The sequence below is a fragment of the Theropithecus gelada genome, chromosome 12, assembly GCF_003255815.1.
Source record: "Theropithecus gelada isolate Dixy chromosome 12, Tgel_1.0, whole genome shotgun sequence".
In the NCBI taxonomy this organism is placed as follows: Eukaryota; Metazoa; Chordata; class Mammalia; order Primates; family Cercopithecidae; genus Theropithecus; species Theropithecus gelada.
In genome coordinates this window covers 100,457,446-100,572,458 of record NC_037680.1, presented here as the reverse complement: position 1 = coordinate 100,572,458, position 115,013 = coordinate 100,457,446, and the positions used below count along the sequence as shown (strand labels likewise).

Here is a 115,013-nt window from a genome sequence, read left to right as displayed (position 1 = left end):
TGTTGCTCAAATTGTTCTAAAATTTGCCAGTGGGAGCCCTTTCAGGCTGGCTCCCTTGTCCTCTTGACCTGTCACTTTCATTCTTTGTGTACTTCCTTGCTTTCTAGCACAAGGAGACATTTCAGATTCTTTTGGTACTCTCCTTGTGTCAGCTGTGGTATCTGCCATTTCTTCAAAAAACTGTGGTTCCTTTCATGGTAATTAGAAACCAGATCCAGGTGCTGAGTGTGTTCACTGCTTCTGTGGTGTGCCTACTTCTAGGCCTTCTCAATGGAGAGAGCTTAGGAACTATTAATAGGTGTATATATCTACACACACACAGATAGACTTACACACACGTGTACCTACATACCTGCACACACAGATGTATATTTCTGTACCTCTATTCTGCAGTTTTCATGATAGCTTCAATTTCAATCCAACACTACAGGGCTCATATATCATCCTCCCTTTCTAGATTGATAACTCCTTTCCACGACTGTGAGAAACCTGTCTCCCATTATTCATAATAAATCTGTTTGTTGAATCCTAGAACATACAGAAAATAGCTTCAGATCCCCTAATGCATACCTCCAAGAAGAAGAGGAGGAGGAAGAGGAAGGAAGAGGTGGAGGAAGAGGAGGGGGAAAGACAAGAAGTTGTTTCCTAATTCAAGTTCAATATTTAAGAGTTATTCATCTTGGCCGGGTGCAGTGGCTCACACTTGTAATCCCAGCACTTTGGGAGACTGAGGCAGGTAGATCACCTGAGGTCAGGAGTTTGAGACCAGCCTGGCCAACATGGTGAAAGAAAAGGTGGAGGTTCCAGTGAGCAGAGATCGTGCCACTGCACTCCAGCCGGGGTGACAGAGTGAGACTCTGTCTCAAAAAAAGAAAAAGAAAAAAAAGAAATGTACATTTTAACACAGGGTTATTTCAAATTTTTTTTTTTTTTTTTTTTTTTTTTTTTTGAGGCAGGGTCTCGCTCTGTAGCCCAAGCTGGAGTGTAGTGGCATGATCTTGGCTCACTGCAACCTCCACCTCCCAGGCTCAAGTGATCCTCCCTCCTCAGCCTCCCGAGTAGCTAGGATTATAGGCATGTGCCACCACACCCAACTAATTCTTTGTATTTTTTGTAGAGACGGGGTTTCGCCATGTTGCCCAGGCTGGTCTTAAACTTCTGAGCTCAAGCAATCCACCTGTCTCGGCCTCCCAAAGTGTGCCACTGTGCTTGGTCCTTCTTCTTTAATTATGATTTAAAAAAAAACTAAGTCCTAATTATGCAATGATGTAAAATGTGTGCCTGGCATCTGAGAATGTAAGGTATATATCATCCACATGACTCCTTACAAATTTTTTAGAAAAATTTTACATTGTTTTACAAAGACTGAGATTATACTTGTGTGAATTTGAACCATTTAAAACGTTGGTAACGTAATGGATGAAGAGGAAGAAGGAACTTTTATATATTTTTTTAGATTTCAAATCTTCAAAGGTAGTTTTTTAAAAAATCTGTCTTTTTTAAAAAAACTAAAATTGTTTTTAATCTAGTGTTCTATATGTTAAAATGTATTAACTAAGGATAGTGCACAATTAGGCACCTAATTGTGTTGAAAATGCAATTGCACATTTAGAAAAATTCTCCCTGGTTTGTGAAGTTGTTTCTGTGCTCTTATAATCATTTCAATTGCTCTTTAATCTCTCTGTTTAAACTGTGTGTCTGCATCTTAATGAATCCAGTGGAAGCTTCTAATTAAGTGCATAGTGCTGGATTTATTTACACCAATTGCCTAAGTCTCAAAACCAAGTCACAGCAGGATCCAGGAAAGCAGTTACATCTCAGAGTATAAAACACCATTACAGGATTTATTCCAGTGTTTACACTAGTGTCTAGAAGCCAAATACTGAAAAGAACGTAAAAGGAAGTGGGTGTGCTTTGAGTAAGTCTTGAAGCCTACTTAACTTTTTTCCACCCCCCCCCCCATCAGGGGCCTTATTAGAGTTAATTTAATGAACAACAAAAAAACATGATTCGGCTGGGCGTGGTGGCTCACACCTGTAATCCCAGCACTTTGGGAGGCTGAGGTGGGTGGATCATGAGGTCAGGAGATCAAGACCATCCTGGCTAATTTGATGAAACCCCATCTCTACAAAAAATTAAAAAATTAGCCAGGTGTGGTGGCACACACCTGTAGTCCCAGTTACTTGGGAGGCTGAAGCAGGAGAATCACTTAAACCCAGGAAGTGGAGGTTGCAGTGAGCCAAGATCGCGCCACTGCACTCCAGCCTGGGTGACAGAGCGAGACTCTGTCTCAAACAAAACAAAACAACAAAAAAACATGATTCAATATATTCTTCGAGGCATCTCTGATGAAGTGAAGGAAATTGGTTATTACCCAAAGCCAACTGGTGATTTTAACAGAGTCAAGTTAAAAGATAGGGCATTGAAGATACAAATGGATCCCTGCCTCCTGGACATTACATTGCAATATAAAGAAATGAAACAGGGAAATGTAGCTGAAACTCTGGTGTCAAGTGACAATTGATAATCTATTTAAATCTTGTTTATATAAATCTATAGTTTTATTAAGACAAAAACTGACAGTGTAGTATGAAGTTTACATTTAAACAAAGTTTACACAGAAATCTAACACATGCCTAAAAGGATTTTACAATGTAGCTCTAGATGCAAGTCTAGACAATATCAAGAACTGATGGATGTCATGACTCAAGACAGAGCATTTTGGGTGTCAGTTACTTCTTAGGATTTCTTTAAAAAATTGTGTGTGTGTGTGTGTGTGTGTGTGTGTGTGTTTTAAAGTGAACCACTGCCCAATATGAAAGTTTAATCTCCTGAGACCAAGGCTTTTGAAATCACTAAACTCTTGGATCAATTCAGTGAAACTTGTGCTGTCAGTGACTGAACCCTGCCAACAATGATTTCAGAGTTCAACGCTCAAAAAAGAGAATGACTCCAAGAGTTCTCCCCACTAAGAGCATGGGTCCTTGTCTTTCCCTACTGTCTTATCTCCTCTACCACCCTCTTCCTCTTTCCTAACACCTCAGTCAGTGGCTTGGATGAACAAGCTGATATTTATAACTTCATTACTGGAAAAGAAAGGGTCTTCTAATTTCAGGAATTAGCACCTCTGAGACAGAATAACCTGCTTGTATACTCTCCAATAAAAGACCTTCCCTCCTCATCAATTTCCATCTCCAAAATGGCAACTTTGGTAACTTATGAACTGACTTAGTCCTTTGCAGGAACAGCAATAAGTTTAGGCAGGGAACACCTTGACTTATAGGTTTCAGACACTCACAGCTTTTAAACAGTCTCTCACAGTCCTTATTTATGGTGCCAATGACATTTTTTTTTTTTTTTTAAGGTAAAATATTCTGGACATAGAAGCAAATCATTAGTTGTCTGTTCTTTTCCATTGCTTCACCATTTCCCTATCAGGCCCCAAATGTCAATCAAAATGATGCTACCCATCCCCCCTCCCCTCTCCCCATCCCTCCCTCCCCCAAATAATACACCAGTAATAGCCAAAGACTGCACACATGCTATGCTGTAAAAATGCAGAGTTACCACTATTGGGAAGAAGGCCGTGGGTTGTGGAGATGCTCTTTGAAGATCTACAGTATTTTTTTGCTCTCCCACACCCCCAATTCTGCAAGTTTTGTCCTTCATAGAAGGCCCTTTGCTTTTCTCAGCAAAGTGCAGAAAAGGTTGCCTTGAAACACTTATCCCCTTTCCCCTCCACTGGGATGGGTGTGTCAACTATACAGCTTGAAACGGCTTTAAAGCACTTGGGCTGCTGCAGGGCACAGAAACTATACTGGCTCTTCAAAGGACATCTTCTCAAGCTACCTCTATGGTGTCGAGACAAGTAGAACCCCTTCCCTTCCCACTTGAAACCCACAGTCAGAGGTGACAGGGGTGGTACTCAGGAGCGTTAATTCTTGTCATCTTTTTTGTCGTCATCCTCTGAGGGGTAGGAATGCCACGTCAGCCTTTCCTCATAGAAGGATGTGACAACCTGTGGGCACTTGACATTGGCTGCCTTGGCAGGGACCAGGAAGCCTCATCAGAGTTTTTCCATTTCATCAGGAACATGAGCTCTCCACTGGAGTCTGTAGCTCCAATAATCCCCTCCGGCTCCTCCAGCAAAGCCTCGTGGCTTTTCTGACTCTTCTTTCTTCTTCTTTGGTTTGCTCTCCTCTCCCTTATCTTCAGAATCAGAATCAGCTCTGCGTTTGCCTCCCTCTGATTTCTCTATCTCATGTGCTGTTTTCTGTGACTGCAGAAACTCAGCAAGGAGGTCGGGGCAATCCAGGTTCTCTTCTGGCTCCCATGTGTTGTCCTCATCTGAGAAGCCCTACCACTTTAGGAGGTATTCCACTTTGCCCTTGACCACTCGACGGTCAAGAACTTCTTCCAGCACGTATTCCTCTTCCTCCTCTTCTAGCACCTCCTCCACTTTCTTCTTGCTTTGTTTTTTCCCCATAGTGCCCGCCAGCTTTCTGGTGTAAAGGGTGACGCTGCTCAGAGCAGCGCCCAGGAGCCCGAGAGGAATCGGTGCTGCGCTACTGGTGCGTCGCGTCGGGTCGGCTGGGGGAGTGGCGCCCAGGAAGGCAGCAAGCCGGGTGGTGGAGCCCCTCACTGAAGCCCCGCAGGCCCGGGCAACGGCCCTCCCCTTGGCCGAACGAAAGAGCCTGGCACGCTGCGCTGCCCACCGCCGGCAGATAATCTATTTAAATCTTAATACAAATTCCAAAGTCTTTGAGGAATATACAGGATTTCATAAGAAGGAAAAGTCCATCTTCCTGGGAAACTTCAGTTAATTAGAGATGACTCCTTACTGAGGTTGAGTGGGGATTGCCAGTTGGTTAAAGACCAGTTAGATCGATGGGTGAAGAGGCTCTGGGGGTTGTGTCAGTCATTCCAAGATGTATTCAACAGGAACCAAGCAAAATGGTGGAACAAGTCAACTGCTGAGGTAGGGTCCACATGGTTAGTACAGGAGGATAAAACGTTTGGAGGGAAAAAGAGAAGCCTTTCCCTGCTTCATCCTATTGACCTTTTGGCTAAAGAGACGTGATTGAAAAGGAAGTGGCTGATGCCCTAGGTGGAGAGGACAGTGAAAGCAGCTGGCTATGGTCTCACTTGGGTTGCATTGTCTGTGTCCTGGGTCCTTCCGTTTCCTTTTCTCTTTCCTTTTCTTTCTCCTTACTTTCCCCTTTCCTTTCTCTTTCTTTCCTTTTCTCTTTCCCTTCCCTTTCCTTCCCTCTTTCTTTTCTTCCCTTCCTCTCCTCCTCCCCTCCCCTCCCCTTTCCTTTCCTTTCTGTTCACGTCCTCATTTTGGTAGAACACCTCCGATAAACTTCTCCTTTTTTTGAGATGGAGTCTCACTCTGTTGCCAGCCTGGAGTGCGATGGTGTAATCTCGGCTCACTGCATCCTCTGCCTCCCGGGTTCAAGAGATTCTCCTGCCTCAGTCTCCTGAGTAGCTGGGATTACAGGCACACATCACTATGCCTGGCTAATTCTCCTGCCTCAGTCTCCCGAGTAGCTGGGACTACAGGCGTCCGCCACCACGCCTGGCTATTGCTGTATTTTTAGTCGAGATGGGGTTTCACCATGTTGCCCAGAATGGCCTTGATCTCTTTTTTTTCTTTTTTTTTTTTTTCTTTTTTGAGACGGAGTCTCGCTCTGTCGCCCGGGCTGGAGTGCAGAGGCCGGATCTCGGCTCACTGCAAGCTCCGCCTTCCGAGTTCACGCCATTCTCCTGCCTCAGCCTCCCGAGTAGCTGGGATTACAGGCGCCTGCCACCTCGCCCGGCTACTTTTTTGTATTTTTTAGTAGAGACGGTGTTTCACCGTGTTAGCCAGTATGGTCTCGATCTCCTGACCTCGTGATCCGCCCGTCTCGGCCTCCCAAAGTGCTGGGATTACAGGCTTGAGCCAGGTCTTGATCTCTTAACCTCGCGATCTGCCTGCCTTGGCCTCCCAAAGTGCTGAGATTACAAGCGTGAGCCACAGCGCCTGGCCTCCATAAACTTCTTAAGGAAGAATGCCTGGGAGATGATTACGTTTTTAGTCTGTGATATAGTTAAGCATTTTGTCCTCACCCAAATCTCATCTTGAATTATAATCCCCGTAATTCCCACATATCGAGGAAGAGACCAAGTGGAGGGAGGTAATTGGATCATGGAGGTGGTTTCCCCCATGCTGTTTTTGTGATAGTGAGTGAGTTCTCACGAGATCTGATGGCTTTATAAGGGGCCCTTTCTCCTTTGCTTCACGTTTCTCCTTCCTGCCACCTTGTGGAGAGAACCAGCTACAGGCAGTTCTTTATAACAGTATGAAAATGGACTAATAGTGGCCGGGCACCGTGGCTCACGCCTGTAATCCCAGCACTTTGGGAGGCCGAGGAGGGTGGATCACCTGAGGTCAGGAGTTCGAGACCAGCCTGGCCAACATGGAGAAACCCTGTCTCTACTAAAAATACTAAATTAGTCAGGCATAGTGATGTGTGCCTGTAATCCCAGCTACTCAGGAGACTGAGGCAGGAGAATCTCTTGAACCTGGGAGGCAGAGGTTGCAGTGAGCCAAGATTGCACCATTGGCACTCCAGCCTGGGCAACAAGAGTGAAACTCCGTATATATGTATATGTATGCTATACATATACATATATACATATATATGTGTATATATACTATATACATATATACTCTATATATACATATATGTGTGTGTGTATATATAGTGTTTGTGTGTGTGTGTGTGTGTGTGTATATATATTTGCTGTCAGCCTATGATTTTAGGTTGTGTTCCTTTGAGGCCAAGCCTGTATGGATGCAAAGTTGGTCACCTTTCTTTATAACTAGGCGGCTCTCTCCTTTTCCAAATGGCCTGGCGTTACTGCTTTTATTGTGTGAGCACCTGAGTCCAGAGAGGGCAGAGAAGGTAAAGGTGAAGGAGGGGGAGAAGAATTTCCAGTATGCACTGTTATTCTTTTCCAATCAAAGTACTAAATTCTTTACCTGGATTATTTTATGTAATCCTTTAAATAACTCCTTGAGGTAGGAATTTATTTTTATTCCCATTTTATAGGTGAAAAAATGGTCCTCAAATTCTGCTTTTTCCCTTTCCCAAACACATCCTTTTATTGCCTGCCCAGGGATTCTGGGCTCCCAGAGGTGGCCAAAAGGAGGGGCTAAGGAACACGTTCATGCCAGCCTAGGGTAGAAAGAGCTTGGACTTTGGACTCAGACTTATCTTGGTTTGAATTCCAGTGCTGCTACTCACTGGCTATGTTAACACTTGCAAGTTATGCAAACATTGTGGACATTCACAGGTTTTATTTTCTGTAAAATCAAAACCAGTGTGCAATAATATAATGTATGCAAAGATTAAGACATGTAAAGTAGCTAGCCCGGTATCCTCGGTGGATAATAAATATTGGTTTCTTTCTGCTTCCTTCTTTCAACTGGAGATGGTGGAGATGAACTGGAGCTTGAAGCTGCCTTGTGGAAGGAGATGGAGGAGAAGGAGCCTTTGTGGGAAGTGACCGGGAAGGCAAAGCTCACCCTGCAGTGGCGAGTTGCCATGTCTATAGACTGGTTGTTGCATCCTGAGTTCCTGGTTCACGGCCTAAAAAGAATGTAGGGTGAGGCTGGGCACAGTGGCTCACACCAGTACTCCCAAACTTTGGGAGGCTGAGGTGGGAGGATTGCTTGAGTACAGGAGTTTGAGACCAGCATGAGCAACATAACGAGATGTCATCTCTACAAAAAATACAAAAATTAGCCTGGTGTGATGGTGCATGCCTATAGCTCCACCTTCTCAGGAAGCTGAGGCAGGAGGATCGCTTGAGCCTGGGAGACTAAGGCTGCAGTGAGCAAGATCATGCCACTGCACTCCAGCCTGGGTGACGAAGTGAGACCCTGTCCCAAAAAAGAAAAGAAAAAAAGACTGTAAGGTGTTTTTCCAAAAGGCTAGTACTGGGCAGTGCCAGCCAGTTCTCTGACCCAGCCCTTAGAATACTTGTTACCCCCTAGTTTCCTGGAAGAGGGAACTATAAAGACTGAATGAGCAGGGTGGGAGGTGTGGGTGAGGCCCCACTCTCCAGGGGTGGCCAGGATGCCTCAGCATGGGGGACACCCTCCAATGGAGCTGCGGGGCTGAAGATCAAGGTCCAGAAAGGAAGAGTATCTGGAACCCAGGAACATTCCTCAGGGGGATCTTTTTTGTTTTTTTTCTCTCTTTTTTTGAGATGGAGTCTCACTCTGTCGCCCAGGCTGGAGTGCAGTGGTGTGATCTTGCCTCGCTTCACCCTCCGCCTCCCAGGGTTGAGCGATTTTCCTGCCTCAGCCTCCCGAGTAGCTGGGACTACAGGTATTTTGTATTTTTAGTAGAGGTGGGGCAGAGTGAGACTCTGTCTCAAAAAAAGAAAAAGAAATGTTTGGAAAGACATCAACAAAATATACTTACAGAATTAATGAATGAAGTTTCTAAGAACTTCATTCCTAACCCTGGTGCATAAAGACCATTTTCCCACATAATGCCTTCAATTTTCTCTAGGTCAGAAGGTGGGGAAAAGCTCTTACTGGTAGCTATTACTCAAAATGAACACAGGAGGTCTCCACTGCCATGCCTTGGCCTAAAATGATCTTGGTTTTCCTTGGAAGTCATCTGCATCTGCCTCTCATAAGACTGTTAACTTAGTCCTTAAGGTTCAGAACAAAAATAGAAAATGTTTATGTGGGCCGGGCTCAGTGGCTCACACCTGTAATCCCAGCACTTTGGGAGGCTGAGGAGGGCGAATCACGTGAGGTCAGGAGTTTGAGACCAGCCTGACCAACATGGTAAAACCCCGTCTCTACTAAAAATAGAAAATCAGCGTGGTGGTGCTTGCCTGTAATCCCAGCTACTTGGGAGGCTGAGGCAGGAGAATTGCTTGAACCCGGGAGGCGGAGGTTGCAGTGAGCCAAGATTGCGCCATTGCACTCCACCCTGGGCAACAAGAGTGAAACTCCGTCTCGGTGGGGGAAGCGGGGGGCGGAAAAAGAAAACATTTATGTGCTGCTCTGGGAGATTCATTTTGACCAGATATCCAACTCTGAGCATTCAGGCTCTGATTTTGCCTGAAAGTGTAAGTTTTATGCCAGAGAACCATCTAGGCAAATGTTCAGTGATGACTAAATGGGAGAGATGGAAAATGTAAGACATTCCCAGTCACCTCCCAAGGAAAACGATTTCCTGTGTTACACAGGGAGGCTCAGGTAAGCAAGCACCCCACTGCTATGGCCTGGGGGAAGGGGGACACCATTTGAAAAAGGATTCAAAGAGAAAAAAATGAGACTGGGCGTGGCAGCTCATGCCTGTAATCCCGGCACTTAGAGAGGCCGAGGCAGGAATATCACTTGAGCCCAGGAATTTGAGACCAGCCTGGGCAACATGGTGAGGCTCTGTCTTCACAAAAAATAGAAAACTTAGCTGGGCGTTGTGGTGTACACCTGTGGTTTCAGCTACTTGGGGGGCTGAGTTGGGAGGACCCTTTCAGTGCAGGAAGTTGAGGCTGTGGTGAGATATATAATTGCACCATTCACTCCAGCCTGGGTGACAGAGAACCTGTCTCAAAAGAGAGAGACAGACAGAGAGAGGGAGGAACAGGGCTGTGTTCACAAGTTCTTTACCGATGAGGACTGATGAGGTTTGGGTGCTATTCTGCTCAATAAGCTAAAAGAAACAGGATGTTTTCTAATAAAATTCCATCTCTGTATCAGAGCCCAGCAGGCCTGCCTCACCTGGATCTCCTCTCACCTGCTGCTGCCTCGATTCAGTCTCAGGCACTGTCTCTCCCATGCCCTTCACCTGGTTGATCTCCTTTCAGGCTTCAGGGTAAATGTTTCTTCCTCAAAGAATCTCTCCCAGAATCCCCCCATCTCAGTAGATTTCCCCATTATTCTCTATCACTGGCCCCTGGTTTTATCCATCAAAGAACTTTCATTATTTTTATTTTATTTTAGTTTTTGAGACAGAGTCTTGCTGTTGTCGCCCAGCCTGGAATGTAATGGCGCAATCTCGGCTCACTGCAACCTCTACCTCCCGGGTTCAAGCAATTCTCCTGCCTCAGCCTCCTGAATAGTTGGGATTACAGGTGTGTGCCACCACGCCTGGTTAAGTTTTGTATAAACTCACCTAGGGCAGGGGTACCATCTGTTTCATTCACTGGTGCATCCTGGTGAAAGGAAAACTTCAGCTGAATTAAATTTAAAGGAGTTTAATTGAGCAATGAATGATTCGTGAATCGGGCAGACCCCAGAATCACAGCTGATTCACGGAGACTCCAGGGTCGCCTTATGGTCAGAACGACTTTATAGACAAAAAAAGGAAGCGATGAACAGACATGGGCAGTGAGGTACAGAAACAGCTGGATTGGTTACAGGTGGGCATTTGCCTTATTTGAACACGGTTTGAATACTCAGCAGTCTGTGAGTGGGTTGAAGTATGGCCACTGGGATTGACTCAGGTGTTGTTACCGGTGCCTGCTCCCAAATGAGGTTTTCCATCTTGCCCGCCTATTAAGCCAGGTTGCAGTTTATCTACAAGGATTTAAATATAGAAGTACGGAGTCCTTCTCAGGCCATATTTAGTTTGCTTTAACAATGTGTACCTGGCACATAGTAGGTACTTAATGTAGAATGGCTGAATCGAGCTTAATAAGGAAATAACTAATGGTGGGTGAATGAGGTGCTTGTGAATAAGGAAAGTGGCACTAGGAGCCTCTAATCATTTAACGATTATTAATAAATTAATAGAAAATTAATGCAAGTTCCCCAGTCATTTATGTCCAAAAGTGAGGTATATTATCTGCCTTAAATCTGGTATTCTTTACCTAGATCAGCCTTCAGGGCTTCACTTGTGATGAGAGAACTGGGTATGAAGCAAGTGGGCTGAAGCGAACAGGAAAAGAATTCACTCTGAAGCCTGTGGAACGCGTGTGTCACAGGCAGAGAGAGAGTCGGAACTCTAAAGCCTCTACTGGTCATGGGGTAGATGCGATCCAAGTAAGTTCTTTGCGTTTGCCTAGGACAGTGGTTCACAGATTTTGGTATCAACAAGAACACTTAACTTCTATTTATTTATTTATAATAGATGGGCTATGCACCCTGAAGGAGGAAAGAGGAGATTGAAAGTTCAGGAACACAACAAGATGAAAACAACATTTTTGTTTTGAGACAGGGTCTCACAGCTGGGTGTGGTGGCTCACACCTATCATCCCAGCACTTTGGGAGGCCGACACAGGTGGATCACAAGATCAGGAGATCGAGACCATCCTGGCTAACATGGTGAACTCCCATCTCTACTAAAATACGAAAAATTAGCCAGGCGTTGTGACAGGCACCCGTAGTCCCAGCTACTCAGGAGGCTGAGGCAGGGGAATTGCTTGAACCCAGGAGGTAGAGATTGCAGTGAGCTGAGACCATGCCACTACACTCCAGCCTGGTGACAGAGTGAGACTCCATCTCAAAAATAAAAAAGAGAGAGAGAGAGACAGGGTCTCACTCACTCTGTTGCCCAGGCTGGAACACACTGGCCTTATCTTGGCTCACTGCAGCCTCAACCTCCTGGGCTCAAGTGATCCTCTCACCTCAGCCTCCTGAGTAGCTGGGACTGCAGGCATGTGCCACCATGCCAAGCTAATTTTTTTAAAGTTTTATTTTTAGTAGAGATGGGGTTTCACCAGGTTGCGCAGGCTGGTCTTGAACTCTTGAGCTCAAGCTATCCACCCACCTCAGCTGTCCAAAGGGCTGGGATTACAGGCATGAGCCACCGCGCCTGGCTAGAACAGTTAACTTTTATCAAGCACTTGCTAGGTACCAGGCATCACGCTAAACACTTTTCAGGTAATTATTGTGGTTAATTCTCACAAGAAAACTGTGAGTTGGGTACTAATATTATTTCCACTTACCGATGAGGAAACTGAAGTATGGAGAGGTGCTGTAATTAGTCCAAGCTTGCTGTGGTTTTAGTGTGTTGCCTCGGTGACTCTGTGCACACCAAGCCTGGGGCCACTTCTCTGGAGGAAGGGTTTCCATGGCTTCCCTGAGGCCTCAGCAGGACTTGGCCCCTGGGTGTGTAAGTTCTCTCTTTGAATCCTTGGAACCTTGGCCCACGTCCGGGGTGGCAACTCCACACCTCAGGCTGGACGAAGAGATGCGAATGTGGTGTGCAGGACAGGCGGCCCTCTTCAGAATTTTGCCCACAGACATCCACGGTTTGGGTAGAATAAGTACAGCTAAATGAGTGGAGAATGAAGGACAGGCATAGAGGAAAGCTCTAAGTCCAGATACAAACTGGAGGCTGCAAGGATAAGGGCAGTGGAAAGACCACGGGCTTGAGAGCCAAGATAACCCAAATTAGAGTGCCAGTGCTTTGCTAGTGAGATGATCTTAACAAGTTACTTAATCATTCGGAGTCTGTGTTCTTGCTGATAAAAGAGAGATAATAACCTACAGAGAAGACCTGGAACTATCTCAGTGCTTTCTAAAATATGTTAGGAAAGAGGAAACAAGTGTCAAGGAAAAGAATGTGGTTTAAGAAAATAGATAAAAGGAGGATGAGTTTGCAGAGAAAACCTCCGTGCTGAATGAATTCCTGGAAATTGATTGCTTCACCCACGCCTAACATCTCTAGGTCAAAGGGGCAGAATGTTTGACTTAAAGATAAGGTGGACAGCCAGGACCTATTACCAATTTAACACTGTTTTTAGACCCACATCAGAAAAAGCCAACATGAAACTACATTCTTAAGGTGGCATAATATCATAAAGACAGAAATTAGAAAGTAAAGTACTTGATTGCCTTATTTTTTTACTATTATTTTTTAAACAGAGATGGGGTCTTGCTATATTGGCCAGGCTGGTCTTGAACTCCTGGTCTCAAGCAACCCTCCTGACTTGGCCTTCCAAAGTGTTGGAATTACAGGCATGAGCCACTGCAGTAGCCCTGATTGTTTTAAATAGAAGAAGGTAAAGTATTTTCTCACAAAAATTTCTGAATGTGGGAGGCAGCCTACTGACATTTTTTCACGTAACAATCTCCACTTTAGAGATCCACCAAATACCAGTATGCTTTTATATTCCTTACCCTGCAGAATCCTATGCATGTGACCAAGCAAACCCTGCTTCTGTGTGTGATGACTGTTTTGCTTGTTTGTTGAGTTTCATGTGAAATTCGAGTGGGGCTTGCACTGCTGGTGATATCCCAAGGCATCTCATTCAGCTCTCATCATTGCTTTTATTTATTTATTTGTTTATTTTTGAGACAGAGTCTTGCTCTCTCACCCAGGCTGGACTGCAGTGGTGCAGTCTTGGCTCATTGCAACCTCTACCTCCTGGATTCAAATGATACTCAAGCCTCAGCCTCTTGAGTACTGCGATTACAGGTGCCCACCACCACACCCAGCTAATTTATTTTTGTATTTTTAGTAGAGACAGGGTTTCACCATGTTGGCTAGGCTGGTCTCAAACTCCTGGCCTCAAGTGATCTGCCCACCTTGGCCTCCCAAAGTGTTGGAATTACAGGCATGAGCCACCGTCCTCAACCCACCATGGCTTTTAAACATGCTTGTAAGACTTCACCATCTTCACATGCTTTGGAAAAAGGTATTTTGAGCAGTGAGTGTGCAAGGCAGGTTTTCCATGCTGAATTTTATAATTTTAATTAACAATAGTTAACATTTTCCACTAGTGTTACCAGAAAGGGGTCCCTATCCGGACCCCAAGAGAGGATTCTTGAACCTTACGTAGGAAAGAATTCAGGGCAAGTCTGTAGAGTAAAAGTGAGAGCAAGTTAATTAGAGAAGTAGAGAAACAAAAGAATGGCTACTTCATAGACAGAGCAGCAGGATGGGCTGCTCAACTTAGTTATAATTATTTCTTGATTATGTGCTAAATAAGGGGTAGATTATTCAAGAGTTTTCTGGGAAAAGGACAGAGATTTCCCAGAACTGAGGGAACAGGCTATATAGGGTAACTTCTATATAGGGTCTTTTAGAGTATATCGACTATAGTCTTTTAGACTGTCTAGGATAACTTCTATATAGGGTAACTTTACAAATGCCATGGTACTTGTAAACTGTCATGGCACTGGTGGGAGTGTCTTTTAGCACATTAGCGTAGTTGTGATATAATGAGCAGTAAGGACGACAAGAAGTCACTTTCATCACCATCTTGGTTTGGGTTGGTTTTGGCCAGCTTCCTTACCGCATCCTGTTTAATCGGCAGGGTCTTTGTGACCTGTGTCGCATGCTGACCTCCTATCTTATCCTGAGATTAAGAATGTCTAACCTTCTGGGAGTGTGACCCAGGAGGTCTCAGCCTTATTTTCCAAGCCCCTATTCAAGATGGAGTCACTTGGGTTCAAACACCTCTGATGGATGGGTACGGTGGCTCACACCTGTAATCCCGGCATTTTGGGAGGCCGAGGCGGGTGGATCACCTGAGGTCAGGAGTTCAAGACCAGACTGGCCAACATGGCGAAACCCCGTCTCTACTAAAAGTACAAAAATTAGCAGAGCATGGTGGCACGTGCCTGTAATCCCAGCTACTCGGGAGGCTGAGGCAGGAGAATCACTTGAACTCAGGAGGTGGAGGTTGCAGTGAGCCAAGATTGTGCCACTGCACTCCAGCCTGGGCAACAGAGTGAGACTCTGTCTTAAAAAACAAACAAACAACAACAACAACAACAACAAAAAAAACACCTCTGATACTAGTAGTAATAATAGCTATACTTATTGAGTACTGACTAATCCTACCAGCATCTTTAGGAGGTATAGGAATTATTATATTCATTTTACAGATTAGGAAACTGAGGCACAATGAAGTGAAGTATCTTGCCCAAAGTCATTTGGCTGGTAGGAGAAGAAGCTGGACCAGTGCTCAAGGCTTCTAGCTGCAGATGCTTCTCTTCTGCTGTAAGACAATCCAGGGCTCAGCACAGGACTACAAATCCACAATACCCTGGGTAAGGCTTAGCTCTCAAACGTTTCGCTTTCCAATTCACTTGAGGGCTAGGTGACTGATTGTTCTCCATCCTCCCCAACCCTCCAAGCCCCAACCATGCTATGGATTTTGAATCACCATCCTTGAGGTTTGTTTGGTCCCTTGCCCAATATATACATTTATCTAGTGACTGCACTTATGCTGAACCTACACATGGTCACAGGATTACACAGGGAGTTCACAACAAAACCAAGGATTACTCATCAGAAGCACCAGGGCTAACGATTCTCTGGCTGATGTTGAAATTTAACACCAACTATGGAGTTCAGTGTGTTGGATAGGGGGTTGGCAATGTGTGATACTATCAAGCTTCAGACCAAACCAAAGACCTTTCATGTATGAAGCTCTGTCCTACACAGCTCTGAACATGGCCCCAAACACCACTTAGTTGTACTGAGCAATTACCTACACCTTCTCCTGGAGTTCTAGGCCAGTGGATATGTCAAATAGCCATATGCACCTTTTTTCTTTTTCTTTTCTTTCTTTTCTTTTCTTTTCTTTTCTTTTCTTTTTCTGAGATGGAATCTCACTCTGTCGCCGAGGCTAGAGCACAGTGGCACGATCTCGGCTCACTGCAACTTCCATCTCCTGAGTTCAAGCAATTCTCATGCCCCAGCCTCCTGAGTAGCTGGAACTACAGGTGCATGCCAACACTCCTGGCTATTTTGTATTTTTTTGTGAGACGGGGTTTCACCTTGTTGGGCTGGGAAGGCTGGTCTCAAACTCCTGACCTCAAGTGATCCACCTGCCTTGGCCTCCCAAAGTGCTGGGATTTCAGGTGTGAGCTGCTGGGGTTGGCCTAAGCACTTTTTATAGTGTGGCAATTATTTGAGCATTCAGATTTCCAAAGTCGGATGCATGTGGATGGTGAGTAAATGGTAGCAGAACTCAGATAAGAGTGGGATGCGGCAGTCAGGAATGACGCCCGTTCTTTTAAACCAAGACCCTGAGTGGGGAAGGCAAGTCAACCAACATTGACTGTAGGATCAACTCAAAAGCTGGTCTTTACATGGGAACACATTCTGGTTGCTCTAATGGCTTTAAGTCTTAGCATCCATTACTCCAACATATACTGTGTTTTTGACTGTGACTATAACTGCCAGCCCATATCTAAGGTGCATTTGGATGCCATACTTTTTCCTTTTTGATGTAGCCGTGATAACCATCAGCATGCTTTGCTCAAGTACTTCATATTCAGTAGAACTTAAAAGATAAGAAACTCAGGAGCTGCTCCTCTCTGAGCCAATGAGAAACTCAGGGGCTGCTCCTCCCACAGGCACTTATCTTTAGTTGAGTTAGCCTTTAATCAGATTGTCATTATGATTGGGCTCTGTTCTGAAAGAAAGACCTCATAAATCTTGTTTGATGATGCCAAGTAAGTCATGTCTATTTGCAGATTTCAAAGATTATTTCTAAGAATTCAGGCTAGGTGTGGTGGCTCATGCCGGTAATCCCAGCACTTTGGGAGTCCAAGATGGGCAAATTACTTGAGCTCAGGAATTGAGACCAGCCTGAGCAACATGGGTGAAGCACCATCTCTACAAAAAAAAAAAAAAATGATAGGCGTGGTAGTGGGTGCCTGCGGTACCAGCTACTCAGGAGGCTGAGGTCAGAGGTTTACCTGAGCCCAGGAGGTCGAGGCTGCAGTGAACCAAAATTGCATCACTGTACCCCAGCCTGGATGACAGAGTAAGACACTGTCTCAAAAAAGAAAAGAAAATAATTCAATAGCCATTAGGGCAGGCTTTGCATAATCACATAGACAAAAATGTCCTCTTTTGCTGGGCATGGGGATTCACACCTGTAATCTCAACAATTTGGGAGGCCGAGGTGGGTGAATCACCTGGTGTCAGGAGTTTGAGACCAGCCTGAGCAATGTGGTAAAACCCCATCTCTACTAAAAATACAAAAAAACTAGCAGGATGTGGTGAATCATGTGGTGTGTTCCCTGCTACTTAGGAGGCTGAGGCATGAGAATCACTTGAACCTGAGAGGTAGAGACTGCAGTCAGCTGAGACTGCACCATTGTACTCCAGCCTGGGCAACAGAGCCAGACTCCATTCCACCCCCCTAACCCCCAAAAAAGTCCTCTTTTCCTTTGAATATATACTTTTTTTTTTTTTTTTGTAAAGACAATCTAGCATTTTATATTAGTCTGTTCTCATGCTGCTAATAAACACATACACAAGACTGGGTATTTTATAAAGGAAAGAGGTTTAATTGACTCACAGCTCCACATGGCTGGGGAGGCCTCACATTCATAGCGGAAGACAAAGGAGGAGCAAAGTCACATCTTGCATGGCAGCAGGCAAGAGAGAATGAGAGTCAACTGAAAGGGGGGACCCCTTATAAAAGCAACAGATCTTGAGAGATTTACTCACTATCACGTGAACAGTATGGGGGAACCTCCCCCATGATTCAATTATTTCCCACTGGGTCCCTCCCACAACACATGGTTATTATGGGAGCCACAATTCAAGATGAGATTTGGGTGGGGACACAGCCAAACCATATCATTCCACCCCAGCCCCTGCCAAATCTCATGTCTTTACATTTCAAAACCAATCATGCCTTCCCAATAGTCCCCCAAAGTCTTAATTCATTTCAGCATTAACTCAAAAGTCCACAGTCCAAAGTCTCATCTGAGATAAGGGAAGTTCCTTCCACCTATGAGCCTGTAAAATCAAAAGCAAGTTAGTTACTCCTAGATATAATGGGTGTACAGGTATTGAGTAAATACACCCATTCCAAATGGGAGAAATTGGCCAAAATGAAGAGGCTAAAGGTCCTATGCAAATCCAAAATGCAGCAGGGCACTCAAATCTTAAAGCTCCAAAATGATCTCCTTTGACTCCATATCTCACATCCAGGTCACACTGATGCAAGAGGTGGGTTCCCATGGTCTTGGGCAGCTCCACCCCTGTGGCTTTGCAGGGTACAGCCTCCCTTACAGCTGCTTTCACGGGCTGGCATTGAGTGTCTGTTGCTTTTCCAGGCACACGGTGAAAGTTGTCAGTGGATCTTTCATTCTGGGGTCTGGAGGCTGGTGGCCCTCTTCTCACAGCTCCACTAGGCAGTGCCCCAGTGGAGACTTTTTGTTGGGGCTTCTACCCCATATTTTCCTCCTCACTGCTCTAACAGAGGTTCTCCATGAGGGCCCCACCCCTGCAGCAAACTTTTGCCTGGACATCCAGACATTTCCATGCATCCTCTGAAATCTAGGTGGACGTTCCCAAACCTCAATTCTTGATTTCTGTGCACCCACAGGTTCAACACCATGTGGAAGCTGCCAAGGCTTGGGGCTTGCACCCTCTGAAGCCGTGGCCTAAGCTGTATCTTGGCCCCTTTTAGCCATGGCTGAAGTGGCTGGGACACAGGGCACAAAGACCCTAGGCTGCACATAGCACGGGGGCCCTGGGCATGGCCAGGAAACCATTTTTTCCTTCTAGGCCTGAGGGCCTATGATGGGAGGGGCTGCCTCAAAGGTCTATGATATGCTCTGGAGGTATTTTCCCTATTATCTTGACAATTAACATTAAGCTCCTCATTACTTATGCAAATTTCTGCAGCTGGCTTGAATTTCTCCTTGGAAAATTGGATTTTCTTTTCTATCACATGGCATCATCAGGCTGCAATTTTTCCAAAATTTTATGCTGTTTCCCTTTTAAAACTGAATGCTTTTAATAGCACCTAAGTCACCTGTTGAATGCTTTGCTGCTTAGAAATTTTTTTTCCGCCAGTACCCTAAATCATCTTCCTTAAGTTCAAAGTTCCACAGACCTCTAGGGCAGGGGCAAAATGCCACCAGTCTCTTTGCTGAAACATAGCAAGAGTCACCTTTACTCCAGTTTCCAACAAGTTCCTCATCTCCATTTGAGACCACCTCAGCCTGGACTTCATTGTCCATATCACTCTCAGCATTTTTGTCAAAGTCATTCAACAGTTCTCTGGAGAGTTCTAAACTTTCCCACATTTTCCTGTCTTCTTCTGAGCCCTCCAAACTCTTCCAACCTCTGCCTGTTACCCAGTTCCAAAGTCGCTTCCACATTTTTGGGTATCTTTATAGCAGCGCCCCATTCTATCAGTACCAATTTACTGTATTAGTCTGTTCTCACATTGCTAATAAAGACATATCTGAGACTGCATAATTTATAAGGAAAGAGGTTTAATTGACTCACAATTCCACGTGGCTGGTGAGGCCTCACAATCATGGTGGAAGGCAAAGGAGGAGCAAAGTCAAGTCTTGCATGGCAGCAGGCAAGGGAGAATGAGAGCCAAGTGAAAGAGGAAACCCCTTATGAAAACATCAGATCTCATGGACTTACTCACTACAAGGAGAACAGTATGGGGAAACCACCCCCACCATTCAATTATCTCCCACTGGGTCCTTTCTATGACACATGGGAATTATGGGAGTTACAATTCAGGATGAGATTTGAGTGGGGACACAGGCAAACCATATGATATTTATAGTGTGATAACATTTGAATAGTATTAATTAGTAGATATAGGTGATATGGTTTGGCTGTGTCCCCACCCAAATCTCATCTTGAATTGTAATTCCCACAATTCCCACATGTTGTGGGAGGAACCCAATGGAGGTGATTGAATTATGGGGGCAGGTCTTTCCTGCAGTGTTCTCATGATAGTGAATGAGTCTCACAAGATCTGATGGCTTTAAAAGGGGCGTTTCCCTGGATAAGCCCTCTTCTCTTGTCTGCCTCCATGTGAAACATGGCTTTCACCTTCCACCATGATAGTGAGGCCTTCCCAGCTACATGGAACTGTAAGTCCATTAAACCTCTTTCTTTTGTAAATTGCCCAGTCTCAGGTATGTCTTTATCGGCAATGTGAAAATGGACTAATATGATAGGTCATCTGGATTAAGATGCCATTAAACCCCTAGTGCAGAAGATGAAAGTGACTCTAGGTATATTTGCCTCATTCTTTAATAATTTCACATTCTCACAGTTTCACATTATGCTACGTCTACACAAATCCTAAGGATGTCATGAACAAACAACAAGGCAGACCAACCCTTGGTGATATGTATGTAGCTATGTTTTGTTTAATGAATTCGTGGTCTTTAGAGATAATGGGCAAAAGTAATTTATGGATGGACCTGGAGCCTGGCAGTCCAAGCCTTTTCCTGAAGAGGGAGGGACCTACTCAAGGCATCCACTGCAGAGCACATCCCTGGTGACTATAAAACTGTGGCAACTGGCTTGCTGGCTTTTGCACTTTCCTTAGGGATCTGTCTGGCACCCACCATGGCTCTGGCTCTGGATTCGAACCCCTCTTTTCATAAATCCTGACTGCATGGAAAGCATGTTGTAAACATGCTCAGGTAGAAATGGAAACAACTCGAGAATTTGTATATGGGCCTTCCCTGGTGATTAATTTCAATTGGCAATAAGAGCCACAACCTAAAGGAACTGAATGAGGAATTCAAAGAGTTGCTTCTACGGGGGCATGTGTGTGTGTACGTGTGCACATGTCTATGAATTAAGTTATACACAGACTTTTAATTTCATGGCCAGATGACCAGCTTCTTCTCAGATCTGGAAAAAAAAATGCATTTAAAGTCTCACCCAATTGGGCTCGCAGCTGTTTGAACAGTTTCTTCCAGCATTATGTCCCTATGCCCTGCAGCCTAATACCTTCTCAAGTTCATCTCCCCCCAGGCACAGCCTTGTTCCAGCCACACAGTAACCCCTTGCCCTGTACTCTGCCCCCATCATCCTCATCCTGACTGAGAACTAAGCTCTGATTTTTTTTATCTTGCCCAAATTCCTAAGGGGTCTGGAGAGTCATGCCCTACAAACCATAAATTCTCATCAGATGGGTTTTATTTATCCCTATATATCATGAGTTACTTTCCAACATGACTCTGGCATAACATTACAAGATAAGGAAGAAAATAAAAATATTTTACCCCAAAACATATTTCTTTGCCATATCTTGAAAGGCCCTGCAAAGTTGTCCTTTGTGGGAGAAGATTTGCATCTGCGAAGAATCTCCATTAACATAGTTAGATCTTTTTCTTCCAGGTCCCCCCGACCCCCCACCCCACAATGGTAAAGATATTAACTAAAAGTCTAGCACCTTTTAAAGATCTGAATAGGAAACATTTGTCATCGGTTGTCTCTAAGGGCAGCCACTGCAAAAAGAACCTTGTCCTCCACAATTTTTTATCTTAACCTGAACATTTCCTTTCTATCAATCCCAGGTCTTTAGACAAACTCAACCAATTGTCAACCAGAAAATGTTGGAAGTTCCCTCCTACCCCGCCCACCTTTGAGTTGTCCTGCCTTTTGGGACCAAACCAATGTGTTTCTTAAATGTATTTGATTGATGTCTCATGCCTCTCTAAATGTATAAAAGCAACCCACCCCAACCATCTTGGGCACACCTCCTGAGGACTGGGTCCACAGGCCATGGTCACTCATATTTGGCTCAGAATAAATCTTTTAAAATATTTTACAGAGTTTGACTCTTTTCATCGACATGACTCAAAACCCTGTGATAAATCTTCCTTGTCTAAATTATTTGACTGGCATAAATTGTCTTCAAAGTATGGGTCTCAACCTATACCAGCAGGTTTAAAATACCCACTTTCCTAACTTTCTCCATGTTCCAGCTAAACTAGGGGGTGAGTGTGAAGATGAGAGCTGTCCAAAGACTGAACTTGGGTATGACAACATGTAGAAGTTTGGAAGATGAGAAGGATTCAATAACAAAGGGACATGGCCAATGAAGTAGAAGGAGAGCCCAGAGAGGGGTGCTGTAGAGGCCAAGAGAGCAGTGTTTCTTCCTGGAGAGGGTCAGGAGCAGTGTGGTCAAAGGCTGCTGATGTGTGAAATGAGATGAAGTCTGAGTGTTGCCCATTGGATCAGACAGTGCAAGCTCATGGTGATCTCATCGGTAATCTTATAAAAGTATCTTGGTGGAGTGCGAGGGCAGAAGCCTAATGAGAGTGGATTGAAAGAATGTGGGATGAGATCATACCACACCCAGCAGGAATTTATTCCTAACTCAAGAATCACATGAGTTGTCATTACTGATAGGAATTGGTGAAACGGAGACTCTCATATACCAGTGGAAACCCAGTACAATCTTTCTTGATGAATAGATAGATACTGATGCAATAAGCCCTGATTGTGCAACTGCACTTCATCTTGGGCAACAAAGCAAGACCCTGTTAAAACAAAACAAAACAAAAACCCTAAACAACAACAACAAACACACACACACAAAACCCTTTATGAATTTATCCTGACATAACCAGAAGCTTGGACACAAATTTTATGCACAGGACTTCTGTTGTAGTATTTGTAAAATAACAACTGGAAACAATCTCTGTATTTCGTTTTAAGAACATAGACTCCAGGAATTATATTACTTATCCAATTATAAGGAAATAGAGAATGAACAACCCGAAATGGCCTATTAAATGTCCTTTAAGTATCACGGATTTTTTTTTTTTCTTTTTTAAGTTAGAAATTGGCCGGTGTGGTGGCTCACACCTGTAATCCCAGCACTTTAGGAAATTAGGAAACTGAGGTGGGCGGATCACTTCAGGTCAGGAGTTTGAGACCAGCCTAGCCAACATAGCAAACCGCCCCCCCATCTCTACTAAAAATACAAAAAATTAGCTGGATGTGGTGGCACGTGCCTGTAATCCCAGTGACTCGAGAGTCTGAGGCAGGAGAATCGCTTGAACCTGGGGAGACAGAGGTTCAGAGAGCCAAGATCATGCCACTGCACTCCAGCGTGGGTGACAGAGTGCAACTCTGTCCGGAAAAAAAAAAAAAAAGCTAGAAATTGATATTGGGAGATTCTCATGTATAATAAGTGAAAAGTCCACTATGACTATCCTGGTTGAAGCCACCATATCATCTCTCACTTGAAATGTTATGCCTATTAACAAGTCTTTTATCCTCTCTCCTCTGCCATGGTTCTATTCTTGACACTGTAGCAAATAGGATTATGGAATTATTTATTATTATTATTATTTAGACAAAATCTCACTCTGTTGCCCAGGCTGGAGTACAATGGCATGATTTTGGCTCACTGCAACCTCTGCCTCCTGGGTTCAAGCGATTATCCTGCCTCAGCCTCCTGAGTAGCTGGGATTACAGGCATGCGCCACCATGCCTGGCTAATTTTTATATTTTTAGTAGAGATGGGGTTTCACCATGTTGGCCAGGCTGGTCTTGAACTCCTGACCTCAAGTGATCCACCCGCCTTGGCCTCCCAAAATGCTGAGATTATAGGCGTGAGCCACTGCATCCGGCCAGATTATGGAATTATTAATAAACATCTCTAAAGCGTGATCTTGCCACTTCACTGCTTGTGTAAGCCTTAAATGGTCTCCATTTCTTGGTCTCCCATTCTGAATCATTAATGAGACATCCAAGGACCTGTATGATCCAACCCCTTCCTGAACTCTGGCTTTCTTGCTGCAATATTCTGTGGCCACTCCTGCTCCAGGTCTCTTGCTCATGACCAGGCTGTCTCCTCTGCTTCAATTGCTCTTTGTGTTTCATTTCTGCTCCAGACCAGCTTAACTCTCGCTCATTCTTCAGGCCTAAGTTTATACTTTTGTTCCCTGACTCTTTTATGTCCTGAATCAACTTGGCCACAAGTAACAACCCAAATTGGTTCAGGTAACTGCAAAGTCCAGGGTTATCATCAGGTTTGATGCAGGCCTCAAAAGGTGTCACTAGGATCTGTGTATCTCTCCTCCTCTTAGTCCAATCCTTGATGTGGGCTCCATAGAGAAGCTCAGCCTTCATGGTGCTAAACTGGCTGCAGCAGCTCCAGCTTCTTCCTTTGCATTCAAGCCTAACAGGAAGAGTGGATGCACTCTAAGAGGATTCCACAAAATGTCCCAGAATGTACTCTGTTTTTTGTTTTTTTTTTCTGAGACAGATTCTCACTCTGTCACTTAGGCTGAAGTGCAATGGTGCAATCTCGGCTCACTGCACCCTCTGCCTCCAAGGTTCAAGTGATTCTCCTGCCTCAGCCTCATGAGTAGTTGAGATTACAGGTGCGTGCCACCACGCCCAGCTAATTTTTGTATTTTTAGTAGAGATGGGGTTTTGCCATGTTGGTCAAGCTGGTCTCAAACTCCTGACCTCAAGTGACCCACCCATCTTGGCCTCCCAAAGTGTTGGGATGACAGGCGTGAGCCACCGCACCCAGGCCAGAATTTAGTCTTATTGGCTTGAATTATTTGACTCTGGGAATATGCTTATTTTAGAACCAATCATTATTGCTGTGGGAAAGCAATATTCTGACTGGCCAGGAGAGCATCATGTGCAACCCCTAAAGTTAAGAGTTTATGTGTGGATTGGGTCCCCAAGCCCAAACTGAAAATTACAGGAAGCAGGGGAATGGATGCTGGGGAGGCAAACAGGAAATGTCCACCAGCAATTTCTGTGTTGCATGTTTGCTAACATCTTATCCTTTCCTTTCAGAGCATTCATGATAATTAAACAATTATGTATGCTATTATTTATTTCATATTTGTCTTCCCCCATAACACTGTACATTCACCCTGAGAGGGACCACGACTCCTCTCTTCACTGTTCTATGCCCAGTGCCAAGCACAGTTCTTATCACGAGAGTAGATGTTCAAACAATATTTGTTCCATAACTGTGCTACTACAAGAAACCCAGTAGGATGCAAAAGAGTACATACAGTAGGTGTCTCAGTTCGTTCGTGCTGCTATAACAAAATGCCCGAGTCTGGATAATTTATAAGGAATAGAAATTGATTTATCACCGGGCATGGTGATAAATCTTAGCACTTTGGGAGGCTGAGGCTGGCAGATCACAAGGTCAGGAGATTGAGACCATCCTGGCCAATGTGGTGAAACCCCGTCTCTACTAAAAAAATACAAAAATTAGCTGTGCATGGTGGCACTCATTTGTAATCCCAGCTACTTGGGAGGCTGAGGCAGGGGAATCACTTGAACCCGGGAAGCGGAGGTTGCAGTGAGCCAAGATTGCACCACTGCACACCAGCCTGGTGACAGAGCGAGACTCTTGCTAAAAAAAAAAAAAAAAAAAATAATAATAATAATAATTTCTCACAGTTCTGGAGGACGCTGGAAGTCCAAGATCAAGGCATCAGCAGGTTCAACGTCTGGTGAGGGCTCAGTCTCTATTCTAAGATAGTGCCTTGTTGCTGCATCCTCCAGGGGGCGAAAGTTGAGTCTTCATGTGGTGGAAGGGATGAAAGGCTAAAAAGGGAGTAAGCTAGTTTCCTCCAGCCCTTTGGTAAGGTACTAATCCATTAATCCACTAACCATCACTTCTCCAAAGGCCCCACCTCTTAAAACTACCACAGTGGGGATTAAGTTTCAACATGAAGTTTAGAGGGGACTCTCATTCAAACCACGGCAGTAGAATTTCAATTTTGGTTTTAAAAACATTTCAGCTGGGCACAGTGGCTCATGCCTATAATCCCAGCACTTTGGGAGGCTGAGGCAGGTGGATTACGTGAGCTCAGGAGTTCGCCACCAACCTGGGCAACATGGCAAAACCCTGTCTCTAAGAAAAATACAAAAATTAGCCAGGTGTAGTGGTGCATGCCTGTAGTCCCAGCTACATAGGGGGCTGAGGCAGGAGGATCACTTGAACCAGGGAAGTCGAGGCTGCAGTGAGGTGAGATCATGCTATTGCACTCCAGCCTGGGCAACAAAGTGAGACCCTGTCCAAAAAATAAAATAAAATTAAAAAATCTTTCTATCCTTTTCTATCTCTGTAGAATACAAATATGCAAGGAAATACACCAAATATAACAATTGTTATTTCTTGTTGTTAGAAGTATTATTATTATTATTTTTGAGACAGAGTCTTGCTGTGTCACCCAGGCTGGAGTGCAGTGATGCAGTCTCGGCTCACTGCAACCTCCGCCTGCTGGGTTCAAGCAATTCTCTTGCTTCAGCCTCCTGAGTAGCTAGGATTACGTGCATGTGCCACCACACCCAGCTAATTTTTGTATTTTTAGTAGAGACAGGGTTTCACCATATTGATCAGGCTGGTCTCGAACTCCTGACCTCAGGCAATCCACCCGCCTCAGCCTCCCGAAGTGCTGGGATTACAGGTGGGAGCCAGCTCACCTGGCCTCTTGTTGGTAGAATTAGAGGGAGGTTTTTATTTTATGTTTATTTTTTATTTTTTGAGATGGAGCTTTGTTCCTGTTGCCCAGGCTGGAGTGCAATGACGTGGTCTCAGCTCACTGCAACCCCCGCTTCCTGGGTTCAAGAGATTCTCTTGCCTCAGCCTCCCAAGTATCTGTGATTACAGGCATCTGCCATCATGCCCAGCTAATTTTTGTATTTTTAGTAGAGACGGAGTTTCACTATGTTGACCAGGCTAATCTCGAACTCCGAACCTCAGGTGATCCGCCAGCCTCAGCCTCCCAAAGTGCTGGGATTGGAGAGGTGAGCCATTGCACCCAGCCTAGAGTGAGGTTTTGAAATAACACCTTCTGATGTTTTCCAAATCTGCAATGAACCTATATTATTTTATAATTAAAAATTTTTTGAAAATACTCTTTAGAAATATATTAAGTGGAGTTTTTCCATTTGGAATAATAGGCCCTCTTTTGAAAAGTAAAGGGTGTTTCTAAAGAGCGTAAGGCCTCATACTAAAAGTTTCACCCTGACAAGATGAATTCCCGAACGCTGCAGAAGGGATTACTGGCGATGTTGATTACTTAAGACATTAATAAGAGGGCAGTAAAGAACAGCAGGATCAGGCTTCAGTTAATGCCTGTGAAGGCACTGCATAAGCTGACTTTGAAGTTGGCCTCTCCTTTGCTTCTTTCAGTTTCTTAAACTCACAGCTTGATCTTTCTCAGTTTCTCTGAAGTTAGTATTTTGGTTTATAGATTATCATTATTTTACTTTATTATCTTGTCCCTAACTTGCTCTTCTCCCTTGCTGTGGACTTGATGGTGGCTTTTACTGCACTCTCTCTGCATCTTCTGCTAATATTTAAATATAGAATGATCTGAGAAGTGAAACTCCTAAATCAAGTTGACCAAATGCCAGGGCATTGTTTTATGAGTAAATATACACACAAGAGAGTCACATGCACCAGCTCATAAACAACCTAACCGGAACCACGTAATACACTGTACTGGTCTTCTATGTCATTAGATTTTGAATCTAAAAGCCTCTTTAGGATCTGACCAGGGAACTCCTCTTCAGAGTGGTACATCTTGAGTGATAGCGCCTCTGGGTCCTCCCTAGGGTTTTGCTATTGGTGGGCCTGATGTGGAGTCAGGAGTTTGAACAGGAGCAAAAATGGGATACAGAAGTCGAGACTAAGGCTGGGTGTGGTGGCCCATGCTTGTAATCCCAGCACTTTGGGAGGCCAAGACAGGAGGATCCATTGAGGCCAGGGATTCTCAAGATCAACCTGGGCAACATAGTAAGATCCTATCTCTATAGATTTTTTTTTTTAAAGGAGAAGTCAAAGCTTAAAAATGCATGTTGTTCTTCTGAGACAAATGAGTGATGACATAAACGCTGCTTAACTCGCACTGTTGTGTTCTGAGTAGGTCTGTCAGGAGTAGGGCTTTAGGGGTAACCAACTTGAATCTTAGTGCCTTGATTCTAGGCTTATCCCTGCCTCTTATTAGCTTCTTTTTATACTTATTTTTGTTATTATTATCTTTAAAATAGAGACGGGGTCTTCCCATGTTGCCCAGACTGATCTCAAACTCCTGACCTTAAGCAATCCTCCTGCCTCGGCCTCCCAAAGCGCTGGGATTACAAGCCTGAGCCACTGTGCCCAGCATGCCTCTTATTATTCCTTTTGAGCCTCTGAGCCTCAGGCTCTCACCTGTACCATGTCCACGGTGCTCCCTTTCTTACACATTATTTTAGGGGCAGCTAAGATAACCCTGTGAAGTGTCCGGCTCACTGCAGGCCTCCCTCTTTGGTGATTTGGGGTATGGTGTGAGAATCTGGAGGGAAACACACTGGGTGGCAGAGGCCCCAGAGAGCATCCACTGCCCATCTCAGCCAGGCCAGGAGGAAAGGCAAAGGACACTAATACTTTTTAAGTTACCTGCCCCCCTCAACCTCCACGTCTTTAATTACACCCTCTCCAACCATGAGCCACACGGTAAGGGAACCTTCTCCTGCTTTATTTTTTTAATTTTAATTTTTTGAGATGGAGTTTAGCTCTTGTTGCCCAGGCTGGAGTGCAGTGGCACAATCTAGGTTCACTGCAACCTCCATCTCCCAGGTTCAAGCCATTCTCTTGTCTCAGACTCCCAAGTAGCTGGGACTACAGGCACGTGCCACCACGCCTGGCTAATTTTTTTGTGTTTAGTAGAGACAGAGTTTCACCATGTTAGTCAGGCTGGTCTCAAACTCCTGACCTCAGGCGATCCACCCACCTCGGCCTCCCAAAGTGCTGGGATTACAGGCATGAGCCATCACTCCTGGCCTCTCCTGTTTTAATATTTGACTTAACTGTCATGGCAAGAGCACTGAGAAGATTTCTTCAGCTTTTTAAAAATTTTTGATTTTTTTGAGATAATCTCATAGTGTTGCCCAGGCTGGAGTGCAGTGGGGATCTCGGCTCACTGCAAACTCCGCCTTCGGGGTTCAAGCGATTCTCCTGCCTCAGTCTCCTGAGTAGCTGGAATTATTACAGGCACCCGCCACCACACCCGGCTAATTTTTGTATTAGGGGTTTCACCATGTTGGCCAGGCTGGTCTTGAACTCCTGATGTCAGGTGATCCACCCACCTCCGTCTCCCAAAGTCTTGAGATTACAGGCATGAGCCATGGTGCCTGGCCTGAGATTTCTTTAGCTTTGAAATTCACCTTTTAGTAATTCTGCTTCTTTCCCACTAGCAAAGAAACCCTTACAACAGAAGGCTCTGGATGGTGACACAGAGATGGGCCCTGTCCTGAAGTTACCTAGAAAGGAGGAGAAGCACAAACATTAGATTCTATCTAGTTAGATAAAGCATGATGTCCTGAGTTAGGGAAGGAACAGGCCCTGCGGGGAGAACACAGGAGTTAAAAAGTAGCTCTCCTAGATTCACTTTTCTTTCAGGAAGCGAAATCACCCCACTGCCTGGGGTTTAACTGTTGTCAGACAGTCCTCCTCCAATGCCCCCGGCAGAATGTCACAAGTCCAGGTTTCAGAGCTTTGAGGCTGGAGGCTCTGGCTCTCCTGGGGGCTTGCAGTGATGCCCTAATGTAGAGAACACTCATTGCCTCTGGCCCCTGCCCACCTCTGGGCCTCCTGGCACTTAACTCACATAGAGGCCTTTTTTTGAAGTCTTTCCAGAAGGACTGTTTTTTCTTCTTCTTCTTCAGAGCACTGGCTTCTCACATCCAAGTCTCCTGTCACCTCCCCAGAGGGCACTTACTTGACCACTCAGCTAAATCAATGTAGCTTCCCTGTGCCCATCCCAGGAACTCAAATATCTCCTTCTTAGCACTCATTTGAATTTCTTATATTTTATATTTTATTTACTTGTTTATTATGTGTTGTCCCACAAGAGACTGTAAGCTCCAGGAGACAGACCACCTGTTTGTTCCCAGCTGGGTCCCCCAGGCTCCTGTTGCAGGGCCTGGCCTAGTGATGAATATTTGCAGTGTGAATGCAGGGGTGGATGGAGTTCCCCTTACTTTCAGTCACCTGGGTGGGCCTACATCCATAGGAAGGTACACAACAGATCCTGGGAAGGACTTTCACTGATTTGGGGTTCCAGGGATCACCCAGGAAATGGTGTTTTGTTTTGTTTTTCTTCCCGGACTGAGTCTCACTTTGTTACCTAGGCTGTTATCTCAGCTCACTGCAACCTCTGCCTCCCTGTTCAAGCGATTCTCTCCTGCCTCAGCCTCCCTAGTAGCTGGGACTACAGACGTGTGCCACCACGCCTAGCTAATTTTTGTATTTTTAGTAGTGATGCGATTTCACCATGTTGGCTAGGCTTGTCTCGAACTTCTGGTCTCAAGCGATCCGCCCACCTCGGCCTCCCAAAGTGTTGGGATTACAGGCGTGAGCCACCAGGCCTGGCCCAGGAAATGATTCTTAACTTTTGCAGGGTGTAGGATCTCTTTAGCTATTTAATAAAACCAGTGGACTCCCTTTCTCAAAAAAAACAGAAATATGCATTCAAAACTTTGTTTACATCTAGTCTGTCTATCTGGTAAATATAATTAAAAGAAAAAAGAAAAAACTCTGCTTACAGGTTGGGGGTTTAGAGACTCTCAACGCCCCAGGTAAAATCTCTAGACTTAAGAAAAGTCAAGGGGAGGAGAGAAATTGGAGAACCTACTCTCTACACCACAACTTCTTAGGAGAGACTTCTTAAAAGGAGGGCGTGCTGCCAGGAGCAGTGGCTCACGCCTGTCATCCCAGCAGTTTGGGAGGCCGAGGCGGGTGGATCACCCTGAATGCAGGAGGCAGAGGTTGCAGGGAGCCGAGATTGCCCCACTGCACTCTAGAGTGGGCGACAGAGCAAGACTCCGTCTCTAAATAAACAAACAAATAAATAAATAAAGTCCTGCTTAAAATGATCTTTGCCCTTAAACTTCAGAGTTTACTTTTTAAAAAGTGAAATGGGGGCAGAAGGGGATAAGAAATCGCTTCTAGTTCCTTCTCTGCCAACTGCTCCCTCCCTAGGAGGCTCGGGATAAGACAGCCTCCGACACTTTTCTGCGAGTATATCGGAAGTATCTTTGTCAGGTCTGATGAACGTTTGTAGAAGGAATACAGGACACAATCGTGCGGCAGAATCGCGAAAGGTCCCCAGAGTTCTCCGCGCAGGGAGTTCCTAGCGGGCCACGAGCTCTCGCCTGCCCACCTGCTCCGAGCTGCGGGCTCTCGGGGTAGAGGCGCGCGCGCGCGCAGGTGCATTCTCCCCAGGTGCGGCCGCGCTGGGCGGGAGCAACTGCGGCCAAGGCGGGGGCGGGGAGGGGGTACAGAGGAGAGGCAGAAAGGAGGAAGGAGGAGGAGGAGAGGGGAGGAGGAAGGAGAAGGGAAGAAAGAAGATGAGGAGAAGGGAGAAGGGGGGGGAGCGGGGAGGAGTGCGCAGGGAGGAGGCAGCGGGGAGGAGCGCGCGGGGAGGAGGCAGCCGCGCTGGGAGGAGTCTGAAAACTTTCAGCGCGAGGGCATTGTGGGAAGCAGCCATGGTCTAAGCCGGGCGCCTCACCTGTCAGCCGCACCGGCTCTTGCGCTCGCCTCTCGCCTTCGCTTCTCCAGCGCTCCTTGCTCGCAAGGCGGGGGCGGCGGCCGCCCAGCCACCATGGTGAGTGCGGGGGAACCGCCGGCCCGGGTAGGCGATGGGGGCGCTCGCGCTCCGGGGAGGCACCTGGAGCGTCCGGGCCGGACGCGCGGCCGGGTCGGGGTGCGGGCCGAGTCCTGCCCGGTCCCCCGAACCGTGCGCCCAGGTGGACCCGCCGCCCGGGACGGTGCGGGCGCGCCAGGATCGCTTGCCCGGGATTTCTGAGGCAACGCGGCGCGGCGGCTCCATTCATTCATTCGATCCCGGTTGGCCGAGTACTTAGTCTGTGCCGGGCTCGGAGCTGGGCGCGGGGATGTCGCGGGGGACTAGGCGGAGCCCCTGCTCTCCAGGAAGCTTACCTTCTAGGAGGGGTATGCGGAGGGAGGGAAGCATGTAATATACAAGTAAAATGAAGAGAACTTCTATAGTAAGAAGCGCTCTGAAGTCTCAAATACAACCGGGTGGAGTGGCAACTTTTGATTTGGCAAAGCCTCTTCAAGGACATGACATTCTAGCTGCTGGAGGTCCTGGAGGGGCGCTACAGGTGGATTAGAGAGAGCAAAGCGGGGGGTGGGGGGAGAGAAGGCCTTGTTTGTGGCAGGAGAGGTGGGCATGTGCCAGGTGAAGCGGGTTCTTATAGGCCAAAATAAGGAGTTTGGTTTTGGTTCCAACTGAGTAGGGGAAACCTTGGGAACGTGTTAGCAAGAAAACTGACCTTACCCGTTGTGCACTTTTTTTTTTTTTTTTTTTTTTTTGAGACGGATCTCGCTGTGTCATCCAGGCTGAAGTGCAGTGATATGATCTCGGCTAACTGCAACCTCTGCCTCCTGGGTTCAAGCGATTCTCCTGCCTCAGCCTCCCGAGTAACTGGGATTACAGGTGCGCGCCAGCACACCCGGCTAATTTTTGTATTTTTAGTAGAGACAGGGGTTTCACCATGTTGGCCAGGCTGGTCTCGAACTCCTGACCTCAGGTGATCCGCCTGCCTCGGCCTCCCAAAGTGCTGTGATTACAGGCGTGAGCCACTGCACCCGGCCTTGTGTGCACTTTTAAGAGATCCCTTTGGCTGTGGTTGGAGAATGGACTGGGGTGTGTAAGGGCAGGGGATAGGGGGTCAGGATGGAAGCTGAGGCCAGCTGCAGCCCTGCTGGTGAGAGATCTGGTGAACTGCACTTGGGTGGAAGCGATAGCTCAGGCTCCTCTTGCTCTTGCCTGCTGTTTAGGGACAGCCTTTTGAGAGTGTGGTGGTCTGAAAGTCACTAGTCCCACTTCCCCAAGTGTGTGATCACTTCCCAAATCCACAGAAGGGAAGTGACCTGCACCCTGTGGGCCCACCGGAGGCAGGAGTGGGTGGGCCACGTGGGCTAAGAAAGTTGATTAACAAGGAGAGCTGAGCACCTGGCCAGCAAGACCACAGATGCTGGTTCCTGCTAAAGGTTTGGCTGCACACACTGGCGGCGTCATTTTTGTCTGTTGAGGGTTCCTTGTAAATACAGCGTGATGCAAAAACAATGCTGTAAATAATGGAGCAGCTTTCTTGGCTTGCTCAAGTTTCCCAAGGAACAAGGTGACAGATGCCCAGTCCACCAGGGTCATTTGCCTAACGGAGGCTGGAATAAGGCCCTGCCTTTCTGAGTCATCAAAGGCTGCTTTTGTGCTGAGGAATGGGCCAAGGTCTTGTCTCTGAGGAAAAGCTCCTCCTCTGGAAAATACCTATGGTGGAGTTTTATTTTTTCTTGCTGGTGTCATATGTATGATGAGTTGATCAGAAATGTGGGAAGTTTCTTCAGCTTTTCTACCAGATTTTGCCGAATGGGAAGCATTATTGTTATTATTGTTTTCTTTGAGATGGAGTCTTGGTCTGTCACCCAGGCTGGAGTGCAGTGGTGTGATCTTGGCTCCCTGCAACCTCCATCTCCCAAATTCAAGCATTTCTCCTGCCTCTGCCTCCTAAGTAGCTGGTATTACAGGCACCTGCCACCATGCCCGGCTAATTTTTGTATTTTTAGTAGAGACAGGGTTTTGCCATGTTGACCAGGCTGGTCTCAAACTCCTGACCTCGTGATCCACCTGCGTCGGCCTCCCAAAGTGCTGGCATTACAGGCATGAGCCACCACACCTGGTGGGGAAACATTAATATTATTGGGCATTTGTGATAAGCCAAGCAGGATGTCCTGGTCTTTATATTCATGATCTCATTCAATCCTTGCAACAAACAAACAAGGTTAAGTCTGTTATGCTCATTGCATTTTATCTGCTCTGAGCTATTCTAGCAGTATGGCTTTGGACAATTCCTTGACCTCTCTGTCTCAGTTTGCCCATTTGAAAAATGGAGATAATATCTCCTAACTCATAAGGCAGAGGTTCTGAAAGTATGGCCTGGGTACCCCCAGGAGTCCCCAAGACTTTTACTGGAGGTCTGCAAGGTCAAAACTATTTTCATAACAATACTAAGATATTCATTTTCCCATTTCATTCTCATCCTCAGAAGACTACAGTGAAAGTTTCTTGCAGCTACATAAGCTGAGATAGTATAACAGATTGAACACAGATGCAGATAGGAAAGTCCAACTGTCTTTGATAAGCCCAGATATTAAGGAGATTTGCAAAATTGTAAAACAATGCCATGCTTTTCACTATTTTTTTTTGTTTTGGAAAATATTGTTATTGGTCATAAATATGTTATTTATGTTTAATGTGTAATAGGTTTACTCTCTTTTTTTATTTTTATTTATTTGTTTTTGAGACAGGGTCTTTGTGTCACCCAAGCTGAGTGCAGTGGTATGATCACGGCTCACAGCAGCCTCAACTTCCTGGGCTCCAGCAACCCTCCTACCTCAGCTTCCTGAGTAGCTGGGACTATAGGCACATGCCACCATGCCCAGCTAATTTTTTATTTTTGAGACAAGGCTTGTTCTGTCACACAGAGTAGGGTGTAGTGGCATGAACATGGCTCACTGCAGCCTCAACCCACTGGGCTCAAGGCATCCTCCTACCTCAGCCTTCCATGTAACTGGGACCACAGGTGTGTGCCATCACACCCAGGTAGTTTTTTGATTTTTATATAAATTAGATCTTACTTTGTTGCCCGGGCTGGTCTTGAACTCCTGAACTCATGCAATCTTCCCATCTTGTCCTCCCAAAGTGCTGAGATTATAGGCATGAACAATTGGGTCCAGTGGAATTTTTTACTTTTTACAGAGAATGGAGCCTACCTATGTTGCCCAAGCTGTATTGTTTAAAAATATATTAATATCTATTTTTTTCATTTTAATTTCAAATACAATAAATATCAGTGGATATAACCTACATAAACAAAAAGGTCTTTGGGATTGGCAGGCGGATCACCTGAGGTTGGGAGTTTGAGACCAGCCTGACCAACATGGAGAAACCCTGTCTCTACTAAAAATACAAAATTAGCTGGGTGTGGTGGCTCATGCCTGTAATCCCAGCTACTTGGGAGGCTGAGGCAGGAGAATCGCCTGAACCTGGGAGGTGGAGGTTGCAGTAAGCCAAGATTGCACCATCACACTCCAGCCTGGGCAACAAGAGCAAAACTCCATCTCAAAAAAAAAAAAAAAAAAAAGAAAAGAAAAAAAAGGAGTGTAAAGGCATCCAAAAAGTTTCATAATCACTGTCCCAAAGTTTAACAGGTACCATAAGTGAATGGGTGTGAAGGTGCTTCAAGCACCTTTGCCGTTGTAAGTGCTCAGTAACCATCACCTCTTCTCTGTTATTACCTTCAAGTCATAAGAAAGAATTGGCAGCCCTCGCCCAGCAGCTCTGAGATCTTCGTTGAGGCTCACTGTGTAACTCACTGTCTTTCCTGGTGCTTCATTCCTGACTTTTGCTGACTCTTATGCTAGGAAACTGGTAGATGCTTACTGGCAGATCTAGGCACCTAGTGCTTTACACACAGAAAATGGTTCTTGATTCCACGGTGCCAGTGACCCTGGTTTCTGGCACAGAGATTTCATATCTGGTGTATTTTGGGACTGTATTTGTATCTGGATCACACTGTTTGAAGCAATTGTATATTTCTCCATCTAACCTTTTAGAAATCTCTACCTTGGAAAACTGTGTTAGGGCTACCATGTTTCAGGAATCCCACGGGCTGAGCCCAGGGTGCTTAAAAAGGCTTATGAGGCGGAATGTGTGTTGAATGGTTGGCAATGTTAACAGATGAAGGAGGATTATGTTGTTTATGTATATATTTATGTATTTATTTTGCCTTTAACAAAATAGGGGTATATAGGGTAACACTTGAAATGCTTTGGGGTACTTTTAACAAAACCACAAGTGGACTTTGATGTATGTAGTCCATGTGCTTCTGAAAAGTTGAGGTGATTCAAAACCATACTGTGAACAAAACAGTAGAGCCACCCATTGAAAGAAACTCAAATGGTGATCGCTTTGGGAACATGAATAATCATCTTTTTGTGCTGCAAATTCTGTTCTCATAATGTGTGTTATTTATGTAAAGTAGGATAGACTTATGCTAAAAAAAAAAATCAAGGTTTTTTTTTTTGGTGCATGATTTAAAATCTGACTTGAGAGAACTTACCAAACAGAACTGGAAAGCCATTTTTTATTCAGAATATATTTAAGTTTGAAATAGTAGGAGTACACCCTTCTCCCTCCGCAAAAAAAAAAAAAAAAAATTCCCTGTTCATTGTAGTCTCATGGAGCTGTGGAGGGTGAGGGTGACTTTTGCTGACTCCCAACTATGAACCTGTAGGTCCTGCCATGCCCCCTTCCCCTTCTATATCAATTTTATTGTCTGAGGCTTCAATGAATTGTAATAAGCATGTAATGATTTTGGCAGTTTAAGTTCCAGTTTGAGGGTGAAGTGATCTGTTACACTAATGAGTGCTTTCCTCCTTGGAAACTTGATCTAAGCTGCTGGCCAGTAGTTAGTGTAAGGTCGAGGGCTTTGGGATCCGGGGAGAAATGACCTTTGTGGTGTTCAGTTGTCCCAAGAGGGCTCACCTCTACTGGCCCTTCCCACAAGTCTCCTAAAAACACCAGTGAGACTTGTATTTACTCCTTACCAGGATTGTTACTTCTGAGTTTCTATCACTCGTTTTTTTTTTTTTTTTTGTGGTGAGTATTGTCAACTACTGATAACTTTTGTGTGGCATTTTGCCAACAACAGCTGTAAGGAAGCAGCACGCTGTGTATTTGCTGAACTGTGTTGCCAATGTCTCTGTCCTTTTGGGTCCCGTGAATTATTTCATTTTAAGACATAATGATAAAACCCTTTCCAACACACACACACACACACACACACACACACACACACATACGCGCACACACACGCACAAAACTCCTTAAATAATCCCCACAACAAGTACCCTTTTTTTTTTTTTGAGACAGAGTTTCACTCTGCTCACTCTGTTGCCCAGGCTGGAGTGCAGCGGTGCCATCTCTGCTCACTGCAAGCTCCGCCTCCCGGGTTCACACCATTCTTCTGCCTCAGCCTTCTGAGTAGCTGGGACTACAGGCTCCCGCCACCGCACGCCCGGCTAATTTTTTTGTATTTTTAATACAGACAGGGTTTCACCGTGTTAGCCAGGATGGTCTCGATCTCCTGACATGGTGATCCGCCCGCCTCGGCCTCCCAAAGTACTGGAATTACTGGCATGAGCCACCGTGCCCGGCTGACAGAATAAGTTCTTGATGTCTTCATGAATTGTTCTTTTGATATTGTTTTGTTGTTACAATAGCGAGTGGTTCTCCCAGAGACCTGAAACTTCACTGTGGTTCTGTGGTTCATTTCTTCCCTGGGGCCTGTCTTTGTCTCTCTCAGTCTCCCTTTCTGGTATACCTTGTTTTCCCCGATACTTTCCCTGTTTAACCTTTAGTGTCCAGGAAAACTCCCTTTAAACCTATGATACGAAAGCTCCCCCATAACCTGTGATATGAAAGAATGTACACAAATGTCAGAAACAAATGCCCCTAAATTCTCTCAGTGGCATATGAAACTATCCAGCCAGCACGCTGACTAAGGAAATGCATTTCTTGACCGGGCACGGTGGCTCATGCCTGACATCTTAACACTTTGGGAGGCCTGGGTGTGTGGACTGCTTGACTCTGGAAGTTTGAGACCAGCCCGGGCAGCATGGCAAAACTCCATCCCTACGAAAAATACAAAAAGTATTAGCTGGGTGTGGTAGTGCACCCATGTAGTCCCAGGGAGCCGTGATTGTGCCACTGTACTCCAGCCTGGGTGACAGAGTGAGATCCCAGGGTTAGAGGCTCATGCCAGCACTTTGGGAGACCGAGGAGGGAGGATTGCTTGAGCCCAGGAGTTTGAGACCAGTGAGACTCTGTCTCTATTAAAGCGAAAAAAAAAAAAATGTATTTCTTGTATCACTGCTAGTAATAAGGCAAGTTAAAAATTTTAACAGTGAAAAAGGGATACTGAAAATCATTCAAGTTAGAAATAGAATGCTATTGACCATCATGAGGAAACTGGCCTCTGCCAACACCCACTTCTAAAAACTTTCCTACAGGCATCACTGGGCTCTGAAAATCCTGCCTCTCAGTGGCTTCTGAAACTGCCTGGGGAAGAATATGATCCCTCATTAGTCTTTCAGTGTGATGGGGCATGAACCTAGAACATTCAGTTAAGAATAAGTGCACAAGAGATTCTGTATTTAATGTCCTTGTTGGATCTTCCCTAACAGGATTTTCTGGGCTGGTAAGAAATGATTGGTGTGGGTCGACGCTGAAATGCTGCGGGAGACTTCCTTCTACACTAGGTATATCAAAGATGACGAATGAAGGCATGGTTTGCAAACTGGGATGCCCATACCTTCTGTGTACTCATCCTTGTAGACAGGGGTTGTCAAGGGATAAACACGACTCATCCCTGGAGCATAGTTCAGAATGAGAATTTTTTTTTTTTTTGAGAGGGAGTCCCACTCTGTCACCCAGGCTGGAGTGCAGTGGTGTAATCTCGGCTCACTGCAACCTCTGCCTCCCGGGTTCAAGCAATTCTCCTGCCTCAGTCTCCTGAGTAGCTGGGACTACGGGTGCATGCTGACACGCCCGGCTAATTTTTGTACTTTTAGTAGAGATAGGGCTTCACCATGTTGGCCAGGCTGGTCTCGAACTCCTGACCTCAAGCGATCTGCCTGCCTCGGCCTCCCAAAGTGCTGGGATTATAGGTATGATCCATAGTGCCCAGTTGAGAAAATATTTTTCTATTAATATATTAATATATTTGGCTCCCAGATGCAAAATTCACGCACACAAACCCTAAGACATATATTGTTTATGGCTTGCTGCTTAGGCTACCCTCCTCGTCTCATGAGGCCACCTGCCTTTCCTGCTGTTACAGTTATTTGGATAGAAATTTGGAGAGAAAATTTACTGAAGCAGGGGGCAGTGAACTTTCTCCGTAAAAGGCCAGATGGTAAATATTTTAGACTTTGTGGACCCTACAGTCTTTCAGTATTCCTCAACTCTTCTGTTGTAAAGGGTAAGAGTTGTGTTTTTTTTTTTTTTTTTTGAGACGGAATCTCACTCTGTCACCCAGACTGGAGTACAGTGGTGTGATCTCAGCTCACTGCAACCTCTGCCTCCTAGGTTCAAGTGATACTCCTGCCTCAGTCTCCCAAATAGCTGGGATTACAGGTGCCCACCACCTCACCCGGCTAATTTTTAAATTTTTTTTTGAGACAGAGTTTTGCTCTTGTTGCCCAGGCTGGAGTGCAATGGCATGATCTCGGCTCATCACAACCTCCGCCTCCTGGGTTCAAGCGATTCTCCTGCCTCAGTTTCCCGAGTAGCTGGGATTACAGGCATGCACCACCACGCCAGGCTAATTTTGTATTTTTAGTAGAGACGAGGTTTCTCCATGTTGGTCAGGCTGGTCTTGAACTCCCGACCTCAGGTGATCCTCCCGCCTTGGCCTTCCAAGCTAATTTTTGTAGTTTTAGTAGAGACAGGGTTTTGCCATGTTGGCCAGGCTGGTCTTGAACTCCTGACCTCAGGTGATCCTCCCGCCTTGGCCTCCCAAAGTGTTGGGATTACAGACATGAGCCACTGTGCTTGGCTGGAGCTGTGTTTTAATAAAACTTTATTTACAACAACATGCGGAAGGCCAGATTTGGTCTGTAAGTCATGGCTTATTGACCTGTTTTCTAAGGCAGCTTCCACTAATTCATTCATGGGTATATTGGACAAATAATTTGGATGCCTGCCCCATGACAGGCAGGACTGACTACGTAATTTGCAGTGCCCAGAGCAAAATGAAAATGCAGGGTCCTGGCTGGACGCGGTGGCTCATGCCTGTAATCCCAGCACTTTGGGAGGCCAACGTGGGTGGATCACCAGGTCAGGAGTTCAAGATCAGCTTTGCCAAGATGGTGAAGCCCTGTCTCTACTAAAAATAAAAAAATGTAGCTGGGTGTAGTGGCAAACACCTGTAATCTCAGTTACAGGCTGAGGCAGGAGAATAGTTTGAACCTAGGAGGTAGAGGTTGCAGTGAGATGATCATGCCACTGCCCTCCAGCCTGGGTGACAAAGTGAGACTCTGTCTCAAAACAAAACAAAATTATGGACTGCAGATACTGGGGAGGTGGGGGAAGATAAGGGTTACAGTAATATCACATTTTTTTTTAAAAAACATGATTCAGAAGTCTGTGTAGAACTTTTTTCTTTTGTTGTGTAAACAAGTACTTACCTTCAGTTTCATTACTAAGAAGTCATGTCTTCAATTCTAAGCCCACTACATAAGAGAGTCCTGCCTTTCAAAGGCCATTCTGTCTCTGATAATCTAGTCTACATCAACCATTTTTGCAAAAACTATGGGGAGAGGGCAAGACTTGAATATACAATAAGGCAGGTTTGTCTCAGACGGATGCTTGAAGTTTGTTAGTGGTCAACTTTGAAAGGGTATGATGGATATACCATTGCTCGCCTCGTACAAAATTTTGCTTGTAACAGAAGTCATCTTTGTCAAGGTATAAAAGGCCCTGGGGATGGATTTTTAATGAGTGTTGAGTAGGAAGAAAATGAAAGTCCTTAATAACCATTAAGTGGTCATCACCATGCAGGGTGTTGAGTTTACCTTAGTAAGCATAGCCTCTTGAACAACGTTCAAAAAAAGCATCTCAAAATTAGCTGGGCGTGGTGGTGCTTGCCTGTATTCCCAGCTACTTGGGAGGCTGAGGTGGGAAGATTGCGCGAATCCAGAAGGCAGAGGTTGCAGTGAGCCGAGATGGTGCCCCTGCACTCCAGCCTGGGCAACAGAGTGAGACCCTGTCTTAAAACAAAACAAAAACAAAAACAAAAAACTCTTTGAAATATGAATAGAGTCCTAAGTTATTAATTTTGTTTTGTTTTGTTTTGAGATGGATTCTCTCTCTGTCACCCAGGCTGAAGTGCAGTGCTGCAATCTCTGCTCACTGCAACCCCTGCCTCCCAGGTTCAAGCGATTCTCATGCCTCAGCTTCTCAATTAGCTGGAATTACGGGCGCACACCACTATCCTCGGCTACTTTTTGTCTTTTTAGTAGAGACGGGGTTTCACCATGTTGGCCAGGCTGCTCTCGAACTCCTGACCTCAAGTGATACACCCCCGCTTGGCCTCCCAAAGTGTTGGGATTACAGGCGTAAGCCACCATGCCTGGCCCCAAGTTATTAATGTCTTATTCAACTTCAGAGTTGTACTGAAAATTTCCTGGAATTTCTGCCCCCTATTTCCAGTCTCTTTTTTCTCCTTGGATGACTTGAAACACAACACAGGACTAGTCTGCTTCTCAAAGGACTCCAGGAGAAATTCAATCAGCATATTTACTATAGGAAAAAATTAAACAACTGACAGGTGTTGTGGATATATTCAAAGTTGATTACTCTGTCAGGGAAAAATGATGAATGGAAAAATAATACTGTTTCAGGGTATTTCCCACCTGTTCATCTGTGTGTTCTTTTTTTTATAAGATGGAGTCTCGCTCTGACATCCAGGCTGGAGTGCAGTGGCACAATCTCGGCTCACTGCAACCTCTGGTCCTGGGTTCAAATTATTCTCCCACCTCAGCCTCCCTAGTAGCTGGGATTACAGGTGCCCGCCACCACGCCTGGCTAATTTTTGTATTTTGAGTAGAGATGGGGTTTCACCATGTTGGCCAGGCTGGTCTCAAACTCCTGACCTCAGGTGATCCACCTGCCTCAGCCTCCCAAAGTGCTGGGATGACAGGCCTGAGCCACCGTGGCCGGCAATCTTTGTGTTCTTAACTGCAGTGGTTATTACTAATAGGAAAAAACTCCACAAGTATAAGATCTATTTCTTGATTACAAGATACTTGTCGTGTTGTTGGGCAAAATTTTTTACATGCATAGCAAATCTAGAGTGGAAAATTAAGCTCTGAAGTATGTCGTTAAATTATATAATTACTGCAGGAATTCAGTGGGGAGGAGATGGGAGACAGGCCTGGGGCTGAGCCTGGAAGGGCGGGATGACCCCGCCTTCAGTTCTTCAGAAACCAGTGTGTGTATGAGTGTCTGGATATATGTGTGAGAGGGAAGGGATCAGTGAGCAGAATAAAGAAAGGGAATAATTATTAAGGAAATAGAAATGCTGGAGGAGAACTGGGTGAAGGTCGCCAATGAAGAACTGTTTTCTTTCTTTTTTTTTTTTTTAATTATTATTATTATACTTTAAGTTCTAGGGTACATGTGCATAACGTGCAGGTTTGTTACACATGTATACTTGTGCCATGTTGGTGTGCTGCACCCATCAACTTGTCAGCACCCATCAACTCGTCATTTACATCAGGTATAACTCCCAGTGCAATCCCTCCCCCCTTCCCCCTCCCTTGACACTCCCATCTCCACCCTTTCTCCCCAACTCTTCCCCTCCAGTTAACCCCACTAACGACTTATTTATCCAGTATTATTGGAGTGACATTTCCCACGTGTAAATTTTTCACATAACTAAAAAACAAACCTAAAAAAAAGTTAGAGTTAAAAAATTATTAATAACTTCCTTTTAGGCCAGTTGCAGTGGCTTACGCCTGCAATCGCAGCACTTTGGGAGGCCGAGACGGGTGGATGATTTGAGGTTGAGTCGAGACCAGCCTGGCCAAATGGTGAAACCCTATCTCTACTGAAAATATAGAAATGAGCCGCGCATGTGGCAAGCACCTGTAATCCCAGCCACTCGGGAGGCTGAGGCAGGAGAATCACTTGGACCTGGGAGGAGGAGGTTACAGTGAGCCGAGATCACGCCACTGCACTTCAGCCTGGGTGACAGAGCAAGATTCTAAAAAAAAACAAAACAAAACCAAAAAAACCCACCTGCCGTTTGCATTTGGGGAAATGAATCAAAAGTAGTTTGTGGCTTATCCAAAGTCAGGAGGTGCCTCAGCCACTCAACTGCATGGCTTAGGGGATGACCTTACCTTACCTTCTGCACAAGGTGTAATGCTGTTGAAACTGCAGGTCTGTTTAGGAGTCTCTGTGTATGTCTTTTGTCTCTGAGTGGATTATCTCATGTATCTTTCTTGGATATTTTTGTGTATCTTTAAAAAACCATCTATAGCTGGGCCCGGTGGCTCACATCTGTAATCCCTGCACTTTGGGAGTGTGAGGCAGGCTGATTGCGTGAGCCCAAAAGTTTGAGACCAGCCTGGGCAATATGGCAAAACCCCATCTTTACTGAAATAATACAGAAGTTAGCTGGGTGTCTGGGTGTGGTGGTGCAAGCCTGTAGTCCCAACTACTCAGGAGGCTGAGGTGGGGAGATCAATTGAGCCCTGGAAATTGAGGCTGCAGTGAGCCATGATCACACCACTGCACTCTAGTGCAAGATCCCATTTCAAAAAACAAACACACAAAAACAACGACAAACCATCTACCATCTCCCTCTACGCGCCTGTGTGTCTGCTCCCAGGCTCTCTTCCTCTGCCACTTTAATGTGTGCTTTGAGAAGGGAAGCTTATTTTTTAAACCTGTTTTTAAAAATGGACAAATAAAAATTGAATAAATTTACACTGTACAATAGGCTGTTTTGATATGCATACACATTGCAAAATGGTTAAATCAAGCTAATTAGCATATGTATGACTTCACCTATTTATAATTGTGTGTGTGATGAGAACACAGAAAATATACTCTTAGTCATTTTCAAGTATACAATACATTGTTATTAACTATAGTCACCATGTTGTACTATAGACTTCTTGAATTTACTCCTGTTGTCTAACTGAAAGTTTGTATCCTTCAACCAGTATCTCCCCAATTTCCTCTGTCCCCCCAGCCCCTGGTAACCACCGTTCTACTCTCTGCTTCTATGACTTCATCTTTCTTTGATTTCACATTTAAGTGTGATCATATGGTACTTTTTCTGTGCTTGGCTTATCTCACTTAACATAATGTCCTCCAGGTTCATCCATGTTCTCACAAATGACAGGGTTTTCTTCTGTCTAAAGGCCAAATACTATTCCATTGTGAATATATACCACAATTTCTTTATCCATCCATTGATGGACATTTAGGTTGATTCTACATCTTGGGCCATTGTGAAGAGTGAGGCAATGAACCTGGGATTGCAGATATCTCTTCCAAATGCTGATTTCGTATCCCTTGGGTATATACTCAGTAGTGCGATTGCTAGATCGTATGTGAGTTCTATTTTTAATTTTTTTGGGGGCCTTGATACTGTTTTCTATAATAGTTGTACTAATTTACATTCCCACCAACAGTGTACCAAGGTCTCTTCTCTCCAACCTTGCTAACACTTATTGTCTTTCATCTTTTTGATAGTAGCCTTTCTAACAGGTGTGAGATGGCTTTTCACTGTGGCTCTTAATTTGCATTTCCAGATGATTAGTGATGCTGAGCGTTTTTTTCCCCCATATACTGGTTGGCCATCTGTATATCTTTTTTTCAAGAACTGTCTATGTAGGTTCTTTGCCCTTTTTTTTTTTTTTCAGTTGGGTTTTTTTTTGTTGTTTTTTTTTTTTTGCTATGGAGTTGTTTGAGTTCCTTATGTATTTCGGACATTAACCCCTTACTGGATTTATGGATTGCAAATATTTTCTCCCATTCCATAGGTTGTGTCTTCACTCTGTTGGTTGTTTTCTCTGCTGTGCAGAAGCTTTTTAGTTTGATGTAATAGAGGAGTTTATTTTATTTTATTTTACTTTTATATTTATGTATGTATGTGTGTATGTATATATGTATGTATTCATTTATTTTTGAGATGGAGTTTCGCTCTTATTGCCCAGGCTAGACTGCAATGGCACGATCTCGGCTCACTGCAACCTCTGCCTCCCAGGTTCAAGCGATTCTCCTGCCTCAGCCTCCCGAGTAGCTGGGATTACAGGCATGCACCACCATGCCTGGCTAATTTTCTATTTTTAGTAAAGACAGGTTTCTCCATGTTGGTCAGGTTGGCCTTTAACTCCTGACCTTAGGTGATCCTGCCTCGGCTTCCCAAAGTGCTGGGATTATAGACATTAGCCACCGCGCCCGGCCTATTTTTATTTTTTTAAAGACAGGATCTTGTTATGTCACTCAGACTGAAGTGCAGTGGAGTGATCATGGCTCACCACACCCTGGGCTCAGCGATCCTCTTGCCTCAGTCTCCCGAGTAGCTGGGACTAAGGTCGTGATACCATGCCAAGCTCATTTTTTCTATTTTTTTGTGGCGACAAGGTCTTACTGTATTGCCCAGGCTGGTCTCGAACGCCTAGACTCAAGCAGTCCTCCAATCTCAGCCTCCTAAAGTGCTGGGATTACAGGCATGAGCCACTGCGTCTGGCCAGGAGTTGATTTTGATAGCAGCTTAAGACAAACACCATTAGAAAGGCAGAATTGCATATTGCTTGGAAGGATTGCTGGACTGGACGATGAGGGGCTTCGTTTCTGTACTCAGCTGTGCCGATAACTGCGACCTCCCCGCAATGTCTAGCTTCTCTGGGGCCTGTCCTCGGTTGTCAAATGAGAACTTGGGCCTGAGATGCAATCTTAAAAATGCTTTCTGGCTCTCAGTCTATTTTCAGCTACAAGAAAATATTAATATGCCTCTATGAACATAATGTACATTATTTTCCGAGTATGTCAGAATCCAAAGCAAGGCTGGCCTGATGCTCAGTTGTTAAGCATATGTCCTTGTGTTGCTGTTGCCCAGGAGCCAGGCTCATCCAAGTGTGGCTAGAAGATGGGGGTTTTCATGTCCACAGCTGGCTGGAGGGGCCAACAGCCACGCACACAGGAGGCACGTGGCTGCATTGCTCACGAATCTTGCCTTGCTCGTGAATCTCTGTGTGTCTAGCTGCTATGGTAAGCGCAGTTTTGGCTTCAATCAGATCAAGTGAGAAGCAGCACAGCACTACTATTTTGCTTTAGGCATATATTTATTGAATACCTACCAGAACTGGCACATTATTAAGACATAAAAAGTTAACAAAACTGGCTCGCTGCAGTGGCTCATGCCTGTAATCCCAGCGCTTTGGGAGGCCGAGGCAGGTGGATCATGAAGTCAGGAGTTCAAGACCAGCCTGGTCAACATAGTGAAACCCCGTCTCTACTAAAAATACAAAAAATTAGCTGGGTGTGGTGGCGGGCGCCTGTAATCCCAGCTATTCGGAAGGCTAAGGCAAGAAAATCGCTTGAATCCGGGAGGTGGAGGTTGCAGTGAGCTGAGATGGTGCCACTGCACACTCCAGCCTGGGTGGCAGTGAGAGATTCTGCCTCAAATAAATAAATAAATAGATAGATAAATAAATAAATAAACAACGTTAACAAAACTGATTATGCTTCTGCTCCAGGGAGGGAAGGCATGCATACCTAGAGCAGCTTGGATGTCGTTCTAAATAGAGGGTTTCTCTCAAGAGCATGGAAGGTGAAGGTATGGTCGGGAGGCTCATGGTGCATGGGGAACTATGTGCTTTGAGAGGGCCCTGAAAGTATGTTAGAGACTTGGGTTAGTGAGAAGCGTATTTCAGGCATGATGGGGAAGGAGGAGCTGGGGCAGTGAGACTGGTTCCAGCAAGATGTGTTTCAGGTTTGCAAAGCAGATTGGTTTGGCTGCGCATGGGAATGAGTTTGGGAAACACACACATACCCCCAAAACGTCAGTCATCTAGTCCCGGAGAAAAAGTGGAGTAATTTGGTGGAGGATGTTGATTTGCAAAGGAAATTTTCTTCTTGTCATTTGTCTGGAGGGCAGTCCAGGAAGGTCTGGCTTTTTTTTTTCCCCCCTAGTTTGGAATCACTGAATCATCATTTCCTGGGGATATAGAATACAAGTAAAGTAATCGGTGCTGTTGGGACAAACACTTAGACTGAAATTCTTGCCTTTCTGTGACTTTTTTGGATGATAGGGATAGGATGTACCCCTATAGATGTTACTGATTTAAAGTATTAAAGTGAAGTTTAAAGTTTTATGTTCATTTTCTGATATATAAGATGAGTTAAACAAGCACACCGCGTGCCTCAGAAAAACTTGAACTCATCTTTGCCTTGGACATTTTGAAAAAAATATATTCAGGCAATAAATATTTATTGAACAGCTATATGTCAGTCGATGCATATTAAGTTCCAAACCATTAAGTATATTTAAGAATAAAACATTTAAAAATGTAATGGACCTAAATGCGAAAACTTAAACTCTGGTCCCTTGTGTGAATCACTGGGAAAAAGACCTTTTTCTTACATCGGTTGCAAACTAAATGTCTTTCAGTCTGAGAAAAAAACCTTTTAAAAGTGAGCTTCCTTGAAATAATGGACTTGTCTGATTTATTAGCAAAATTGACATCAAAGTGCCTTTAAATCATGATAGAAACAAATTCTGGAGCTATTAGTTTAGCAAACATTATGCCAATAAAATTTGCATTGTTGCAATCTCTTTTACACATAAATCAGTTTCAGGGTCAAAACACTGATATTTTAAAGGCCACACTAAATCTTTCTAGCAAGTGTTACATTAAGATTTTTTTTAACATAACTATCTTTTAAATCCCATTTTTCCTGAACTCATTTTTTATAACCAGTGAATATAATAGTATTTTATCAGTAAAAGTTCAAAAAGCAGAAAATTTAAGGTAACTAACTTAGCAATAATCACTGTGTTTATAGCAAATGTTTGTAACATGAGTGCTTCTATAATATACTACTAATTTAGAATTATATTCTGTACTAGAGTCTTGACTATGGAAACTAAGAATTTAGGACCTTGAGCAAAAATGGCCAAAAATGATGCAAAATTCTTTTTTTGGTTAACTGTGAAATTAGATAATCACAAAGATAGTAGGACTTTAATTTTTTTTTTTTTTTTTTTTTTTTTACACAGAGCATCTTGAAGCAGTATTTTTGTAACACCCTTGAAAGATATATAATTAAATGTCAGTTTTATTGCCAACTGCCAGTTATTTATGGATGCCAATGACTTTATAGTTTATTTCTGTAGCTACACATTGCTAAAATTGGGTTAGATTTCTGCATTTTAAAAGAATGAATTAAAATATTTGGCAAGTGGAAGAAGTGAGCAAACAGTGTGCTTTTTCTCTGATGAGTGATGTAAAGAAAAATTATTTCCAGCAAAAGAGACCTGAAAATATCTGTTGCATTCTCCCTCCAAAAAGCTTTATGCAATTCAGCTACTTGGCAGGTAGATTAAAAATAAACAAAAAGCCAGTGTTTAAAATTGAAGATGTTAAATCTCTCTGCACGTAACTGATCGCTATGACACCAAAACAGTCCAGGGCTGGGTGTGGTTCTGGCATTCGCTGTACTACTTACTACTTTCATGTAGGGAGATGGAAGCCACCAAGTAGAGGAGAAATGCCATATTCATTTCACTACTCACCCTCAGTCACATCACATGATAAGTGTAGAAAAAGGTCCTGAAAACATACGTAGTGGGATTTGAGCATGAAGCCTGGTTCACTATCAGGTAATTAGCCCTGCAGTTACTTTAATGGCAATTAAAATAGTATTAAATTATTTCCCCATGCCTGAAGCTTAAATCTATAATCATTAAGTGATGTCATCTTTAAAGCAGCCAGTGGTCCTTAAGGATTTCTGGTATAAGAACAACTTTGAAAATTTGGCCTGCTGCAGGGCTCATGCCTGTAATCCCAGCACTTTGGGAGGCCAAGGCGGGCAGATCACTTGAGGTCAGGAGTTTGAGACCAGACTGGCCAACATGGTGAGACCCCGTCTCTACTAAAAACACAAAAATTATCTGGGTGTGGTGGCGCATGCCTGTAATCCCAGCTAGTCAGGAGGCTGAGGCAGGAGACTTGAACCCAGGAGGTGGGGGTTGCAGTGAGTTGAGATTGCACCACTGCACTCCTGCCTGGGTGACAGAGCAAGATACCATCTCAAAAAAAAAAAAAAAAAAAGAAAGAAAAAGAAAATTTGCTAACGTTTCTGGGTCTTTTCCCAAGAGCACTGCTTATAATTCCAAAATTTTTCATATGCTTCTAGGATGCCTACAGACACTCCTTTTCCTTCCAGATTATCTTGGAACCTAGGACTTTTTTTTTGTTTTTTTTTTTTGTTTTTTTTTTGAGATGGAGTCTCATTCTCGCTCTGTTGCCCAGGCTGGAGTGCTGTGGCTCAATCTCGGCTCACTGCAACCTCTGCCTCCTGGACTAAAGCGATTCTCCTGCCTCAGCCTCCCAAGCAGCTGGGACTACAGGTGCACACCATGATGCCCAGCTTATTTTTGTATTTTTGGTAGAGACTGGATTTTGCTATGTTGCCCAGGCTGGTGTCAAACTCATAAGCTCAAGGGATCCACCTACTTTGGCTTCCAAAAGTGCTGGGATTACAGGAGTGAATGAATTGCGCCTAGCTGGACATTTTTTATAGAGGTATAGAATCCAAGCTGCATTTGATACCTACCCTGCCACTTATATTTTGACAATTCTGGGAAGGTCTTTCAACTGTCAACAACTTAATCTTTTTTGTCTTCAACATGACGCATTGCCTAGATTTGGGGATTAAACAATATAATGTACATAAAAGTGCCCAGCATCATGCCTGCCATGCAGTGGGTCATTTTTATTGATGAATGTAATTGTCATGTAGAATACCGTGTTCTTGTTATTTGGTCAGCATATTTGTGTCTTTTTGGAAAAAGGTCTCCTGGGAAGTTAGATGATGATCAGAAAATTTCTTGGGAGAGCTTAGAATCAGAGTAGTAAGAGTTAGTGGGCCAAATAGTCTCTGATGTTCTTCAACTCATAGCTGTTGTATCTATCTCCATTCCAGTTCAATAAATCAACAGTGGATACACAGAGAAGCCAGACAGGGCATCTTTTCCCAGAGATATGGTCCCAAACTCTTCCAAATTGTTTTTTTTTTTTTTTTTTTTTGAGACAGAGTCTTGCTCTGTCACCTAGGTTGGAGTGAAATGGCGCAATCTCTGCTCACTGCAACCTCCACCTCCCGGGTTCAAGCAATTCTCCTGCCTCAGCCTCCCGCGTAGTTGGGATTACAGGCATGCACCACCATGCCTGGCTAATTTTGTAATTTTAGTAGAGACGGGATTTCTCTATGTTGGTCAGGCTTGTCTCGAACTCCCGACCTCAGGTGATCCGCCTGCCTCGGCCTCCCAAAGTGCTGGGATTACAGGCGTGAACCACCATGCCTGACCCCCAAATTGTTTTCTTTTTCCGGGACTCTAAGCAGACCATTGCTGTTAACACATCTTTCTTCAGGCAGACCCTGGAGCCAGGTTGACTTTTGGTTGTCATCCAGCCATGTCTTACTAACATTATGCTGTGGTCATGTTGAGTGGACCACCTCTCATACAGAGGGCTAATTTTATTGTCTACAGGCTATTTTATTTTATTTTATTGAGATGGAGTTGTCTCACTCTGTTGTTGAGGCTGGAGTTGCAGTGACATGAGCTCAGCTCACTGCAACCTCCGTCTCCCAGGTTCAAGCGATTCTCCTGCCTCAGCCTCTCGCATAGCTGGGATTACAGGCGTGCGCCACCACGCCCAGCTAATGTTTGTATTTTTAGTAAAGACAGGGTTTCAACGTGGTAGCTAGGCTGGTGTTGAACTCCTGACCTCAAATGATCCACCCGCCTTGGCCTCCCAAAGTGCTGGGACTACAGGCATGAGCCACTGCACCTAGACTGGGCTATTTTATTTTAATTGCCAAGTTATGGGGGATTGTCTGTCATCTTTTATGAGCAGTCTGTAATATGTTGACTCTGGTGTCATGGATCTATTTAACATAGACTCAAAAGCCTCATATTGGTAAACAGCAGTCCCACTGACACTGCACATATGTGAAAACGGCATTGATTGCGAGGAGGGTTGAGGCGTGGATGCCGGGAAGACCTCAGGCTTCGGTGTCAGACTGATCTCGTTAGAATCTCTCTCTCTGCCACTTACTAGCCTTTGAGCTCAGTCATTGACATAGGTATTATGGGACCCTATCCATGGTCTCCTGTGAATACTTTCTGTTCCTTGCTGTTGGTTCTCGTGATTGTTATGGTTTGTGGCTACTCACATTTCATGCTTCTCTTAGCAAAGCTATGTGTTCATGGCTTGGAAACCTGGCTTTGCTTAAAAAGACCATTTGATCTCTTCATTTGTTTTTGACAAGTGGCCAGTTGAAGTAGTTTTTTCAGAAGCATGGAGAAGGAAGGAAGGAATAATTGCCCACTATCTGTCAGAGAGGTTTATCTTCAAATAAATTACATTGCATTCCTCATTTAAACAATCAACCCAACTGGTGATAAAGTAGTACAGTAAGTCTTCACTTAACGCTGTTGATAGGTTCTTAGAAACTGTGTCTTTAAGCAAAATGATATGCTGTATGCCATAGGAACTTGAAAAAAAGTAACTTGATTCTCTTTTTTAAAGAGGTCTTCCTTTATTGCCCAGGCTGGAGTGCAGTAGCTGGGACCACAAGCATATGCCACCATACCCAGCTAATTTTTGTAATTTTTGTACAGATGCGGTTTCACTGTGTTGCCCAGGCTGGTCTTGAACTCCTGGGCTCCAGCTGACTTCCTGCCTTGGTCTCCCATAGTGCTAGTATCAGAGGCCTGTGCCACTGCCTGTGCCTGACTCTTGTTTCTGTCAATTAGCCTGTGGTAAAACTAGTTTTGTCACATAGTATGTTGTTTTGCTTAAAGTTTCAGTTTTCAAGAACCTATTGCTGAAGTTAAGTGAGGACTTAAAAACTGTATTATATTCTGTGGAATACAGAGTACTGTATGCATAAGAACAGTTTATATGCTCGGATTATTTGCTGTAGAATTAAAACACTTTTATATTTATTAGGAAACTAGGACCGATTACCTTAGTTTTTCAGGGTTCACAAGTTTGGTTGGCTTTTCAAATCTATGCATGCATTCATTTTACATTGGTTAGTACCACAGTCCTCAGGAATTTGAAGGTGGCTTGTAAACTTGGGAGGGAAAGTGATTTTTGTTTTGAGACTTGGGTCAGACCCTAAAGAATCATTACTTAGGGCTGACTGGAATTAATTAACCGGATCTTTTTGCTTTCCTTGGATTGCATCCAAAATCAACCCTGGTTGGTTTCTGCCAGCATTAGCTCCTTCATACTCTGCATCTCAAAGATGTGTTATAGACTGTATCCCATGACTAAAATTTACCAAGCAAGGAGAACTGATGACTATGTTCTTAGTTTGATACCAAAAAGTACTCAAAGATTTTCCAACATGGTTTATGGCACATTGACATTTATTTTCAGAATCAGTGATATTGTTTTGCTAACTCTGTCACCCCATTGGTAAAATGAATTGAAAGTCAAAGTGAAATACTAAATCACATTTATTTAAAATAAAGATTGGGGCCAGGTGCACTGGCTCATGCCTATAATCCCAACACTTTGAGAGGCCAAGGCAGGAAAATCGCTTGAGCCCTGGAGTTCAAGACCAGCCTGGCAACATAGTGGGACACCCCTCTCTACAGATAAAAGAATTAGCCTGGAGTGGTAGTGTGTACCTGTGGTCACAGCTACTTGGGAGGCTAAGGCAGGAGGATCTCCTGAGCCTAGGAGGTTCAGGCTGCAGTGAACTGTGATCGTGCCACTGTACAGCAGCCTGGGTGACAGAGTAAGACCCTGTATCAAATTTAAAAAAAAAGTAAATAAAAATTGAGTCTTAGTTCTTATTGTTAGCCTGAAATCTCCTGTGTATTTTGAGAACACCTGTCATATTTTTTAGTTTAATGTACAAACCTCGTTTTGATTGAAGTGTAACTAAGAGTTCTATATTTGAAATGAGAATGTTTTGCAAATAGTGGAGGTTCACGTGACCAGTGAGAATTTCATTTGTGAAGTTTGTTAGGGTCTTTGGAAAACTAACCCCATGTTCAAGTCCCTGATTACTTTGTCCTGGAGGGCCAGGAATGGTCTAAATGTACATTCAAGTACATTTGATTTCAGAATTAGGTGATGCCTGAGGAGCAGAAAGGCCAACCCCTTGCCATTTTTGCCGCTTTATTAAACTTCTTATAGTGGACATGGTCTCTGCTGAGGCTGCCGGCTATGAATTAGATGGGGCAGAACAGAACGTGAAAGGCAGAGAACAGCCACGTCCCACTGTTAACACAGAAAACAAAGAACAGAGTGCGAGATATCCAGTGATGCCAGCCGTATCCACTGAGGCTCTTCCCATTGTTTTTTTCTCTTGTTTGCTTCACGAAGTCTTTTTCCCAGAGTCACAGAACGTCAGGACCTCTCAGGGTTGGAAAGCTCCTGCCACTTCCATTTTCTGAAGCCACTGGTATGTGAAAAAATGAGGGTAGTGTGGAAACAAGGTTATAAATATTGGGGCACATCTGATGCTAGTTGGTGGCACATTTTAAAGGCTTGCGCTTAACAAGGTAATGAATGTGTCATTTATAAAATACATTTCCTTCTGCCTTCTGCAGAATGTTTTAAGGATTTATAAAGACGCATGGGCCCACTCTGTGCATGCCAGGAGCTTGGGCTGGGAGTAGGACATGTGCTTATTGATGTATAAAGGATGTCTCTGTCTTTTGGCCTCATTGGGGTTTCTCTGTGACAGCCTAAATAAGGCCATGATTCGAAGTGTGGGACCCTTTGTGGATGTGAGGGCTGCCCCTCCCTTCTTACCCCTTTCACTCAAGGAACTACCTTCTATTCTGAGGATGATTTGTTTGTCTTTGCTATCCCATACATTGGTGTTCACCTTTTAGAAAATGTCTTATGAAGGGATAGAGGGGCTGTGTCAGAGTGTATTTAGCTTAGCTGTGTTCTCCAAACTGGGCTATAGTTGGTAAAAATATTCAGAGTTGGGGATCTGCTGCCAGCCTGCCTGGTTTCTAAGCGCAGTTCTACCGCTTATAGCTGTGTGACCTTGGACAAATTACTTAATCTCTCTAATCCTCAGTCACCACATTTTAAAAGATGGAAAATAATTGTTATCCTCATGTGTTTGTTGTGGGGATTAAGTGAGGTAAAATACTTAGCACAAGATGTGACATGTAGTAAATGATATTCCAAATAATGTACAACAGTAGTAAATTAATATTACTTGGCACGGAGAAGCTGAACATCATCTCCAGGCGTAAACTTTCAAAGGCACACTTTGAAATTCATTGGAAAATTGCTCACTAAGGTTTCAAAATGGCATATGTGGGCCGGGCATGGGGGCTCACTCCTGTAATCCCAGCACTTTGGGAGGCTGAGTGGGGTAGATCACGTGAGGTCAGGAATTCGAGACCAGCCTGGCCAACATGACAAAAACTCTTCTCTACTGAAAATACAAAAATTTTTATTGTAAAATACAAAACCTGGGCGTGGTGGCACACGCCTGTAATCCTAGCTACTTGGGAGGCTGAGGCAGGAGAATCACTTGAGTCTGGGAGATGGAGGCTGCAGTGAGCTGAGATCATGCCACCTCAGTCCAGCCTGGGTGACAGAACAGGACTCTATCTCAAATTTAAAAAAAAAAACAAAAAACCCCACACAAAATGGCATACATGAACAGTAATAGAAGAAAAGTGATTTTTGATTGTTTTTATTGACAATTTTGAGTGCCTTACTCATTTTTGTAACTTTACTGCACATTCCTGATTCCTTCTCTCTCTCTCTACTACTGAACAGGAAGATGTGGCACTCAAAGGCAGTGGTTTTTCAGGCCAGGCTTTATAATCCCCGAATACCTTCCAAACTCTCTTAAACCAGAGTAGCTCTAATTTTACATTTTATTCTTCATAATTAAGTTTTATTTTTCAGAACTAGAGTTTCCATGTTTAGAAAAAAATCCTCAAAATGTAAAAGCCACTTCTCTAAGAGCAAGGAATTGGAAAGGGAACCAAAATTTACTGCTCTGGTGTTTTATAGAGGCTCACATGCTGGCTGGGAGTGGTGGCTCACACCTGTAATCCCAGCACTTTGGGAGGCCGAGGGGGCTGATCATCTGAGGTCAGGAGTTCGAGACCAGCCTGGCCTGCACTTCTTAAAAGAATGTTACCCTAAATGAGTCTGTAAGAGAGGAATCTTTTAATACCATAATGATTTATTATAATATAAATAATAACTACCTACTTTATTAGGAGTTTTCTATTCATCATACAGTATTTGTTGAACATTTTCTGCATAGTATTTTTTGTTTTTTTAAGTGGGACAGCACATCTGTGCATTTAGGTATGTAGACCTTTGTGTGTTGTTTCTAGAAAGGAAATAGTACTGGCCAACATGGTGAAACCCCATCTCTACTAAAAATACAAAAATCAGCCAGGCGTGGTGGTGCGTGCCTATAATTCCAGCTACTCGGGAGGCTGAGACAGGAGAATCACTTGAACCCAGGAGGTGGAGGTTGCAGTGAGCTGAGATTGCGCCACTGCACTCCAGCTTGGGTGATGGAGTAAGACTGTCTCGAAAAGAAAAAAAAAAAAGGCTTACATGCCTGCATGTATAAATGGAAGAAGACTTGGGTCAATAAATGTGATATTTGTGTTATTTTATAATATTTGGCTTCCGAGAAGTATGTAAAACAAATGCTTTGTGACTACTGACCTGAGAATCGCTCTCCGGATTCCAATATTTTGAAGAATATATAGTTATCATTGGCTTGTGGATAAAGGTCTAGTGTCAGATAGTTAAAATCGAACCTTGGAAATCATCTCACGTTCATCTCCCTGGAGATGCTGGTCAACTTACATGTAGAACTGGTTCTTGGCAAAATCTGGGCTTCTGACCACAGTTTATGCCACTGTGCCAGATTGTTTCCTATGGCCATTATTTTATCAGCTCAATAGTAAATAGGCAGAGAATAAGCAGGCCTTAAGACAATTATAGGACACCTAAAACCTTCAGCCTCCTGAATAGCTGGGATTACAGGTGCCCACCACCATGCCCAGATAATTTTTTTGTATTTTTAGTAGGGACAGGGGTTTTGCCATGTTGGCCAGGCTGGTTTCGAACTCCCAACCTCAGGTGATCCACCCACCTCGGCCTCCAAAAGTGTTGGGATTACAGGCATGAGCCACCATGCCCAGCCAAATATTTCACTAAAAATACAAAAAAATTAGCCGGGCGTGGTGGTGAGTGCCTGTAATCCCAGCTACTCGAGAGGCTGAGGCAGGAGAATGGCGTGAACCTGAGGGACAAAGGTTGCAGTGAGCTGAGATAATGCCACTGCACTCCAGCCTGGGCAACAGAGCAAGACTCTGTCTCAAAAAAAAAAAAAAAAGGTTAAGATGATAAATTTCTCAGACTTCACCACTTTACAGTTCATTCATGTAACCCAAACCACTTGTAATTCAAAAGCTATTGAAATTTTAAAAAGATGGGAAATTTCATGTTATGTATATTTTATCACAATTTTTTTTTTAATTTGAAAATTAAAATAATGGAGCTAAAATTTAAACCATAATAAAAAGATGTTGCACTTCTTAAAAGAATGTTACACTAAATGAGTCTGTAAGAGAGGAATCTTTTAATACCATAATGATTTATTATAATATAAATAATAGCTACCTACTTTATTAGGAGTTTTCTACTCATCATACAGTATTTGTTGAACATTTTCTGCATAGTATTTTGTTTTTTTAAGTGGGACAGCACATCTTTGCATTTAGGTATGTAGACCTTTGTGTGTTGTTTCTAGAAAGGAAGTAGTACTGCTTCCCTGGGCCAGGTGCGAACTGAAGAGTAATATATTTAGAAAATTAGATTACAAGGCTGGGCACTGAGGCTCACGCCTGTAATCCCAGCACTTTGGGAGGTCAGGATGGGTGGATTGCTTGAGTTCAGGAGTTTGAGACCAGCCTGAGCAACATGGCAAAACCCTGTCTCTACAAAAACTACAAACATTAGTCTGGTGTGGCGGCGCATGCCTGTAGTCCCAGCTACTTGGGAGGCTGAGGTGGGAGGATTGTTCGAGCCCAGGAGGTTGAGGCTACACTGAGTGGTAATTGTGCCACTGCATTCCAGGCTGGGTGATAGACGGAGACCCTGTCTCAAAAAAAAAAAAAAAAAAAAAAAAGAAAAAGAAAATTACAAAAGAGAGAGTGGTGGGCATGGGGTCAGGTGTCTTTATTTTCCCCTGTCATATATTAAGCCATTTAGTCTAAATTTTCACTGGCTCAGCCGTGTTTTGCTTTTGTCAAAAGACAACTGTGTTTGAGGTCAGGATCCCCAGATTCTTGTCCTGAACAGTTTAATAAGCCACATAACTTTGAGTAGAGGCTTCTCCCCAGAACTGTGAGGGACAAAAATCATTGCTCCATGGAGCTCTGTTATAGAGTAGAATAATGGCAATACATAAAAAGTAAATAGGCCGGGTAAGGTGGCTCACACCTATAATCCCAGCACTTTGGGAGGCCGAGGTGGGTGGACCACGAGGTTAGGAGTTCGAGACCAGCCTGACCAATATGGTGAAACTCCGTCTCTGCTAAAAATACAAAAATTAGCTGGGCACGGTGGCGTGTGTCTGTATTCCCAGCTGCTTGGGAGGCTGAGGCAGGAGAATCACTTGAACCTGGGAGGCGGAGGTTGCAGTGAGCTGAGATCGCACCACTGCATTCCAGCCTGGGCAACAGAGCAAGACTCTGTTTCAAACAAAAAAAAAGGTGAAACAGTAGTGGTGATAGTGCATTTTATATAGAGTGGTCAAGGTAGGCCTTACTAAGTAAGAAGGTTTTTTTTTTTTCTTTTCTTTTCTTCTTTTTTTTTGAGACAGAGTCTCTTTCTGTCCCCCAGGCTGGAGTGCAGTGGCGCGATCTGGACTCACTACAACTTCCACCTCCTGGGCTCAAGCAATTCTCTGCCTCAGTCTCCCGAGTAGCTGGGATTACAGGCACCTGCCACCATGCCTGGCTAATTTTTGTATTTTTAGTAGACACAGGGTTTCACCATATTGGTCAGGCTGGTCGTAAACTCCCGACCTCAAGTGATCTGTGCACCTTGGCCTCCCAAAGTGCTGGGATTACAGACGTGAGCCACTATGCCCAGCCAGAAGTGGGGTTTTGAACAGATTCAATGGGGGTAAGGGAGGGACCTATGAGATATCTGGGGGAAGTGTTCTGAGCAGAAGGCATAGCTGGTGCAAAAGCCCTGTGGTCTGGTGAAGGAAGGGAAGAGTAGAGGACTTCAGAGGTCGTGAGGGGGCATGTTGAGTATGGCCTTGCAGGCCATGGTGAGGATCTGGCTCTTTCCTGGAGAGAGGCTTTCAGCAGGGGAGTTACCTGCCCTGACCAAAGACAAATCTGGCTGTTATATTAATAACAGATTGTAAGGGAGCAATGGTTGAAATAAGTGTTATAATGTTCTTAATGCGATCTCCTCAAACTTCCCCAGTCAGTCCATTTTTATTTATGTTTTTTGGACGGGGTCTCCCTGTGTCATCCTGGCTGTAGTGGAGTGGCACAAACACAGCTCACTGCAGTCTCAACCTCCTGGGTTCAAGTGATCCTCCTGCCTCAGCCTCCCCAGTAGCTGGGACCACAGGCATGTTCCTCCACGCCCAGCTAATTCTGTAGTGATGTGGTTTCGCCATGTTGCCCAGGCTGGTCTTGAACTCCTGGGCTCAAGCGATCCGCCTGCCTCGGCCTCTCAGAGTGCTGGAATTACAGGCGTGAGCTACTGTGCCCAGCCAAGCCTGTTAAACTTTATTGAAAAACAAAGTGTGGAGTACTCTGAAGGAAACTGAGTATTTATAAGGAAATAAGTATTTATAAGGAAATTTAGTTGCTAGATTGTTTTCTAGTGCATTAATCTAGTATGTTCTAGTCAATATGCTACAGAGTATCAAAAATGAGGGGTATGTTTAGGTCTGCCTAATGAAAAGATGGGTCATTTAAAATTAGGAAACATACATTCTGCAACTTTCTAACATGCAAGTGATTGGAAAGAGTCCTTTCTTCTGCAGTGCTTCAGGTACTTTATGGATTGACCAAAAAAATAGCATCCCCACCAAACATGTAGCATTGGATTCAATCCCCATTACTTAGCCTAGAGTTCTAAGCTTGTCAGAAGGGGGGGGCCCTCCCAGAGGAGCGGGGCAGCTCTCTGCAGCCCAGCTTCCCTGGGCCTGCGGGTTAATGTTGCCTCATGTCTGCCAACGATGTTGAGCAAGATGGGGTTCTCCTTGAACCTTGATGCTCAGTGCTGACCATGTCACCTCCTTCTGCTCTGGGGCCTTACTTCACCATTTAGGAAGAACTTATATCAGCTCTGTTCACTGTTTGTATAAATCCATTTTTGTACTGCTATAAAGAAATACCTAACAGCCTGGGCAACATGGTGAAACCTTGTCTCTACAAAAAAATACAAAAATTAGCTGGGTATGGTGGTCTGTGCCTGGAGTCCCAGCTACTGAGGAGGCTGAGGTGGGAGGATCACTTGAATTCGGGAGGTGGAGGTTGCAGTGAGCCAAGACCGCACCACTGCATGACCACACCTCTGTCACTGCCTGGGTGACAGAGTGAGACCTTGTCTCAAAAAAAAAAAAAAAAAATGCCTGAGACTAGGTAATAAAAAAAAAAAAAAGAGGTTTAATTGACTCATGATTCTGCAGGCTGTACAGGAAGCATGCTCGACTTCTAGGGAGGTCTCAGGAAACTTAAAATCATGATAAGGAGAATGGAGAGCCAGACATCTTATGTGGGGGAGCAGGAACAAAAGAGAGAGAGCGGGGAGGTTCCACACACTTTTAAAACAACCAGATCTCATGATAACTCCCTCACTCACTATCACAAGAACAGCACCAGGAGGATGATGCTAACTCATGTATGAGAACTCAGCCCCCATGATTCAATCACCTCCTACCAGGCCACCTCTAACATGGGATTTCAGTTGAACATGAGAGATTTGGGTGGGGACACAGATCCAAACCTTATCACTCTGATTAAAAGAATGCTTACAAATACTAGGCTCTTTCTTGATCCAAACCCAATATCGACAAAGCCGTATTTTATTGAGTAGGGTGTGTTGAGGCGGTGTGCCTGAGTAATATCTATTTCTAACTGTCCAGAATTCCAGAAAGCCCAGTTCTTCCCTTCCTGTATTGGAGTAGCTACTATATTTTGTATTTTTCTCTCTGTCTCTCTCTCTTTTTTTAGACAGGGCCTTGCTCTGTCACCCAGGCTGGAGTGCAGTGGCATGATCATGGCTCACTGCAGCCTCTATCTCCCAGGCTCAAGTGATCTTCCTGCCTCAGCCTCCTGAGTAGCTGGAACTACAGGTGTGCACCACTACGCCTGTCTAAATTTTTGTATTTTCAGTAGAGATGGGGTTTCGCCATGTCGCCCAGGCTGATCTCAAACTCCTGGGCTCAAACAATCCTCCTGCCTTGGCCTCCCAAAGGGTGGGATTACAGAGGTGAGCCACTATGCCCAGCCTATTTTGTATTTCTCTAGCAATCTTTACTTAAATTTTTAAAAATTATGACAGTAATGTGTAATTATTGTAGAAACTTTAGGAAAAAAAACAGAAATGTAGAAAAAAGCCATCTGAAATTATGCTCTGGGAGAGCCATTGCAATGTTGTTTATTCTATTAATTTTCTTCTTAAGATGTTATAAAAATAAATATGAACAAAGCTGAAATAATTAGGACGGCAAAAAGAAAGTTTGTGATCTCAGTTTCACACACACACACACGCGCGCACACACACACGTATATGTTTATATCTATAAGAATGTAAAGAATGTACACATATTCTAAATATTGAAAGTATAAAGGTAACTTCTGACTGGAAGAAAAGTAAAAGGACAATCGAATTTATATCATATACAGTTAAAATGACATAAAAAGAATCCTTTGTTTATATAAAAAAGTGAAATGCGACCATTACTTTCACACGGCATGCATTTTGCATTTCCTGACGTGATTACCAGGAGGTGTTATTTGGGTGTGGTGCTTTCAACAGTGAAAACATGGTCATCTACTGCACTGGAATTTGTCTCGTTTCTTTTTGACTTGACAAGGTGGCCTGCCAGAGAGGTATGCAGTTTTTCTAGTGTTTGACCCAAGTTTGGCTTTTTATTTATTTTTCTAGAAGTTGAGAGTCTGTTGTTCTTTTAAGTTCTCTTTCCCTTTGTAATTTGGTAAAATGTTTTCTTAGTAGAGTGCCAACTCTGGTGACATTTTTGCTTCTGCACTTGGCTGATTAGTGTTAGGAATGGAGGTTTCTGGTATACTCAGCCTAGTGAAGGCACAGAACATATTCAAATTTAACCTCAGAATAATAATTATTTGTAAAAGTTCTGAGAAAGTTATAATTATATATAATACATGGGTAAAAAAGAATAAAGCAAAAGGAAAAAATAACTGAACTCACTGAAACTTCAAAGCAAAGCAGTTTGAGGATCAGCCTTCAAGAAATGCCAGCTATTTCAAAACACATTGTTTAAGATTTATAAGAAGTTAGACATAGTTCTGAACTATAATAAGGCTTTAGCATATATTTGTTAAAGTAAATTAGAATGGTGTTGAATAGATATATCAAGTACCGCTGGATGACTTAGTAGAATAAATTTTGAGACTAAATTTTATCTTGACATCAGAAGTGTAGCATTGTATGTTATATTGAAAGGCAGGAAACATAATCTTCAGAAGTATTTTGGGAAATTGTACATAACACTTTTTTTTTTTTTTTTTTGAGATGGAGTTTTCTTCCTGTCCCCAGGCTGGAGTGTAATGGTGCGATCTTGGCTCACTGCAACCCCTGCCTCCCAGGCTCAAGCGATTCTCCTGTCTCTGCCTCCCAAGTAGCCAGGATTACAGGCGCTGGCCACCATGCCCAGCTAATTTTTGTTTCTTTTTTTAGTAGAGACGGGGTTTTATCACATTGGCCAGGCTGGTCTCAAACTCCTGACGTCAGGTGATCCACCCACCTCAGCCCCTCAAAGTGCTGGTATTAGAGGCGTGAGCCACAGCACGTGGTCCATAATATGTTAAAGCTGCAGTGGTCACTATTTCATTCTTCCTAAGCCTGCTGATGAGTTTTCAAGGCTTCTGCCTAATGCTCTCTTTTTCTTTGCTGTGCCATTCTGAGGCAACTTCATTTCTGCTGTTGTTTCTCTATAAATATTTTCTTACAGGTTGTTTTCTTTTGACTCATGGTTGTATGTGTGTAAGTTTTAAGCCTAAACCATTTCTATTGTTAGTTTAAGATATTTTTCAACTAACCAGATCTGCCAATTCCCTGTAACACTGCTGCAAAATTCAGTCTTTTCCTAAAGGTAGATATTTGAGCTGGATGCCCAAACATAATTCGCAGATTTTGCATTAATATCCTTTCTAAAAACACTCTCCTTCCTTTCATTTGATCTAGAAGAGTCTAGTAATTTCTAGAAACGTCTTTATTTTATTTCGTTTTTTTGGAAACAGTCTCTGTCAATCAGGCTGGAGTGCAGTGGCATGAACATGGCTCACTGCAACCTCCACACCACCATAACTTCTGCCTCCTAAAATCAAGCCATCCTTCCACCTTAGACTCCTGAGTAGCTGAGACTACAGGCATGTGTCACCATGCCTGGCCTAATTTATTTTAAAAAGTTTTTTTGTGGATATAGAGTCTCACTATATTGCCAAGGTTGGTCTTGAACTCCTGGGTTCAAGTGATCCTCCCACCTCAGCTTCCCAAGGTGCTGGGAGTACAGGCATGAGCCACCATACTGGGCTGATCCTCATCTTTTCTATTCTCCTGTCATTAGAATCAATGACCTTGAAAACTAGAAGAAAGGAAATTCTGGCATTGGCAAAGCAAGTGTGCTAACTTGAGAGTGCATTGTGAAGTCAATTAGTGGGTACACTCCCAGGTTGGCAGCAAAGATCTGTAGCTGCCACTTTGGAGGTGTGGGATCTTTGTTCAGCCACTACTTGGCTGGTGGCTTCTGTCTCGCTGGAGCCAGGGGTAGGACCTAAATTTAAGAGCATGAAACTAGCCATCAATTGGGAGGTTCACATGTCTAGCTTTACCTGACTCTCATCACACTCATTTTTTTCTTTGGAAAAGGTGCATTGTTCAGCCTGTGAAATCAGAGATACAGGGTAGGGTGGATTGTGTAATTCAACATTCCACCTAAGTTTGAATAAAGACATCCTTGCACTTTACATTTGTGCTGTCCACTTCACCTTTCAAAGGTCAGGAAAATTGCATTCATTATTAAGTATCTTTTGGAACTGATACTTCCATCTTTTTTTTTTTTTTTTTTTTTTTTTTGAGACGGAGTCTTGCTCTGTTGCCCAGGCTGGAGTGCAGTGGCATGATCTCGGCTCACTGCAAGCTCTGCCTCCCGGGTTCATGCCATTCTCCTACCTCAGCCTCCTGAGTAGCTGGGACTACAGGTGCCCGCCACCACACCTGGCTAATTTTTTCTATTTTTTAGTAGAGACGGGGTTTCACCATGTTAGCCAGGATGGTCTAGATCTCCTGACCTCGTGATCCACCCGCCTTGGCCTCCCAAGACACTTCCATCTTTATAGTTCCTCTCTCTTGTTTTAGTGACTTCAAATTTCCTACATTATTTTCTAAACTCAGGCATACAGTTTTCATCACAAAGGCATTACATGGCCAGTCATCCTGGGACTTACAAGAACAATTTTCATTGAGTACGTCGCCTTTACCACCGTCCTAAGTGCCATGCTGTTAGGAAAAAACTAATGAGTTGTTGCATGAAGCAAAAAGCAATTACATATGGAATTTTGAGCAGTAACATTTAGTAACACTAAAATTGCGCCATGAAATTGGGACATTAAAAACCTTACTGATAGCATTTTGCATGCCATGTTAGCCCTTCTTGACTCATCTTGCATATACGTTAAAAAATTAATTTGCTGTATTTGAGTTTGAATAAAGCTTTAACTTTCTGAAAGAGTGAATTTATCAGTAAATTTATGACCTGCTTAGATATGGAAGATCTTGAAGCTGGGGTGGATTGCCTTCATTAAGTGGCAGTGATTTACAAGAAGAAAAACAACACTTCTTACTCGGTTGTTGGTAGATATATTTATGTTTGTTTACATTTGATAACATCATAAAAATTTAAAATTGCTTTCAACAGGGTTCAAGCAGTCATAGGAAAAGGTTGGTCTGTACTATCAACCATACTGGAATTTTCATTGCTAGAAATGGTCAGATTTTAACACAATTGAGTTAATTGTAGTAATGGAAAAACCATCTTACTTTGGTTCTACCATATATTGATTTAGGTAGCACAGGATATAGATTTACGGCAGTTTCACTACGAAAAATGGTTGGTTGTTCAAAAAATATTCCCAGATTATTTGGTTTCCAGAAAGTTACATTTTTTTGAGAACTGTGAATGAACCATGGGGTAGAATCAAAACTCCAGAGAAAATGCCCCTTCCTGAAACCACTGATGAAACTGGTAACAATTTATTTCACACTGTGATCCAATATGTTTCAGAGTAAATGAAAGCCAAGTAGGCTATTAAAACAGTTTGGCTTTGGCCAGGCGCAGTGGCTCACACCTGTAATCCCAGCACTTTGGGGGGCCAAGGTGGGCGGATCACGAGGTCAGGAGATCAAGACCATCCCGGCTAACACGGTGAAACCCCATCTCTACTAAAAATATAAAAAAATAAGCCAAGCATGGTGGCGGGCACCCGTAGTTCCAGCTACTTGGAAGGCTGAGCCAGGAGAATGGCGTGAACTCGGGAGGTGGAGCTTGCAGTGAGCTGAGATCGTGCCACTGCACTCCAGCCTGGGCGACAGAGCAAGAGTCTGTCTCAATAAATAAATAAATAAATAAATAAATAAATAATAAAAATTAAAAAAAAATAAAATAAGATAAAATAAAACAGTTTGGCTTTGGTGCATTTGGGATTTCTGTGGTGATTTGTTAAAGTTGTTTAAGAGCTGTTGGCCAGGCATGGTGGCTCACACCTGTAATCACAGCACTTTGGGAGGCCAAGGTGGGAGGATCACCTGAGGTCAGGAGTTTGAGGCCAGCCTGGCCAACATGGTGAAACCCCACCTCTACTAAAAATACAAAAAAATAGCCGGGCATGCTAGCAGGTGCCTGTAATCCCAGCTACTCGGGAGGCTGAGGCAGGAGAATTGCTTGAACCAGGGAGGCAGACGTTGCAGTAAGCCAAGATCGCACCACTGGACTCCAACCTGGGCAATGCAGTGAGACTCTGTCTCCAAAATAAATAAATGAAAATTAAAAAATTTTAAAAAAAGTAAAACTGGATGCTTTCTCAGTAGGGAAGAAAGCCCAGCAGACAGTGACTGTAGCTTCCTCCCCTCCTTCCTTACCATCCTCCCATCTGATTTCTCTTAGAAACAGGGGTTTGCCTGCCAATACAAGGTTTGTTTAGTTATCTTAAAATCTCAAAGGAAGTAATGACTCCTCCTCTCAATAACGTTCCAGACCCTCAGTAAAGATATTCAAGCAATCTTTTCTAAGTTAAGTTCCTCATTACTCTCTAGGAAGAGATAAGGGCCCAAGCCAAACTGTTTTGATCAAGCTAAGCTAGTTAGATGGCCTCAGATTTTTGCAAAATGTTGGCAGTTCAAAAACTTTGCTTAGAGCTTTTTCTACCTATTTTATTGTCACTTCTTTGATAAATGTAATACTAGTGACGCAGAATGACTCAGTACTAATGTCATTATTGTCTTCAGTTGAATTTTTATTTCTCCTATCTTAACCTCTGTAAGCCTAGGCCTTTTGGCTTCTCTGCTTGTTTTTATGATTGGCACAGAAACTGTTAGTGTTAGATGGGGCCGAGGGAGCTTTAAGTGTTATCCTCTCATGGGCTGGGTGTGGCGGCCCACGCCTGTAATCCCAGCACTTTGGGAGGCTGAGGTGGGCAGATCACTTGGGGTCAGCAGTTCGAGACCAGCCTGGCCAACGTGGTGAAACCCCATCTCTACTAAAAGTACAAAAATTAGCCAGGCTTGGTGGTGGGTGCCTGTAATCCCAGCTACATGGGAGGCTGAGGCACAAGAATTGCTTGATCCCAGGAGGTGGAGATTGCACAAGCCTGGACGACAGAGTGAGGCTCTGCCTCAAAAAAAGAAAAAAGAGAGTTACCTTCTCATTATATGGATGGTTCAATATCATAGTGACTTTAAAAGTGGGCAAGGCCAGTCTAATTGGTGCCAGTGTGTATCTCTTTGCTTTCTATTCAAGGAGGCAATGTTGCATTGCTGTTTAGAGAATGGGCTCTGGAATCAAAGCCCAGCTCTGAAACCTTCTAGCTCATTGATGTGGAACAGGGTACTTAACTTTTTTAAGCCCTAGAGTCCTTATCAAGTGGGAATAATAATGGTATCTACTTTATTTAAAATATATTTTAAAATAAATATATTGGCCGGGCGTGGTGGCTCAAGCCTGTAATCCCAGCACTTTGGGAGGCCGAGACGGGCGGATCACGAGGTCAGGAGATCGAGACCATCCTGGCTAACATGGTGAAACCCCGTCTCTACTAAAAAAAAAAATAATAAATAAATATATTTAAAAATATAATAATAATAGTATCTACTTCTCATGGTTATGAGGAAGATTAAATGAGGTACTGCGTGTAATGTGCTCCTTCCATGGTATCTGACACATGCTCTACACATGTCAACCATCAACTATTATAAATAAGTCTCTGGTATTAGCAAAAGACTTCTCTGGTTATAATTATTTGCATGACTGGAAAAAATGAACAGTAGGGGTTTTAGCTTTGGTGGATGAGAAAAAGGGTCAGATGTTAAGTGCAAATAGCCCTGGGCTGGGAATGTGGAGATCATCTTAATTCTGCCTCAAACTGTACCACTGAAGGTATAATCACCAGGTCTCTGGGCCTTGATTTCTTCAGTTTTCTTTCTTCCCTATTTGTATACTTTTATTTCCCTTTCTTGTCTTATTGCATTAGTTAGGATTTCTTGTATGATATTGAAAAGCAGTAATGAGAGAGTTCATCCCTGCCTTGTCCCTGATCTGAAAGGGAAAGCTTCTAGTATATCGCCATTAAGTATAATGTTAATTGTAGTTTTTTGTAAAAGTTCTTTATCAAGTTGGAGGCATTCTCCTCTATTCCTAGTTTGCTAAGAAGTTTTATCATGAATTGATGTTCAGTTTTCTCAAATGCTTTTTCTGTATCTATTGATATAATCATGTGATTTTTCTTTTTTAGACTGTTGGTGTGATAAATTATATTAATTGAATTTTTTTTAAGAGACAGGGTCTTGCTCTGTCACCAGACTGAAGTGCAGTGGCATGATCATAGCTCACTGCAGCCTTGAACTCAGGCTTAAGTGATCCTCCCACCTCAGCCTCCTGAGTGTCTAGTATTACAAGTGTGTTTCACCATGCCTGGCTATTTATTTTCTGTAGGGATGGAGAATCGATATGTTGCTCAGGCTGGTCTCAAACTCCTGACCTCAAGTGATCCTCTTGCCTCAGCCTCCTGAAGCTCTGGGATTACAGATATGAGCCACCATACTTGGACTACATTAATTTCATTTTTTATTTTTAAGACAGAATCTCAGTCCGTTGCCCAGGCTGGAGTGCAGTGGTGCAATCTCAGCTCACTGCAACTTCTGCCTCCTGGGTTCAAGCAGTTCATCTGCCTCAGCATCCCGAGTAGCTGGGATTGGAGGCATGTGCCACCACGCCTGGCTAATTTTTGTATTTATAGTAGAGATGGGGTTTCACCATGTTGGTCAGGCTGGTCTCAAACTCCTGACCTCAAGTAATCCGCCCTCCTTGCCCCACTTTGGGAAGTGCTGGGATTACAGGTGTAAGCCACCACACCTGGCCATACATTAATTGATTTTTGATTGCTGATCTAGCTTTGCATCCTGGAATAAAGCCCACTTGATTGTAGTGTGCAATTCTATGTATATATGATTGGATTCGAATTGCTAATATTTTGTTGAAGATTTTTTTCACCTATGTTCCTGAGAAGATTTCTTCAGTTTTAGGATAAGAAGTTTTGTACCAAATCAGCTTTATTGTCCTTTCTAATGCTAGAATTTTGTGAGTCTAGGAATGAGTTATTATTTCATTTTAAATACCTCACTGTGGTAGATACTAAATAAATATTTGTTAAGTTGAATGGAATCTGCTGACTTTATCTTTGGAATGTAGATGATCTGGTTTTATAATATTGAACTGTAACGAGATAGAAAACAACAGTGATGATTTTTGAGATTAAAAATAAAAAGGCATAAAATTCAAAGCCAGAGATATACGGTGGATTAGTTTGCTAAGCTGCCATAACGAAGTACCATGAGCTGGGTGGCCTAAACAACTGACATTTATCATCTCTTAGTTCTGGAGGGTAGAAGCCCGGCAAGAATGATTTCTTCTAGGAACTCTGAGGGAGAATGCATTGCTTGACTTTCTCCTGGCTTCTGGTGGTTTAAGGGCAGTCTTTGGTGCACCTTTGCTTCGGTTGCATTGCCCTAGTCTCTGCCTTCACCTTCATATGGTGGTGTGTGTGTATGTGTGTGTGTATGTCTAGGCCCAAATTTCCTTTTTATGAGTCCACCAGTGACAATGAACTAGGGGCCCACCCTATGCTAGTATGACCTCATCTTAACTAGCTACATCTGCAATGTCTATTTCTTCTCTCTCTCTCTCTTTTTTTGAAATGGAGTTTCACCCTTGTTGCCCAGGCTGGAGTGCAGTGGCGCAATCTCGCTCCATGCAACCTCTGCCTCCTGGGTTCAAGTGATTCTCCTATCTCAGCCTCCCAAGTAGCTGAGATTACAGGTGCTCGCCACCACACCCAGCTAATTTTTGTGTTCTTAGTAGAGATGGGGCTTCACTATGTTGGCTAGGCTGGTCTCGAACTCCTGACCTCAGGTGATCTGCCCACCTCAGCCTCCCAAAGTGCTAGGATTACAGGCATGAGCCACTGTACTCAGCTGCAACATCTATGTCCAAATAAGGTTGACTTCTGAAGTACTGGGGGGTTAGGACTGTAACATATGAATTTGGGGGACACAATTCAATTCGTAGCAGGTGGATTATTCTGTCCTTTCAGTGTAACTACCTGTCTATCCTTCCTTTCTTCTTTTCTTCCATTAAATGTTACTGTGCCATACAGGTGGATGGACAACAGACAGACAATGTTATGAGGAATTGTCTTTATAGAGAGAATGTTCACATTTCACCTAAGTGGCTACTTAATAGTTCACAGCTATTTGATTCTGCAGGTTACTTGTAGCTGGCATTGACTTCATACATGTCAACAGTTTGTTTCTGTGTCTTGTTTCTATGTCTTTCCATTTTTTCCCCTTATTGTTCCTCTTATCCTGTTCTTCCTAGCTCTGTTCTACCCCCTCAGACCCACTTAATTTGCCTTTCCCTGAACATTTCACAGTAGCTAGTTCTGCCACCAGATGGTGTGCAAGGATTAGGAAAACAATTGAAATATGTTGGTCAATGTCTTTTCAACATTTGATTTCAGGAAAAAGGCTGACATGACAGGCCTACCTGAGATTCTGAGATTGACAGCAGGCCCCAAATGACATTCTGAGATTGTGTAGATATCATTTTTTATATAAATTTTCCTCTCATTTATCACAGAAACCTGAGCCGGCAATCTTGAGGGAAAAAGAAACCTGTAACATTTGATGTATATATATAAATGAGAGACTTTGATCTCAGAACAGATTTGACAATACTATTAGGCTGAGATACGGAAGCAAGGTTCTTGGGTCAGAGGACCACTTCCTCAATAGGTAGTCTCAGAAGCCACAGAAAGGAGAAATCTCTTGAGCCAAGCAAAGCTGTAGAGTGTTAGTGTGATGAGGACTCCAGCCATCATCTGATTCAGCGGCCTCAAATGCGGCCTGCAGCCAAAGGGAGCTTGCAGACCATATCCACACACAGTGTGCTTTGTTTAGCTTGAACAAGGTTTTATTTTATTTTTTATTTATTTATTTTTTTGAGACAGAGTTTCGCTCTTTTGCCCAGGCTGGAGTGTAGTGGTGCGATCTCGGCTCACTGCAACCTCCGCCCCCTGGGTTCACGTGATTCTTCTGCCTCAGCCTCCCGAGTAGTTGGGATTATAGGCACCTGCCTATAACCATAGCCGGATAGTTTTTGTATTTTTAGTAGAGACAAGGTTTCGCCATGTTGGCCAGGCTGGTCTCGAACTCTTGACCTCAGGTGATCCACCTGCCTCAGCCTCCTAAAGTGCTGGGATTACAGGCAAGAGCCATGTCCAGCCTGAACAAGGTTTTATTATTACTAATTGACAACGTTAAGACAACCCCAATATTTCACCTAATCATCCAGATTTCAGGCTTTTGGGAAAAGATTGTGAAGACTCAGCAACAGTGATTGACATGTTTTTCTTGGCCACACTTGACTATGGCAGAGTTGCGGCTGTGTCTTTCGTTGGAGCTTGTGATTCATAGTTGCTGCTCTCTCCTCCACCCCCTATTGTATGATGCTGAACCTTTACCCTTGTTTAATATGTTACCTGCCTCTGCCCAGCCCGTGAAAGGCATCTGGGTATGTGACCTGGCTCTCCTATTTCTTGGATGAAGACATGAGGTCTGGAGAGAGAGACGAGGGGAGTTGGTTCAGGCCACACCTGCGTTCTGATCCACCCTAACTGGTGCTATGTCTGCACCTAGAAACCGGTGGGAAAAGAGTGGAAGTGATTCACCCTAGAGGAGTGATGCAGTACAAGTAAGGAATCAGCAGGGAAGGTGAAACTCAAAATCCAAAATTCTGCTGCTGCCACTCAATAGAAGTTAGAGGACCAGGCGCCGTGGCTCATGCCTGTAATCCCAGGACTTTGGGAGGCCAAGGTGGGTGGATCACCTGAGGTCAGGAGTTCGAGATCAGCCTGGCCAATGTGGTGAAGCCCAGTCTCTACTAAAACTACAAAAATTAGCTGGGCGCAGTGGTGGGCGCCTGTAATCCCAGCTACTCGGGGGGCTGAGGCGGGAGAATCGCTTGAACCCAGGACATTGGAGGATGCAGTGAGCTGAGATTGCACCACTGCACTCCAGCCTAGGTGACAAGAATGAAACTCCATCTCAAGAAAAAAAAAAAAAAAAAAAAAAAAAAAAAAAGGATGCTAGAAGAATACACATCCATAAGTGAAAAAATGGGGAACCGTGAAGTAAACACCTTGTAGGGAACTTGAATAAATACATAATCAGAAGACCATTGGTCAGCGTTCAAGCGAAAGAAAGGAACTCCAGATTACTCACCTCTAAGTACATCCCTGCTGTTTCTGGGATAAACTTATCATTTAAATAATAATAATGGAAAGGTGATTGATGAGACCAGGCGATTAAGGAGACAAGGCAAGTAAGTCAGCTAGACAGCAAATAGTTTGCTGTTTCCCAAGAATGTCCTTCTAGGTGCCTGTGAAATGGCTGTCAGAGGCTCTTCCCATCAGAACGTGGAAACTGTTAGAGAAATAAATAATGGGGTAGTAATGGGATGATTCTGAAAGGGGAAGCATAGGTTGTTTTTGCCTGCCTTGATGAAGATAAATGGGAGTATAAATGTGAGGTGCTGACCCCTGGATAATTTATTTTTTATTAATTAAATTTTTTTTTTTTTTTTTTTTTTTTGAGACAGAGTCTCTCTGTGTTGCCCAGGCTGGAGTGCAATGTTGCGATATTGGCTCACTGCATCCTCCACCTCCCGGGTTCAAGTGATTCTCCTGCCTCAGCCTCCCAAGTAGCTGGGATTACAGACGCCTGCCACCACGTCCAGCTAATTTTTGTATTTTTGGTAGAGACGGGCTTTTGCCATATTGGCCAGGTTGGTCTCGAACTCCTGACCTCAGGTGATCTGCCCGCCTCAGCCACCCAAAGTGCTGGGATTACAGGCATGAGCCACCGTGACCCGCCTGGGTAATTTATTAACGATTACAGACATTTACTGAATACTCATTCTTTGCCAGACTCTACACTATAGAGGTTGACATGTGTAATATCATTTCGTTCTCCCAGCATCACTGAGGTCCTTACCGTTGTTTTTCCTATTTTGTTGATGAGGAGACTGGAAAGATCAGGTAACTCTTTTACATCGACTTAACTCATAAATGACAGAGGCAGGATTTAAATACAAGCTATCAAGCTACTGATTACCAAAGTTTTCCCACTTAACCAAGCTACTCCACTGCCTCCCAGCACCCTCTGCCTGACCTAGTGATAAATGCCCAGTGGGCCCTGGACAAAATCCGAAAGCAGTGATTGAGCTATACCATTTTGGCTGGATGGCATGCAACAAGCTTGAAAAAGCTAACATTTAAATTTGTGGAATGTAACAAATTTGTTTCAAAAGGTAACTAAAATAGAAGACCGGCAGATGTCAGTGAATCTTCATCCTAAGAACATGTGTAAAAGATATCTGGGAAACTTCCATCTGGCAAATCTTATTTCTAACCAGAGCATGCTGGTAAAATCTATACTAAGGGTACATCACGAAAGACTTCAGCAGATGGCCTTTTTAAATTAATTTTTTTTTTTTTTAAATTTTTGAGACAGAGTTTCACTCTTGTTGCCCAGGCTGGAGTGCATTGCTGCAATCTTGGCTCTTCGCAACCTCTGCCTCCCAGGTTCAAGCGATTCTCCTGCCTCAGCCTGAGTAGCTGGGATTACAGGCATGAGCCATCACGCCCGGCTAATTTTATATTTTTAGTATAGATGGGGTTTCCACATGTTGGTCAGGCTGTTCTCAAACTCCTGACCTCAGGTGATCCGCCCACCTTGGAAGTGGTGGGATTACCGGTGTGAGCCACCGCGCCCTGCTTGCAGATGGCCTTTCTAGGGAGAAGGCAGCTTGGCTTGTGGAAGAGGGAACTGGATTTGGCTGGAGCCCTTTGAGAAGGTGAATATGCCATGCTGCTGAAGAAACAGTGAACATCCTTCCTTTCCACCTTCAGAAAGCCCCTCTGATGGGGGTTCAGACGCAAGGGAGAGGGTTGAGAGGGAGTAGCCTTGGAAAGATAGTCTTGTGGCTTTCAGAGTGCGCTTAGAGGAAGGGCATCAGGATAATTGTTTTAAAGGCTCATCCCGACATGCAAAGGTAAACCGTGGAGCCCTGGAGGAATGAGTGTTCAGATGAGTCGTGTGTAACATTTTTATAATTGATCTAGCAGAAAGAAGAGGGCAGCTGGGTCTCTTGGTTTGCAGATGCTATTAGGCGCTTCTGGCCAGAGAACTGTTAAACCTGTCAGGATAAAGCTGCCAGAAGATGTGGCAAATACAAGTGCTAATTGAGTTTATCGTGTCTGGACAAAAGTAATTCAAGTTGTAAGTTTCTGATACCCAATAAAACCCTGAGCTTTTTAAAGGAGGGCTTTCTCGAGAAAACCATAGGAGAGACTGACTCCTGGATAATTTATTTTATTTTATATTTTATTTGGTTTTATTTTTTTGAGACGGAGTGCCTCTGTGTCGCACAGACTGGAGTGCAGTGGTGCGATAGTCTTAGTGTTATAGGGGTTAGTTATAGGGGTTAGTGTTCTCTAACCCTTATAGAAAAGCCAAAGTACTTCTCCACCCAGAATATTAATAGAGGGCTAGTTGCTATTTCTCAAAATTTAAGAGTTCCACCAATATGTGAGTCCTCATTCCGAACAAGAAATGGAGTTAGGCATGATTCAGGAAGAAGAATGCAAAATGTTAAGGGAATTAAGAAACCTATGGTAGGAAAAAAAGTTCAAGAGGTGAAACCTCTTTAATCCAAAGGTGATAGCTGAGGATCATATGTAGCAACTTACTAAAAGACAAAGGATAAACACAGAATCAGTAAAAACTATCAATCCTTTCTACTTAAAACTTGTAGACTGAACACAGTGGCTCACGTCTGTAATCCCAGCACTTTGGGAGGCCAAGGCGGGAGGATCACCTGAGGTCAGGAGTCGAGACGAGTCTGGCCAACATGGTGAAACACCATCTTAAAAACAAAACAAAACAAAAAAATGTATTAGGTGGTGGTGGGAAAAGGGGAGATGCTGGTCAAAGGGTACAAAGTTTTAGTTAGGTTGAATAGGTTCTGGGGATTTAATGTACATCTTGGTGACTGTAGTTAATAATAATGTATTATATACTTGAGCATGCCTCACAGATCATCCCATCACCTAGGTATTAAGCCCAGCATCCATTAGCTATTCTTCTGGATGCTCTCCCTCCTCCCACCCCCACTCCCCATTGTTCCCCCCATGTGTCCATGTGTTCTCATCATTCAGCTCCCACTTCTAAGTGAGAACATGCAGTACTTGGTTTTTTGTTTCTGCATTCGTTTGCTGAGGATAATGGCTTCCAGCTCCACTATGTCCCTGCAAAGGACATAATCTCATTCCTTTTTATGGCTGCATAGTATTCCATGCTGTGTACGTACCACATTTTCTTAGTCCAGTCTGTCATGGATGGGCATTTAGGTTGACTCCATGTCTTTGCTATCGTGAATGGTGCTGCAATGAATGTACACAGGCATGTATCTTTATAATATAATGATTTATATTCCTTTGGATATATACCCAGTAATGGAGTTGATCAATCAAATGGTATTTCTGCCTGTAGGACTTTGAGGGATTGCAACACTGTCTTCCATAATGTTTGAACTAATTTACACCCCCACCAACAGTGTAAAAGTGTTCCTTTTTCTTCACAACCTCATCAGCATCTGTTGGTTTTTGACTTTTTAGTAATGACCATTCTGACTGGTGTGAGGTGGTATCTCATTGTAATTTTGATTTGCTTTTCTCGAATGATTAGTGATGTTGAGCTTTTTTTTTTTTCATGTTTGTTGGCTGCATGTATGTCTTCTTTTAAACAAGTGTCTGTTCATGTCCTTTGCCCACTTTTTAGTGGTTTTTTTTTTCTTGTAAATTTGTTTAAGTTCCTTGTAGATGCTGGATATTAGACCTTTGTCAGATGAATAGATTGCAGAAATTTTCTCCCATTCTGTAGGATGTCTGTCTACTCTGATGACAGTTTCTTTTGCTGTGCAGAAACTCTTTAAGTAGATCCGACTTGTCAATTTTTGCTTTTGTTTTAATTGCCTTTGGCATTTTCGTCATGAAATCTGCTCATGACTATGTCCTGAATGGTATTGCCTAGCTTTTCTTCTATGGTTTCTGTAGTTTTGGTTTTACATTTAAGTATTTATCCATCTTGAGTTGATTTTTTTATATGGTATAAGGAAGGAGCACAGTTTCAATCTTCTGCATATGGCTAGTCAGTTCTCCCAGCACCATTTATTAAATAGGAAGTCCTTTCCTCATTGCTTATTTTTGTCAGGTTTGTCGAAGATCAGATGGTTGTAAGTGTGAGGTCTTACTTCTGAGTTTTCTATTCTGTTCCATGGTCAACGTGTCTGTTCTTGTACCAGTGCTATGCTGTTTTGGTTACTGTAGTCTTGTAACATAGTTTGAAGTAGTATAGTAGCCTCAAAGTAGTAGCCTTGTAGTATAGTTTGGGTAGCGTAATGCCTCCAGCTTTGTTCTTTTTGCTTAGGATTGTCTTGGCTATTTGGGCTCTTTTCGGGTTCCATATGAATTTTAAAATATTTTTTTCTAATTCTGTGAATAATGTCAATGGTAGTTTAATGGGAATAGCATTGAATCTGTATATTGCTTTGTGCAATATGGTCATTTTCATGATATTGATACTTTCTGTCCAATGTTTTTCCATTTGTTTGTGTCATCTCTGATTTCTTTGAGTGGTGGTTTTTGTTAGCTGTATTCTTAGGTATTTTATTCCTTTTGTGGCAATTGTGAAAGGGAATCCATTCATGAGTTGGCCCTTGGCTTGCCTGCTGCTGGTGTATAGGAATGCTAGTGATTTTTGCGCATTCATTTTTGTATCCTGAGACTTTGCTAAAGTTGCTTATTAGCTTAAGATGCTTTCAGGTTGAGATGATAAGATTTTCTAAATATAGGATCATGTCATCTGCAAATAAAGATAGTTTGACTTCCTCTCTTCCTATCTGAATATGCTTTATTTCTTTCTCTTGCTTGATTGCCCTGACCAGAACTTCCAATACTATGTGGAATAAGAGTAGTGAGAGAGAGCATCCTTATCTTGTGCTGGTTTTCAAGAAGAATGCTTCCAGCTTTTGCCCGTTCAGTATGATATTGGCTTTTGTCACAAATGGCTCTTATTATTTTGAGGTATGTTCCTTCAATATCTAGTTTATTGAGAGTTTTTAACATGAAGGGATGTTGAATTTTATCGAAGGGCTTTTCTGCATCTATTGAGATAATCATGTGATTTTTGTCTTCATATCTGTTTATGTGATGAATCACATTTATTGATCTGTGTATGCTGAACGAACCTTGCATCCTGGGGATGAAGCCAACTTGATCATGGTGGATAAGCTTTTTGATGTGCTGCTGGATTTGGTTTGCCAGTATTTTGTTGAGGGTTTTTGCATTGATGTTCATCAAGGATATTGGCCTGAAGTGTTTTTTTTGTTGTTGTTGTTGTATCTCTGCCAGATTTTGGTTTTAAGATGATGTTGGCCTCATGAATGAGTTAGGAGAAGTCCCTCCTTTTCAGTGTTCTGGAATATTTTCAGTAGGAACAGTCCCAGTTCTTTGTACCTCTGGTAGAATTCAGCTGTGAATTCATCTGATCCTGGGCTTTTCTTGGTTGGTAGGCTGTTTGTTACTGTCTCAACTTCAGAACAAGTTACTGGTCTATTGGTCTATTCAGGGATCAAATTTCTTTCTTGTTCAGTCTTGGGAGGGTGTATGTGTCTAGGAATTTATCCATCTCTTCTAGATTTTCTAGTTTATGTGTATAGAGGTGTTTTTGTGTTCTATGATGGTTAGTTGTATTTCTGTGGGGTCAGTGATAATATCCCTCTTATCATTTCTGATTGTGATTAACTGAATCTTGAAAGTAGATCTTAAATGTTGTCACAACACGCACACACAGATTTTAACTATGTGAGGTGATGGATATGCTAATTAGCTTGATTGTGGTAATCACTTTATAATGTATATGTATAAAAATCACATTTTATACCATAAATATATACTATCTTTCAGGACATATATTAAAGTGTATTACTCCACGTACAGGCCAGTAGACTCATGACATCCTTATTCTATGAACCTGTACAGGCTGAAAAAAAAACTGTATTAGGTAAAATCAAACGATTGCTGGGTGCGGTGGTCGTGCCTGTAATCTCAGCACTTTGGGAGACCAAGGCAGGTGAATCACTTGAGGTCAGGAGTTTGAGACCAGCCTGGCCAACATGGCAAAACCTCATCTCTACTGAAAATACAAAAAAAATTAGCCAGGCGTGGTGGCAGGTGCCTGTAATCCCAGCTACTCAGGAGGCTGAGGTAGGAGAATTGCTTGAACCTGGAAGTGGAGGTTGCAGTGTGCTGAGATCATGCCATTGCACTCCAGCCTGGGCAACAGAGCAAGACTCTGTCTCAAAAAAAAAAAAAAAAAAAAAAGACTGGAGGCAATTTCTTTTCTTTGTATTTTTAGTCTTTGCATGTGTCAAAATGTCATGTCTCTTGATTGATAATTTGGCTGGATGTAGACTTCTCATCTTTCAGCATCTATTATTGCAGGTTCTGGTTTCTGATCCATTGCATGTAAACTGTCTTCCTGGAATCTCAGGCTACTCTCTTTGTCATGGTTGTTCTGAAGTTTCATGTTGATGTGTTTCTAAAATTCATTGTGCTGCACACTTGATGAGCTTTTTAAAATCTGAAGTCTCATCTACTTAGTTCTGGAAAAAATTTTGAATTCTTTCTTTGGTATTTTCTTCCTCTCCATTATCTGTGCTCCATCTTTCTAGATATCATTACACCTTCTTGTTCGATTGCCTATATTTTATTTATTTATTTTTTATTTTATTATTATTATTTTTAAGATAGAGTCTTGCACTATCACCTAGGCTGAAGTGGAGTGGCATGATCACGGCTCACTGCAACCACTGCCTCCCAGGCTTAAGCAATCCTCCTACCTCAACCTGAGTAGCTGGGACCATAGGCATGTGCCACCATGCCTGGCTTTTTTTTTTTTGAGACAGATTTTGTCATGTTGACCCAGGCTGGCCTTGAACTCCTGGTCTCAAGTGATCCACCCACCTTGGCCTCTCAAAGTGCCAGGATTGTAGGCATGAGTCACCACACCCAGCACCCCCTCTGTAGTTTTATATATTCCATTAATTTCCCATCTATTAAAAATTATTTTTGAAGGATGGGATCTCACTATATTTTCCAGCCTGGCCTTGAATTCCTGGGCTCAAGTGATCCTCCTGCTTCAGCCTCTGGAGTAGCTGGGACTACAGGCATTCCACTGTGCCCAGCTTACATCTATTGTTTGAGGGGGTCCAATTTATTGGAGATACCTTTGACTTTATTTTGGTTATCATAGTTTTTGACTTTTAAGAACTTTTTCTTATCTCTTTTTAAAAAAGAAAACTCTGTTTTATTAACATAGGAACATCATCTTTTAACCATCTCTGAGTATATTGTGTGTGTGTGTGTGTTTGTATATAGCAATTTGTTCAGCTCTGTGATTTGTTACTGTATCTGGTGGGTTTTTTTTTTTTTTCTATTTGTTCTTTTCTGTCTCTTTCTTGTCACAGGCTGTTTTCAAATGCCTGGGACTCTTGTCATCTACTCATATTTAGAAGCAAGGTGCTTAAATGCTGACAGGCAGTTCTGAGGGCATAGACAGGTTGACTGGAGTCTTCATTGTTAGAACCTAAGGTCTTTTCTCTGCCATTTAGTGGCTTCAGGGAAGAATCATTCAGTCTCTTGAATTAAGAGATGGATTTTTCTGTACAACAAAGCTAGAGATGGAGGTTCAGAAACCTTACATATATAGCTTTAGGTTTAGGATCCAGGAGGATTACAGACATCTGTAAATCTCTCTTTCTCTCTCTCTCTCTTTTTTTTTTTTTGAGACAGAGTCTTGCTCTGTCACCCAGGCTGGAGTGCAGTGGGGCAACCTTGGCTCACTGCAACCTCTGCCTTCCAGGTTCAAGCAATTCTCCTGCCTCAGCCTCCCAAGTAGCTGGGATTACAGGCATGTGCCACCATGCCCAGCTAATTTTTGTATTTTTAGTAGAGTTGAGGTGTCACCATGTTGGCCAGACTGATCTTGAATTCCTTACCTCAGGGGATCTGCCCGCCTTGGTCTCCCAAAGTGCTGGGGTTATAGGTGTGAACCACTGCACCCAGCCAAGTATCTCTTCTTAGGGGCGAAGATGATGTAAATCCTTTGAGTGGGGATGTAAGCCTTAAGTATATAAGAACTGTGGCAATCCAGCCTGGTGCAGTGGCTCATGCCTGTAATCCCAGCACTTTGAGAGGCCCAGGTGGGTGGATCACTTGAGGTCAGGAGTTCGAGACCAGCCTGGCCAATGTGGTGAAACCCTATCTCTATTAAAAATACAAAAATGAGCCAGGCATGGTGGCACATGTCTATAATCCCAGCTACTCGGGAGGCTAAGGCACGGCACGAGGATCACTTGAACCCGGGAGGTGGAGGTTGCAGCGAGCCAAGATCACACCACTGTGCTCCAGCCTGGGTGACAGAGTGAGACTCCATCTTGAAAAAAAGAACTGTGGCATTTACACTGGAGCTTCTCAGATTAGGTAATGCCCTGCTTTGTGTGAACAGTGTCAGCAGCCCTGCTTGGGAGGCTACTGCCTCTGGGGGCCAGAGCAAGCTGTGCTAAGAGGTTCTCCAACTGCATGGAGTTCCTAAATTTCTGTACCCTTGGATAAAGCAATTGGAAACTTATTGTGTGGTATAGTTTGTGTGTGTGTGTGTGTGTGTGTGTGTGTGTTGCATATGCATGTGCATTTTCACTTAACTGTAGTCCCTAGAAATCTGCATGTGGCACATGTCAGTTACTCGACAGGGAGACTTTCAGCCGTTCTCCCTTCTTTCAGAACTCTGCCTTATCCCTTGTATTCTAGGGACATGATGCCCCCAAGTGTTGATCTCAGGCATTCTCTGGGGAGACATATCTGGTTTGTCTTGGGAATTCACCCTTTCAGTGACAACTTCCCCTATTTTGCCAACTCTGTCATCTCATTTCTGTCTCTATCTTCCAAAGTTTGGTTGAAGATTTCTGTCAACCTTCTTAGCTCAGGAACACCTTTCTCCCTTAAATGAAGACATATGCCTTTGCACACTCTGAAGGGTTAAGACCCAGGAGTGTTACAGATGTCTACAAATATTTCTTCTTGTATTCATCCGTCCTTGCATTGCTGTAAAGAAATACCCGAGACTGGGTAATTTATAAAGAAAACAGGTTTAATTGGCCCACGGTTCTGAAGGCCGTACAGGAAGCATAGTGGCTTCTGCTTCTGGGGAGGCGTGAGGAAACTTACAATCATGGTTGAAGGCAAAGGGGCAGCAGCACCTCATATGGCTGAAGCAGGAAGGAGAGGGGGGAGTTGCCACACACTTTTAAACAACCAGATCTCACAATAACTCACTCACTGACTCTCATGAGAACAGCATCAAGGAGATGGTGCTAACCCATTCATGAGAACTCTAGATCCTCATGATCCAGTCACCTCCCACTAGGCCCCGTCTCCAACACTGGGGATTGCAATTCGACATGAGTTTAGTGGGGACACAGATCCAAACCATAACACTTTTTTTTTTTTTTTTTTTCGAGACAGGGTCTCACTTTGTCACCCAGGCTGGAGGGCAGTGGCATGATTTCAGCTCACTGCAGCCTCCACCCCCAGGGTTCAAGTGATCCTCCTGCCGTAGTCCCTCAAGTAGTTGGGACTACAACTGCACCACCATGCCTGGCTAATTTTTGTATCTTTGGTAGAGATTATGGGGTTTCACCATGTTGCCCAGGCTGGTTTTGAACTCTTGAACTCAAATGATCTGTTCACCTTGGCCTTCCAAAGTGCTAGAATTATAGGCATGAGCCACCACACCTGGCCTTCTTCTTCTTCTTTTTTTTTTTTTTTTAAATTTAATACTTTTTTTTGTAGTGACACAGAGTCTTACTATGTTGCCCAGGCTAGTCTTGAACTCCTGACCTCAAGCAATCTTCCTGTCTCAGCTTCCCAAAGTGCTGGGGTTACATGCAGGAACCACCATAAAACAATCCAGGGATTGTTTTATTATGTTGATTACAATCTACTAAATTTGTTTTGTAACTCACTGGATTGCACCTGTTGTAAAAACAATGCTCTAGTTAATGTGAATGAAACCTAAACTGCAGGTTCACACTTTCCTGCCCTTTTACTTTCTTTAGTTTATTGCCAGAATTAAATGACATTGCTTTGAAATTAGAGAAAAACAGTTATTAGGGCTCCTCCATCTTAACAAGGCAACAATGATCATTTTTAAATGATCCTTACCTATTACTGTTTTCCCTATGTATATGTAATTGTCATCTTAGTTGTGTAGCTAGGAGATACTTTGGTTACACAGTACATACATTTCTTAAGACTTAATTTTTTTAGAGCAGTATTAAGTTCACGACAAAATTGAGTGGAAGGTACTAGATATCTCATATAGCTCCTGCCCCAACACATGTGGAGGCTCTCCCGTTATCAACGTCCCCCACCGGAGTGGTACACCTGTTGCAACTGATGAGCCTATACCGACTCCTCTCTGTAGTTAATTTATTTTTTGTTTTGTAATTTCAACTTTTATTTTAGATTCAGGGAGTACAGTGTGAGCTTGTTACATGTAGAGTTCATTGTTGGTGTTGGACATTCTATCGGTTTGGACAAATTTATAATGACATGAATCCTCCATTATAGTATCATACTAAGTATTTGCACTCCCGTAAAATCCTCTGTCCTCCACCTGTTCATCCCTCCCCGACACACTGCCACAACCACTGGCAGCCACACAGTCTGCAATTCTTTTTGCCATTACTACAGGGTCACCTGAGTAGTGTACTATCTCTTTGAGCTAAAGTTTTATTTGTTGAAAGAACTTTGGCATTTACTTAGTATTAGACCTTCAGATAGAATGTTGACTGATTTTTATTGAACTCATGGATATTCTTTTTATTAAGCACCTTTTTTCTAACTACAGAATCATACATATGAATTTTGGAAAATACAGACAAGTACAAAGAAGAAAATAACATTTACAATTTCACTGTTGTAAGATAACCACTGTAACAATTTAGTGTATTTCTTTCATGTAACTTTTTTTGCAAGAATACTTTTACATTTTTGCTCTACTACACACACAATATAATCTTTTTTATTTTTATTTTTTTGAGATGGAGTTTTGGTCTTATTGCCCAGCCTGGAGTGCAGTGGCGTGATCTCATCTCACTGCAGCCTCTGCCTCCCGGGTTCAAGCAATTCTCCTGCCTCAGCCTCCTGAGTAGCTGGGATTACAGGCACCTGCCACCACACGTGGCTAATTTTTTGTATTTTTAGTAGAGATAGAGTTTCGTCATGTTGGCCAGGCTGGTCTCGAACTCCTGACCTCAAGTGATCCGCCCACCTCGGCCTCCCAAAGTGCTGGCATTACAGGTATGAGCCATCGCGCCTCGCCATCTTTTTAAAACAACATTGTATCATAAGCATTCTTACTTTGTTGAAATTATTTAGTAAATATCATTTAAACTCTATTATTGGATATTTAGGCATTTTTTAGTTTGTTTTTGTATGCTAATATAAAGAAGTGTAGTAAACATCTAATGCCTCAATATTTGTCTGCATTTTAGGGCACATTCTTAAGAAATATTTTATTTATTTATTTATTTATTTATTTATTTATTTATTTATTTATTTATTTATTTATTATTATTTTGGTAGAGATACAGTCTCCGTATGTCGCCCAAGCTGGTCTTGAACTCCTGGGCCCAAGTGATCTTCCCGCCTTGGCCTCCCAAAGTGTTGGGATTACAAGCATGAGCCACCACACCTGGCCAAAGACAGATTTTAAAAGCAGAATTACTGAGACCGAAGATACGGGCACTTCTCTCGACACTTACTGCTGAGTCACTTTTCAGGAGAGTTGGAGGTCTGGGCGGGGAGTGATTGTTTTTTAAAGATGAGAGAGACTTGGGTTATTCAGCATTTGCAGGTGAGGGGCACAGCCTGGCAGTGGGGGAGTGACGATGCCGTGCTCTCCAAGAGGTAGGTGAGGGTTGAAAGCCAGGATGTGAGAAGCGTTTTGCTCTCTGATGCAGGAAGAAAATACATCGTGTTGGGGAGTGGGTGTGACGAGTCTGTGCACACAGTGATACAAGTGTGGGAGGAGCCAAAGGAGTCCCCAGAATGACTTTTATCCTCTCAGAGTCAGGGAGTGAGGATGGAGACTGGGAATATGGGGGCATGGTGGTGATATGAAATGACCCACGTGGGGGATCAAAGGGGAAGATGCTTGGAAGTCCTTTGCATTGAGAGGTACGTGGAGGGTCTCCGAGTACCACAGGAGATTCAGCCGAGCTTGGTCATCAGACCTTAACAGTGGCACTAATTTGCAAAGCCCTGTTTGGTTTTCCTCAGGGGTGTCTAGTGACCTCCATGTAGAAGTAAAGGTGAGGGTGGATGGGCTGATTGGGTTTGGGAATTTGCAGAGTGGTTGTAGATGCAGGAAAAAGGACTGAGGAAGTGAAGATCAGAGCAGTGGCATTAAGTGATGTGTCATTATCTGGGCCACCGGACGACGGCCTCTCAGGTTGATGGAACCTGTGTTAGAGCACAGATTGCTGTAAATAAGGTGGTAATAGCCCCTATATGTAGTGTAACAGCCTTCAGAACCATGGGCCAATCACAGCCTGAGTATTTGTCTGAGCAGCTCAGGTCCTGAGATAGGAGCTAGTCCTGAAAGGCTGGTGTTTGGAGTGTGATAATGCTGGGGACAGGGCAAGGTCTCTCTTCTTAGGAGCTGGCTGTGGGTCCATTTCATGGATTCAGGTCAAGAGCAGGGAGATGTGAACCAAAGCTGCTACTGGAAGCCTTCAGGGTTCCTCTTCGCCTAGAAGGAAAATGCCGACACCGGCCAGAGCGCGGACTCAGCAGACTGGTGCTGCTCCGCTCCGTGCTTCCCTCAGAGGACTACCAGTGTCCCCCAGAACATGCTTCAGAAAGAGATTAGAAAACGCCCAGAGAAGTTTGCGTTCTGAGTCTAAATGAGAATTTGGGGCTATGCCCAATTAGGTCAAGGATTGCTCTAGTAGACACTCTGAGGACAAAGAAAGCTGGAATCACCTGATGTCTTTGGGTTTGAAGGATAATCTGTTAACAAGTGAGACCTCTCAAGATGGCGGCTGACAGAAGTTGCCCCTTTGGAGGTGGGGATGGAGGTCTTGGTGGGACCAGCTGCCCACTTGGTGCCAAGCATGTGAGTCAAGTGTAAGAAGTCAGCACGCCTCATTGGATGTTACAGCTGTTGCTGAAGTTGGTGTCTCTTGGGAGAGTCCCTCCATTGTTCCTTTTGTCCCAACAATATTATTGAAAGGGAATGCTGGAGTGTTGTTTTCCGAAGTCAGATGCACTTGTTTATGACATCTACTTGCATTTAAGTTGGCTCTTGGCAAATACTGAAAAAGTCTTCCCATGCCTTTTTTTCTGCTCTCAAGCGAATACTAATCAAAAATGGTATTTTTTTAAATTAACCTTTTGAAGAGTATTATTCAAATATGCCCTGAATGACTAAACTGATAAATTGGATAAAATTAATTGCTGGAGGTGATGAACTCTTGTGAATCATTACAATTCATTCTTCCAGTTTGTTCAAGCTACCTCATTAAATCTGGAGAGGTGACAGACGCGACAACACAAGCCCAGTTCTCAAGCAGAGCAGAACTTGAGAGGGCTAAATCTCCAAACACTGCCTCAGGCAATGCAATTATTGGATAAGTTTGAATCTATTGCTGTTTTTGAGTTTGGAATGCATATTTGCATTTTATATGGGCTTAATGGATGTATTATTTTCCTGATCATCCTTTCTCCTTGAATTTGTTGTTAGAATGAAACATTGCTCTTTGTTTGTTGTTCTACATTGTTGATTCTTGTTTAAGAAGACAGGCATCTGATCCTGAGATAAGTTTGCACTACAGACCAACTAGAAAAGCATCCATTATTAAACCCAGCAATAGTTACACCTCTCAATAGAACTTCCAACGTTGATCTAGGTGCCTGGGATTAAAAGTAACATTTAGCCTATGGAGAATTCCCAGAGGATGCTCAACGATGATGATTATGAGATCTGAAAATACAACCAATAAAGAGAAGACATAAAACCTGGCTTATTTTGTCTGGAAGGAAAAGGCTGAAAGAAGACTTAATGGCGGCTGGGTGCAGTGGCTCACGCCTGTAATCCCAGCACTTTGGGAGGCCGAGGTGGGCCAATCACATGGGGTCAGGAGTTCAAGACCAGCCTGGCCAACATGGTGAAACCCCGTCTCTACTAAAAATACAAAAATTAGCTGGGCGTGGTGATGGGTGCCTGTAATCCCAGTCACTCCAGGGGCCTGAGGCAAGAGGATCACTTGAGCCTAGAAAGAGGAAGTTGCAGTGATCCAAGATTGTGCCACTGCCCTCTAGCCTGGGTGACAGAGTGAGACTCTGTCTCAAAAAAAAAAAAAAAAAAAAAGACTTAAATCCATGAAGTCAGTTACTCTTCCAAAGATACTTGATACATTCTCCTTTTATATAATCTATGGATAAAATCAGGGAAAACTGGTTTAAATTATAACAAGAGATTTAGGTTAGATGGCAGAAGAAAAATTTCAAGGAGGAAATGCAAGAGAACACCAGGCAAATGTGTGGACTTCATTTTCCCAGTAAAAACGGAACTGTTCACTAGGCATTGGATTGAATAATCTTACTCACCGTGATGATGCAATGCTGAGCCTTATTCTCTTGTGATCATATAACCATTCTATTTTATGCTCTTAGAATGTCAGTCACTTTTATGATCTCTTCTTGGAAGCAAAAATACCCTTCTCAATACAATTCTCAGAAGGTAGTGTTTGATTATTGAATTTGATTATTATTATTTATTATTTTAGATAGATATGGAGTCTTGCTATGTTTCCCAGGCTACTCTCAAACTCCTGGGCTCAAGCAATCCTCCTTCCTCAGCCTTCCAAAGTGCCAGGATTACAGGTGTGAGGCACCACACCTGGCCAAGATTGTTGAATTGTTTATACCTGTGTTATAGTGAAACAGATCAAAAAAAAAAAAAATGCTGTGTTAAAATTCCAGACTGAAGGTGATTTTTCTTAAAGCTGCTGATGAGGAGGGTTTTTAAATTGGTTTCTCATCACCTGTGATGTCTTGGACCTCATATCATTATTATGATGGATGTTTCTTTTCTAAGATTACCTATTCACTATTCACAATAGAAAGTGAATAGAAAGACATGGACCCACCCATCAATGGTGGAATGGATAAAGAAAACATGGTAATGTACGTATATATCACGGAATACTATGCAGCCTAAAAAAGAACAAAATCACGTCCTTTGCAGCAACATGGATGCAGCTGGAGGCCATTATCCTAAGGGAATTAACACAGTAACAGAAAATCAAATATTGCATGTTCTCACAAGCAGGAGCTAAACACTGGATACGTATGAACATAAAGATGGTAGCAATACACACTGGGGACTTCCAAAAGGGGAAAAAAGGGAGTGGGGCAAGGGCTAAGAAACTAACTTAAGCTGGTTGACAGGTTCAGTTGTACCCGAAACTTCAGCATCACACAATATACCCATGTAACAAATGCACACATGTACTCCCTGAATCTAACACAGAAATTGAAATTATTAAAAAAGTAATTTGTAGTTACCAGAAAAAAAAAAAGATGAATTATTAAGAACCTCAAGCTGGGCATGGTGGTTCATGCCTGTAATCACAACACTCTGGGAGATGGAGGCGGGACGATCACTTGAGCCTAGGAGTTTGAGACCAGTCTGGGCAACATAGGGAGACCTCGTTTCTACAACAAAATTTAAAAAGTATTAGCTGGGCATGGTGGCACACGCCTGTAATCCCAGAACTTTGGCAGGCCAAGGCAGGGGGAATCACTTGAACCTGGGAGGTTGAGGCTGCAGTGAGCTATGATCATGCCACTGCACTCCAAAAGAAGACCTCATATTCTGTAGACTTGAGTTTAAGACCAGTCTGGACAACATAGGGAGACCTCTCTACAAAAAAAAAAAAAATATATATATATATATATATATAAAATTATTTATATATAATAAATAACATATATATATTAGCCAGGCATGGTGGTGCATGCCTTTGGTCCCAGCTACTGGGGAGGCTGAGGTGGGAGAATCGCCTGAGCCTGGGAGGTTGAGGCTGCAGTGAGTTATAGTCATGCCACTACACTTCAAAAGAAGACCTAAAATTCGGTGGGCGGGGGGGGTGGGCGGGCAGTTAGGGGAAGATCTGAGTAAAAAGCATGATTTCATTTGACCCTCAGATATCACCACCTAGTGAGTTGTAATGGTTTATGTCATGACATTTAGGCCTCAGCCTTTTCAATAGAGTTGAATCTGGTTGTTTTTTTTTTTTTTTTTTTTTTTTTTTTTTTTTTTTGAGACAGAGTTTCGCTCTTGTTGCCTAGGCTGGAGTGCAATGGAGTGATCTCAGCTCACTGTAACCTCTGCCTCCCAGATTCAAGCAATTCTCTTGCCTCAGCCTCCAAGTAGCTGGGACTACAGGCATGCGCTGCCACACCTGGCTAATTTTGTATTTTTAGTAGAGACGGGGTTTCTCCGTGTTGGTCAGGCTGGTCTCGAACTCCTGACCTCAGGTGATCCACCCACCTCGGCCTCCCAAAGTGCTGGGATTATGGTCGTGAGCCACCGCACCCAGCCTGAAGTTTAAGCTTTTATCTGTAAAATGTTTTCTTAAAATCTAATAATTTTTTGTTCCCAGTATATATAATTTCCTTCATTATATAATTAACCGAAACAATGCACTTTATTTTTTAAAAACAAAACAACTGAACAAAATAAATTATGATTCTAAACCTGATCTTCTGATACCGTGGATTGAGAACGCTTAATTCTCATAAAATAAAGATTAGGCCATCTGACAATTTCCAAAAATTAAATATACCATACCTGCAAGGGTTTTTAAAAATTTCTTTTTAAGAAAACATTCTACCAAAGCCTTAAAAAATTTAGTGATGGTGTCTCACTGTGTTGCCCAGGCTTGTCGCAAACTCTTGGGCTCAAGTGATTATCCCGCCTTGGCCTCCCAAAGTGCTGGGATTACAGGTGTGAGCCACCAAGTGCTGTACCTTCCAAGGTTTTGAAGTAAATTTCCAGATGTTCTAATGTCTTCTGCATATTTAAACCTTTTAAAATTCATCACCATCATTTCAAATACACATTTTGAAACTTATTTGAAAATAAAATCAGGTTGTTTCCTGGTGTAGCCAATACACTGTCTAAATTGTTAGGAGTCTATGGTGATGCCAAAGACAATTGCAACTTGAGATGGTTGATTCTGAAGCTCTCAGCCAAGTAACATGCAAAGTGGAGAAAAGAGCTTACATTTAAGGCTGGATGCAGTGGCTCATGCCTGCGATTCCAGCATTTTGGGAGGCTGAGATGGGCGGATCACCTGACACCAGAAGTTCGAGACCAGCCTGTCCAACATGGTGAAACCCCGACTTTACTAAAAACACAAAAAAATTAGCTGAGCATGGTGGTATGCACATGTAATCTCAGTTACTTGGGAGACTGAGGCATGAAAATCGTTTGAACCTGGGAGGTGGAAGTTGCAGTGAGTCGAGATCATGCCACTGCACTCCAGCCTGAGTGACAAAGCAAGACTCTGTCTCAAAAAAAAAAAAAAAAAAAAAAAAAAAGCTTACATTTAAGACAGCGTCTCACTTTCTCTTGCCCCTTGCTTCAGCCTCACTTCCTTTTCTTCTCCCCTTTATTTCTATGTTATCATTATGTTTCCATAGTTAAATATGGTGCTGGAATGTAATTTGTAAAGTAAACCCTTCTATTGCCTTAACATTTTTTTTCGTCTTGTAAAGGAAGAAATTAATGTTTTAAAAACAGAAGTACTACTACTTTCTTGATGTATTTTTCCCTATATGTGTTTATAACACTTAAAAAGAATTAAAATAAGGCCATGTGCGGTGGCTCATGCCTGTAATCCCAGCATTTTGGGAGGCTGAGGCAGGGTGATCACCTGAGGTCAGGAGTTCGAGACCAGCCTGGCCAACATGGTGAAACCCCGTCTCTACTAAAAATACAAAAATTAGCTGGGCATGGAGGTGGGGGCGCCTGTAATTCCAGCTACTCAGGAGGCTTTGCAGGAGCATTGCTTGAACCCAGGAGGTGGAGGTTGCAGTGAGCCGAGATTGCGCCACTGCACTCCAGCCTGGGCAGCAGAGCGAGACTCTATCTCCATCTTAAAAAAAAAAAAAAAAAGAATTAAAATAAAAAATTTAGTTTTCTCCTTTAATAAAAGTAAGCTGCGTCTGTGATATACACATTTCTTTTTTCTCTGGTGGGTTAAATATAATTTGCCAGATGAGATAGCTTCCATGCTGATAAGTGTTTTTTCTTCTGTTCAGAATTATCTTTCTATGTAAATCCATCACTGAATTTCAGTGTCTTTGCAGAACGGCAGAATGACTTGGTTGATCAGGTTCTGTTTTTTGTGTGCTTTGTTTGTTCTAGATACATTTCATATTGCTCTTCAGTCGACAAGGGAAATTACGGCTACAGAAATGGTACATCACTCTGCCTGACAAAGAGAGGAAGAAGATCACCCGGGAAATTGTTCAGATTATTCTCTCCCGTGGTCACAGGACAAGCAGTTTTGTTGACTGGAAGGAACTAAAACTTGTTTATAAAAGGTGTGAGTAACTTTTTGAGAGCTCAGTTTCTCAGTCTTGCTTTGGTTTGTTCTAATCCTGAACATTTTAGATTGCTATAGAGCAATTCCATCACTTACTGAAATCTTTGAAGGCTGGAGCCCAGATATTTGTACCAATAGACTAACTAGAAAATAACTCTCATTTTATTGAAAGAAATTCTAGGTGCCAGGATTCAGGATTCTAGGTAAATAAACTACACCTTGATAGTGCATGCATGCATTCAAGAAAAGTGGTATGAAAACCTGTTACATTCCTGGCATTGTTCTTTTTGAATTTTTTGGAGATGGAATGTCACTCTGTCGCCCAGGCTGGAGTGCAATGGCATGATCTCGGCTCACTGCAACTTCCACCTCCTGGGTTCAAGCGATTCTCTTGCCTCAGCCTCCCGAGTAGCTGGGATTGCAGGCATCTGCCACTATGCCTGACTCATTTTTGTATTTTAAGAGAGATGGGGTTTCACCATGTTGGCCAGGCTGGTCTGGAACTCCTGTGCTCAGGTGATCCACCTGCCTCGGCCTCCCAAAGCACTGGGATTACAAGTGTTAGCTATCATGCCCTGCCATTCCTGGCATTGTTCTAATGGCTGTAAATACATCAGTGAACAAGACAGATGACATTCCTGCTCTCATGGAGTATACATATTTATTAAGTAACCAAAGAAAATATTGTCAGTTAGTAACAAGTGCTTTGGAAAAAATGTAGGTTAGTATGACAGAGAGGTGGGGATGTGTTCAGTGGGACAGCTCTTACTATGCCTATTACTTGAATTTGTAATGAGTACATTGAGGACACAAAGAGTTTAAGTAGTCAGTTCCCAGTCACAGTAATTGAGTGTTCATTGCTGGAGCCAGGCTTCAAATCCAGATCTTTTTGGCTTTAAAGCCTGCGTATTCTTTTTACCATACCTGCTTGCCACGGCAAGACCATTACTAGAAAGGACCCACCACAGGTGAGAGAACTAAGCCTGAGAGGTAACATGATTTTGCCCTTGGAGACCCAGGTAATTGATGCCTAAGCCAGGAACAGAACACAGCTAACTTGACCTTGTATCCAACACTCCGCTGCAGCTCCTGGAAGGAGTTATGCTCCTTAGATATGCTCTTGCAAAGGGTGTCTATAAAACTCATTGGGAAAAACAGAGGTAACCTTCACAGACTGATATTCAATGGACTCAATTACCAGCAAGTGCCTGCAAAGCTCCATCTGCTGGGCCCAAGGTTGGAGTCTGACAAGTTGAGGAGGGAGGCTCACACAGAATGACTGAAGTGCATTGTGAAGCGGGAGAGTGGGGAGCGTGGGCTCCTGACAGCACTGGTCAGGGCTTTCTATTTTACAAAAAACAATTGACAGGCTGGAGAGGGGTGTGAAGACACCCTGATTACCAGGGGTGAAAGGATACTGTCCTCCTGATAATAGCTCTTCAAGGTACAATTTTGTTGAGAGCCTTTCATGCGTAATTAACGGAAGTAATCCAACCCCCACAGCATTTTCATATATTCTGATTTATATTCAGGAGGCTATTGGGGGTGATGAATAATGATTTCATTCTTGGATGAGGAGAGGCTCGGGGGGGAGGAGGTGACTTTACATATTCACGGGAAAAACTGTCTCCAGGTTGCTTAATGTATCGTCATATTTTCCTTTTGTTATTTTTCATTTCAAGGTATGCTAGTTTATATTTTTGCTGTGCAATAGAAAATCAGGACAATGAGCTCTTGACGCTAGAGATTGTGCATCGTTACGTGGAGCTGCTGGACAAATATTTTGGAAATGTAAGTGTTGTCCTTGTCGGTTAGGATTAGCTACAGTCCCCATCTCAGCTCTTACTTCAGTTCTGTCTCTCATCGCATCCCTTTTCTCTCTCACATCTAAAATATGAATTGAACTTGAACCAAAGATCACCTTAGTCCCCTAAGATTAGAATACAAGACTTTTCTCCCTACCTGTAATTCTCAGTAAATGAAAGACCCAAAGCTTTCCTTTTTCCTTTTTAAATAGAGACAGGGTCCTGCTATGTTGCCAGGTTGGTCTTGAACTCTTGGCCTCAAGCAATTCTCCCACCTCAGCTTCCCAAAGAGCTAGGATTATAGGCATGAGCTACCACGCCCGGCCACCCAAAGCTTTCAAGAGGTGGATGTATCTTTGTCTTCATACTACAAATGCACCAGAGACCTTATTTCAGTGAACCAGAATTTAACTCTGAAGGATTTCTTGATATTCTGTTCTTTATACTTCATTGACATTGTCATCTCTTTTCTGTTTTGACTTTTTATCCTTTCTCTGGCTTTTTTTCTAAGCTATAAGTATTCTTAGTTATTTGTGCATAAGAAAAATAGCAACAAACAACAAAACCAGATCCTTTTCTTTCACATTGTTATTCAATAATCTTTTTGCACTTTCTGCCAAGCGATATGCTATACTAGGTGCTCCTGTCCTCAGAACTCATTCACTTGGCCGTGCTTACAGCATGGGTCCATCTTGACTCTCCAAGGAAATCAGCAAGTTACCACTGAACCCTCCTGTGGGTTGACACCAGCGATTCCTCTTGAGTCTTCACCTGCCTTCACCTGCTTCTCGCTGCAGCACCGTACCCTTGTTCACCATGACGCTTTCTTTAAATTCTTGATTTTGCCATGACATTGATTTCTGCTGACTCTTGTCCTGTTATTTCTGAAGGCCCCTCCTTGGTTTCTTCCACTCAGCCATCCCTAAATGCCCTCATTTCTTCCTAACTCTGTGTGTACTGACTCTCTGCCCTGGAAATCCCTTATTATGTGACTCTTCTTCCCCTGGTTGGTGACAGTCTTCACTGGGCTTCTCATGGTCCAGAACCAAACTCATCTACTGAAAATCTGTTCTGTCTTGTGATTGGAATTTGTTATGTTCCAGGATCCTTCAGTGCAAAAGGATGCTGTTTCTTTCGTCTTTTTCTACACTTTACTGGAATCTGCCTCTATCTATTCAAATTGGGCTGACATTCATTTCCTTCTTTCCACTCTCACTGGTATAGGTTCACTTGGAATTTCAATTTCGCTTTTCTCTTAAACATCCTACCTGGCTTTTTATGCCTCTGAGCTTTTCTCTGTTCGCCCTCTTGCCTTATTAGTTACCATCTTCCTTAAAAAACCCAGATATAGGTGTGGCATTCCTTCACAACCACTTTCCATCATGTACAATAAATAAAATCAATCTCCCTAGCCTGTCGTTTAACCTTTCAAAGCATGGATCCCTGACCACTCCTCCAGCCTTGTTGCACTTCCCTTTTTTATTGACTGATTTATTTATTGAGACAGAGTTTTGCTCTTGTTGCCCAGGCTGGAGTGCAATGGCACGATCTCTGCTCACTGCAACCTCTGCCTCCCGAGTTCAAGTGATTCTCCTGCCTCAGCCTCCCGAGTAGCTGGGATTACAGTCCCCCGCCACCATGCCTGGCTCATTTTTATATTTTTATTAGAGATGGAGTTTCACCATGTTGGCCAGGCTAGTCTTGAACTCCTGACCTCGGGTGATCCGCCTGCCTTGGCCTCCCAACGTGCTGGGATTACAGGCGTGAGCCACCGCCTCCAGGCCTCATTTCCCTTTTTATATACCTGAGAGTTCTCCAGCAACAAGGAATGACCTTGGAGTGTCCCTCATTGGCACCCAATTTGCTCGACCACCAAATTGCAATTCTGTTGAGACCATGCTTGGTGACTCATTGTATACCCCCACCGCTTAACTTGTAACAGCTGTGGGCCAGATCTGATAGCAAATGTTCCAAAACATTTAATCCAGTTAACAGTCTTAAGAAATAAATCACTGGATTTGGAAAGCATTTTCTTCGCTTAATACCTTCTTCCCTTACTCACTGAAGATTTTTGTTAAGTGTTAGGATAATTTGCTTCCAGAAGAGTTTATTTTTGTTGTTGTTATTCTCTTTAACAGAATGAGCAGTATTTGCAATATTGAACACATTTAATCAAATTTGTTGCAACACTTTTCATAAGGATGAACACTGGATAGATTTCTAAAAGAATTTTTCCTCCTTCCCTTTTCTTCCCCCTTGCAAATGATATTGTAAGACCTAAAATGTTGCTTCAGGGATTTCAGGTTGTTGGTCTGTATATAACAGCAATAAGACAACTAGACCATCTTTTCTTTCTCCTCTTGGTGTACCAAGTTTATTTTCATTTTTTTAAAGGAAAAATTTGCAAATGTATAATAGCACGTTTTCAAACATATTATTTAATTTAATACTTTCTACTATTCAAATGAATTCTCACATTTTTGTACTTTTCTTTGAAATAAACTACAGACTTCGCCTTTTGCAAGAGCCTGAAGAAGTTTCCCTGAGGTCTGAGCATTCCCATAACCTGCCTTCTCTTTCTCCTTTCTGAACTCTGGCCTGACCTGTCGCATTTTCGTAGATTAAACCAACTGTGATAATGTGAATTGTGGCTGAATTTTGATCTTAATCTATCTGACCAAATTTCAACCAGACATCTCAGGGCATTCTGCTTCTCAAGAGAACTTGAGTGACCTTCGCCCATGCTAAACCCAGTTAAAGTACAAAGAGAGTCAGAATGAATTCCCATTTCTCTAACATTAATTTTCCATTCTATTTTGGTATACCTTTGGAAGCTCTGTCTTTGTCATGTACCAAAATTTAATTTATTAAAAAATTCAATGAATCTTTCATTAAGCTAAGAGCAGCTAAGAGCAATTCAAGGCTGTGTGCCCAGTAGAAGTTCAGTTCTTATTAATTAACAGTAATGAGCAAAGACTTCCAGTACTGATTTTCATTGACATAATCTCAGCAATAAAATATTTCTCTTTGGTTTTCTTTTCCTCCCATATTAATACTAAAGCTTTCCTTGAATTCTGCCCTTATATAATGTTATCTAGGGGAAAACTTGGTACTGAGCTTCTCTGATAACACTGGAAAATATTATCTGCTGAAGACAGATGGATGAAAATCTCTGGCTACTAATTTAAAATATATATATTTTTAGCACTTTTCAATTCCAAGGAGATTTACAAGGATTAACTAGTTAATCTTCCGATCTTCAGTAAGTAGCATTAACCCCAAATTATAGAGGCTCAGGGGAAATGCCTCAAAGTCTTATGCCAGATAAAAGTCTGAGGATTTAGATACCTGCCATATTTCTGCATTACAGACTATAGTGTGCATTTTTACTGGTGCCTCCATGTGTGAGGGTGTTGATGTCCCAGAGAGCTTTTGAACTTGATGTAGGGAGTTTTTTGTGTGTTTGTTTTTTGCTGTTGGGGAAGAGTGCTATGAGTCCCCCAGATGCCGGTGTAGGCTCACTGACTCACCAGTTCAAGGATTTGGGGCCTATCATGTATCTCTGTTTTACAGATGAGAAAAATGGCCCTCAAAAAGGTTAAGAGAAGTGTTTACTTTGCTAACCTTGTAGGGCTGCTGGGAGGGGCAAAGAGATGGCGTGATAGCAATACTCAACAAACTCTTCATTGCTATATAGTTGTACATTGCATTATAATTATTCTTGTTTTATTTTATTTTATTTTTTTTTTGAGATGGAGTCTCGCTGTTGTCGCCCAGGCTGGAGTGCAATGGCGCGATCTCGGCTCACTGCAACTTCTGCCGTCTGGGTTCAAGCAATTCTCCTGCCTCAGCCTCCCTAGTAACTGGGATTACAGGCGTGCACTACCACGCCTGGCTAACTTTTGTATTTTTAGTAGAGATGGGGTTTCGTTAGGTTGGCCAGGCTGGTCTGGAACTCCTGGCCTCAGGTGATACACCCACCTTGGCCTCCCAAAGTGTTGGGATTACAGGTGTGAGCCACTGTGCCCGGCCTGTTCTTATTTTATACATAGCTTTATGGTACTTATATAGTTTACTGTTATTTGAAGCATTTGCTGCATGTAACTTGAAACATTTTGTATTTACTTTAGAGCATAATTTAATAAGGACATGTGCTTCTTAGATTCTGTCCAAAAGGATTCAGTTGGTGAAATGCCAGAAATAATCTCACTGCATCATGAATTCTGCTGTAAGAAAAGAACTTGAAGCCAAAGTACAGTAGAGCACAAGGCTAGGACATTGAAGATAAAGTTAAATGATAGTTTCTATCTTTGCCCATGTTGCCCAGTCTGGTCTTGAGCTTTTGACCTCAAGTGATCAGCCTGCCTCGGTCCCTGAAAAGTGCTGGGATTACAGGTGTGAGTAATTAAGCAGTAGCTTCAGAAACGTGAATTGGGACTGGGAATGGAGGCTCATGCCTGTAATCCCAGGACTTTGGGAGGCCAAGGTGGGGGGGATCACTTAAGGTCAGGAGTTCAAGACCAGCCTGGCCAACATGGTGAAACCCTGTCTCTACTAAAAATAAAAATAAAAAAATTAGCCAGGCCTGGTGGCATATGCCTGTAATCCCAGCTACTCAGGAGGCTGAGGCAGAAGAATTGTTTGAACCCAGGAGGTGGAGGTTGTAGTGAGCCGAGATGACTCCACTGCACTCCAGCCTGGGTGATGGAGTAAGACTGTCTCAAAAAAAAAAGAAAAGAAAAAGAAAAAGAAAAAGAAAAAAAATTGAATATGAACTGGTCTAAGGGTCTTCCTGGATGTTTTCTCTCATTCTCAGATGGCAGCAGACTCAAAGAATAACCATAGGGTAGCACTTTCCAGTTGCTGTATGTGAAATAGTTGCTCAGTTGTAACATTCTTTATAATGCCTATGGAACTTGCATATTCATTTCTCTTTAGATCTAAAGATAGTAACTGTATATCAAGGGGTGAGTGTGTGTGTGTGTGTGTGTGTGTGTGTCGTGTCTCTAACTCTGCATACCACCTTACCTTACCCTTATCCCTTGAAACTAGTACAGTAAATTAATTGCCCCATGGCTGCTGGAGGACCCAGACCTGGAGATGCGTCAAAGTGGGGTATAAGAAGTTCCTAGAGAATTTTCATTAGTATCTGTCAGGTTCACTTTGCAGGATTTTAATTGTTTGTTTCTCCTAATGAGGCTCCTGTCTGTCTTGGATTCCTGGTCTACGCCTGCCATGAACTCTGAGGTTCCTCAGCTTGCTACTATAACTCCTGACTTCTGCCTTTTCTGACCTCTGGTAACTGCTTACTTCTCATACCTTCTTTCATGTACATGGATGTCTGATCTATTGTGATTTCTCTTTGTTTCTTTCTATTGCTTAAAACTGCAAAAATGATGCATATTTTTACATACCCCTCTAAACATATAGTTTTTAAAAATGAGATTTCATTCTGCATATTATTCTGCAACTTTCTTTTTTTCCCCCTTACTAGTCTATCTTAGAGCTCTTGCCATATTTGTGCATGTAAATCTACCTCATTCTTTTCAGCTTCTACATAGAAAATGCTTGCAACATATACAACAGCAGGGAAAGGAGACAGTATCTGTGATACCGAAAGAATCATTCAAATTTCTAAGATAAATATTACAATAGAAAAATACAAAGTCTTTAAGAAGCAATTTGTAGACAAGGCAAGAAATGGAAAAGGCCAGTGCACATCTAATAAGATGTATAGTCTCACTAATAAGCAGGGAAGTACGAATTTAATTAATGTTCATCTGAAAATTTAGAGACTATCCATTGCTGGAGATGGCATAAACAGGTAATCACTCCTACTGTTAGTGAAACTTTTAAGTTTTATAGACTACTTTGGAGGACCACATTTTAGTATTTATCAGTTTTAAATATATAAATCCTTTGACCTAACAATTCCCCGAGGAATTTATTCCTACGCTATACTCAAATTAGTGTACAATACACAACAAAAATTATGGCAGCATCATTTAGAATAAAAAGTGGAAACAGCCCAAAGTCTGCCCATATCCATAAAGGAACTGCTTAAATGAACAACGGTATACCCCCAGTATGCCATGGTAATTCTGTGTAGAAGTTGGATTCATTTGGATCTGTCAACTTTAACCATATTCCTTGTGGAGTTTGCTAGTTTATTGACCTAACTTGTAAATTATGGAGGAATTTGCTAAAATATTGACATCTATTTCATGCAAAGTTATAGCATTCAGTACAACCATAGAATTGTATCTGGGATGCCATTAATCTCTAGCATATTAGAAACAAGGCCTATATCTATTTATTTTTATTTTTTGAGAAGGAGTCTTGCTCTGTCACCCAGGCTGGAGTGCAGTGGCATGATCTTGGCTCACTACAACCTCTGCCTCCCGGGTTCAAGTGATTCTTCTGCCTCAGCCTCCTGAGTAGCTGGAATTACAGTCGTGCACCACCATGCCTGGCTAATTTTTATATTTTTAGTAGAGACGGGGTTTTACCTTGTTGGCCAGGCTGGTCTTGAACTCTTGACCTCAAGTGATCCACCTGCCTCAGCCTTCCAAAGTGCTGGGATTACAGGCATAAGCCACCGTGCCTGGACAAGACCTCTATTTAAACTTGCTCCTTCATTTATCTTACAAGCATTTTTTTGTGTCTTACAATGTGCCAGAAACCAGGGATATAAAGATGATGAAGACAAAGTTTCTGTCCTGAACTCACAGTATGGGGGGAGTGATTAGTAATCAATAAGCATAAACTAGTGCACAGAAGATGTAGGTGAGAACCCACAGGAAGTGATGTGAAATGTGAATGGGGAAAAGGGGATTTGGGGAATCGCCATGTGCCTGACTTTTGAATTTGGCCTTGAAAAAATGAGCTTGGTTTTGCCAGCAGGAGAATAAAGAAGAGGACATTTGAGGACACGATCCAAGAATTCTTGGAATGTGCAGAGGGCAAAGGCACAAAAAAGCACCGTGACATTGTGAGTTTGTGGCATGTGTGTCAGATGCACGGATGAGCACTGGCGCAGGAAACCAGACAGCAGGGCCCAGGCTGGTAAAGATTCCTATATGCCTTTGTCCTGAAGACCCTACACAGGAGAGGCACAAGATCAGCATTTTAGCAAAGCATTAGTGGTCAATGGTCTTGAGCAGGTACAGCCGCCACCTGGAAGGTCATTGCAGTGGCCTGATTGAGAAGTGTTGCAGGCCTGAGCAGCAGCTGTGAAAGTAGAGAAGGGAGGAAGGGTAGGGACTTATTTAGACAATAGAATCAGTAGGAACTGATGACCAAATCCAGAGGGATGAGATCAAGGGAGGGAGAGGAGTGAGTGGGGAAGGGGAAGTATGTTGGTTGAACTCTAGAATGAATTAGATGGCACAATTAGAAAGAGGTTGCAACTCCTAAGCAAAATAGGGATTAAAGGAAAAAGAATAATCTTGATGTCAGTTTGGGACATGGTGACATGGATTGAGGAATAGGCAAGTAAATATGTCTAGTTAGTGGGTGAAAATATTGGACTAGTGGCCCAGAGGGAGATCAGGGCTAGTCATCTAGGTTTGTTGAGCTCCCCGCATGCTAGACATAGCTGTAGAGAGCCAGCAAGATGATCCAGGAGAATGCATTTTGCAAAGAGAAGAGGCTCCCTTGAGGAACATGAATATTCAAGGAGAAGATGGATGGGTAGAATATAAGTAACATGAAGCAGAGATGTTTGTCTGTTCTGTTGATTGATATGTGCTAGGCACACCTTAAATACTTCTTAAGCAAATGCAGGGTAGGAGGGAGATAAATTATCCAAGGAATCTGAGAAGGAATTATCAGAGATAGACGAGAAAAACAGGCATTAAGCGGTATTGCCAAAATTAGGAGAGCAAAGGAGAAGAGATTTTCAAGGAACAGAGATTGGTGAAGAGGACCACATGCAGGTGAGAGGTAAACGTTGCGGAGGTCTGGAGACTTTCTTCTTTTTTTTTTTCTCCTCCCTTTTTAAAAAAATTATACTTTAAGTTCTGGTATACATGTGCAGAACATGCAGGTTTGTTACATAGGTATATATTTGCCATGGTGGTTTGCTGTACTCATCAGCCTGTCATCTACATTAGGTATTTCTCCTAATGCTATCTCTCCCCTGGCCTCCCACCGCATGACAGGCTCTGGTGTGTGATGTTCCCCTCCCTGTGTCCCTGTGTTCTCATTGTTCACCTCCCACTTATGAGTGAGAACATGCAGTGTTTGGTTTTCTGTTCTTGTGTTAGTTTGCTGAGAATGATGGTTTCCAGCTTCACATCCCTGAAAAGGACATGAACTCATCCTTTGTTATGGTTGCATAGTATTCCACGGTGTATATATGCCACATTTTCTTTATCCAGTCTAGCATTGACGGGCATTTGGGTTAGTTCCAAGTCTTTGCTACTGTGAATAGTGCTGCAATAAACATACATGTGCATGTGTCTTTGTAGCAGAATGATTTATAATCCTTTGGGTATATACCCAGTAATGGGATTGCTGGGTCAAATGGTATTTCTGGTTCCAGATCCTTGAGGAATCGCTACACTGTCTTCCACAATGGCTGAACTAATTTACACTCCCACCAACAGTGTAAAAGCATCCTATTTCTCCACATCCTCTCCAGCACCTGTTGTTTCCTAACTTTTTAATGATCGCCATTCTAACTGGCGTGAGATGGTATCTCATTGTAGTTTTGATTTGTATTTTTCTAATGACTAGTGACAACAGCTAGAATAGACAATTGGGATCTAATTAAACTAAAGAGCTTCTGCACAGCAAAAGAAACTATCATCAGAGTGAACAGGCAACCTATAGAATGGGAGAAAACTTTTGCAATCTATCCATCTGACAAGGGGCTAATATCCAGAATCTACAAAGAACTTAAACAAACATACGAAAAAAAGAACAACCCCATCAAAAATTGGGTGAAGGATATGAACAGACACTTCTCAAAAGAAGACATTTATGCAGTCTGGAGACTCAGTGAGCAGAGTTTCAAGAGAACAGCTTCAGTTGGGTGGGTGGGGTATGGTATGGAAAGAGAAGGTGTCAGTGAGTAGAGGAATAAGTAGGGAGTAAGACAGCAAGGATAGTGTGTGAGCACGGGAAATGAGCCTTATTTGGATGATGGGAGCGATCTTGCCATACTTGCTACACTGAAATAAACACCAAAATCTATCAGACTCTGCTTTGCTGTGTGCCAGGCGTTCTTGATGTGAAATCCCCCAGTCCAGCGGCCTCAGCATCACCTGGGAACCTGCTAAAAGTGCAGATTCTCAGTTCTTATCTAGACCTCCTGAGTCATAAACTCTGGGGGTGAGCCGCAGCACCGTGTGTTTCAATGAGCCTTTGGAATGAGTGTGAGAACCACTGGTGCTGTGACATAATTTTGAGAAAAATTAGCACAGTTGAGTTAATTTTCCTCTGAAGAGTTAGTTTCTGAGAGAGTTCTAAAGCTAGAAGCCAAGATTTACAGAGCAGAGAGCAGGAGCAATGAAGCTGTGCCCTCCTGCCTGGAATGCAGCTGTGGCTCAGTTTTCTTGGTGCAGATAGAAAGAGGAGCCGAGTGGCCTCATTCCCTTACTGAGCCTCAAATTTCCTGTTGCAACACAAAACATTATTATCTAAGGACATGCTTTGCTTTAATAGAATGTGGCATTCCATTTATTAAAGGCCTGGCATTCCCTGTTCTTTTTTTCTGTCCTTAAAATGCCATCTGATATTTTAATTTTTGGTATGCCACATGAGTGCAAACCGAAACAGCTCGAGATTCGGGCAGATGTTTCCCCTGATACAACTGCAAGTTTATCAAAACATTTGTTTTTGTTCTACCAGGTCTGCGAGCTGGATATTATCTTTAATTTTGAAAAGGCTTATTTCATCCTGGACGAGTTTATAATAGGTGGAGAAATTCAGGAAACATCCAAGAAAATTGCTGTCAAAGCCATTGAAGACTCTGATATGTTACAGGAGGTCAGTACACTTTCCCAAACCATGAGAGAAAGATGATGATGATGATGATGATGATGATGATAGTGTTAATAATTATAATATTAACCAAGACTTATTGAGTACTTACTGTGTGCTGGGTACAGTTTCTGAACTATTTATATGTATTAGCTTATTTAATTCTCACAACAACTTGAAAAGGTAGGTGGTGTTGTTATTCCCACTTTACAGATGAGTAAACCGAGACCCCAAGAGGTTGAATGACCTGCTTAATTTCACACAGCTAGGAAGTGTGGAATAGAGATTTGAACCCAGGTAATTGGGCTTTAGAGTCTTTGTTCTTCACGTTTGGCTGAGCTTTGGAGTGCAAGAGTCCTTCACTGCCAAAAAGGTATCAAATACTTAGTGCTATTCTTTTCAAGAATAATTTTATGAGATGTATAAAAAGACTCTCATTAAAATACCTGTGCTGCCCTGGGAAAGGAGAATAGCAGTACGTTGTTATTTTGTTTGCCAGGGATATTAAAGCTTTATTATCGCGCATGGCATTTATCATTTTAATTAAAATTTCTTACACCTTTTGGGAAGGCTGTGTGTGTGCTCCTGTTTGCATAAAGAAATTGGGAACACCAAGGCTTGCTTGCCAAGGTGTAAATGGACCCAGAAGCATCCATTTGGTACTGCCCTGGACTCTGGGATTTCTATATAAGATAAAATGGGAATGTTCTTTTAGAAGCAGCACAGATTTACATCATTATTCCTCAAGGAACTTACCTACATTAGCCCCTTCATTCCTCCCAGGACACTGTGAGAAAGAGCACTTCACTGACCTCTGCCGTCCCAGATGAGATGCTCTGAGGGCCCGGGTTCCATCCCAGCCCGGCCACCTCTAGATTCTTCTTCCCACAGCCTCAGTGGGTCTTCCCATCTTCCTATTTTCAAATAAGTAGGTCAAGAGGATCCACAGCATTGTAAAGTACCTTTTTAAAATTGGCATTTGGCCGGACGCAGTGGCTCACTCCTGTCATCCCAGCACTTTGGGAGGCCGAGGCAGGCAGATCACTTGAAGCTAGGAGTTCGAGACCAGCCTGGCCAACATGGTGAAACCCCATCTCTACTAACAACACAAAAATTAGCCGGGCATGGTGATGGGCGCCTGTAATCCCAGCTACGTGGGAGGCCGAGGCCGTAGAACCACTTGAACCCGGGAGGCAGAGGTTGCAGTGAGCTGAGATAGTGCCACTGCACCACCTGGGTGACAGAGCGAGACTCCATCTCAATAAATAAATAAATATGTAAAACTGGCATTAAAGCTATTTTTTTCTGCTATTTGGAATAGGGTGATTAAATTAACAAAACACTATTAGGTGTGAACTCCCAGCAACTGTTTTGGTGCATCTTTAGGCTGATTACTTGCTCCCGCCCAGCCAGAGGATCAGTCCTCTGGTGAATGGATGTGGAGGGAAACATCTATTCTGGTGGGTGCCGTAAGCAGCTGTGTGTGCCCATTAGAAGGCCAATGCATTCACTACCAGAGGTGTCTCACCTCAAAAAAATGCATTTAAACTCTGATGTTGATTTGGCCGCCTCCAAATGCCACAGGGAGGAAAACTTTACAAAGCATTTGAGAAATCGGTGGTTTGGAAATTTCATAAAACAGTGTTTCATAAAATATACTGGGAGTTGGTGGCAGGTGGAGGGGGCGGAGGTTTTTTTAACTTCAGGACTTCAGGGTCCTGACTGTGGAATCTCCTTACAGGAGAAACAGACTTTTTAACGGGGTCTGTGGCACTTCAGTAATTAAAGCTGAATTGAGGGCCAAGACACACCTGGGTTAATTTGAAATCCTCTCAAATTAGGAAACAGGTTGTCATAAATTTGGTGTTGCTAGTTCTATTTAAGTCTAGGAATTAGGTATTTCAAGAGTGAGCTCTTTTACAATTAAACGCTAATTGGTAGTTCATGTTCCTGGTGACTGAGTGGAGGGGCTTGATGGGTAGGTCTCAGGGGACCTTGCATTTAGCCCCGGTGTCCCCATTATGAGCAGGCAATGTCATGGCCGCCCTCTCAGTCTCTTCTGTTGCATTAACAACACTTGCCAAATACAGAGCGTGTTATTAGCCTTCTCTTGGGCTCTGGTATTCAGTGAAGTCAATGAATATTTTGGGGAACTTGTTGAAAAATTGACTTTGTATATCTTGCCTGCTTAAGAAGTTTAAACTGGATAGGAGCCAGTAATATACTTGCATAAAGGAAAACAATTACTGCTTTTTTTTTTTTTTCCTGTGTTTTGGACCCAATTGTATATTTGTAGTAACTGAAGGTTAAGGGAGACCTTTGTGACATTGCTTTAGCTGTGAGAACAGCTGTCTATCTTCAGTAGCCCCTAAGACTTTTTTCTAACTCCTACTTAATAACAGTTTCTTAGAATAATAATAACTTTTAAAAAGCTACACCTGCCTGCATATTTAGTAAGACGACACATAGTCTCAAATCTCCAAATGCTCAAAGCTTATTCTGAGTGTGTAGTGGCTAGATGTTGATAAGAGGAAAAGAGAGGAACTGTTTACTTGGTTGTGAATACTTATTTGGGGGTAACAACAATGTGGATAATGGCACGAAGTTATTAGAAGGAAAATTAAACCCTCTGGCCAGGTGTGGTGGCTCATGTCTGTAAGCCCAGCACTTTGGGAGGCCGAGGTGGGCGGATCACTTGAGGTCAGGGGTTCGAGGCCAGCCTAGTCAACATGGCAAAACCCTGTCCCTACTAAAAATACAAAAATTAGCCGGTCGTGATGCTGCACATCTGTAACTCCAGCTACTTGGGAGGCTGAGGCAGGAGAATCACTTGAACCCAGAAGGCAGAGGTTGCAGTGAGCCAAGATTTTGCCACTGCACTCCAGCATGGGTGACAGAGCAAGACTCCATTTCAAAAAAAAAAAAAAAAAGAAAAAGAAAAAATGCTGGGCACAGTGGCTCATGCCTGTAATCGCAGCACTTTGGGCCGAGGTGGAGGGATCACGAGATCAGGCGTTCAAGACCAACCTGGCCAAGATGGTGAAACCCTGTCTCTACTAAAAATACTAAAAATACAAAAATTAGCGGGACATGGTGCTGGGCACCTGTAATCCCAGCTACTCAGGAGGCTGAGGCAGGAGAATCGCTTGAACCCAGGGGGTGGAGGTTGCAGTGAGCCGAGATCATGCTACTGCACTCCAGACTGGGCAACAGAGTGAGACTCTGTCTTAAAGAAAAAAAAAAGAAAAAAAAAAGAAAATGAAACTCTCAAAGGTGATAGTGGTCATTAACCACAGGACTTGCAATATGTGGGAGCAACAAACAGTAGATGTTTTACCCCGACTAACAGCCTGTCAAGAAGAGGGGCTCAAGGCCAGGTGCAATGGCTCATGCCTGTATTCCCAGCACCTTGGGAGTCCCAGGCAGGAAGATCGCTTAAGTCAAGAGTTTGAGATCAGCCTAGGCAACATAGTGAGAACCTTATCTCTACAAAAAAATGATAAAATTAGCCAGGTATGGTGGTGTGCACCTGTAATTCCAGCTACTCAGAAGGCTGATGTAGAAGGACCGCTTGAGCCCAGGAGTTTTGAGACCAGCCCAGGCAACATAGTGAGAACCTTGTCTCTACAAAAAGTAATAAAATTAGCCAGATATAGTGGTGTGCATGTGTAATTCCAGCTACTTGGAAGGCTAAGGTGAAAGGATCACTTGGGCCTGAAAGGTCGAGGCTGCAGTGAGCAGTAATCACACCACTGCACTCCGGCCTGGGTGAGTCTTGGAAAAAAGAAGGGAAGGGCCAGATTGTATCTCACGAGCAATAGGATACCATGTGCCCTTCCCAGTGTTGGGGTGCATGGGAAACTGGTAGGTGCACCCCAACACTGTCACCCTTAAAAGCGTAAACCATGTTAACAGCTAAGCCAAACCACAATGCAGTAGGAAGTCGTAACATGCAGTGTACTATACGCATAAGAAACACCACAGAGCTAGATGTATCCAGAAGAGGCCCCAAGATACAGACTCCAGCTCCTGTCTTACGAAGGTAAGGGCAACTAAGGTTCTGCCAACTCTAAAAGTTTGCCCCAAACCTTTAAAGTGGCAAGCTCAAGAAAATACCAACTTTTACCTTATTTGTTTACATAGCTTGAGTAACAGCCTGGCTTGGCTCAGACAGGGCAGCCAGTGTGGTGTTTAGCAGACTGAGTCATCTGGTGATGTGAGTAGCGCCAGTGACTAGAGGCCACTGAACCACAAAGACAGGAAAGTGTCATCTCCAGACCCCTCTCAAGGCTGCAGGCAGGGCCTAGCAATGCCCCCATCTGGTCATGGGTTTTTGTCAACTTTGCAAAAGTAAGATATTTTAACTGCAGAAGGTACATAGCCATACAATATAATATATGATAGAGGAGTGTCAAACAATTAATTAATGAAAATAGCATGCAACTGTTATTTATTTGGTGCTATTTGTCATCTTCAAAATTCATAATCTGTGGTCATTTCTTTTCTCATTCTAAGTACACTTTATACCTGATTTTGTATTTGTAACTTTATATTCCCATGTAAATGGTGTAAACTCTAGATTCCACAAAACCAGCATGGCCCAATGGCCCGTATGATCCCTCTGCTAAGTTAAAAGATCCCACGGGCAGCAGCTGTAGAGGGGTACGGGACTGTCTCGGCCAATGCCCCCTTAGGAAGTGAGAGCTTTGTTGAGCAAATGTGGATGACTGAACACAAGTATTTTTCGGCAGAGGAACTCTGGGATTCTAGATAGAGCCGGTGAAAACCAGTTGGAAAACCTCCTTTGAAGGTAAGGGCAGATTTCTAGCCCTGGTATCTCCTGAGCAATCTTGCTCAGCCAGTAGCCTTGGTCTCTTCAGCCCACGTCAGTCTGCGTATTTCCCGGCAGGTTCATATGATTCATATACCCTGGGGTTTAAACTTAAGAGTGAGTTGAACTTGGATTGCTAAATGAGCAGATGGTGACTCAAACGAAAGAGGCAGATTGACTTTTTGTCCTCTTGAGCTTTCCTATTGATTCCACCTGGGGCCCTGGGGTGACACAAATATATATGTTTGAAGTAGGAGAGCGTGCAAGAGAAAGCCCATCTGTCTGGCATGGTATAGGACCGGCAACACCACTGTTAACTTTGAACTCTACCTGTAATTGTGAGTCTGTTCAAACATTTTTTTTTAAATGCTGAAAAAAAATATTATGGCTTTGGGGCATGTTAGCAAACTTAGTAACTGATGGGCAGTATGAAAAGAATGAGATCACATCCTTTGCAGGGACGTGGAGGGAGCTGAAGGCCATTATTCTGAGCAAACTAGTGCAGGGACAGAAAAACAAATGCTTCATGTTCTCACTTAAAAGTGGGAGCTAAATGATGAGAACACATGGACACATAGAAGGGAACAACACACACTGGAGCCTTTCAGAGAGTGGAGGCTGGGAGGAAGGAGAGGATCAGAAAAATAACTAATGGGTACTAGGCTTAATACCTGGATGACGAAATCATCTGTATAGCAAATCCCCATGACACACATTTACCTGTATAACAAACCTGCACATGTACCTTTAAACTTAAAAGTTAAAAAGAAACATAATTGGTATACTTTGGGAGGAAGCCTTTGAAAACATATGGCAGAAATTATATATTTTTTCCTGTCAACTTGGTAGAGAAGTAAAGGAATTCTTAAGAATTTTGGTCTGTTTGTCTTTTTTGTCTTGACAATATGCATAATAAAGATGCTTTGCACAATATCGGTAATGATACATATGTTATACAGATATAATTCAGAATTCTCTAATACAGGTACCTGGATGTGGTCCTCCTGATCATTTTAGCAAGCATGCTTATCTTAAGTCAACAATGATATCTTGGCAACTTTGCTTTAGCATTTCTCTCTCTCTCTCTTTTTTTTTTTTTGAGACGGAGTCTCACTGTCACCCAGGCTGGAGTACAGGGGCGCAATCTTGGCTCACTTCAACCTCCGCCTCCCGGTTCAAGCAATTCACCTGCCTCGGCTTTCCGAGTAGCTGGGAATACAGGTGCATGCCACCACACTTGGCTAATTTTTGTATTTTTTGTAGAGATGGGGTTTTGTCATGTTGGCCAGGCTGACCTCAGATGATCTGCCCACATCAGCCTCCCAAAGTGCTGGTATTATAGGCATGAACACTGCGCTGGCCAAGTATTTCTCTTATCAGACATTCCCTTTATGATCAAGCTTAACTTTTTCTCAGTTGAAAGTTACTTAATTCCAGCTCCATATGGATGTGTATACAAATTATACTCAAACTTTGATTAGAATGCAAAGATTTTATGTCCATGTATCCTTTTGACAACTTGTTTTCAACAATGGCAAATAAATAAAAGAATGCAGAAGATTTCACAGTCTGAGGAAGGATGTGACTTAAAGGGAAAATTGTTCTAATTTATTGTTCGCTTTCAGACAATGGAAGAATACATGAATAAGCCTACATTTTAACTGGAAATCTACTTGAAGACTCCAGCACTACGTGTTATGAAGCTGTAAATAAGCAACGCCTCGCATCCGGTTTTTTGATGGAGACTCAGGCACTATGCCAAAAATAATTTAAAGGGATTCTTTGTTAACTAACAAAGTTAAAGTTGTTTAACATATTTATAATTACTGTGTGTCTGTATTATTAAAAAAAAAACAAAGAAAAAAAAGTATGTGTCTGTATTATACTGTATAGGGTACTTGTAGCTCTAAATGTTTCAAGTAACTACCACCTAACCCAACAGACAATATTTGTAATGTTTTAACTCCATGTTATATATTTAAGCCAGTTTAGATAAATTAGATGCAATTTTTTGTTTTGCATTTGATCTTCTACTGACAGGTTAACAACGATGTTGGAATAATCCATGATTTTGAATGTGAAGTATATATGATGTCATTAATACATTTTCTAAATGTTTAGCTTTTTAACTTGTATAATAATTCAAAATTATGTTAATAGTACAGAGTTTATATGTAATGCTAGACATTTTTCATTCACTTAATAGTACTGTAACTGCAATTCACATACAAAGTGTCTGATTTTAATGTGCTGAATTCATTTTTTGTTTCAGAATTGGGATTAAGAAAATAACCAAAGAGTATAGAACTTAATAAGTGTTTTCGATACCTTAGAAGCTGCTATCTTGACTGAGGTTTTAATTTATCTTTTAACTGAATATAAGGGACATGCCAATAAGGTTTTCTACAAACTATATATTTATTAAGGTTTATAGAGACCTAGAGATACAGCGTCTATGACTTCCTTTATTATTCTAAAATAGTATAAGAATTAATAACAACAGCAATAATAATTATTGCTACTATTTTTTAAAATTCGTGTTCCAAGCACTCTTAGATGCTGGAAATGTCATTTCAAATATGTTTTAATGTATCTCTAATGCATTTGAAGGCCTATTACATGGCTTGCTTAGAGCATTTAAGATTATCATGGCCTATATGGTAGATTCTTTTCCTCCTTTTTTCTTTTCTCACCCTTTCCTCCCCAAGGAAAAGATTTGCTGCTGACCATTATTACTGTAAATATATCACATTTGTGCTTCCTGGAATGAAAATTCTGTATAACCAGGTACTAACAGTGATCCAACATATTATAGGGAAATAGCTTGTATGCTGGGTGTAGTGGCTCACACCTGTAATCCCAGCACTTTGGGAGGCCGAGACAGGTTGGTCACTTGAGGTCAGGAGTTCGAGAGCAGCCTGGCCAATATGATGAAACCCCATCTCTACTAAAAATACAAAAATTAGGCCGGGCGTGGTGGCTCACGCCTGTAATCCCAGCACTTTGGGAGGCAGAGGTAGGAGGATCACGAGATCAAGAGATCGAGACCATCCTGGCCAACAGGGTGAAACCCCATGTCTACTAAAAATATAAAAATTAGCCGGGTGTGATGGTGCATGCCTGTAGTCCCAGCTACTCGGGAGGCTGAGGCAGGAGAATCGCTTGAACCTGGGAGGCAAAGGTTGCAATGAGCTGAGATTGCGCCACTGCACTCTAGCCTGGGCGACAGAGTGAGACTTTGTCTCAAACAAACAAAATAATTAGCTGGGTGTGGTGGCAGGTGCCTGTAATCCCAGCTACTCGGGGTGCTGAGGCAGGAGAATGGCTTGAACCCAGGAGGCAGAGGTTGCAGTGAGCCAAGATCACACTAGTGCACTCCAGGGTGGGCAACAGAGCAAGACTCTGTCTCAAAAAAGAAAAAAAAAAGAAAAAGTAAAAGCTTGTAGTATTCTGTCTTGCTGCCTGCTATTTGATGTTTTACCTATGCATTTTCAATGTTAGCTTTGAGGTCTGGTATCATTCATATTAGAGTGGTTTGGGACCTCCAGTGATTTCCTAGAAGAGTATGTTTCCTATTGGATTCTTTGGGAGATCCCATCTGGTAGATTTTTAGAGAACCTGATGGAAAAATATTCTCTGTAGTTCATCTCAGCAGACATATTTAGGGAAAACAGCAAAGCAAGCAGGAGAACAAAGGGAAAAATTCACGAATTCCTCAATATAACCATTATTCAAAGCGAATAACTCAGATTAGCATGTTATATAATCATTAGGCTTTTACTATCCGATATTTCTTCAAGTTACCATGTAATTACAATTATGGCATCAGCTTGAAGTTTATCATACATGATTGATCACTCTGTTTACTTTAGCTTACCTTCAGTTTTGTGGTTTAACTTTTTAATGTGGTAGAATTCTTTCTTTTCTTTTCTTTTTTTTCAGACAGAGTTTCGCTTCTTGTTGCCCAGGCCAGAGTGCAATGGTGTGATCTCAGGTCACTGCAGCCTCCGTCTCCTGGGTTCAAACGATTCTCCTGCCTCAGCCTCCCGAGTACCTGGTATTATAGGCATGCACCACCACGCCCAGCTAATTTTGTATTTTTAGTAGAGTTGGGATTTCTCCATGCTGGTCAGGCTGGTCTTGAATCGTGACCTTAGGTGATTCGCTCTGCCTTGGCCTTCCAAGGTGCTGGGATTACAGGCATGAGCCACTGCCCCTGGCCGAATTCTTTATTTTTCAATACAATTTTGTAAAGATGGACCTCATGTAAATCCGTCACAGTTTTTCCAGTTCTTTTGAGATTTGTCACCATATTTGGATAAAGGTATATCTTGAACCTCACTCAAATATACTACACATGTTCTAGATAATTCCATATTAGACACTGTAGCTATGGACAGGGCTTCTCAGACTTCATATCAGTGTCACACGTAGAAAGTAAATGTGTCTCGTCCGGGCGAGGTGGCTCATGCCTGTAATCCCAGCACTTTGGGAGGTCAAGGCAGCAGATCACCTGAGGTCAGGAGTTCATGACCAGCCTGGCCAACAAGGTGAAATCCTGTCTCTACTAAAAATTCAAAAATTAGCCAAGTGTGGTGACACACACTTGTAGTGCCAGCTACTCAGGAGGCTGAGGCAGGAGAATTGCTTGAACCCGGGAGGCAGAGGTTGCAGTGAGCTGAGATCGTGCCACTGCACTCCAGCCCAGGTGACAGAGTGAGACTGTCTCAAAAAAAAAAAAAGAAAAAAAAAAGAAAAAAGAACGAAAGAAAGTAAACATATTTATATGGCACAGTGGGGTAAATTTGAGGGATTTTAGGGACATCTTACATGGGCCAAGGCTAAAATAGTCATTGTGTTTTCTCTATATTATATAATTACCATGAAACTACCAAGGGAAAGGAAAGACAATAAATGTTAAATTTCTATCAAACTTTCAAAATAAAATGTTTTAACATTTTTTACTGAGGAACTTGGTGTGTTTTCATGCATATACTTTTTTAAAGTCAGATTTATGTTTGACATTGCTACTCATAATTCCTGGTGTTGTCTCTTTAATGTGACCTCTTTATTTTCTTGGTACCTACCAACAAGAAGCAACTTCAAAAGTAAGTGGTAGCAAATGGGAGAAGAGTGTTTCCTGCTTTTGCTCCTACTGACTTTTCTCATCATTCACCTACATTTTGGTAATCTGATTTCTTTATATGTAATTAATGATGTGATCATTTTTTAAATCTAGTGACAGCTCCTTTTCTTTCATTAACAAATGTAAAGTTGACAGTTCTTGTGATAAAGCAAATGGATTTTTGATTCAAACTGTTTTTTCCATATCAAACCTCCTAAAATAATGATAAAGCTTTGGTCAAATATATTGTTCTAATCTTTTTTGAGACAGAGTCTCACTCTGTTGCCCAGGCTGAAGTACAGTGGCGTGATCTCGGCTCACTGCAACCTCCACCCCTGGGTTCAAGTGATTCTTGTGTCTCAGCCTGCCGAGTAGCTGGGATTACAGGTGTGTGCCACATGCCTGGCTAATTTTGGATTTTTAGTAGAGATGGGGTTTCACCATGTTGGCCATACTGGTCTTGAACTCCTGGCCTCAAATGATCTGCCCACATCGGCCTCCCAAAATGCTGGGATTACAAGCATGAGCCACTGTACCCAGCCAGTGTCTTCTTTAGAATTCATATTTAATACATATTATAATATATTTACATTTACATATAACATTTATAATTCATATTATAATGATAAACACAGTTCATCATTGGTGAACTGTGTTTAATTTCACCTTTCTAAGTTATAGTCAATACATTTTACTGGTAAATTTTACCTGATAATGTACTTATTCACAATGGTCCCTGAAAATTTTTGATTAAGTTCATTCAGATGGTGGGGAATATGAGTAAAGCAAGCCAATAAATGTTCTCCAATAATCTGCAAAGGAAGACAATTAATTTTTTTTTCAATTCTTACTTTAACTCTTGACAAAAGTTTACCGGTAGACTGTGTACTTTGGTATTAAGCAGCAATAATCTATTTTGTCACATATTGCTAAAAACAGAAAGGTCTGTAATATCTAGGGCTGCCTTTTTCTTTTTTTTTTTTTTTCAGTCAGGGTCTGGCTCTGTTGACCAGGCTGGCGAGCAGTGGCATGATCATGGCTCACTGCATCCTTGAACTCCTGGGTTTATGGGATCCTCTCACCACAGTCTCCCAAACAGCTGGGACTAAAGGCATGCGCTGCCATGCCTGGCTAATTTTTAAACTTTTTTTAGAGAAGCTGGGGGTGGGGGATGTTCTCCCTGAGTTCCCAGGCTGATCTCGAACTCCTGGGCTCAAGCGATCCTCCTGCCTTGGCCTGCCAAAGTATTGGGATTACAGGCATGAGCCACCATACCTGACCTTCTCAGGCTTTATTAGACTCACCTTCTGATAGAACCATTTAATGTGGAATTCAGTCCTACACAAGAACTTTTGATAAGTTCTTCATTAATAAGCTCACACATTAACTGAATCTCAGCATCTTTTCCTTGCATCTGTGCTATCACATAATTTATGCAGTGTTTCCATTACATTTAACCTATTTAAAGTGTTCATTTACTATTTTGCTTACTAGTTTGTTTTGCAGCTTTACAGAATAAATAATGTTTTAAGCATTTCTCTTCAGGGTTTCACAGTTATTAACTAACAAGGGTCGATTAACCTGAGATGATTTATTTACAACTTAGCCATTGTGGAGTAGAATTATTTTAATGTCTTTGGCATGTTCTCTATCCAGTGATAATATTATTCAAAAGTGGCACTTTTTCTCTTTCCTTTGGAAAATGTTGAGAACTTCCACACAGATTGGTAAAATGAGCAGTTCTGCGATTGTGTGAGTTACATGGGCTTTTGCTATTGTTAGCTGACTTCATAACTATTTTTATGAGGTATACTTGATATTGTTATAACATTTTTTAAAAAATTAAAAAATAGAGATGAGTTATTATTATGTTGCCCAGGCTGGTCTTGAACTCCTGGGCTCAAGTAATCCTCCTACCTGAGCCTCCCAAAGTGCTGGGATACAGGTGTCAGTCACCATACCCAGCCTGCTATGACTTCTAGGAAACTTTGTTTCTTATATTATACTTGCCCTTGTTTAAACTTTTATTTAATCTTGTGTGTAAAATGATTGCTTAGTAGAAAGATGCCAGTATAATTTACTTGATACTATTACTTTACTTGATAACATTTTGAAGAGAAGAAGACATTTAGGCTGAAGAAAATGAATAATTATGGGCCGGGCGTGGTGGCTCACGCCTGTAATCCCAACACTTTGGGAGGCTGAGGCAGGTGGATCACAAGGTCAGGAGTTCGAGACCAGCCTGGCCAACGTGGTGAAACCCTGTCTCTACTAAAAAAAAAAAAACAAACCACAAAAATTAGCCGGATGTGGTGGTGGGCACCTGTAATCCCAGCTACTTGGGAGGCGGAGGCAGGAGAATTGCTTGAGCCTGGAGGCAGAAGTTGCAGTGAGCCAAGATCACGCCATTGTACTCCAGCCTGGGCAACAAGAGCAAAACTCCATCTCAATAAATAAATAAATAAATAAATAAATAAATAAATAAATAAAAAAGGAGAATTACGAAGAACTTGGTTCCACATGTGAGATAGTCCTCATACTGCATCAGTAGTGACTTAAACTTTTTTAAACTATTATTTTTTTAGTGGGGAGATTTGTTGAATTTGGGAAGCCTCCAGTTTTAATAAAATTTATTTATTTATTTATTTTTTATTTATTTATTTTTTTGTTGAGACGGAGTCTTGCTCTGTCGCACAGGCTGGAGTGCTGTGGCTGGATCTCAGCTCACTGCAAGCTCCGCCTCCCGGGTTTACGCCATTCTCCTGCCTCAGCCTCCCAACTAGCCGGGACTACAGGCACCTGCCACCTCGCCCGGCTAGTTTTTTGTAGTTTTTTAGTAGAGACAGGGTTTCACTGTGTTCGCCAGGATGGTCTCGATCTCCTGACCTTGTGATCCGCCCGTCTCGGCCTCCCAAAGTGCTGGGATTACAGGCTTGAGCCACCGCACCTAGCCAAACATATCTGTAAAACTTAGGACTATAGAAATGCTAAGAATAAAGAACTAAGGGAGTTACACACGTTTGTAGTCAGAAATTAAGTTCAAAAAATAATTTAGGTCATTTGCATTTTTTAGTATGCAAAATAAATGGAAAAATTAAAGTGCAATAAAAATATAATTTCGAAAATGAAGGCAGTTAAAATTGAAAACATCGAAATATTTATTATCATTTAATAAAATAAACTTCAAAAAAAGTATGAAAATGTAAGTATCTTTACTTATGTAGGATTAAATATATTTCAGATAATCTGTCCTCTATAATGAATTGATTTAATTATGTTTTTCTGTTTTTAGAAATGAGCATCTTTTTATTTCTGGAAACAACTTTTTAATGAGATTTTATTAAGCATTAGACTATGACTAATTATAATATTCAAAGCCAAAACCAAAACGGTGGGTAAATAAATGAATAAAACAAGGCACATTAATAGAAAAAAAATGAATAAAATCAATTACGGGTTCCACTTGAAACACCTAATCTCATGATAATAGCAATAATAAAACAATTTGTACATACTTTATTAGTTGAACATTTATTAAAAATATAAGAGCACAGAGCAAATTAATTTGGAAGAAAATTTAAATCTTTTACATACAAATACCCTCAAGAATAATAAATCATGTATTAATAAAATTAAACCAGCTGATAATTTTAGAAAGTGCTTCACGTGCAGAGAATTTTATTCAAGTCCTCTCTGCTCTCTGCCAGTGCTTGCTTTTTTAAAAAAATT

At 42.7% G+C, this 115,013-nt stretch overlaps 1 protein-coding gene and 1 pseudogene across 2 annotated transcripts; one reads left to right on the top strand and one right to left on the bottom strand.

Moving 5' to 3' along the window:
- Positions 1-3,934: 3,934 nt before the first annotated feature.
- LOC112636289 lies at positions 3,935-4,486 on the bottom strand (annotated as a pseudogene).
- Positions 4,487-31,205: 26,719 nt separating this feature from the next.
- AP1S3 (adaptor related protein complex 1 subunit sigma 3) lies at positions 31,206-109,128 on the top strand. 2 transcript variants are annotated; one of them, XM_025404822.1, is made up of 5 exons: positions 31,206-31,351; positions 89,356-89,534; positions 91,219-91,327; positions 101,197-101,334; positions 107,785-109,128. In XM_025404822.1, exons 1-5 carry the CDS (start codon positions 31,349-31,351, stop codon positions 107,818-107,820), a joined length of 465 nt encoding a protein of 154 aa, XP_025260607.1. In that variant the 5' UTR covers positions 31,206-31,348; the 3' UTR covers positions 107,821-109,128. The 2 variants fall into 2 exon arrangements, with proteins under 2 accessions (XP_025260607.1, XP_025260608.1); XM_025404823.1 differs by lacking the exon at positions 107,785-109,128 and adding an exon at positions 96,511-96,639 and having other exon boundaries at positions 31,237-31,351; positions 101,197-101,237.
- The last annotated feature ends 5,885 nt before the right edge of the window (positions 109,129-115,013 follow it).

Excerpts from the sequence above, each read along its gene's own strand:
- AP1S3 (XM_025404822.1), top strand. Across the intron at positions 89,535-91,218 it reads CTAAAACTTGTTTATAAAAG|GTATGCTAGTTTATATTTTT; the intron begins GTGTGAGTAACT and ends TTTCATTTCAAG. Across the intron at positions 101,335-107,784 it reads ACTCTGATATGTTACAGGAG|ACAATGGAAGAATACATGAA; the intron begins GTCAGTACACTT and ends GTTCGCTTTCAG.